Source organism: Ovis aries, chromosome 2 (assembly GCF_016772045.2).
Source record: "Ovis aries strain OAR_USU_Benz2616 breed Rambouillet chromosome 2, ARS-UI_Ramb_v3.0, whole genome shotgun sequence".
In the NCBI taxonomy this organism is placed as follows: Eukaryota; Metazoa; Chordata; class Mammalia; order Artiodactyla; family Bovidae; genus Ovis; species Ovis aries.
The window spans coordinates 127,848,297-127,992,475 of record NC_056055.1 but is presented as its reverse complement, the minus strand read 5'-3'; the positions used below and the strand labels follow the sequence as shown (position 1 = coordinate 127,992,475).

Sequence of the window (144,179 nt, the reverse complement as noted above, 5' to 3'; positions counted from 1 at the left end):
TCCTAAATGAAACTCTCATTGTAATTATAAACATGATGGAATTAATTTATAAAATGCCTGAGATATGGCAGAAGATTTCACATGCCTTATCTATTTGGCAACCCTAATAATTAGGTAATATTATTATCTATGCTTTGCAGATAAAAACAGCATCTATACTGCAGCTGTAAATAACATATGTTGCTTCACCCAGCTTAAATGAGTATAATAATATAGTTTGATCTGTATAATACATGCTCCTGTATAATACATGCTACTTATCTGTCCCAGAAATTATCTCTATATTTATCAAAAGTAATGACTAATTGTTAAGGAAGCCATGGTGATGTATGTGGTTATTTTCATGTTTGACTTAATTTAAGGATAAATTAAATATTTATTTTTATAACACATCATGCAAAAAATATAGATATATACATATAAATATATATAAATTTATATATATTTAGATATCTATGTCTATCTGCATCTATAACAGAGACAGAGAAACAAAGATACTCCTCATAAAGTTCTGAATATAATGTCTGGTTCATAGTAAGAACTCTATAATGATCTTACTTTTTATTAGTATTTTTAGTTAAACTTAATATAACAGATCTTTACTGAGGAACTACTGGTTGTGAAACATTGGTCAAAGAAATGAGTAGATATTCACATGTATTAAACACCAACCTCTTTAACATACACTGCTCTTAACATGCTTATTACAGAGGTAATTTCAAGCAAATTAGTCAAGTAATTCATTTCTTGATAATAGCACAGGGAGTTAAGACTGCCAAAATCAACACTGTGTTTCAGAGGCTTTCAGGTTCTCTGTAACAAAGGCTGAGTAAGTCATGACTCATAATCGGGAAACTTCTATTTGAGGGCTTTATTATCTTTCTGCTTATCTAGGGTGTGGGAAAGACTGGTAGCAGTGGGCAGTAGGCAGGGGAGGAGTTCCGTTCTGTTTCAGTGCCACGTGAGAAGCCCAAAGTCAAAGTTTGCCTGGAGTAGTATTTTCTTAATCAATAGTGCCTCCAAGGTGTATATACAGGGGTCAGAAAATATATTTTGGACAATGGAACTGTGTTAGAATTTATGATCTAGGCCAGTGTCTGTGGTTGAGTTGGTCACACTTCATCACCCACCCAGGAGCAAACTAAACTGTATCTTGATCTTGTCACTCTGAATTGCTTGCTGCTTCAGTCTGTATGTTTTATCTATTTATTGTGGGTGGAGGGGTGTATGTTTTTAAGACTCAGTTCTGAAGCTGCATATAATGTAATTTAAAGGGAAGGGTTTTTTAATTGCCTGGGAGAAGTTTCAATTGTAGCTGTCATGTATTAGCTGTGTGGCCATAGTGTTAAGTGAAAGTGTTAGTCACTCATTTATGTGTGACTCTGCGATCCCATGGACTATAACCCACCAGACATCTCTGTCCATGTGATCTCCAGACAAGAAAACTGGAATGGGGTTCCCATTCCCTTCTCCAGGGGATCTTCCCAACCTAGGGATCAAACCTGGGTCTCCCACACTGCAGGCTATTGTTTACTGTCTGAGCCACTGAGAAGCCATAAGCAATGCCTTAATATTTCTACACTATAATTTCCTATCTTTTAAAAGAGCAACATTATCTATCTGTAAATTTGTTGTGAAAAATAGGTTGCAAATGAAAATGAGCTATTACAACTGGCACATAGTCGGCTTTCAAAAAGAAAAAAAATAAAGAATTTAAAAAAAAAACCTTAGAAAGTTGGTGTTTTGCTAAATGCCCATGATTTTTAGGAAAACCACATAACAATTTATATTGCAAAGACATTTTGGAGGGTGAAAGTGTCATTAATAATTAGCCCAGGACAGCAAGCCAAACAAGGACTGTCCTAAGCAAATCTGAAAGTATACTCATTCGAGTTATAGTCATGTGACTTTGTTGATGGAATTCAAGGAAGGAGTCATAATTCCTTATGTATTGATATTGATATCAATTTTGCAATCATTTAAATTTTTTATTATTGTGGCATGAAAGACCAAGGTTGTTCTCAGCCACTTCATAGTTATTTATCACTGAAGCAAGCACATAAAACATAGTCTGTGGTCAGTGGTAGAGTAGAGAAAGGAAACTGTATGATCCAGTTTTCTTCTTCCCGGGTTCTACCTACTTTTTCCAATGTGCAGAAGGAAATCGACGACTCTTTCTTTCCCTAGCAACCCACTTGCAATGCTGAGAACCCACAAGAATAGCATCCATCCTACACATCACAGAGGTGTCCCTGGGGTAAATGGGCTAAGAATAGGGAGGAGACGTTTCATAAGTTTTGTTTTGGAGTTCTATAATTTAAATGTGCTGTGATTTTGGAAGAATATCCTTTTTTCTATTGTTCTTTAATCCAAAATATGCTTTGATGATACACACTTGATGGCATTCAAGACACTGCCTGAACCTGGAGGTTGTGGAATGTGGTTATACACCCTGCTGTAAATTCCTAGTTGATAAGGAACAAATAATAGTCCTGCTATTCACCTAAGGAGAGACACTTTTTAAACTGAGGATAAAAAGGAAAGATGAGACAATTTTAATCGCCGTTACATTTAAATGCTTTATAAAATTCCAATTTTCAAATGTGAAAGACATGTAATATATAATATACGCATGAAAAGTTTGACAGTGCCTATTTTTTTACTTTGAAGACTAATTCTGAATTGTCTTAATGTTTGCTATTAAATCTGGACTTTTCTAAGAAATCAAAGGCAGGCACTTTGAACCTTGATCCAAGAAATTGTCTAGGCTCTACCATGCGTATATTGGGAAAGAGATCCAGGAATTAACCCCAGACCTTCAATGACAAAGGGCTGAATGCTGCTTCACTAATAACTGGCAAGTTTCCTGCTCAAAAAGAAGCATCTGGGCAGATTCTTTGTTTATTTATTCATAAGGATTTATTATGTTCTTAATAAGTGCCATGTTCAAGGCCAGATGTTGGGGATTCAAGCACTGTCACTGTCAGCTCAGGCTTAAAGCCAGTGAGACAGAAGCACTGCTATACATAATTATTATAAATTGAAACAAGTATTAATGATAGAGGGCTTCCCCAAATGGCTCAGCAGTAAAGAATCCACCTGCAATGCAGGAGACATGGGTTCGATCCCTGGGTTGGGAAGATCCCCTGGAAGAGGAAATGGCAACTCACTCCAGTATTCTTGCCTGAAAAATCCCACAGACAAAGGAGCCTGGCAGGCTACAGCCCATAGGGTCAAGAGTCGGACATGACTAAGCACACAATAATGATACAGGAAACTCAAGGCACTATGGGAACCTATGGTGATCTAGAGGTCAGAGAAGACTTTCCAGTATACAGTTTAAGCTGAGTAGGGTGAGTAGGAGGAGAAGGCAATGGCACCCCACTCCCGTACTCTGGCCTGGAAAATCCCATGGACAGAGGAGCCTGGTGGGCTGCAGTCCATGGGGTTGCGAAGAGTTGGACATGACTGAGCGACTTCACTTTCACTTTTCACTTTCATGCATTGGAGAAGGAAATGGCAACCTACTCCAGTGTTCTTGCCTAGAGAATCCCAGGGATGGGGGAGCCTGGTGGGCTGCTGTCTATGGGGTCACACAGAGTCAGACACGACTCAAGCGACTTAGCAGCAGCAGCAGCAGCAGGGTGAGCAGGAAAGGCAATGGAAATGATGTCCAAGGTAAGAGGAACAATCTATGAAGGACAGGAAGACAGAGCCTGAAGTCTGTGGAGTCACGGTCTGAAAATAGACTACTAATGCTAAATAAAGATAATTAGTCAATATTATGGAGGCCTTGTAAATCATATTAGGAATTCAGACTTTTTCCAGTAGGTAGCTAGGAAGCCATTGAGAGGTTTTATGCAGAAGGTTTGCATGATCTGGTATGCATTTTATAGAGATAATTCTGGCTACAGGAGACCAGTTAAGGAATGATATAATGGTCAAGATTAAAATTAATAGTAATGTCTACAAAGATATTGTTGGTGGACATGGAGAAATTTAGGAATGAGTATTAATTGTTGTTTGGTCACTAAGTCACGTCTGACTCTGCAGCCCCAAGGACTGTAGCCCGCCAAGTTCCTCTGTCGATGGGATTTCCCAGGCAGGAAACCTGGAGTGGGTTGCCGTTTCCTTCTCTGAGTATTAATAGGACATGGTTATTAACTGGATATCAAGAATAAAGTAAAAGATGCCTAGGTTTTTGGCTTAGGAAACTGAGTGGATGATGACGCCCTTAAGTAGTATGGGGACTATTTAAGTAGAAAAAGGGGATTTGCAGTGTTCCATCTTGGACAAGCTGAGTTTGAAATACCCTTGATATACTCAAGTAGAGATGTCAAATAAAAAGTTGATTGCATAAATCAGGAGCTCAGGAGAGAGCACAGTGAACCATATTTAGAGATATTTGGTTCATTAGCATATAAGTGGTCCTTGAAGCCCAGGGTTGAGGCACACTAAGAAATTTGCTAGAATGACAGAAGATAGGGGTCAAGGATAGAGTCCTAAGAAACATCATCTTGTGAAGGTTGCCAGAGGTATTTCTCTGGCGAGAAAATGAGGTTTCAACAGACTTCAGGAAATGGGCAGCATGTGACCACAATCTAACTCATGATGATAAGATAAAGTGTCTGATATGATGCTCTGGGTTAGAGTGTCAGTTGATATCTAAATATGGTTTTCAAGCCAGATTCCAACTCAAGGAAAACACCTCTTGAGCTTCTCTGGATGTGAAGAGTGCTCTCAGCCTGACTATCTCACTAATGTTATTACAGTTTCTTTCCTTTTCCTTCCCTTCTTTGGTAATGCACTATCCAGGACATGCTTCCCTGGTAACATGCCAGGCATGAGCAACTTGAAGACCGCCCTCACTTTATTCTTAGATAATATTCTCACTCATATTATAGAAAGAGGAAGTTTTATTATGGGGTAGTTGGAAAATAAAGTATCTGCTTACTCCAGCCATAAGCTATAATTAGAAAGGCCAGAAATACCCTAAGTGGTTATTGAACACTCATTTTTCTAACAAATCTCATAAAACTTAATTAAGGAATGCAAAGATCCTGATAAAGATTTATAAAGGTACACCAACAATGAAATAGATGCTCTTGTTTTCTTCTCTGTGTTTCCAGTCTGCATCACATCTACTTACACGTGCTGTCTTTTCGTTTTAAGAGAGAAACGTTAGAATCATGACATAGTAAATCTAAAAGTCTCTCAAAGAGAGCCTCTAACCCAAGCCTTCTCTCCACCGCCCACTTTATAGATGAGTAAAGTGAGGTGCAGGATGAGAGCACCAAGAACTTACAATCGCATATTGCTATTTATTTAAATAAGTGTTTACATTCAAGAGAATATCAATTGATTATACTGGTGAAGATCCAAGACTCTGGGAATTGACTGGGTTTGAATCCAGTTCTGCACAAGTCTTGGGGAAATTGACTTAGCCTCTCGTTTCCTTAGCTTCTTAATTATAGTATCTACTACATGGGTGTTGGTAAATTCTCCGTAGGTTTCTCATGTTTCTGCCTGTTGTTTCAGGCAGAAATGCTAACTACTTTTGTTCTGAATACTTTTTGCAAGCTGTTTATGTGGATCACAGCCTTCCAACACAGATAGCATCTGCCTCCAGAGCAAAGGACAGGTTTGCTCACTGCCCAGCAAATAAAGCTAATGTCTCCCTGCGGAGCAATGGTGAGTTATGCTTACTCTTCAGGATAAAGATTTGGGTTTCCTAATCTCAGGATTCCTCTCCTTTAACACAACCTATGGCATGTGTTGACATTACCTGGCCCTCAAAGAACTCCAAAGAAGGACCTCGGTCTCTGACCAAGGAGTCTCATCTTTCTCAAACAACAATGCAATTGTGGCAGGCACATTCATTAGCTTCTAAGTAGGGTAAAACCTCAGACCCTTCTTAACAACAGTGAGAAGTCGTAAAGAAGTTGTATAAGTGAATAAAGCGAAGAGCTTAATAGAGTATCTGGCACATAAAGACTAAAAACTGAGTAAATGTTAGTTGTTAATGTTATTTTATAAATATATTTGCCAAATGTATGTGTTGGTTTTTTTCCCCTCTTTTTTAGCCAAGCCATGTGGCATGTAGGATCTGTTTTCCAACCAGGGATCAAAGTCATGCTTCCTGCACTGGAAGCATGCAGTCTTAACCAGTGCACCACCAGGGAAGTCCCAAATGCATGTGGTTTATTAGTGGCAAACTCAGGACTAGAATCTAGAGCTATAAAAACTCAGTCTAATGTTCTTTTCACCTCTCCTTTCTACCAATATTATATATTTTTTTGCATATTTAACTTACAAATAATGTTAAAAAATTATATAATCTAAGAGAAATAACTGGAATTTTATACCAACTTGTTTGGTGAATACATTAAAAGCATTGTGAGAAGGCAATAAAGCTGGTGGCTTCCAGATCCATATATACGGCATTAAAGTGTTATTTTAGAAGAGTGGCCTAAATCATGGCAAGCTCTAACACAGAGAAAAAAATAATTTGCTCAGAAATACATTATGAGCAAAACATTATAAAGTTTGAAAACTACCCAATAATGATCAACATTGTAGTATGTCTACTTTAATTCCTGGAAATCCACTACTGTTTTTTTAAAAAAGCTCAAAGTAAATTTCTATAATGTGTATATCACAGAATCTTTGAAACAATGGTTCTCTAGTGCTGATTGTCAGATTTTGAAACATTTCCCTAAGACATTTTCTAAAAGGATAGTTTACGATTTGATACCTGTGCTACCACAGGAATAAAAGCAACTAATATTAATCAAATAGCTGCTTTTTAGCTGACTCACACTTAGTGTTTTTCGTGTTTTCATTTACTTAATCTTTACAACAATCCTGTGTGTTACAAATTATTAGCAACTCAGTTTACTGATGAGAAAATGATGCATTGAGAAGTTATCCAAGTTTACACACACTAAACTAACAGATTCAAGATCTAATAGACTCAAGTGAACTAGAGCCTGATGACCAGCAAACCCTGCTTCATTGAATTCTAGTTCTACTGCCATAAATCTATTGTTGGATTTACTAAGTATATGAATATGGTAAGACGAAACACTGAAATAAAGAAACTAGACTTTCTACTCCAACAATAAAACTGTTCAGTAGTGTTCATGATAGACCAACAATTGCAAATCACAAATCAGTCCTACTCCTTTAAAAAGCTATTCGGGAATGCATGTAAGAATTAAAGATTTTAAAATTTAAAAAATAAAAAACTTAAAAAAAAATAAAATAAAATAAAAAATAAAAATTAAAAAAAAAAAAAAAAAGCTATTCGTGGACAGCCTGGTCCTAACTATGCTCTTGGATGCAATGTGAAGCTTTTTGAATAAATACAATTCTCGCATTCAATATTAAAATAAATACAATTTTATAAACCAACCAGTCTTCTTCCAGAGATCCTTGAAGATTATAATTTTACTATAAATCAAATACAACATTAAAAAATCATCTTTTACAGATTTCCCTCACTCTCTCCCTGCTTCACTACTCACACACCTGAACATCATTTCCAGTTGTGAAAAGGTTAAGATCAGTATGTAGTTCTACTAATGTTTGAGTTACAACGCTTCCCAAAAAATTCAAAGTTTTCTCCAGCATTGTCAATTCATTTTTAGTTACTTCTCTTTCTGATCCACTCAATTCATGAGTTCTTTAAAATCCCTTTTCCCCCTATGTGTCTTGTACATTATTTCCAGAGTTCTGTTCTTTTTCCTTAAGTCAGTCAAACATAGCAGTTCCATTTTTTTTTTAAAGAAATAAGACTTCACCTGTTCTCTTTTCTACAGAGCACTTTATATTTCCGAAAAGCAGCTCGGTCTTCTATATTCTGATTAACACTTGCTGTAATAGCTACCCCTGAAGCAAAAGGAGCTAGTATAGACCACACGCTGAATGCTTAAAGTGGGGACTAATTCTAGCCAGATGCTCAGCTGGAATATTTGGCTACCTACTTTATGTAATTTTAGTTAACTTTTATGTAATTTTAGGGATTTCAAAACCTCTGTATGTCTCCAGATCTTTTGAACACTGATTTGCCATGATCCTTGTTCAGCACAGCTTAGAGAAGCAGGGCCTTGTCTTTGGTTGGCTGTCGGTAAAACCTCATAATCATGGTATCAACTTGGGCTCTGAGGACAGGGTGTTTTGCCATGGAGCAAGGAGAGAGCATATCAGAGATGAAATGTCTAGAGCATCCACACACAGGACGGCATCCTGCTAGGGAGGTCCAGAGCGCTGCAGGGTATGGGAACTTGGGAGATTTGTTTCCCTATGTGTCCATCACTGGGACAAGCACTGAGGGGATAGTAAAAATGATAAGATGTAGACTGCCTTAAAACACTTTTCATCTAAAGGGGAGATTAAGTCCACACAAGTGAAGTAGAACATTGTGTACAGTTACTATATTATGTTGTATAGACACGACTGTTAGTGCTCAAAGATGGGACACATTAAGTACTTTAAGATTATTAACTGCATTCTCTAGAGATGATAAGGATGAATTAAAGAGAGTGAAGAGTAAAGACAGTGGTCACAGAATGAAATAGCAAAGTACTGGCAGTACATTCCACTGATAGAGGCATTGTGCAGAAGCAGTTCTGAAAAAAACAGGCAAAAATATTTTCCGCACAAAGTGGCTCTGAGTTGGGGACATCTTAGAAGGGAGACTTGGAATCCATGTGTAGTCATGACTCATACATACTCTGTCATTCAATTTCTACATTTGGAAAAGCAAATTAAATGGAATTTGCTTATTTCTCTCTTAATTTACAATGTGTTTGACTCCAGTCGATTATAGTGGGTATTATCTAAAAGTATATATTAAGTGCCAATGTTAGCATAGCATTAAGGACTGAATTAATAGAAACCCATCAATACTGTTCTTGCCCTGTGGATCATCACACTATTAAATTGTAATCAAAGGAAACACTGATAATGGGAATAACATCAGCACATTTGTTATAACTGAAAAGGAGTGGCTGAAACACTTATGTTTTCAGTGACTTTTTCTTTGTCTTTTGCCCTTCTCAAAGTTTTTATCTCTTCTCAAACTTCCTGAGCAAATCTTGGCAGAGAGTTTAGCAAGCTATATCTAAGAGGTGGTAACAGAGCGGCATTTAGGGATGTGGGAAATCTTGAGTTTGGCCTACTGGAATCCTGAAGAGATACTACTTTAAGGAGGAAAGGCCAACTCTATTCTTGGAAACATTTCACAGATAAATGCCAATGGCATTTATGTTACAAAAGAACCAGATTATTCAATATGGACTAACTCAATTGGTTAGAGGGAATATTTCAAAAGAATAAAAACTAAAGGATTCAGGGAATTTTGACCTTTTTCTCTCTCTGAGAAGTTACTGCCAACAATGCCATGTAGATGAATCTACTCTTAATTTTTTAAAAAATTAGCCTCATAGCATGAACTGAAAAAGTTTAAGAAGCAAAGCCACTCCTCTCAACTGGGACTTTTTGTTTTGCGGTTTAATGTAGAATTTTGGATTACCTCTGGATTCACTGTAATGAAGAATTATCTGCTGTAGTGACATCTACAAGAACAAACTTGATTTGGAAATAACTTACTGGCTTATAGGGAGTCATCTACAACTATAACTTTGGAGGTAAATAAGGTGTGATGTTATTGCTTGTTTTGTTATCCTTTTTTTTTTTTAAGTGAAAACTTACATTGAATAAGAACTCCTTTATTATGAAAGCTTTGGTATTAATATAATTGACTGGGACTTGGAATTTTATGAAAACACTCTTTTACCTACTCTTGCTTTGAATATGTGTATTCATTTAATGCTTAGTTGAGAATTTAGGATTTTGTTCACTATTGTTCTTTAGGGTGCTTTGAAGAAAATTTTATTGTATGAATCCATGAAAGGTATTAACATCTAATATCTTGGCTGTTTTATGAATACTTATGTTTTATGAATATGCAAGGCTGTTTGAAGTTTATTTTTTCCATTTTATTATCTTAAGTAGAGATTTCTCTGCTGAAAAGTATAAAGCTACACAGATTGGAGAAACATATCAAGGGAGAAGATGTCCCAATGATTCAGTAGGTATTTTCTCTAGACATTAAAGAGCTGATGTATTAGACAGTTCCTGGAACATGGCTAGAGCTTGACATATTATTTTTGGTTGATGACATGGTTGCCCTTCACAGTCAGAGGTGAACACAGGATGTGAAAAGTAAACAAAGTCTGAAAGAGCAGCTTGTGCTGTAGCATTTAATATTCTTTCTCTGTCAGCACTGACCCAGCTTGTTTTTCTAAGGGCCTACAGTGTGGTGAAGCATCAGGAGGGAATAATGGACTGTCTGAGCATGGGAAAACAGAAAAGAAAGATGAGATCTGAAGTGGAAGTGAGGCTCAGAATTGGAAGCCAAAGTGTACTTTTTCAGTTAACTACTTGGGGAAAGTCACATAATCTATGAGACCAAAAAAAAAAAAAAAAAAAAAAAGATATAAGGAAAGAAGAACTGGAACCTAGATAAAAGGATCCAAATTGTATACACCATTGGCTTCTCCAATATCAGTTCTGTGTTCCTAGATCATGGCTGGGAACAGGGTCCTGAGGGCATCCGACCACTATGTTCTCACCCTGAATAACTGGGTCACATGGAGTGACCATATCCTGACACCTTGTTTCCCTAAACTTTTTGCTCTCTGGTACGGTGGAGGGGCCATTTCTGTGATAAGGTTAGCTCTCCTAGGATTACTATAAATTGCTAATTATCGTTGTAAACTACATCAAAACCTAATAAAGAATTCCTTTGGGCAGAGCTTCCAGAAACCATATTCTAATGTCAGCCTCAAAAGTAGTGGCATATGTGAAATACTAGATAACAGTCTATGTGTGTCTCAGTGGTCTCTTTTAGTAAATACATCAATCTCTACTGATGCCCTGCTGTTAATACTAAATGAGATCAAGCACGCATGACACTTTGAGAGGAATAAGGCATATATTCTGTATTTGAGCTGGATAATTTATTTTATGATAAGCATAGAAAGAGCCTCAGACAAGGCACTTATGTGAAGCATATTCCACGAGAAAAGTAAATCTTGAGGCTTGGTGCCTACATTTATTCGTGGGAGATGCAGGAGAGGGGGGAGGAGGAGTGCAGGAAATGGGAACAGGACTAAATGAAATAAAATAGTAGCAAAAAAGATCAAGGATTCTTCTTTTGTGAGCCTCTTAAATATTACCTTGGACTGTACTTCTGTTTTCTACGTTAAAATAAAATGGATCTTTAAGGGGACATTTCTTCCTTAATGACTTAGATATTTATATTAATGTCTCATCTCCTTTATTTGCTTACAAACTCCTTGAGGATAGATGCCATGTCTATATTTTCTATCTGTGTAATACATAGCATAGAGCTTTGCATACACAGACCAAAAAAATTTAGTGAGTGAATACTATCTGTTGATTTTTCAACTGTTACATGGAGATGAAGCTCTGTCCACATGTTATCAATGACAGCTGCGGCAGCAGATAGTAAGAGACTGGACAAGCAGTGCAGAGGGGTATGGCTTCCATTTCCAAAGAACTGCTTTGAAAGACAAAAAAAATAGTAATTGCCTAAAAATGCATTATTTATATCTGGCCAACCAAGTTTCTGTGAATTAAAAAAAAAATCATTGACAAAGTATATACACTTCAACAAGGGAGCCTAAGTTTCATCATCTGCAGGACACAGATGCCAGTTTTTAAATATTTTTAAAAATACAGTCTGTGATGTAATTATGGATATAAAATTATATCTCCTAGCTCAAAGAGAACTGTTGAAAGAACAGCAGCTGCTTTGTTTGTTGAGAATGTCAGTATCATTATTTTTATGGGATGCTTCAGAGAAACACTAATTTGTGAAAGAAAAGCATCCCAGAAGGCAAATTTGACAGTTTAAATTCTCACGCTTAACGTGTTTGGAGGATCATAATTAATTGAAAGATAATGAAAAGCTGAATACAGCTTTGTTTAACTTCTTCATGGAGCCAGTGAAGTGATTCAGAATTAAATTTTCAAAATCTGAAAGAAGAAAGAGTGCTATGCTTTAGACAGAAAAACATGAGGTGGCTGAGAGATTATGAAATGCTGATGGGCATCCCAACAGCATTCTAATACAGTTTCAACTGGATTGAGACTGTAAGAATAAGCAAAATCCCTTCCCACACTGATAAACACATACTTGTATATGGCATTCCATTTCTGAGGCAGACTTAAATAGTATGCTAGTTTATTATTGTCTGGAAAGTGAAGCCAATGAAAAACTGCCAATTTGGCCCTTTTAAGGAAATCAAAACCTAATCTTGTCTCAAAGTCAATCATTTTTGCTAGGTTTAATAATGAAACCAATTTGTGGGAAACCTTAAGAAATGGAATCTTAAGAAATGGAAAACTCTGGAGGAGTTTCAAGAACAAAGTGTAGCTCCAATTAAAATCTAAGAAGAACCATGAACTTCAGAACCTAGATTCCATAGTGCATACATGCTAAGTTGCTTTAGTCATGTTCGACTCTTTGTGGCCTATGGACTGAAGCCTGCCAGGCCCCTCTGTTCATGGGATTCTCCAGGCAAGAACACTGGAGTGGGTTGCCATTTCCTCCTCCAGAGGATCTTCCTTACCCAGGAATCCAACCTGCGTCTTTTATGTCTGCCTGCCTATACACACCTACCTGGCAAAAAGAAGATGATGGAAAATTTTGAATGAGTAAGTTCAGTGAATGGCAACCCACTTCAGTACTCTTGCCTGGAAAATCCCATGGACCAAGGAGCCTTGTAGGCTACAGTCCACAGGGTCGCAAAGAGTTGGACATGACTGAGCAACTTAAAGAAAGAAGAATTCAGTGAATGAGTAAGTAAATGAAGAGAGATACTTCCCCAACCTTCATGGAGATCAATTATTTTTTATGAAAACAATTTTATATAGTCAATCTAGGTATAGAATGTAATTTATATTAACTTTCTATCTATTTTCTAATATAGTCTGGGAATTAATTCATCCAGTATGGATAACATTTTGAAACGAAATGCCATTTTGAGTTTTAAATAATCAATTTTAAATGGGATTTTATAAATATTAGTAATTGTAATAACTGTCACTTTAGTACTCTGCCATGCCTTGTACATGTATCATCTCTTTTGTGCTTACAAAGAACCAACAAGGTTAGTTTTAGCAACCCATTTTCTAAAGGGAACAATGGCTCAGAATGTTAAATCACATGCTCAAAACTACCCAGCTAGTAAAAGGCAGAACCAGGAGTCACAATCAGTCTGATTCTAAGGCATACCATCTTAATCTCTAAATTTTCTTATGAACAGCTAATGAACATTGTAAACTTTGAGACACAAACCCCTTTCAGAATATAGATCCCTTCCTGAGACTAAATATGCATGTGTACATTGACAGGTAACTTCTAGAACATGGAGACATACCTGGGGCAACCCCATCCCCATATAAATGCTAGACTTAGGTCAGAAACTTTATGAAATACTATAGAAAATTAGGAAGAAATATGAAAATTGCAATAGAAAGTTCTATCACATATATAAACAAATATTAAAAGAAAAAAGGGTGCTGAATTTTTGAAAGTAATCATATATTCTATAATAAGAAGGATGGTGTCCAGTGCAACAAAATTTCAAATATAGTATCTATCATTAAATGTTAGCAAAAGTATACTGCAAAAATTTTTCTTCCCTTTGATCTTCTCCCCTCCTCTTCCCATCTCACTGTATTCATCCCTCCCCCTCATCTCCTCCCCTCAGTACCATGAGTACTTATTTAGTGACTGGCACATTATGTCCTGTTTTGGGTGTTTGTGGTATACCAGGAAAAACAAAACAAAACACAGAACACCAGGATGAAACAAAAATCACTGTCTTCCAGGAGCTTATATTCTAGTGGGAGGACACAGATGATAAAAATGATCTAATAGAAAGTGATGAATGCTATATAAAAAAATACTGCAAGTTTGGAGGTATGGGAATGACAGAGGCAAGTAGTTATTTTAAAGGGGATGGTCAGGATAGCCCTCATTGAGAAAAGCATATTTAAGCAAAGCTTTAAAGGAGGCGAAGGAGTTAACCAGGTGACTTTCAGAGGAGACTGTTGTAGCCAGAGGGTCAGTCAGTGGACAGGCACAAGGCAGGAGTATGTCTGATGAGCTGAAAGCAAGGAAGGAGGCTGTGTGGCTGAATGGAATGAGTGAGGGGCTAGAACCAAGAGATGAGGTCAGAGAGGTAATGGAAGCCAAAAGACACAGAATGCATGCAGAAACAAGAGCCTCATATATGCTGTCTACAAGAGAGCCACCTCAGACCTTGGAACACCCACAGACTGAAAGAGAGGGGATGGAAAACAGTATTCCTTGCAAATGGAAACCAAATGAAAGCTAGAGTAGCAACACTCATATCAGATAAAAATAGACCTTAGAAATAAGGACTATTACAAGAGACAAGGAAGGACACTACATAATGATCAAGGGAGCAATCCATGAAGAAGATATAACAATTTAGAATATTTATGTAACCAACATAGCAGCACCTCAATAGATTAAGCAAGTGCTAATAGCCATGGAAGCAGAAATAAACAGTAACACAATAATAGTGGGGGACTTTGATACCCTACTTATACCAATGGACAGATCATCTAGAGAGAAAATTAATAAAGAAACATAAGCTTTAACATGACACAACAAACCAGATAAACTTAACAGACATTCATAGGACATTCCATCTGAAAATAGCAGAATACACTTTTCAAGTGCACAAGAACATTCTCCAGAACAGATCACATCTTGAGAAACAAATCAAACTTTGGCAAATTTAAGAAATTTGACATTGAATCAAGCATCTTTTCCAGCCACAACACTATGAGATTAGGAATCAATTACAGAGAAAAAAAACCCTGTAAAAATCACAAATAAAAAAATACACTACTAAATAATCAAGAGATCACTGAAGAAATCAAAGAGGAAAAAAAAATACAGAAACAAATGACAACAAAAACACAGTGACCCCAAACCTATGGGATGCAACAAAAGCGGTTCTAGCAATACAATCCTAACTCAAGAAACAAGGAGGAGATATATGTTTACATAAATCTGATTCATGTTAGAAACTAACACAGCATTGTAAAGCAACTGTCAGTTCATTTCAGTCGCTCAGTTGTGTCCGACTCTTTGCAACCCCATGAATCACAGCACGCCAAGCCTCCTTGTCCATCACCAACTCCCGGAGTTCACTCAGACTCACGTCCATCGAGTCAGTGATGCCATCCAGCATCTCATCCTCTGTTGTCCCCTTCTCCTCCTGCCCCAATCCCTCCCAGCATCAAAGTCTTTTCCAATGAGTCAACTCTTCGCATGAGGTGGCCAAAGTACTGGAGTTTCAGCTTTAGCATCATTCCTTCCAAAGAAATCCCAGGGCTGATCTCCTTCAGGATGGACTGGTTGGATCTCCTTGCAGTCCAAGGGACTCTCAAGAGTCTTCTCCAACACCACAGTTCAAAACCATCCATTCTTTGGTGCTCAGCCTTCTTCACAGTCCAACTCTCACATCCATACATGACCACAGGAAAAACCACAGCCTTGACTAGACGGACCTTAGTTGGCAAAGTAATGTCTCTTCTTTTGATTATGCTATCTAGGTTGGTCATAACTTTTCTTCCAAGGAGTAAGTGTCTTTTAATTTCATGGCTGCAGTCACCATCTCCAGTGATTTTGGGATCCCAAAAAAATCAAGTCAGCCACTGTTTCCCCATCTATTTCCCATGAAGTGATGGGACCGGATGCCATGATCTTCGTTTTCTGAATGTTGAGCTAAAACAGACAGCTATCTCTTGGAGGAATTAAAATGAGAAAAACCTTATACTACCTTGCCTTAGTCCATTTCCCATACTCTTCACTTCTTGATGTAGATACAGGTTTATGGTTGGTCTCATAATTCCTTTTTGCCTGAGGAACTTCCTGAATTTTGTATATATTTTGAAGGTAGAGTCACTGAGACTTCTAGACATATTAGATGTACCCCGTGAGAGAAAGCAAAATCAGTATGACCCCAATGCTGATAAATCACAATAATAATAGCACCAAATGATTTTTTTACATACATTTATGAAGAGATACTAGGGTGAAAAAAAATTCAACTCTAAAGACTACGACTTGATACGCCTAGTGTATGATTTTATAATCTGATAAGTGCCATGGATTTTTCTGCCCCTCAAAGTTCCAGTTTCAAAGTGAAGTGAGTAGCTCAGTCATGTCTGACTCTTGGTGACACTATGGACTGTAGCCCACCAGGCTCTTCCATCCATGGAATTTTCTAGGCAAGAGTACTGGAGTGGGTGGCCATTTCCTTCTCCAGGGGATCTTCCTGGCCCAGGGGTCAAACCTGGGTCTCCTGCATTGCACATAGATGCCTTATCCTCTGAGCCACCAGGGAATCCTTCCAGTTTCAAAGACCTGTAGATATCCCAAGGAGGGACCACAGATGCTACACTCTCCCCTCCTTGTCAACCTGGATGCAAAACTCAATCTTCCCTTCACAAAACAAAACATCCCTTCACCAGTTTCAACAAGAAATCTACTCCTCCCATGTTCGCCAGGTCTCCTCACCTTTCATTCACTTTCTCACCCGGTCTTTGTTCCCTCTCTATGAAACTGCTTTCTGTGAATTTTGAATTCTTATTTTGTGTAGAATATAAGGATCTCCTGCCCTCAGCACTCAATACATAAAAACCCCTTAGGAAGGTTATCAGAATAAAGGAGGTATCAGGATCTGCCTTTCTTAGAAGGTTAGGTTTATAAATATACAGCACTCTCCTAGATACAATTCCCCCAGAATTTGCATGCAGGAGGTTTAGCAGAAGTGCTCTTGAAAACAGAAGTGCTCTTTGCAAGGGAAGTGAATTGTGCAGAGGTAGGATTTGAAATGGTTGAAACAGCAGCCTCAGCCTCTGACACAGAGATCCCTCAAGATGAAGATGATCCTACAACAGAATTAGAACGTCCCACATTAAGGAATGTGCCCCCAGAACAATCAATCATCATATATGGCTGCCCCCAGGAACTGGGGAGCAGAGACTTGAGCAAGGCAGTTTCCTTCAGCTGAGGGCAATTCCCGGAGTTTGGTGCACCTGTAAGTAATCAGCAGCCAACAGCACAGGGGACCATGAAGCATTAACCAGGAAGGGGAATCTAGGAGGTGTCCAAATGCATCCACTACAATCCTTCGCATGTCATTTAGTTCCACTTGCTTCATGTTGTATATTCCCTCAACAAGGAAACAACTTCTCCAGGAACGCAACTCACCTCCTTTCCAGGGAAAACGTTTAGAAGTTTAGTGGGACAAGCTACAGTGTCAGCCTTCTTCTCCCTTTCTCCTTCCTCCCCTACCCTAAGCCCTACAACTATATTCAAGACCATACCTGATATTTATAGTCTCCCTCATCTCTTAACCTCATATACTAGAATCCACCCATGCTTGACTGCCACTGGGTAGCCAGCTGGTCTCCAGCATTTACCTGGTAGGATGACCCAGTCCCCATTTCCTGAGGGGGATCTGGGCTCATAGTTGCTGTGTCCTTTTCAGGATATGGCTTCCGTAAAAGTGTATTTACCATTAAAATTGGTTGAGGAATACCAAAAGCCCACTTCCCTTCACCTCCTTTCCTAAGCAGATCACTTAGGTGCCAAATCCACTTTTCCCTGATCCTACTGTGTAACTTAGGGCTTCCCTGGTGGATCAGATTGTAAAGAATCTACCTGTAATGCAGGAGATATGGGTTTGATCTCTGGGTTGGGAAGATCCCCTGGAGAAGGAAATAGCAACCCACTCCAGTATTCTTGCCTGGGAAATCCCATGGACAGAGGCACATGGCAGGCTACAGTCCATGGTGTTGCAAGAGTTGGACATGACTGAGAAAGCAAACGACAACATTATATAATATGTAACAGCGGTCCTACCTTCTGATTATTGTTGCTGTTCAGGTGCTCAGTTGTGTGTGACTCTTGGTCAGAGTCAATTACCCCTGTCAGAACCGTCAATCCTTTTTTTGCTTACTGGCACAAAGAACCAAAAGTAACCATGTGACAGTCATAGGTGAAGTTTAATGGGACTCCTATGGAGGAATTCCCAGGAATTCTGGGAATCAAGTCCATTAAACCCTTACAGGACTGTGGCAATGGGAAGAACAATTTTCCCAAATGGGTCACTGGAAGTGATAATAAGCACAGACCCTTCTCCTTGTAACCCATAGTTCCCAGACCCTTGTATTTCCCTTGGGGAACACAGTATCACATAACAGTTGATGATATAGGGTGTGCTTTTTATTCTGGAGGATGTAGGTATATACCACATTCTTGCACAGTATAATTTCCAACTTCCCACCTTTGGTGTATACCTTCAAAAAGCCATTCTATCACTCTATCAGGCTGGCAGAATCAGAGTGGTAAAATGCGATAGGCCCGGGAATCTCATGGTTAGGTGCCTACTGTCACACCTCATTTGCTTTAAAGTGCATTGCTTGGTCCAGTGAAATTTATGTAGGATCACATATTGGTAGATCAAACATTTTGTTTGCTGTTGGATAATGGTACAGCCAATGAGCCTAATGAGCAGGAAAGGCAATCACATAGAGAACATCACTCAAACTGAAATTTCTTCCTCTCGAAATTTCACGGACACAGTGTAACCAACTTTGTCTAGTTGGTCCGCTTAAGGCATGGGGCCATACTAGAGGGAAGGATTAGTCTTGCTGCTGGCTGGTTAAATGATTGGTCTGCCCTGGTGAGTTGTGGTATGCGTTGCTGGCACATTGCTCATGCAATGTAGCCTGTCTCTGTAGCTTCTCCTGTATAAACCCTCTGTGCAACACTGCAGTAACTTTCAACAAAGACTGGCTAAGTTCTTCTACATGGTTATTTGGTGTCTCTCTCTGTCGGCATTAAAAATATTAATTAATTAATTTATTTGCTATTCCAGCTCTCTTAGTTGCAGCTTGTGGGATATTTAATTGGTTGCATTCTTAGTTGTGAGAGGTGGGATCTAGTTCCCTGACCAGGGATTGAACCTGGACCCTTTGCATTGGGAACATGGGGTCTTAGCCACTGGATCCCATCGAAGTCCCCTCTGGTGTATACTTTGATGTGAAACAAAGATATTCATACTTCATGCCTATGCTTATATGTCAATTCACATGCCTCTTCTTCAAACCTCTTTTTCTCACTCTTTATCCTTCCAAGTCCCTGAACAACTAGCCAAACCATGTCACTGCTAATGAGCCCATGAGTAATCTTACAATCTACTTCTCTTCTGACACAAAACAGATAATCACCCACACATGCAAACCTCTGCTAATGGTGAGACTACCTCTCACTGCTGTCTTTCAAGGTCACTCTGAGTGAAGCTTTTGGGCAAGAGTCCAAATTATGTATCAGTTGTCTACTGTTGTGTAACAAACCACCCCAAAACCAAGTAGTTTAAAGTAACAACAGCTTATTATTTCTTAAAACAAGATGACAAACATGGCCAAGGATGGAGACAAATTAAGTGGAATGAAGATGAGTCATAAAATGAAGATGTCTAGAATGCAATTATGATACTGTCGACAAACAAGGCAGGACATGAAATAGAGACTGAACTAGACAATACAGTTTAAAATAAGTATAGGAGATAAACTAGAAACAACCTTTATATTTCTTACTAAACAAAACCAGAATTCCTTACCTTTGTCTTCAGGCTTCTTCTCACTTTTGACTCTGATTTCTTGTTAAATACTCTCTCTTGCTGCTAATTTTAAAAGACCCTATTAGAAACAATTGTGAGGAACCGTCCTTCCACTCGCTGCCATTATGCTATTCCTTCAACAATGGAGCCTCATGTACTTTCTCTGGGAAGTTTCCTCATGGAGTCTCGATTTGTTTATGCACATCCTCACTGCAGAAAAAGAACTTGAGTTGGATCAGAAAAGGTAATTATTTCACAAAGGGCTAGGGCATTAGTGGGCAAGTGGGAAGCACCAGCCTGGTGGTCCAGTGATTAAGAATTAGGCTTGCGATGCAGGGGACACCATTTTATCCCTGGTTGGGGAAGATCCTACATGCCACCAGAACTAAGCCAGTGCACCACAAGTACGCCTGCGCTCTGGAGCCTGTGAGCCACAACTGCCGAGCACACGCGCAGCAGCTACTGAAGCCTGCATGCCCTAAAGCTCATGCCCCGCAACAGAGAAGCCAGTGCAACGAGAAGCCTGAACACCACAACTAGAGTGTGGGCCCTGCTCTCCACAGCTAGAGAAAGTCCGCGCACAGCAATAAGGGTCCAGTGCAGCCAGTAAATAAATAAACTTTCTTCCCCAGAACCCACTGACATCCTTAGCGGCAGGGCTCACTGCTTAATGACCTTCATGCGGCTGTAGAAAGTACCCACAGGTGTTTAAAGTTTGATGACTGAATGACTCAGCACCTTCACACTTAGGCCATACAGCGTTGTATGATACTTTGTAGTTATTTATCATTTCTGTAAGTTACAATCTTTGAAGTCAGAGACCAGTTCATAATTTTGCTTTTCCTAGCATGTAGCAAAGTGTCTTGACACTGAGTTTTAGCAGCAAAATACTTAATTGGTTATGAGGATTATCACTAATCAAGGACATGCGAAAAGGGAAGGTGATTTGTGAATTACACGTACAGCCTTAGTGGATTCCACAAATCCACTTGTGAAGGTGGACTGGCCCTTTAGAGATGTCTTGAAATGAAGTAAGCAAGACAAGCCTTTGAACGCTGCATGACCCAGACACTGAATGTGCGCTGCAGCCCAGGAAGAGGCCAGCATTGTGGGTGAGGCAGCTTCTAGAGCCAGGGGCAATGCTTAAAGGATGCAGCTGTGAACTATCAGCATCCAAAATCCCAATCAGTACAGAGAAGCTGGTTCTAGAAGCGAACATCGGTGGTGCACAGCAGCATCAAATACAGCATCCTGAAGTATGGATGAAAAGATAGGACTGAATTCACTTTTGGCTCTCAAGATTCAAACTCTTCTGTGAGCCCAAATAACTCCTTTTTTTCTCCTTTGAGGATCTGAGTTGGCACTTGAGCTATTTATTTTTGACTCTGCCCTGTCACTTGGATACTAGGAAGGTTTCTCACACTCACTTTACACAGTGCTAGTCACTCATGCCAACACTGTCACTGCCCCAGCCCAACAAGGAAGTCTTCCTGCATCAGCAGGCATTTCTGTGGCATGTGGCTTTCTGGGCGTCATACAGTTGTCTCCGCGCCTGAAGATCACAGCTTTAGAGAACATAGGTCTGGGAAAAAAAAAAAAAAATTCCCACTAGCACCCTCTGTCATCTTTTCCACTGTCAGAATCGAGGCTGACTTTCAGGTTAATGATTCCTACATACAAGTAAGGAACATCAGCTTCTGCTCTTTTCAGCCCTTATATTTCTGCCTCCTATAAGGAGGAGCCAGAATATCTACTGGGCAATTTTGTTTATAGGGATTAGTTTTCTCCTTGGTTCCTGCTGTTAGTTTCTGGATGGCTTAAGGAAAGTATTCTATAGCAAGTGTTGTTTGCTTGGAAATACCCATCTTTCCTGTAAGCAAATTTTTAAAAGGAGGGAGGAAGGTATTTTCACCTGGCAACTCTAGGCTTGGCAATGGCAACCCACTCCAGTACTCTTGCCTGGAAAATCCCACGGATGGAGGAGCCTGGTAGGCTGCAGTCCATGGGGTCGTGAAGAGTCGGACACTTATTGAGCGACTTCGCTTTCACTTTTTACTTTCATGCATTAGAAAAGGAAATGGCAACCCACTTCAGTGTTCCTGCCTGGAGAATCCCAGGGACGGGGGAGCCTGATGGGCTGCCGTCTACGGGGTCACACGGAGTCAGACACAACTGAAGTGACTTAGCAGCAGCAGCATAAAAACAGCATCTATCACCTTTCTTCTAGAGTAAATCTTTGTTAACAGGGAGAATTTAGATCTTCCATTCTAATGCTTCTCCAATAACACCTTACTGTATGTTGCTCTTGTAATAACATGCTTTGACTGAATCTGAGCTTTCAACTGTTCAATAGCACTCTGTCATATAGCTGATTGCAAAAGACTCTAGTATTAACACATTTCCAGAGAACTTTTCTCTGTCTTGTTGGTGCATGGTAGGGAAGCAGATGTTCGAGTCTCTGCAACTTTCAACATTTCAAGTACAGTTAATGACACGGTCAAGTATTTCGTCACAGAGGTGAAGCTCTGGCGGGACTGAGATCATGTGTACCTCCTAATGCCAAGCTTGTAAATTTCCTTTTAATCTCCTTCACATCTCTGCCTCTGATACCTGCCACTACCACAACACAGTATGCTATTTTCAAACTCACAGTCCCATTGTCTGTTCCCTAAAATTGGACTGCCTGACAATGTAAGTTAGTTGTATGGTTAAGAGGTTAGCAGCTTCTGATGGTAGTTCCAAAGCTTGCTGATAACAGATTCAACAGTAGATGTCTTGCCCCTGGGGCACTCTGTCAACAAATGCAGCTTGGTAGGGGCCTTTGGTCAGGCAACATTACAGTGGCCATGCACATACTTTCCCTTCCAGACAGAATGTTATATTTTAGAGTCTGCTGAGGTAAACTCCTAAAAAAAAAAAAAAAAAATCCTCATTTGAGACTTGGTTTGGTTTTGGCTTATAAAATAGTATGATACCTTGCATTTTGCTTAAAATATTCAGTCTTGAGCAGTGTGTCCCTGTACAAGAACTGAAAACTTGACCTCAGAGTAGATTTCTACTTTGGGTTCCCTATGAGACTGCTTAAGGTTCTTAGAAGGGCTGTTGTTCAATTGGAAATAGAGGTTCTGTGAGGCACATCCTAAAAATCCATCCAAGGCTTTTGAACGATTCTCTGAGAAATCACCTGAAATCTTTCTATGTCTGAAGAGAGGATTTTATAACTATACATCTTACTTCTTATTTACCATAAAAGATCATGTTTCCAGACAGCAGCCTGAATTTGCTCTTTGCCCTGAGGCTCCTTTTTTTTTTTTTTTTTAAACTTTTGAGAGTCTTCTTTTGGGAGAGACTAGGGATGAGAATTGATTTTATTTTATTTTTTTGTCTTCTTTTTAAACCTAGCAAAGCAAGGACAATTTTTATTTGTTCTACATACTGCTTGAAAATGGAATAATTTCTATTTTAATTCATATATCTTTATGTTTATGATAGCAGCTAGAAGACCTTAATGTTTAGCCTAGAAATATCCTTATCCAGATCAATCCGTTCACTAGGTGCAGTTCTGTCTTCTGCAGTGACAGAAGCTTCCCACCACTGCATATCCAAGGCCTTCTATCTTCCAGCCCCCAGTAATGTTTCACTCACTCTCCTTAAGGCCTTTCACTCACATCTCCTTAAAGATGCCACTTTAGTGCTCACTGGTCCTGGTAGCACCCTACTTCCAGGTAACAAAATCTAACTTTTGCTACATAGCACATCTCCCTAAAACCTACTTATATAAAGCAACATTCATTTGATATTGTTCATGATTTTGTCTGACAGGAATCTGGGGAAGGGCTCAGCTGGGTAGATCCTGCTTGGAGTCTCTCATGCAGTTGTTGTCAAGTGTTGGCCAGGGCTGCAGTTCTCTGAATGCTCAGTTGGGCTGAATGTCCAAAAAGGCTCACTCTCCTGGCTGGCTATTGATGCTCACTGTCTACTGAGAGCTCAGCCCACCTGTCCCCCAGTGCACACACATGTGGCCCCTACATCTGCTTAGTTTCCTCACATCTCCCAAGCTTTGGGTGGTTGGAATTTTAACACAGCAACTCAGGACCTCAAGTGTGAGTGTTTGCTTAGGTTGAATCAGTTTCCGTACATGCACTTTTTACATATCATGCAAAGTTATAAACAGGACAATAAAAATAGGACAAACAGGAGACTTAAAAGCCTCCATTATTGTTCCTTAATACCCCCACCTAACAAGTTACCATATTTACAAGTAGAAATATCTTCTGATAAATGTCAGGCACACTGTTTGAATCCTCTGAAACAAAACAATTTCTGTGATGCATGTATAGTTATGCCAAGAAGTCCATCTGCCAGGCAGAATTTCATCCTTTAAATACCTTGTTATGGCAGCACAAAAGAACACAATGAGCTTTGTTTAGAGTGTCAGTCTTCCATCTCTGGGCTAAAAGGATTAGGTCTAAATTGCCCATCATTACGTAAGACGACATGAAAATGTTTGTTCCTTTTGTCCTTAAAAGTACTTCATGGTGTTTTATGAAAAGCCAGAAAAAAAAATGTTAATTGAAATAAGAAATCTATTCAGAAGGTCATAAGCAGTAGATTTGCTAGCATTCCAACTTACACTATTATTTGTTTAACACACAAAAGTCATGGGAGTTTTCAAATATAATCATTTGTTGGGTATAACAGGGGATTCAGGAAAGACCATATAGCACGATGATTAAAAGCAAGTATTTTGGAGTCATTCAGATCTGGCTTTAGCCTCTGTGGTTAATAAGTAAGACTAGGAAATTTACTTAAACTCTCTGTGGCTCATTTTCCTCATTTGTAACATGGAAATAAAAGTATTTGCCTTCTAAGGTTGTTTTAAGGATTAAATGAAATAACACATGTAATTTACTGACCAGGGCTTGGCACAAAGTACATGTATAGTTAACAAGGGAGTATACAGATAAGAGGGAGTATACATACTTTCAATAGGTAGTATGTGTGTGTCTCTGTATGTACGAAAAAGAGAAGAGGGTGGGAGAGCCTGAGGGATAGAAATTGAGGGAGAGGGACAGGGAATATTTGGGGAAGGATATATAGATAACACAGTTAGAAATGTAGTATGAATGTGGTGGCACTTCCCTGGTGGCTCACTGGTAAAGAATCCACCTGCCAATGCAGGATATGCAGGTTCAATCAATGGATTAGGAAGATTCCCTGGAGAAGAAAATGGCAACCACTTCAGTATTCTTGCTGGGAGAATCCCATGGACCAAAGAGCTTGGTGGGATACAGTTCATGCAGAGGCAAGAGTTGAACACGACTTAGTGACTAAACAGCAAACACCAACAATCATGAATGTGATAGTTATTTGTCAATGCTAATTTACTTGTTAAGAAAGTACTTTGAATTTTGAAGATATTGGAATAAAGAAGGAATGGGATGTCAGGAAGTGTTTGGAGATTTCTGTGACTTTGAGAGAGTCACCTGTTTCCTGTACACAGGACAAAGCAGGAAGTTGAAAACACGTCTCACCTCCTGCTCCCTCTTCTGTTCTCATGTCAAGTCTAATTTTGTACCCAGCCCTTCCCCTGGCACTTCTATGCACCCAGGCTCAGAGGTTGTACTTTGAACAAGACTCAGCTATCTACTAGGTAAAATAGGTGAAAAGCCACCAGGCCATTACACTGTCACTGCAAATAATTTAGAAATATATTCATATTATTATTGGAGGAAAGCCTAATTTGATATGAGAATAAAAGTTAATTTTCCTAAGGAAGAAGAGTTGGGGAAGGAGTGAAAGAAAGATTCTGAGGTGGGCAAGGCCTTTCCTTGCTTTTCAGATGAATTGGTGAGGCCATTCCTGTTTTAATCTGTAGAATTAGGCTATTTGGAAGAAATGCATTCAGCAATATGATGGATTAATCTTGCCATTATTAATTTAATAGGTTACAATGCTTAAGGCTTATTTCTATAATGGAAAAAAATAATATTCAGCTTAGCTTTGTTGCTGTTTAGTCACTAAGTCATATCCAACTCTTTTGTGACCACATGGACTGCAGCCCACCAGACTCCTCTGTCCAGAGGATTTCCCAGGCAAGAATACCAGAGTGGGAAGCCATTTCCTTCTCCAGGGGATCTTCCCAACCCAGGGATCAAGCCCATGTCTTCTGCATTGGCAGGTGGATTCTTTACCACTAAGCCACTAGGGAAGCCCTCAGCTTAGCTACATTAAAAAAAAAAAAAATAGGGTATCAGTGGCCAATTTCTAGGTTTAAAAAATATAGACTTTTAATTTTACCTTAATACAGGTCTGTTCAAAGGCAATTCTGTTAACACCCTTCAAATAACCTTTTAAAATATTACCTATGAATCTATGCACCTTGATAAAATGCTTCCTGTTTTTCTATTCCTCAAGGCTAAAATGACACAATTATTAGCTTTTGATAGGGTTAAACAATAACTACCCATGCTTTCCTTTGTGAAAGAATGGAAAATAAATATGCCTTGAAGCACTATAACAGTTGAAAAGATTCCCATGCTTCAGTTCCTTCTTACTTTTATTTTTCCTAGAAGAGCCCAGGGAAATTTAAAATGAATCTTCTAAATAATTTTTTCTCTACTTCTCATGCTAAGTAAAATTCCTGTCTCTAAATGTTAACAACATAATACTTTTTAATGGGGACCTTCTTTAATCCTGTGTAGTAGTAGATATAATGTGCCTAGATGCTGGGGATATACCAGTAAACAAAACAGATAAAAATCCCTACTATCACAGAGTCTATGATCTAGTGGAGGTAGACAGAAAATAAACTAAGTATCAAATGTGGTAATAAATGAGAGACAGTGAAGGCAGAAGGGAATAGGAAGTGTCAGTGGGGTCGGGTGGGGATTGTGCTTTCAGACAGAGTGATGAGAGAAAGGTTCTTGAGAAGGTGACATTTAAGAAACAATGTGGAGAAAGCAGAGGAGGATGCTGTGTTTTAAAGAATAGTTGGCTTTGTAGTAGAGCCTGAAGTTAGGCAGGTTGATTCCTCCAGTTCCATTCTTCTTTCTCAAGATTGCTTTGGCTATTCGAGGTTTTTTGTATTTCCATACAAATTGTGAAATTATTCGTTCTAGCTCTGTGAAAAATACCGCTGGTAGCTTGATATAGATTGCATTGAATCTGTAGATTGCTTTGGGTAGTATGCTAATTTTCACTATATTGATTCTTCCAATCCATGAACAAGGTATATTTCTCCATCTATTAGTATCCTCTTTGATTTCTTTCACCAGTGTTTTATAGTTTTCTCTATATAGGTCTTTAGTTTCTTTAGGAAGATATATTCCTAAGTATTTTATTCTTTCCATTGCAATGGTGAATGGAATGGTTTCCTTAATTTCTTTTTCTACTTTCTCATTATTAGTGTATAGGAATGCAAGGGATTTCTGTGTGTTGATTTTATATCCTGCAAATTTACTGTATTCATTGATTAGCTCTAGTAATTTTCTGGTGGAGTCTTCAGGGTTTTTTATGTAGAGGATCATGTCATCTGCAAACAGTGTGAGTTTTACTTCTTCTTTTCCAATTTGGATTCCTTTTATTTCTTTTTCTGCTCTGATTGCTGTGGCCAAAACTTCCATAACTATGTTGAATAGTAGTGGTGAAAGTGGGCACCCTTGTCTTGTTCCTAACTTTAGGAGTAATGCTTTCAATTTTTCCCCATTGAAGATAATGTTTGCTGTGGGTTTGTCATATATAGCTTTTATTATGTTGAGGTATGTTCCTTCTATTCCTGCTTTCTGGAGAGTGTTTATCATAAATGGATGTTGAATTTTGTCAAAGGCTTTCTCTACATCTATTGAGATAATCATATGGCTTTTATTTTTCAATTTGTTAATGTGGTGAATTACATTGATTGATTTGCGGATTTTGAAGAATCCTTGCATCCCTGGGATAAAGCCCACTTGGTCATGGTGTATGATCTTTTTAATGTGTTGTTGAATTCTGATTGCTAGAATTTTGTTAAGGACTTTTGCATCTATGTTCATCAGTGATATTGGCCTGTAGTTTTCTTTTTTGTGTGGCATCTTTGTCAGGTTTTGGTATTAGGGTGATGGTGGCCTCATAGAATGAGTTTGGAAGTTTACCTTCCTCTGCAATTTCTGGAAGAGTTTGAGGAGGATAGGTGTTAGCTCTTCTCTAAATTTTTGGTAGAATTCAGCTGTGAAGCCGTCTGGACCTGGGCTTTTGTTTGCTGGAAGATTTCTGATTCCTATTTCAATTTCTGTGCTTGTGATGGGTCTGTTAAGATTTTCTATTTCTTCCTGGTTCAGTTTTGGAAAATTGTGCTTTTCTAAGAATTTGTCCATTTCTTCCACGTTGTCCATTTTATTGGTATATAATTGCTGATAGTATTCTCTTATGATCCTTTGTATTTCTGTGTTGTCTGTTGTGATCTCTCCATTTTCATTTCTAATTTTATTGATTTGATTTTTCTCCCTTTGTTTCTTGATGAGTCTGGCTAATGGTCGAGACACATGTACCCCAATGTTCATCACAGCACTGTTTATAATAGCCAGGACATGGAAGCAACCTAGATGTCCATCAGCAGATGAATGGATAAGAAAGCAGTGGTACATATACACAATGGAGTATTACTCAGTCATTAAAAAGAATACATGTGAATCAGTTATAATGAGGTGGATGAAACTGGAGCCGATTATACAGAGTGAAGTAAGCCGAAAGAAAAACACCAATACAGTATACTAACACATATATATGGAATTTAGAAAGATGGTAACAATGACCCTGTATGCGAGGCAGCAAAAGAGACACAGATGTATAGAACAGTCTTTTGGAAGCTGTGGGAGAGGGAGAGGGTGGGATGATTTGGGAGAATGGCATTGAAACATGTATAATATCATATAAAAAATGAATCGCCAGTCTAGGTTCAATGCAGGATATAGGATGCTTGGGGCTGGTGCACTGGGCTGACCCAGAGTGATGGTATGGGGAGGGAGGTGGGAGGGGGGTTCAGGACGGGAAACACATGTACACCCGTGGTAGATTCATGTTGGTATATGGCAAAACCAATACAGTATTGTAAAGTAAAATAAAGTAAAAAAAAAAAAAAAAACCAACACTGAAAAAAAAAGAGAATAGTTGGCAGCCAAGTCGTCAGTAAGGGGAGAACAGTGAAAAATAAGAAGTGAGAGAGGTCCAGTCCGCTAGTCTATTGTAAGGACATTTGGCTTTTATTATATGTCATTACAAGTAGGAAATGGGAGGCCATTGCAGGTAAGTCTACATCTTCTGCCTCTCAAGATCCATGCGTCAACCTTCCCTACCCTCTGGCTCAGGGAAGCTGGGTTGTATTTTCCTCTTTTTCCTCATGACCAATCATTTTTCCCGTTTGGTTACTTTCCTCCTCTTTCAATTATCAAAGTGTTCCCTCTGTCAGAGAAGGAGAGTCCCAACTGCCTGTATTTCTCACAGTAGCCCTAAGCTCACTGGTGCCAGTGCTGGAACTAAAATACATATCTCCTGACCTCCTTCAAGACATTCAGTCTGTAACTCTTGGGGGCGCATGGGGGTGCGGTGGGGAGGGTAGGAGCAGGAATCCCTCCCCACCCTGTCAGAAGATGAGGTCAGTTCCTTATTCAGTTTAGTTCAGTCGCTCAGTCGTGTCTGACTCTTTGCGACCCCATGAATCTCAGCAAGCCAGGCCTGCCTGTCCATCACCAACTCTTGGAGTTTACACAGACTCATGTCCATCGAGTCAAAGATGCCATCCAGCCATCTCATCCGCTGTCGTCCCTTCACCTCCTGCCCCCAATCCCTCCCAGCATCAGGGTCTTTTCCAATGAGTCAACTCTTCGCATGAGGTGGCCAAAGTATTGGAATTTCAGCTTCAGAATCAGTCCTTCCAATGAACACCCAGGCCTGATCTTCTTTATGCTGGACTGGTTGAATCTCCTTGCAGTCCAAGGGACCCTCAAGAGTCTTCTCCAACACCACAGTTCAAAAGCATCAATTCTTCAGCTCTCAGCTTTCTTTACAGTCCAACTCTCACATCCATACATAACCACAGGAAAAACCATAGCCTTGACTAGACGGACCTTTGTTGGCAAAGTAATGTCTCTGCTTTTGAATATGCTATCTAGGATGGTCATAACTTTCCTTTCAAGGAGTAAGCGTCTTTTAATTTCATGGCTGCAATCACCATCTGCAGTGATTTTGGAGCCCAAAAAAATAAAGTCAGCCACTGTTTCCACTGTTTACCCATCTATTTCCCATGAAGTGATGGAACCAGATGCCATGATCTTCGTTTTCTGAATGTTGAGCTTTAAGCCAACTTTTTCGCTCTTCTCTTTCACTTTTATCAACAGGCTTTTTAGCTCCTCTTCACTTTCTGCCATAAGGGTGGTGTCATCTGCATATCTGAGGTTATTGATATTTTTCCTGGCAGTCTTGATTACAGCTTGTGCTTCTTCCAGTCCAGCGTTTCTCATGATGTACTCTGCCTATAAGTTAAATAGTTCAGCTCAGTTCATTTAAGTCGCTCAGTCGTGTCTGACTCTTTGTGACCCAATGAATCAGAGCACTCCAGGCTTCCCTGTCCATCACCATCTCCCGGAGTTCACTCAGACTCATGTCCATCGAGTCAGTGATGCCATCCAGCCATCTCATCCTCGGTTGTCCCCTTCTCCTCCTGCCCCCCATCCCTCCCAGGATCAGAGTTTTCTCCAATGAGTCAACTCTTTGCATGAGGTGGCCAAAGTACTGGAGTTTCAGCTTTAGCATCATTCCTTCCAAAGAAATCCCAGGGTTGATCTTCAGAATGGACTGATTGGATCTCCTTGCAGTCCAAGGGACTCTCAAGAGTCTTCTCCAACACCACAGTTCAAAAGCATCAATTCTTTGTCACTCAGCCTTCTTCACAGTCCAACTCTCACATCCAGACATGACCACAGGAAAAACCATAGCCTTGACTAGATGGACCTTTGTTGGCAAAGTAATGTCTCTGCTTTTGAATATGCTATCTAGGATGGTCATAACTTTCCTTTCAAGGAGTAAGCGTCTTTTAATTTCATGGCTGCAGTCACCATCTGCAGTGATTTTGGAGCCCCAAAAAATAAAGTCTGACACTGTTTCCACTGTTTACCCATCTATTTCCCACGAAGTGATGGGACCAGATGCCATGATCTTCATTTTCTGAATGTTGAGCTTTAAGCCAACTTTTTCGCTCTCCTCTTTCACTTTCATCAACAGGCTTTTTAGCTCCTCTTCACTTTCTGCCATAAGGGTGGTGTCATCTGCATATCTGAGGTTATTGATATTTCTCCCAGCAATCTTGATTATAGCTTGTGTTTCTTCCAGTCCAGCGTTTCTCATGATGTATTCTGCATAGAAGTTAAATAAGCAGGGTGACAATATACAGCCTTGATGTCCTCCTTTTCCTATTTGGAACCAGTCTGTTGTTCCATGTCCAGTTCTAACTGCTGCTTCCTGACCTGTGTACAGATTTCTCAAGAGGCAGGTTAGGTGGTCTGGTATTCCCATCTCTTTCAGAATTTTCCACAGTTTATTGTGATCCACACAGTCAAAGGCTTTGGCATAGTCAATAAAGCAGAAATAGATGTTTTTCTGGAACTCTCTTGCTTTTTCCATGATCCAGCGGATGTTGGCAATTTGATCTCTACTTGGATGCAATCTCAAAACGACAGAATGATCTCTGTTCGTCTCCAAGGTAAACCATTCAATATCACAGTTATCCAGGTCTATGCCCCAACCAGTAATGCTGAAGAAGCTGAAGTTGAACTGTTTTATGAAGACCTACAAGACCTTTTAGAACTAACATCCAAAAAAGACGTCCTTTTCATTATAGGGGACTGGAATGCAAAAGTAGGAAGTCAAGAAACACCTGGAGTAACAGGCAAATTTGGCCTTGGAATGCGGAATGAAGCAGGGCAAAGACTAATAGAGTTTTGCCAAGAAAATGCACTGGTCATAGCAAGCACCCTCTTCCAACAACAGAAGAAAAGACTCTACACATGGACATCACCAGATGGTCAACACCAAAATCAGATTGATTGTATTCTATGCAGCCAAAGATGGAGAAGCTCTATACAGTCAACAAAAACAAGACCAGGGGCTGACTGTGGCTCAGATCATGAACTCCTTATTACCAAATTCAGACTTAAATTGAAGAAAGTAGGGAAAACCACTAGACCATTCAGGTATGACCTAAATCAAATCCCTTATGATTATACAGTGGAAGTGAGAAATAGATTTCAGGGCCTAGATCTGATAGATAGAGTGCCTGATGAACTATGGAATGAAGTTCGTGACTTTGTGCAGGAGACAGGGATCAAGACCATCCCCATGGAAAAGAAATGCAAAAAAGCAAAATGCCGTCTGGGGAGGCCTTACGAGTAGCTGTGAAGAGAAGAGAGGCAAAAGCAAAGGAGAAAAGGAAAGATATAGGCATCTAAATGCAGAGTTCCAGAGAATAGCAAGAAGAGATAAGAAAGCCTTCTTCAGCGATCAATGCAAAGAAATAGAGGAAAACAACAGATTGGGAAAGACTAGAGAACTCTTCAAGAAAATTAGAGATACCAAGGGAACATTTCATGCAAAGATGGGCTCTATAAAGGACAGAAATGGTATGGACCTAACAGAAGCAGAAGATATTAAGAGGTGGCAAGAATACACAGAAGAACTGTACAAAAAGATCTTCACAACCCAGATAGTCATGATGATGTGATCACTAATCTAGAACCAGACATCTTGGAATGTGAAGTCAAGTGGGCCTTAGAAAGCATCACTATGAACAAAGCTAGTGGAGGTGATGGAATTCCAGTTGAGCTCTTTCAAATCCTGAAAGATGATGCTGTGAAAGTGTTGCACTCAATATGACAGCAAGTTTGGAAAACTCAGCAGTGGCTACAGGACTGGAAAGGTCAGTTTTCATTCCAATTCCAAAGAAAGGCAAGGCCAAAGAATGTTCAAACTACCGCACAATTGTGCTCATCTCACATGCTAGTAAAGTAATGCTCAAAATTCTCCAAGCCAGGCTTCAGCAATACATGAACTGTGAACTCCCTGACGTTCAAGTTAAATAAGCAGGGTGATATTTGGAACCAGTCTGTTGTTCCATGTTCAGTTCTAACTGTTGCTTCCTGACCTGCATATAGGTTTCTCAAGAGGCAGGTCAGGTGGTCTGGGATTCCCATCTCTTTCAGAATTTTCCACAGTTTATTGTGATCCACACAGTCAAAGGCTTTGGCATAGTCAAGAAAGCAGAAATAGATGTTTTTCTGGAACTCTCTTGCTTTTTCCATGATCCAGCGGATGTTGGCAATTTGATCTTTGGTTCCTCTACCTTTTCTAAAACCAGCTAGAACATCTGGAAGTTCACAGTTCACGTATTGCCGAAGCCTGGCTTGGAAAATTTTGAGCATTACTTTACTAGCGTGTGAGATGAGTGCAATTGTACGGTAGTTTGAGCACTTTTTGGCAATGCCTTTCTCTGGAGTTGGAATGAAAACTGACCTTTTCCAGTCCTGTGGCCACTGCTGAGTTTTCCAAATTTGCTGGCATATTGAGTGCAGCACTTTCACAGCATCATCTTTCAGGATTTGAAATCGCTCAGCTGGAATTCTATCACCTCCACTAGCTTTGTTCATAGTGATGCTTCCTAAGGCCCACTTGACTTCACATTCCAGGATGTCTAGCTTTAGGTGAGTGATCACACCATCATGATTATCTGGGTCATGAAGATCTTTTTGTCCAGTTCTTCTGTGTATTCTTGCCACCTCTTCTTAATATCTTCTGCTTCTTTTTCGGCCATACCATTTCTGTCCTTTATCAAGCCCATCTTTGCATGAAATATTCCCTTGGTATATCTAATTTTCTTGAAGAGACCTCTAGTCTTTCCCATTCTATTGTTTTCCTCTATTTCTTTGCATTGATCACTGAGGAAGGCTTTCTTATCTCTCCTTGCTATTTTTGGAACTCTGCCTTCAGATGCTTGTATCTTTCTTTTTCTCCTTTGTTTTTTGCTTCTCTTCTTTCCACAGCTATTTGTAAGGCTTCCCCAGATAGCCATTTTGCTTTTTTGTATTTCTTTTCCATGGGGATGGTCTTGATCCCTGTTTCCTGTACAGTGTCACAAACCTCCGTCCATAGTTCATCAGGCATTGTGTCTATCAGATCTAGTCCCTTAAATCTATTTTTCACTTTCACTGTATAATCATAGGGATTTGATTTAGGTCATACCTGAATGGTCTAGTGGTTTTCCCTACTTTCTTCAATTTAAGTCTGAATTTGGCAATAAGGAGTTCATGATCTGAGCCACAGTCAGCTCCTGGTCTTGTTTTTGCTGACTGTATAGATCTTCTCCATCTTTGACTGCAAAGAATATAATTAATCTGATTTTGGTGTTGACCATCTGGTGATGTCCATGTGTAGAGTCTTTTCTTGTGTTGTTGGAAGAGGGTGCTTGCTATGACCAGTGCGTTTTCTTGTCAAATCTCTATTAGTCTTTGCCCTGCTTCATTCTGTATTCCAAGGCCAAATTTGCCTATTACTCCAGGTGTTTCTTGACTTCCTACTTTTGCATTCCAGTACCCTAAAAGGACAACTTTTTTGGATGTTAGTTCTAAAAGGTCTTGTAGGTCTTCATAAAACCATTCAATTTCAGCCTCTTCAGTGTTACTGGTTGGGGCATAGGCTTGGATTACCATGGTATTGAATGGTTTGGCTTGGAAATGAACAGAGATCATTCTGTCGTTTTGAGATTGCATCCAAGTACTGCATTTCAGACTTTTGTTGACCATCATGGCTACTCCATTTCTTCTGAGGGATTCCTGCCCGCAGTAGTAGATATAATGGTCATTGGATTTAAATTCACCCATTCTAGTCCATTTTAGTTAGCTGATTCCTAGAATGTTGACATTCACTCTTGCCATCTCCTGTTTGACCACTTCCAATTTGCCTTGATTCATGGACCTAACATTCCAGGTTTCTATGCAATATTGCTCTTTACAGCATCGGATCTTGCTTCTATCACCAGTCACACCCACAGCTGGGTATTATTTTTTCGCTCCATCCCTTCATTCTTTCTGGAGTTATCTCTCCACTGATCTCCAGTAGCATACTGGGCACTTATCGACCTGGGGAGTTCCTCTTCCAGTATCCTATCATTTTGCCTTTTCATACTGTTCATCAGGTTCTCAAGGCAAGAATACTGAAGTTGTTTGCCATTCCCTTCTTCAGGGGACCACATTCTGTCATACATCTCCACCATGACCCGTCTGTCTTGGGTGGCCCCACATGGCATGGCTTAGTTTCACCGAGTTAGACAAGGCTGTGGTCCGTGTGATCAGATTGGCTAGTTTTCTGTGATTATGGTTTCACTCTGTCTACCCTCTGATGGCCTCTCACAACACCTGCTGTCTCGGGTTTCTCTTACTTTTGACAAGGGGTATATCTTTATGGCTGCTCCAGCAAAGCGCAGCCATTGCTCCTTACCTTGGACGAGGTCATCCCTCCTGAGTTTGAATGTGGAGTAGCTCCTCTTATTCCTCTTGTACCCGTGCAGCTGCTGCTCCTTGGACATGGGGTTACTCCTCTCGGCCGCCACTCTGACCTCGGCTGTGGGGTAGCTCCTCTGGTCCACCGCCCTTGACCTCGGACTTGGGAGAACTCCTCTCAGAGTATAGGAGGGAAATAACGCTGAGACTTAGGCTATTACAGAATTTCTAATGAGGAATTCACATTTCCCAGTAGCTTATGCAGCACTGTTTTCATATTACACCCAATCTTCTGTAAAGAGAGACGTCGGATTGAAATTTTCCAGAGTATTTCTGTTAAAATCTCCAGAGTTCAGTACTTTTAAACAAATATTGTCCTTTCAGGTTTTTTGCACATTTCATAGGTAATATCCCCTGTTCCAAAGTTTATTATTTCAAGATACTGAGGCAAATAAGGCTTCTAGAAGTAAAGAACAAGGGAGGCACTGTTATGTAACAAGTATATGATAATTAATATCTACTTGAGTAGCTGAATCCAATTTTTCCAAGAAGGCTGGTTTATTTGGTCTCTCAAAATAATTTTGAATTTTCTCCTAGCAGAGAGATGGTATTGTATTTGATTGAGGAAGCTGCACAATGCATTTAGCCAAGACCTAGGGTTAAACCTGCCTTTTAAGCTGGAGAGGATCAGATGGAGTCTTTATGGCCTACTCTGGCTGGACTGCTTTTTCAGCAAATACTCAATAGCATGCATTACCTCTCAGATATTAGGATCTGCAGCTTCTGGTTAAAAATACTTCTAAATGGATGCCAAAAACTGAAGTAAGGTCCATACATTTTAAGAATATAAGAAGAAAAGCTAAATAATTTTTCAAATAATTGTACTGCATGTGAAAAAATGCCTTGTAAGAAAAGATTCTTGCAGAATTTCCGCTTCTCTCTGCATTTGGTTAAATGAAGTGAATCTGTTTAACAAGAATGCATTTTTCAGAAAGAAAAAGACATTTTTCACTTTTCAAAACAATTGTCATTTTTTTCTGTTAGTGAAAGGGCATATAAAAGCTCTAAATATTAGACATATTAGATGATAAATGAGGACTTATCTATAAAAAAAGGAAGAAGAGTCCTTTTATATATCTCAAAAGCCTTTGTTTACATAACTTTAGATTTTTATTTCAAGATTATATAGGATTTTTGGAATCTGAAAAGGATCTTGAAAGTTACTCAGTTCAGAAACGCAAACAACCACAATGATGTTAACAATATAGCTAACCTTTAAGCACATACCATTTGCTAGGCCCTGTTTTAAGCTTTACATATACAATCTTAATCAATCCTCAAAATAACCCTATGATGTAAATATTATTAACTTCATTTGACAGATAAGGGAACTGAGACACAAAATGTTTAACAAATCTACCTGAGGTCATGGAGCAAACAAGTGCAAGAGTCAGTACAAAGGTTGAAGAAACACTTATAAAATTATCCCAGCCAGTTCTATCCATGGAAAGTGTATACAGCTGTTGAGAATGTGATTTGAAGGTGCCAGAAGGTCTACCTAAATACATGAACTTCAACAGTTTGCAACACTGCCTCGAATTCCCACCAACAGAGAAAGTGCTTTGTATGAAGACAATCTCTCCAAAAGGTTATATTTTTAAAAAAATATTACCTAAGAAGAATTGCGCATTAATGATAGCATGACAAGAATGACACACATTTCAGAGAGATCTGGATGATAAAAGGAAAAAAGAAAACAAAAGAGTTGTTGACAGTAAACACCATAACATATACTCTTGGTCAACATTGGCAAAATGGGAGGGGGGGTGTGTGAAGACAAAATTTATCCAATTTGACATTGGTTGAATATAGAGATTATCTATCTTAAAATGTCTTCTCACTTTGGAGATACAAACATACTTGATAGTTAAAGCTTTACCATTTGCAATGGTAAAATCTGATTAGCAACAAAAATTATCAATATATAACATATTTTCCTCACCCCTTGCCTTTTGGAATAGAAATTCTTAAGTAAAAGTCCCACATATGGACCCCAATTAATACATTAAATTTCAAATATGTATGGGAGAATGCAAAGCACTCTAAGAAGATCATCCAAAGAGTTCATCAAATTCTCACAAGTACAGTTGGTTCTCCATATCTGTAGGTTCTACATTCATAGATGTAACCAACCATGGATCAAAAATATTTGAAGAAAAACATTTTAGAAAGTTCCAAAAAGGCAAACTTGACTTTGTTACCTGCCTGGCAACTATTTCCATAGTATTTATAGTGTATTTAGTATTAGAAGTAATCTAGAGTAAATTTAAAGTATAGGAGAAGATGTGCACAAGTTATGTGTAAATACTATGCCATTTTACATAGAGTATTTAAGCATCCATGGAGTTTGTTACTCTCAGTGGGGGGTAGGGAGCTGGAACCAATCTCCCCAAGGATAATTATGTATTCATATTCATATATGATTCATATCTCCCCCAGATAGTTAAATCAACATAAATCAACCTAGCCCAGCTACACTTCCTACATATCACCTGAAATTAGTGCCTGCTGGAGGTGGTCTTTAACAATGAAAAGAACAGAAGATACAACTGTTTTGAATTATGCGAGCACTCAGGGCTACATTCCAGCTGATGTTTTAGAAAGCAAAAATATAGTGTGCAAATAGTATGCAGGATAACATTACACACCCTTGATTTGCTAGAATTATCTTTCACCTTTTCACTGTGTTTTTGCAACAACGAATCCAACTCTTCAGGACTGAGGTTTTAAGTAAATAATATGCAACAGGGAAGTGAAACAGGTAGGTCAATAAAAGTTCTTAGGAAAGGGTTAGGCGAGTGGAATGGGCAGTCAATTAATTAAAAATGCTTTTCAAAATGAACAAACTGCCCTGACTTTCTTGGTGAGCTATTACCAAGGTTCTTTTGAGTTCTTAGAGCATTTTCTTTACTCTGTTTAACAACAAACGTGGGCCAATTGCTCTGAGTTAATTGAAAAGGATTGTTTCCTAGTTGCCAAGAAACGGCGCTTTCTTACATTGTGCAGGCCATTATGTGCACAGATCAAGCTTCCTGATTTTTCTTTCAGGGTTTAAGAATATTGGCTGCTGTGATTTAGTCGTCCCTTGAGGAGAGAAGGCAAGTCAAGAAGGATTTCAGGGTGTTGTTCCATTTCAATTTACCAGGTAAGATTTGGATTTATATGAAAGTGCTATCCTCTCCCTCATGCTTAACTTTTCCTAAATTACTTATATGCTTTTATGAGTGAATGAGTGAATATGAAATGATGATTTTACTTGGGATCATTTTCAAGTAAAAACATGCTAAAATGATTTTTTCTTCCAGATGAAGGTTCTGAGGAAAAAGATTTTTTTAAAGAGGTAGTCCTAATAATGGAGGTCTGTGAGACAGGCTCTAGAGTTCATTTCTCATTGATTTCTAAATAGTGGATACATGTAAATGGAGAAGTGAGTGTATTTAGGGTTGAAATTTCTAAAATCATTGTTATGAAAGCAAATATCATTATTTCTATTTGGAGAAAAGATTTCAAGTCTGACTGTTTCCAGCTGAGACATGGACTTTATATTTGTGAACTTCAAAAGGAAGACTTGTTGATCTTATGTATCAAGTACATGACATTGGTTACTTGTCTCTCTTTTAAAACAAAATCTCTATCTTATCTGTTTTCTGTTGGCTATTTTTCTTATGATTGTGTCTTAAAGATGAAGACAAAATAGGGGTCCTTGTACTCATTGTGTGTGAGTACATGGACCAAATGTGATACAAACAAAAAATTCACTCTTATTTCTCAGGAAGGAAAATAGCATTTCTTGATTTAAAGTTAGTTGCTCCCAGGCAATGTAACGCTTACCATGGGTAATAATTTGGGGTAAGTGCTTGACAAGGACTCTGTATTGAGTTTGTTAGGCCAAATTACCTTCTCACTCTTTAAAGAGCTCACACTTTCACAAGCCTGCAGGTTGAATTCTGCAACCCTGTGAACTTAAACTTACAACATCACATAGTTTACATAGACTATATGTTGAAAACAAGCTTTGTCAAATTTGTGGAGGATCCTAGCTGAGCGCTGTTATTGATTCTCTCTTTCAAAGTCATTCTTTGCCTCCTCTTCTCCATGGCTCTGAGTTTCCCAGGAATATATTTCTTTTTCAAGGAAGATCATCATCTTGGATACAAGTCAGGTCAAATGTTTGTTGTCTCATTAAGTAAGTTTCCATTTGCTCAGAGTTTTAAGACATCTGAGTATAAAGATGACCTGTGCAATAAGGACCGTCACTGATGCTGGAAAGAAAGCAATGCAGCATGCATTTACCTGATAATATGATTTGGGTTTTCCAGCAGTGAACCAATACTCTGGTTAGGAAACTATTATGTGAAATAATATGAATCATTATCATGAAGTGATGATTGAATATGACATGCAAGCCATCCATTTATTTTTAACTTGTCAAATTGGAATCTCCTTTCTAGAATTTCTATACTTTTTTAAGTAAAATAATAAATCACAGTATTATCAGTTATCAAAAATTCATTATGCTGTATTTTTTAATTTATGTAGTTGTAAAATTAAGCAGCCCATTTAGATAACTACATGGCTATAGTTATGTACACTTGGTGTGACTTATTACCATTTGTGAAACAGTGCACTTCTTCCCAGGTAAGATGTAAATTTAAAATTTTCATTCTAACTTACATTCCTTTCTTCATCTTGCTAAAAAGTTCTCTTTGGCCTGAAAATGTACTTTTGATATTATTAGTACTATGGTGCTTAAAGTACCACAGTACTTTAAGCTATGTACTTCCTCAGTGGCTCAGTGGTGAAGAACCTGCCTGCAATGCAGGAGACAAGATTTGATCCCTGGGTCAAGAAGATCCCCTGGAGGAAGGCATGGCAACCCACTCCACTATTCTTGCCTGAAAAATCCCATGGACAGAGGAGCTTTGTGGTCTACAGCACATGTGATCACAGAGAGTTGAACATGACTAAAGCAGCTAAGCACATGGTGCTTAAAATATCTATGCTAGTAAAGTTTTTGCCTAGTAATTTTGTATTTATTGGAGCAAGGTGACAGGTGAACATGTGGAATGGGTGGAGTAGAGCAGAAGTCAGACTAATACAATATTTGATAGGCAGATTTTTTTTCTCATCTAGCACACCATTTCTTTTCTGTCAGTATAACCAAATGATTGTGATATTAGTAAACTGTTAAATATACTTAATAGTGTAACAATAAATCCTGTTTTTATTTGAGTGTTATTTTTTAAACTAAACAAATACTAACTGATACTGATTTGCTTCTTTGCGGATTAAGAATTTTACAAAAAGTATGATGTCCACCTAAGATGGGATGGGAATAAATCTATAAAATTTTTGTTCAACCTTAATTAAAAAGAGACTGACTGGCACTGACAGTTTGTGGATCACAGTGGTTGAAATACCATAAGATGATAGACTTTGAAGGCCACTTATTGATTACTGAGTCTAATGACTTCGAACAATCATTCTGAGGAGTCCTAGAGATTCCCAAAAAGCATTATAACAAGGAGCCTTCTGAAGGTAGGGGGAATAGGTAGTTATCTGGTGGTGTAGGGATAACAAACTGAACTCTCAATCTGCCCATGCTTTTCAAGTCTGTACGCAAGAACATAGATAGCCTAAGAATATTTCACAAACCCTTTGCGGAAATCAAAATTCACTGTATTTTTAGTATCACACTGATCTACAATTCAAGAAACCCAGTCAAGCAGGAAAGTAATTTGACATATACAGTGCAATCAAAGTTTTTGACAGTCAGTTCTATTACAGGCACTCAGTATGTCTTTGATTGTTCTAGAATCATTTCAGGGATCCTTACTAAGTAGCTTAGCAATTTTTTAACACCACCTATTTTAAATTATTTTTATAGAACTCTGGATTTTTAACTTTATAGTACAACTTTTAAAACAATTTCAAATATTTCTAAAAACATGATTGTGCCTTTGATAATTTCCCCTACTCTTGTGATATGAAATTTACCAAATTTTAGAAAACACAATAATGTATAAAGGAATAAAGTACTTTCTTTCTCTCTTCCCTAAAAATGGTCTGTAATATTAGAAGATTATTTGTCTAAATGGAGAATATTATGCAAAATATTTTCATAATGTTAATGGTCCTATTGTTTATCTATACACAATGAGCACCAAAGTTTATCTTGCTATGATAAGCCACAGGAGATGTTCCTTTCTTTTATTCTTAATATAGTTTTTTAAACTGGGATTTTAAATTTCTCAGCTGCAGTGATGTGATTTTTGAATCACTCCTATAAATTCCTTTTTCCATGTTTGCTTATAAGTATTTCTAAAACCTGAGAATATTGTCTCTCTTCTTTCCTTCAGAGCAGTTGTTCTCAATTTGGCAATATCTGAAGATATTTTTTGGTTTAAGAAAGGAAGTGTGGTATTCCATACATTTAGTGGATAGAGATCAGGGAAGCTGCTAAACATCTCATTACGTACAAGACAATCCCTACTGCAAAGAAGTATCAGATTCCAAATGTCAATAATGTTGAGACTGAGAAACACGGCTTTTCAGACTTAACAAATCTTATCCTGACTAAATATATGATTATGGGTTAGAGTTGTTTTCTAAAATCTGAAATATCATGTGCCTTCATTCCTTTTATTTATAATATTGGCCTCTAGGATCATACCTAATTTTTAATTGAACTTTTTGGAAGCTGCTTATAATCTGCTAATCTGCTTTTTGGAGTCTGACTATTACAAAATAAATATGACAATGGTCACATTATCTTTAAACTCATGTCATGCCATATTACTAAATAGTGCTGTGTCCAAGTGACTTGTAGAATATTTCCCTCATTGTGAATGAGGGAATAAAGAATAAAGAAGACTCATTAAAGCAAGACAATAATATAATATCATCTGCTTAATTGTTGTGCTCCTGATTTCATGTCCGAAATTACTTTTCAATTCATTCATTCTGTAGATATCTACTGAGCACCTATCATGTTCCAGAAACAGTTTTTGTTGAAAATTTGGTAGTAAATAAGATAAAAATCATATTTTTGCTGTGATTACATTCTAGTGGAAATCAGAAGATCGAAAATCTCCATTTCTTCAATCATGTTGCAAAAGTCTGTTCATATATTTTTTTCATGTAAACCCTCTGTCTCTTTGGAATTGCCAAGAACCTTTTTACTAATTTTTGAATTTCACTTTCTGGCAGATGTCTCTATTTTCAACTTGCTTGATGTGCATCCTAGAGAAGACTGACTTTTGAAGTGAATTTTAAATGAAGGAAAATATAGTTTGATGAGTTGAAATAATGTTAGTAAGAGAAGTCAATATGGCATTTAGGAAAAAAAAAGACATAAAAGTAAAGATGGAAAATTGTGAGTGGAAAGAAGCCAACTGTGCCTGAAATTTATTTTATTCACTATGCCACGAAAAATGGGAAAAGGAAATAAAAGAAAGGGAAAAGAAAAAAAGAAAAAAGTTCCAGGGTAATGGTATCTCAGAGTAATTCATTTCCTTGTGAGGATATTTTTATCCCTGAGGAATTCTTCAGAATTTCTTACCAATGTCATAGTGTATTCCTCAGTAGCCACTGATGAAATTATTGGTTTCTTCTTTAGAGAGGCAATGAGATGTATAAATGAAGAAAGGTATTAATAATTTTAATGATCTAATCTAGATATTTCTTTTGATTTTACTTTGTAGTTTCTTTCCTTTTCAAATGCTTTTTTTCTCAGTGTATGCATAATTGTTTTCTTAGTACACATAGGAGTTAAAAGTTCTGCTAATATATTAATAAGTGAAAAAAGAGATTTGATACTCTAAAATTCTCACTTTTTAAACCTATCAGTTTCAAGTAATCATTTAGCTTATGAAGTTTCTATTTACCAAAAGCTATGATTCTCATTTTCTTCCACTCTTCCATTTAAAAATAAATTGAGATCATATCCAAGTCAGAGGTTATTAGTGTAAAAATTCCAAAGAAACAATATAAATGTGGCTACAAAAATGTTTAACAATTATGTATGTATTCTAGAGTTTACTGAAAATGAGAGCAATTCTAATACTATGCCTTTACAATGGGTTTTCTAGTAATGAATTTGAAAAGAATATATTTTTTAAATTTTTACGTTAAAAGTAATAGTGATACTGACAGATTATAGTGAAACTGCCTTTGTTGTATGAGCGAAAAAAGAAGGAATCTTTTCATCTTTGTTCAGGACCCAACTTTGTCATAGATTAAGGCACTGAATTGGGCAAGAATCTAGACTGTCTCAATATAAACTCAGTAAAAACACTTATCTCATAGTGTCATTCAGAGAAGGCAATGGCACCCGACTCCAGTACTCTTGCCTGGAAAATCCCATGGACGGAGGAGCCTGGTGGGCTGCAGTCCATGGGGTCACAAAGAGTCGGAAACGACTGAGCAACTTCACTTTCATGCATTGGAGAAGGAAACGGCAACCCACTCCAGTGTTCTTACCTGAAGAATCCCAGGGACGGGGGAGCCTGGTGGGCTGCCGTCTATGGGGTCACACAGAGTCGGCCGTGACTGACGCGACTTAGCAGCAGAGCAGCAGCAGAGCGTCATTATGCAAACTAAATGAGATATCACAGTTTAGTACTTATCAAAGAGAAATTAAGCGGTAATATGATGTTCCCCTTTCTTTATAACTCCTAGACTATCATAATTCATTTCATAGAAAAGATTGTAAAGGGAACTTAATGATCATCTAATTTGTTACACATCTGATTCTTAAATTGTTTATGTTTCCCTGGTCACTAGCCTATGTTTTATTACTCTAATAAAATAAGAGTTACCTTCTGAGACAACAGACATTTATAAATATTAATATTGAAACATTGTCACTTTTATAGGTCAAGCAGTCCAATATTGGCAGATTTCATCTGTTCCAACCTAATACATATAAAAAGCAAATCTTTTTTCCCAAAATACAGTTTTCTATGATAAAGTCTGACTTAAAAATGCTAGAATGTCAATATAGTTTTATAAACTTCTTTTTAAAATAATTATAAAAAGATACTACTAAAAAAATAATTCAGTCCTTAAGAACTTTGAGCCAGAACTGACAGGCTAGTCCGTGGGCCAAATTCAGCCTGTCTTGTGGTTTTGTGCAGCCCATGCGGTGAGAATTGTTTTTACATTTTTAAACAGTTGAAAAAAAAATCAAAGAAAGATAATACTTTGTGACATATGAAAATTAAATGAAATTCAAATTTCAGGGTCCATAAATAAAGTTTTCTTGGAACAACCCATGCTCACTCATGTACATATTGTCTTAGGCTGCTATTGTTCTGCAAAGACAGAGTCGAATATTTGCAACATAGGTGTTATGGCTTAAAAAGCATCCAATATTTATTATCTGGCCCTTTACAGAAAAAAGTTAGATTATCCCTGTCTTAGAGTCCAGCTGCCTACATTCAAATTCCATTTTCACTCCTTGGCTCTGTGATTTAGATAAGTTATTTAATCTTTGTGAGCCTTGGTTTCCACATTTTAAAATAGCCATCCTTACAGCACTTACGTCATAGGATAATTACAGTACTTAGTACATCATAAGTATTCTCAAAATGTTATTACATTATTAATATTTTTCCAGGTAAAAACTATAAATGATTGAGGGAAAAAAAAAACAATCTATAGAAACTTGAAAAGCACAGATAGACGGCAATTGTTGCCTCACTGTATCAGATATACCTAATGTAGCCACAGAAATGATTTTAATATTTACATCTCACTCATACCACATGGGGAGAAGGCAATGGCATCCCACTCCAGTACTCTTGCCTGGAAAATCCCATGGACAGAGGAGCCTGGTAGGCTGCAGCCCATGGGGTCACTGAGGGTCAGACAAGACTGAGCGACTTCACTTTCACTTTTCACTTTCATGCATTGGAGAAGGAAATGGCAATCCACTCCAGTGTTCTTGCCTGGAGAATCCCAAGGATGGGGGAGCCTGGTGGGCTGCCATCTATGGGGTCGCACAGAGTCGGACAGGACTGAAGTGACATAGCAGCAGCAGCATACCACATGGACCATTTCAAGTTAAAAATATTTTAAGTTTCTAAATTTGCAAATGCTAAGCTGCAAAGTAGGGGCTGTTTTCTCCCTGGGACAATGAACATCTGCTGAAACAATTTGTCCAACAGAACATTTGCCTCTGCTGGCCTTTTTTTTTTTTTTTTAAGAAATGGAAAAAGGATCATTGTTTAACTTAAATTCTTCTCAGCTTCTAAACCAAGAAACAATTTCTCTCAGGACTAGATGTTTCTAGGATTTGGAAAAGTAAAGGGGCCTCAGTTTCCCCATTCCCCCATTTTCAAGTAAGGGTAAGCAGAACTTTACTTAGAGTACCGTATTCATGCTTCCTTCTTGTTTGAAAGACCACAGGCTTTTCTAGATGATTTAAGATTTCTGTAGTGGATTGAGCTCCGCAGCGCTTTCTGAGAGAGACTCGGGGGTGGGGTATGGTTATCACATAGCAGAAAAGGGGTCAAGCTTTAAATGAGAAAGGTTTTTAAGAAGTAGCTCAGATCTATTACTTTCCATATGCACAGTTAGAGAGGTCTGAAGGAAAGATCCAAAATCTTGAAAATAAATAAAATGCTCCCAAAGCTAAAATCCAATAGCATCCTAGAGGTAATGGATGGTTACGTAGAACTGCTGATGAACTTCAAGACTAAGGCGTAGCAGTCATTCACTTCTCCAGCTTCTGTGCCTGTGTTTCCCCAGGGAAGGCTGAAGAGCGGAAGCTTCGAGCACTCAGCTTTATAATGCATACTTAAGAAGGCAGTGAACAATAACTATTAGAGTTCTCTAGGTAAACCAGGTTGAATTACAGATGCTTCTTTTGTTACTCACTTTTAAGTAGAGCTTCTGGTCCTTGGAGATTACACCAAGAGTAATGAGTCATATCTGAAATGAGGAAGGGAAAGTGTCAAATTTCACATTGATTCATAAGCGTAAGCATGAAAAGTTGCTCACAGTATTTCAATGGGGGCAGGGAGACACAGAGGAAGAGTCCAGAGAATCAAATACTTGAGCACTGAAGAGTTTCTATTTGCTATAAAAGATTGAGGAGCCTTGCTGTTTTCAAATAGAGGACTCTATCATACATAAATTATTCCTGAATTTTGAAAACATTTATTGTGATATAGTTGATTTACAATGTTCTGTTAATTTTTGCTGTACAGCAAAGTATTTCAGTTGTGTGTGTGTGTATGTGTGTGTGTGTGTTGTGTGTGTGTGTTGTGTGTGTGTGTGTGTGTGTGCGCGCGCATGCATGGGTGCTCAGTCACTTCAGTCATGTGCAATTCTTTGTCACCCTATGGACCGTAGCCCCACAAGCTGCTCTGTCCATGGGATTCTCCAGGCAAGGATACTGGATTGGGTTGCCAGGCCCTGCTCCAGGGGATCTTCCTGATCCAGGAATTGAACCTGTGTCTCCTGCATTGGCAGGTTCTTTACCCACTAGTGCCACCTGGAAAGCCTATGAATACATGTATGTATATGTATGTTCTCCGTCATATTCTTTTCCATTATGGTTTATCATAGGATATTGAATATAGTTTCCTACTCCTGATTTTTTATTGTTTCCTAATTATTATGTTTGTTTATAAAATGGTCAAGTATGTAAAGAAAAAAAATTTTTTAGCTACCACGTCAAAAATATTTTGTCACCTGCTATGTATTTTGCCAACCAGTGAAAATCTTTAGCAGTCTTTGGTACAAAGCCTTAAGATGACTGTGGGATGGGGGGAAATTTTCCTCTGTTAGAATCTTTTGGATGATAGTCAAACACTTCTATAATTTCCTTCACCATTTTTAGCTCCTTTTGGCATCATTTATTTCAAGTATGCCTCTGGAATGTCAAGAAAATGCCAGATATTATTTTGAATGTTGGATTTTAATATCATATCAGGCTAAAGTTTTCCTAGAGACTTCAGAAATAAAGGTAGAATGCTTCTTTCTTATCCTTTAGCAAAATGGAAAACTTAAATTAAGACCCCGTGGAGCTTTTGGTCAGTCTCCTACCTGTGAAAGTAGATTAGAAAGGAATTTTTAATCCTCTGGCAGTAACAGATATACTTTGTTGGGGGGAGGAGGAGGAGGAGGAGGAATTGAGTAGAAGGAAAACCAGAAGCTAGGCTTGTCACTTAAGTTATCAAATGATCCAAGTATTTGGTCCAAAGCCAATGACTTCACTGGAGTTACTTACTCTGAATATTGGCATTTGAGTACTCCTCAATTAAACCTTTTAAAATAATGATTCGGCAATACTTCAGAGTAAAAGTTCCACGGTTATTTCGTCAGTTGAAAAAGCCTACAATTAGAAATGCTATCATTTTTGGCTTCTCTGACTCCCTGATACAAGTATGTGAGGTCTGCTGTGCTGGCACCAACAGGGAAAGAACGGTAGAGCATCTAGTCCATCCTGAAATCATTCAAAATAGATGGTCCTTCAATCGAAGGTTTCTGAGGGATTTGCTATGAATGACTAGGCTTTCACTTTTCACTTTCATGCACTGGAGAAGGAAATGGCAACCCACTCCAGTGTTCTTACCTGGAGAGTCCCAGGGACGGGGGAGCCTGGTGAGCTTCTGTCTATGGGGTCGCACAGAGTCAGACACGACTGAAGCGACTTAACAGCAGCAGACTCATAACAGTAAAAGAGGCTTGCTTGCCTTTCTGATCAAGACTTGCTTGCCTTTCTCGATTCTGATCAAGAATCCCTGCAATATCAAACAAAGGATGAATTCTTTCCTAAGAGGCTTATGAGTAATTCAGGTCCCTACAAGCATTCCAAGAACAGGATTCTTTTTGGTTACCAAGATTGTAAGTGTGATTTTGACCCAAAGGCTTAAAATCAAAGCACATATGCTGTGTCTCACTTGTTTTGTGGACCACTTCCCTTTTCATTCCTCTGGATTTTTTCCCTATCTTTATTATATTAAGAAACAATAAGTATTTTTAACAGGCTCACCTGAATTAACATTTTGTAGGGCTAACATATTTGAACTAACAACCATACACACAAAAATAATTTACAGGGAAAACTCTTCCTGGTCGGTATTTTCTTGCTCCTATCCCATTATTTTTAGCTTTGTGACCTTGGGCAAGTCATTTAAATTCTCTGGATCTTAGTTTCCTCTTCTGTGTAAAATAAGAACATGAACCTAAATGACTGAAAGAGTCTCTTTTAGCTACAACAGTCTATAAGCCAATCTTTAAGCAAAATTGTGACCTTTATCATGAAGAAAGGACAGTGGGAGGGAAACACGAGAGGAATTTTCTCTCATTTCTCCCACTCCCACAAATGCTGCAAATGGCTGATGATGGTGACTCACAACTTTACTAGGTATGTTAACTGTCTGGGTAAAGTTTGTACAAATCTTTTGAAGCTGAAGGGGTGAAAGAGTTTAAGCTACAATCTTTTATTCTTCTCATTTTTGACTGACTTCAAGACTTGAAACCTGTTGTATTTCAGAATACAGAATAACATAGCAGGTGTTAATTTCTTGGGAAATAATGGCTAATTGAAAATAATGGTTAACATTAATATTGACATCTTCTAATTAGTAAAATAAAACTTCTCATTATCATCCCATTTTTCTTTGTGAAAAATGTGGTTACTCCTACAAATGCCCAATATTTCTTTCATTAGAAAGAAGGGATTTCCTTTGCTGAAATTTTCCCAAAAAGTTCAAAATACTTATACTCTAGGGAAAAAATATTCCTAAAAATTTATTTTTAATGATTTCATTCCATATATGCAAATTGACTCTTTTAGAGTCTAACTCTATCTATGGCATTAAAGGTCTGAGATGAGGAGAATATGTTATTAGTGAACCATCTATTGCTCTTCTTGAGATTTCTTCAAACGGCAGAGAGAACTAAAACTATGAGAAAACTACTGGGGAGGTCTAATTATAATAATAAAACATCCAATTTTGGTTAGACAATGTAATTAACAGACTGGGGAAAGGAGCTAAAATAAAAGGACTCGTTATGTTTCATTTCCTGAATTGTTATTTCCAAAAACAGAGACATTTTGTCCACTTCCCATTTTGTGGAGCTATTGCAAAAACTTTCTGCCACCATAAATCTTAGAGATAGTGACTCGACTCGATGGACATGAGTCTGAGTGAACTCCGGGATTTGGTGATGGACAGGGAGGCCTGGCGTGCTGCAATTCATGGGAGTCGCAAAGAGTCGGACACGACTGAGTGACTGAACTGGACTGAACTTAAAAGTTGTATGTGGAAAGTCTACTGCCAAAGTAGACTTGTTTCATGTGAAAGATCTAGGAACATATCTTTTCTATTAGATGATGTTAGGAACCAGCCTTGGTGACAAGCTAAACCTTTCAAAGATAAAAAAATAACTTCATTTTAACTATCACTGGTTAGTATGTCAGGCTAATTAAGGTTAGGCTAGCTCAGTGATACACTGACCATTACTAACCACTGCAAATAACTGCATGGACAGATAACACAGATAACAGTGACAAACTACAATGCTTATGTTTGTACTTATCACTGGTGAAAAAGTAAATAAATTTAATTTAAAATTTTCCACAGAATCAAAAAAACTTGATTTACTAAAAGTTTTTAAATTGATCTATTATCATAGAACCAAAATGGTGTAGTTTTATACCTTTCATTGGTAGAATATACAACTCAGAAGACCAAACACCTGCAACTTACAACTTTAAAAAAACCTTCATTTTTCAGTTTGTTTTCATAGTGTATTCTATTAGATCCTCTTTAAAAATTAAAAGTACTGTACTACACATTGCAGTGATCTCAACAGGAGGAGAAAACAATTATTTTTCATCAGAGTTCTGGTGGTAACAACAGAGACAGCCAGTAATTTGCTAGTATAATCATGTCTCCATGAAAATCATGAATGAAGGACATGATTTTTAAAAAATAACTGCTGAGGGTAATTTGCAGGTATATAATTTAACTTCTAAATTGCTTTGTTTCAAGGAGGCCTCTGCAGAGAATAGTTTAAACAATAAGAAAATAAACTTTAAAACATTATAGAAGACATTCAATGTATTTTCCTTCAAAATATATTTCACTGACTTAATAGATATTCCAGGTAGGAAAGTACTAGTTTTATACTGGAATTTAGACATTTTCATTAGTTCAGAAGTCTTATTAAGAAAAACTTGTGTCTTGCTGAAGCACTGAGTCATAAGATTAAAAATGGTCCAATATTATTTTCTATTCCAGACACTATTATCTTTTGTGTTTCCAACACTCAACTCATCCACCTAACTGGTACATCACACACGTGAAATAGCTTCTTTAGACTCTGAACCATTAGTTGTGCGTCCAAGATAACATAACCTACGTTCACAAATAGAGAAATACTCACATTTTTGCATAGAAATGAAGAATGAGAAAATTCAGAAGTTAAATTTATGAACAGATAATTTAAAAGATTCTCATTTAGCTATTTATCCATGTATCAGCAGCATGGAGGTCCTGGTCACCCCCTTCACTCAGAGTAGCCTACAATAGTTGACTGGAAATGGCACTGCTTCTGCCCCTGGGCCTCACATATAGTGTGAAACATAATTTTCTTGGGGTTTTTTTGCTGCCACACCCCCTGCTACCCTACTTCCCAATAGATGTGGTAAAGGTCAGGGGGTTCATCCTCCTCACTTTACTCTTTCAGTTCCTACTACTGCTGAATTATCTCTTTCACATCCTTCCTCTTCTATCCATTCTGTATCAGTTCAGTTGAGTTCAGTCGCTCAGTCATGTCCAACAATTTGCAACCCCATGGACTGCAGCATGCCAGGCCTCCCTGTCCAACACCAACTCCCAGAGTTTACTCAAACTCATGTCCATTGAGTTGGTGATGCCAAACAACCATCTCATCCTCTGTCATTCCCTTCTCTTCTTGTCTTCAATCGTTCCCAGCATCAGGGTCTTTTCCAGTGAGTCAGCTCTTCGTATCAGGTGGCCAAAGCATTGGAGTTTCAGCTTCAACATCAGTCCTTCAAATGAACATTCAGGACTGATCTCCTTTAGGATGGACTGGTTGGATCTCCTTACAGTCCAAGGGACTCTCAAGAGTCTTCTCCAACACCACAGTTCAAAAGCAGCAATTCTTTGGCATTCAGCTTTCTTTATAGTCCAACTTTCACATTCATACATGACTATTGGAAAAACCATAGCCTTGACTAGATGGACCTTTGTTGGCAAAGTAATGTCTCTGCTTTTTAATATGCTGTCAAGGTTGGTCATAACTTTCCTTCCAAGGAGTAAGTGTCTTTTTATTTCATGGCTGCAAGTCACCATCTGCAGTGATTTTGGAGCCCCCCAAAAATAAAGTCTGACACTGTTTCCACTGTTTCTCCATCTATTTGCCATAAAGTGATGGGACCAGATGCCATGATCTTCATTTTCTGAATGTTGAGCTTTAAGCCAACTTTTCCCTCTCCTATTTCACTTTCATCAAGAGGCTCTTTAGTTCTTCACTTTCTGCCATAAGGGTGATGTCATCTCCATATCTGAGGTTATTGATATTTCTCCCAGCAATCTTGATTCCAGCTTATGCTTCATCCAGCCCAGCGTTTCTCATGATGTACTCTGCATATAAGTTAAATAAGCAGGGTGACAATAGACAGCTTTGACATACTCCTTTTCCTATTTGGAACCAGTCTGTTATTCCATGTCCAGTTCTAACTGTCGCTTCCTGACCATCCATTCTGCACAAATGCAAATATAAAACACAAGTGTGTTCATGTATTTCCCTGAAACACAATCACGCCAGGCAGTTGGGTTAAATATTTGAGTGTGTATCTTGGGATGCAAGAGCACTGTATCACAGCACAGCACGGCACATACTATGAAAGCGAACATCAAACATCTCAGTCCATTGGCAGTACTTGCTACCAGGCAGCACTTGTGCTCAGGATCTAGCCCTTGATGTCTTGGAGGGCCATCTCCCCTACCTCCTGTTATTCTTCACTGATTTTCCTGGTCTTGGAACACTTGATTCATCCACCTCTGGCTGAAGCAAAACATTCTTCTTCATTATGCAGGCAATTTCTCCTTTGTCCACTTTTCAGCTCATTTAGACAAGCTCCAAATGCAGATCAAAGATGGTTCACTAAAATGTTCTTGCTAAATAAGACAATTTTTTTCCATGAGAAATTTCGTTATCTGCTTTTTAGCTGCCCACCTGCCTCCCCCACCCACACACACAGACAGGTTTTTTTTTTTTTAGCATACTCACATCTTGAAGGCCATTCAAGGCCATTTACCCTGCTTAATACTAGCAGGGTACTAGGTTTTTGAAGAGTCCTGGGAAGAGACCTAGGATTCATTCCTATTCATGTTCTCCCTGTTCCCTCCCGACCATAACCAAAGCCCTGTTAATTCTGCTGGAAACATCTCTCTTCCTTCTCGGTGTGTTAGTCACTAAGTCATGTCCAACTCTTTGTAACCCCTCAGACTATAGCCCCCCAGGTTCCTCTGTCCATATGATTTCCCAGGCAAGAATACTGGAGTGGGTTGCCATTTCCTTCCCCAAGGGGTCTTACCAACCCAGGGATCAAACTCGAGTCTCCTGCAATAAAGGTAGATTCTTTACCATCTGAGCCACCAGGGAACCCCTCTCTTCCTTCTACTGTTACCCTAATACAAACCATCACTGTCTTTTCACCAGTATTAGTTTAACAGCCTCCTAACCTATTGTTGGAAGGAAAAAAACGTGCTCTACTAACTTATGTCCAAGTGGTTAGGGGTCTGAAAATTAATTGATGACAGAAGAAAGGTTAATTTTCATATGCAAGTGAGAATACCTCATAAGAAGTGACTCCCCAAACATCTAGGAGTAAGGGTTTGTATACAGTTTTAATGGAAAGTGGTGGGGGAGTTAAGGGATTCAGAAGATGGAAGGTTCTGATGAGGCTTGTGTATAAAATTTTCTGGAATGCCCCAGTGCCCAAGGCCAGCCACCTGTCTGACTAGAGACTTCCCCAGAGACTGGGTTTGTGGCAGCTGGCTCCCATAAGGCACTGCTTTAGTCAGATAAGGGAAGTTCTGATAAGATTACTTTCTGCAGATGTTTTCAATTTGAAGTAATCGACATTCCATCTTGGTGGGTTGATGATCCCTATACTATCTCCCCACAATCAGTCTTGCTTCCACAAATCTGTTCACGTTGCAGACAGCATGGTATTTCTAAAACAGCTGATCACGACACTTGCTTTCTTAAAAACACTTCTGCAACTTTTCACTGCCAAGGATTATGATTTATAATCCTAGATTTCCCACTTGCCTGCTAAAGCTTAAAGAACCAAAGAATAAAACTGCATAAATCTAGCCTACATGTTGATTTACATAGCAGGAAAGGTAAGGCAAGGTAGGCAAATTATGATATAAAAAAAAATAGTCTTTAGTGCCACGCCACATTTTGAATCTAAATTCATACTTGGGGCAGTGTTCCAGGTACCAGATCTTTTTCTCTTCCTTTCAATTTTAATTAACATTTCATTCCTTTAGGGCCTTACTGAAACGCATGGCTAAGTAAGTTCATAATAAGCTTATTCTTATTAGTGTTAATAAGTTAATGTACTATGCATTTCCACATACAGCATTTCTATTTTAATAAGGTTATTCATGACTTATTCCACAGGATGACCTATAAAAAGGCATTTCAGACCTTGAAGCAATAAACTCAGGAAAAAATGTAAGCTAATGGGCTTTGAACACCTCTTAAACCCAAGGTTCTTGCTCTGCCTGTGAATAGAACTGACCCTGAAGGGAAGAATTCTATTGCCTTTGTATAATCTGCGTTCCTCAGGACAGGGTTTCATGCTGCTGTGTATTCCTCTATTATGTCGCACAACCTCGGTGTACCAACAGGGGTATTTTGCCATCCAGCTGTGATTCCCACATACTTGAACTGTCCATATGCTTTTTTTAATAGCTTTATTCAGATATAATTTACATGCTACAAAATTCACTCTTATTTAAAGGGTAGAGTTGAGTGATTTTTAGTATATTTTCAGAATTGTACAACTGTCACCACTATCTAATTTTCAAACTTTCGTATCATCCTCAAAAGAACCCCCAAAAGAACTTATCAGTAGTCATTTCCCATCCCCACTCCCTCTACCCCAACCCAGCACTGAGTAACAAATCATCTATTTTCTGGCTCTATAGATTTGTCTATTCTGAGCTTTTTTGTACAAATGGAATCATACCATATGTGACCTTTTGTGAGTGGTATCCTTCACCTAAGCATAATGTTTCCAAGCTTCCTCCATGTTGTAGCATATATCAGTACTTCATTCCTTTTTGTTGCCAAATAATATTCCATTGCATGAATGTGCCACCATTGTTCATCCATAAACAAGTTGATGGATATTTGGGTTGTTTCCACTTTTTGCCTATTGTGGATATTGCTGCTATGAACATTAGTACACACGTTGAGGCGAACATATGTTTTCAGTTCTCTTGCTTGTATACCTTGTTGTAGAATTATTGGTATGGTAATTCTACATTTAACTTTTTGAGAAAAGGCCAAACTGTTTCCAAAGTGGCTACACCAGTTTATATTCCCATCAGCAAGGTATGAGTATTCCGATTTCTCCAGACCTTTGAAAGTGAAAGTGAAGTCGCTCAGCTGTATCTGACTCTTTGGGACCCCATGGACTGTAGCCTACCAAGCTCCTCTGTCCATGGGATTTTCCAGGCAAGAGTACTAGAGTGGGGTGCCATTTCCTTCTCCAGGAGATCTTCCCAACCCAGGGACTGAACCCAGGCCTCCTGCATTGCAGGCAGACGCTTTACCGTCTGAGCCTCCAGGGGAGCCTCCACACCTTTGCCAACCCTCATTACCGCCATCCTAGTGGGAGTGAAGCAGCATCTCATTATGGCTTTGACTTGCCTTTCCCTAACAACTAATGATGTTGATCATGTTTACATGTGCTTACTGGCCATTTGTATATCTTCCTTGGAAAAATGTCTATTCACATCCATTGCCCATTTTTATTGTTATTTGTTTTTTCTAACTACTGAAAAGATTTATTTATATATTCTAGATATAAGCTTTCAGAAACATGATTTACAAAGATAGCCTCCCATTCTGTGAGTTGTCTCTTCCCTTTTTTTTTTTTTTTTTGAAGTACAAAATTTTTTAATTTTGAGAAAGTCTGGTTTTTCTGTTTTTCTTTTCTTGCTTATTCCTTTGGAGTCATATCCAAGAAAATATTGCCTAAGCTATGGTCACAAAGGTTTGCTTTCATTTTTTTTCCCTAAGAGTTTAATAATTTTAGCTCTTAAGTTAAGGTCTAAGATTAAATTAACTTTTGATTAAGTTTTATATATGGTGTAAAGTGGGTATCTAACTTCATTCTGTTTCATGCGGGTATCTAGTTATCCCAACACACTTTTTTGAAACTGCATATGTTTTTAAACCATACACTGGGAACCTGTTAAGTTAGCAGTCATGTTAGCTATCTGTTACTGAGTAACCTAGTAAGCAAATTCAACTCTGAGAAACTTCAGGTATCAGTGTTTGGTTCTGTAGATTTGTATATATTGTGTCTCTTCTCGCTTTTGAATATTTTATGACTTTTGTTCTGTTGAGTACATCAGATGTTTGGATGCATTTCTCTTTCCCAAAGTAAATATATAATTTAATGTATATAAGGTTATTATGGGTGGGAGCTGCTACAAGTAATTAATCTTGACCTACAATATGTCAGCAATTTATCCATTCTTTTCCTCCAGAAAAACTTGTTGAGTGTCTACTATGTGGTATGGATATAATGCTGAGCTTACAGTAATAAAAAATATATTCTAGAGAGAAGCAGCAAAAACAAAAACAAAATATCCACAAGTAAAGTATAATATGTGAAGTATTAATGTTGATACATATTAAGAAAAAAAATGAAAGCCAGAGGAAGAGAGTAGAGAGTGAGGCAGAAGAGTGAGCAGTCTCTTTGGTTAAGGCAATATTTAGCCAGAAACTGGAAGGCTCCGGGGAACTATCAGTGCAGATGTGTTAAGACAGAGTGTTCCATGCAGTAGGAGAAGTAAGGGCAGTGACCTGAGGTGGGATATGTTTGAAGTGAAGTGAAGTGAAATTCACTCAGTCATGTTTGACTCTGTGACCCCATGGACTACACAGTCCATGGAATCCTCCAGGCCAGAACACTGGAGTGGGTAGCCTTTCCCTTCTCCAGGGGATCTTCCCAACCAGGGATCAAACCCAGGTCTCCCGCATTGCAGGTGGATTCTTTACTAGCCGAGAAGCCTGGGACTGAGTTCAAATTTCCTCCCTCCCTCTGTAATTCTAATGCCAAGAGCATAATTTCTATATACATCCCTATTTCAATACAGTTTCTTTTCTAAAAACATTTTGCCATAATTGATTATATATTATACCATACCTAAGAAGATTCTGTTTGGACGTTTCAAAACTAGATAAATTTAAAACTAAGACAAAAACAACAAAACACTCCCAAACTTTTCTTATATTACATTTCATATCCGATGAAGCCCAGTTTCTAATGTTGCAACTTCAATCCAATTGAGCAGACGTAACTGCCTTGGTGATGTTTCCTGAATTGTAATTTATGGATCATATTTATGGCTCAGAACTTTCAACAGGGACTTGGCAATGGTTTGAGTAATTAAAGATAGTTAGTCAGGACTCAGTAATTTATAACTATGCTTGTACGCTTGTATTCTGACAATACGGAATGTAGTGAATGTCACCAGGGTGACTGAATTCCAAGCAGCTGTATGTTGAGGAAAATAGGTGGCTTATGAACAGCCTACTTTGAGCATCATTGGCTATGCCACCCTGGGTGTGTATCATGGGGTCAGTTTGTCATCTATGCCACATAGGGCTGTGCTAATTTAATGACTCACTGGAGTTAATGTTAGCAAATCATTGTTGCCTATATGCTATGTTCCCACTGAATAACAATAACCAAAGAGAACTTATATTTGCTATGAAAATTTCAATGTCTATAACGTTATAGACATTGTTAATACTTCTCTTTAAAAGTCATCTTTTTGACAGTAATGCCCTGAAAATCAATGGCCCAACCTTTCTCTACTCCTTCTTACCATGTTTGTGATTTCTGTTTTGGGTTACTTTAGGCAGTTGGCAAATCTTAAGTGGCCTAGATATGTGAAAGTAAGGTGTTTCGATATTTTCAATATTTAAACTTGGAATATTCCAGAATGCCCTAAATTAAAATGCAATTATGAAATGCCCTTTTGCTTTTTCACCAAATATATTCATTTCTACAGTGTTAGTCACTCAGTCATGTCCAACTCTTTGTGATTCCATGGACTGTAGCCTACCAGGCTCCTCTATCTATGGGATTTCCCAGGCAAAAATACTGGAGTGGGTTGCCATTCCCTTCTCCAGGGGATATTCCCTTCCCAGGATCAAACCCGGGAGATTTGCACTGCAGGTGGATTCTTTACCATCTGAACCACCTGGGAAGCCCATATTCATTCCTACCCTCTGCCTAAAATAATCCTTCCTGCCCTCAAACTCACATTAAAACACTTTCCTCTTGCCTAGCATTTCTTTTGCCTTAATTTCCACACTGGGTTAGACACCTGTTGAATGCCAACACCTAGGAGCATATCCTTGGGCTGGAGGGATCTCAGTAAATATTTACTGATGAATTATTATTATGGCCTGGAAGTAAAAGGGAGATAAATATCAGAATGATCCCATGGGGTTCAGTTTTGTTTGGTTTCTTAGTTTTCTTTAATTCAAAAAGCTTTGGTTAAAAAAAAAAAAGGAGAAAATGAGTGGGAAGAAAAGTTTAAAGCATGTTATTTTTTAGGGATTTTTTTTTCCCTTCGGTTTTACCTGCCCTATGGTTAGAAACAGAATTCACCTTAAAAACAAAACAAATTTGTATTGAGTCCTAATGGTTATTTCCTTTGAATGTGGCTGGAATGGTAGTCTTGAAAGGGTGTTACCAGATTACATCTTTGCCAAGTAAGGAAGGTGGAGCTGTGTGGGAATGAAGCTTTGTTTAATCAGGCTGTATAATGTTTTGCTGAGACATGTTGGGAAAAGCAATCCAAAGTAATGTGGACTCACTATGAAATCAGTCTGAAGCATACCTTATAAAACTTGGAGATTTTTTTGTTATTCTCTTGGAAATTCACATTCCAGAAATGTTAAGGAAAATTAACTCATACATACACACACACACACACACACACACACACACACACACATACAGTCCCTTTGTGTGGAACTTGAAACATTTGTGGGACTTGAAAAACAGTACATATAAAGGCCACATATAAAAACATTAATATAAAACATGGTTAGTATCTTCAAATAAAGTATGCTCTTTCCTCCTACCTTAAAAATAAATCTTTGCTGTGCCACGTTTGCATGGACTGTAGCCTGCCAGACTCCTCTGTCCATAGGATTCTCCTGGCAAGAATACTGGAGTGGGTTGCCATTTCCTTCTCCAAGGGATCTTCCCCACCCAGGCTTTGAACCCAAGTCTCCTCCATCTCCTGCACTGAAGGCAGATTCTTTATTGCTGAACACCAAGGAAGCCTCAAGTTAAACTTTAAAATTCTTTGAAGGGACTTCGCTGGTGGTCCAGTGGCTAAGACTCCATACTCCCAATGCAGGGGGCCTGGTTCAAACCCTGGTCAAGGAAGTAGATCTCACATGTCACAACTCATACGCAACTAAAAAGGTCCCACATGCGGCAACTAAGACCTGGTGCAGTCAAATAAATAAATATTTTTTAAAACTTTCTAAAATTCTTTGATAACCTTGGAGCTTCATGTTTAAAGAGTGGAGATCCTGGAAGAGCCTGCCTAACAGCCTACAGCCCAAGGCCCCCACCCTTCTCTTCCCATCCCCAGCTCCTCCCCATAAGATGAGAAGTCTCAAGAGTAGCAGGTGGCCACATCTACTCATATATGCATATCAGATCCCCTGCAGACAGCTGCCTCTTGGGCCTCCCTCAGGCTTAGGGATGTTTCATGCAACAACCCATGCCTGGGGACTGGGGAAGAAACTAAGCAGGCTGGGCCTTTTGGGTGGGGAAGTCTGGAATTCCAGTAAGTAGAGAAGGCAGAGAGACATGGTTCGGTCTTTACAGGGTAGGCACCATCCCCTTTAGTTCCTGATTCTTTGTCTCGTGCAAAGGGTGGTAGTCAGAGGAAGGGCAGAGAGCTTTTCTGAAGTAGAAGGCCCAGAACAGATGCCCTTCTTGCTGAATCAAAGAGCAATACTGTGTGTGTATATATGTGTGTGTGCATGCATGCCAAGCTTTGTTGCCTATGTATCTTTTAAAATATTTAAAAAAATATTTTTATTTTTAAAAATATTTGAAAATAAATATTTGAAAAAATACTTGAAATATGCTCATGTATCAAGGGAGGGTATAACCCTATGGATGATCTGAAAGGATGAGCAGTACAATAGACTTGTCATTAGGTACACTCAACAATTAACTGACTGTGGACATCGAAATACTTCCAATAATGATCTATTATAAAAGAATGAGATTGAAGCCCCTTTTAGAAAGGCCTAGAAAGCTGTCATTTCTCTCATCCACCTCCAGAAGGATCAATTTCACCTCACTTCTTAACGCATTGCTCTGCCTGAGGGAAAATGAGGAGGATTATTTTCTGCAGAGTCCAGCAGGAAACTGATGCTTGGAGCCTCCTTTAGCGAGGTTCCCTTCAGCTAGGTTTCGGTATCTTCACAATCTCTTACCTTGAATGCCCTTGCTCTCTTGTATGCACTCTGGAAGAGATTTTCTTAAAATTTCACAGCCTTTAATCTCACAAGCTGCTGAATATTTTAACCAATAGAGAGAACAAAAGCTCAATCTTTAGTCTTTTGAAGAAAAAAAGCCCTAACTACATTTAATTTAGTGGAATGGTAACATGAAAGGAGGTGATCAATAAAATGAAGCATATGAATAAGATCATTTTCTTGTGTGTAAATGTGTTTTTTTATTTTTCTGAGAGATGGTGTTTCAGCTAGAGTCTATTTCAGAAGTGGAGAAGTCAAAGACTTGTGTCTAGATAATGGGAGACGCCACTAAGTTATATAAGATGCAGTTAAGTAATCCTTAGTAAAATGAATCAGATGTTTGAGCAGATATTGCAAATACACATATGTGAACCACTCAGGTTAACATTGTATTTAATCTTGGACAACTTGAACTACTGAATTTAATCTGCTATGATCTGATTTGCCAGAATTTGAAATGAGACAAGGTATTTTCCTGATATTTTAAGTGATCCACACCCCAGATCGTGATCATTATGACTCTGTAGGTTTATATTCTCAAATATGTTGTTACTATGTGAAGAAGAAAGTGGTTAACTGGTCTATGTGAATAAACAGAGGAAATGAGCAAGTGTATATGCTGTCTGAGGACAAGGACATTAAACTGGCTGACTACCCTCTTTCCAGAATCTAGAATCCAGAGTGGCCCATAGTAGGGTCCTTAGAAGCATTTGATGGCTAACAAAAGAATAAGTGAATTAACGGAAGTAATTTAATCAAGTACTCACTATGGCCCAGAGATGAGTGTTTTATTGGATTAGTGTTTGGTATACTATATGGAATTAAGTCTTCTAAGAGAAAAGAATGAGAATCAACATGGTTATATAACCTGCCCAAGAGAATACAATTTATGAAATGATAGACCCACCTACCAACTACAGTGTCATTTTATTGATGTTTTTGTTTCCTCATATTTACATATATATCACAGATTTAAATCTTATTAGCTATGACTGGCATATAAAGAATGTAATAGTTATACATAGTCAGTAACTTCCTTTCAAGGCTACCAGTATATTTGAAAGAGGGAAGCCAGTAACCTATGATCTAAAATGGAAAAATTATATGCACTATGTAATCCTGGCTCCTTTGCTTTAGGGAGAGGCAGAATTGCTGAACAGACTTCTAACCTCCTTCTGGTGGTGATCAATAATCAGGGACCTGTGATGGCCACACACAGCAGAAAGAACAAAGTGTCACGTGTTCTCCAGAACCTTTCTTTTCAACATGCTCTGACTTCCTGGGCTCTGGGCCTTGATTACCTGGAACCACAGCTCTAGTCAGCTGTGCCTTACCTCATCTGGCTTCCCTGGATGCCAGCCTAAAGTATAACAATCTCGTGCCCCTCCCAGCCTTGCGTCTACCTCCCCTGGCCTTTCCAAGGCTCTCAAAGGATGGTTTCTGCCAGAACCTATCTGGCTCGTTACACTCCTCTGCATGTTCACTTGGCCTGTGTAACCTCATGACCACCTAAGCAGTGAACTGTGGAAAACCTTAGGAGTCCTAAAACACAACAGGAAAAATAAGTTAGCTCTTACTTTGGACTGTCTTTTTTGTTACCATATTATAGTACTTATGTGGGTCTTCCCTCTGTTCAGCTAGGCTCTAGAGATGAATCTTTAAGAATATGAGTATCAGGTTTTCTTTCATTGCAGGTACCATAGGTATCTGACGTTTGCAAAACGACTGTAGAGAGTGTGTGTGTGTATACTGGATCAACTTTGGGTTGTTCTGCTAAAGTACAGTTCAATGAAATGAGGGGATCTTGTGAAAAATAAAATTAAACCGTAAATACTGATGAAAACCAAACGAACCCACATCAGATAGTGTTCCTGCCATTGGCAATAAGCATTTTTGCATGGGATGACATAGTGCCTTCCACAGGCACTTTAGAAAGTGAAAGTGTTAGTTGCTCAGTTGTGTCTGAGTCTTTGTGACTCTATGGACTATAGCCTGCCAGGCTTCTCTGTCCATGGAATCATACAGGCAAAAATACTGGAGTGGGTCACCATTCCTTTCTCGTGGGGTTCTTTCCAACCCAGGGATCGAACCTTTGTCTCCTATGGCTCCTGCATTGCAGGCAGATTCTTTACCATCTAAGCTACCAGGGAAGCCCCACTTTCATTTTCACACACAGTTTAGAGAGCACAGTTAAAAAAATATCATACGTTATTAATGTCTTTAGGGAGCTGTTTTCCTTGTCAAGGACAAAGATCAAGAGGGTGAGAGAGAGAGAAAATGGTAACTGGCTTTCTCTAACAGGAACTTGAGCTAATGTTACCTCACTGCAAAATGACGTGTATTAAAAAGATATTAATTCTTAAATATGAATTGTATTAATCATTAAAGCTATTTCAAAGTCCTCATGGAAAAGATAAAATGTTTTCTAGTTTCTAACCTGTGAAACCTAACAACAGGCAGATAAAATATGGGAAGTGGTTCAACTGAACTAATTTGTTTTAAGCACCTGATATTAAATATTTGGTTAAAATTTTCCCTACCAAGACTCAGTTTGGAATAGTAGATGTTAATTTCAGAGAGTCTCAGACACTAAAGGTACTTGCTTGTGTTGTAACTAGATTGCTTTATACAGAAAAAAGGTATTTTTAGACTATGTCAGAGCTAAAACTGTTGGCAACAGAGAGTTTGTGAATTCACATGAAGGTAGCATGGCTTATAAAATGAGCAGGGCCCTGGGAACAAGAATTACGCTTGACTTTGGCCCTAACTTTGCCAATAACCAGTTTGCTGAACTTGGACAGGCCATTCGACCTCCTTTGGCATTCAGTTTCTCACTGTAAATGAAGGGCTGGGCTCTGACTTATAAAGTCAACTAAAATGATGAAATCATATGATTTTTTTTTCTAGAAGTTTCTTTCAAAATACACATTGCTTTTTAAATTTATGTCTGGGCCTATCCTAAAGGTACTGGACCTTATCCAATCATAGCTTTGGCAAATAGTACAGCCACTGAAAAGCTACTTGCGTCACTTGGTTTTATTTTTTCACGCTCAAACAATACCTGGCAAATAAAGAAAAGATCCTGAATTGTGATCAGCACAATGATACATGGTCAGCTGCACTGAGCATTTCAGCAAGCTCTATATATATATATATATATATATGTAATCATCAGGGTGCAGAATGAAGGTGAGCGCTGATCTGTAATTACTGCATTTGCAAACCAAACCAACATTGTAAATTGTGGGTGTGGGGCAAATGCCAAAAGCCTGACTATGTAATGCAGTTTCTTTACGTCGATATCCAGTGTTGTTATTTTAGGAAAATTTCCATCCTCTCCTACTCACTGGCTTTTCCACTGGAATGCACACACAACAACTTTTTCTAGCCCTCCCCCTCCTAGATCTTCAGTTGTATTTATCACCAGAGTCCATCCTTTATTCCGTGTACCCTCTCATTTCTGTGACCCTACTCAACCTTCTGGCTTGGCTCTCACTCTTCTCTCTATATCTCAAATTTGGCTTTAATACAAGATATATTCCCATACCCTGTGCCCTTTTCTCACTGGCTCTCACTCCCTTAGAGTTTTCTTGACTAACTGTCACTGCTTTAGGGATAGCTCCAAACTGACAGCTTTATTTTTGATCTCCTTTATACAGCAGCCTGGCATGCTGCAGTCCATGGCATTGCAAAGAGTCGGACATGACTTAATGACTGAACAACAACATACAGTTTAAAAATAACTCCCCACTGGTTATATACTCTTATTAATTAATTCATTCATCCACTGGGCAGAGAACATACTATGAAAGGACTATTTTAGGTCAGTGGAATATTTGAGAAATCATTTTTAAAACGTCATTCTAGAAAGAAGTATTATGTGAAGTGTCTCAATATTTGCTGGACATTCAAAAAGCATTGTCAGTTTTTTAAATGACTAAATTAAATGTCCTATTTTTTTAATTAATGACATGTTTTTAATGATTTAGAAATTACTTAGGAATAGAATTTAAGAATAAGTCTTTGTGGTCCTTAGAAGATATTCATTTCAGCACAAAGAATCCTGTATGTAACATATAAGATGCATTTGTACTGCCTTTACATGAAACAGTCTGTAGCTGAATTACTCACCCCTCTTCTTGTCTCCTGTCTACCACCCTAAACCACTTCCTACACCTGCTGCCAGAATCAGCTTTCTCCATCTCTGTTTACAGCATCCTTTGTTTGGTCACCCAGTTTTATTGATACAACAGAGAAACCCCTTGCTCTTCCTGTTCCTTCTTTTCCTGCATCCCTTTCTCCTCTCAGACAGTATGTGGATTCTTGCCTCACATTCTTTTTCAAAAGTAACCCTCTGACTTTTCTCCCCAAGTGAAAACATCCTGCATTTGCAATATTGCAACTATCTGTTCGCTTACAGTCTCAATTCTCTAAGAAGTTCCCCCTGGAACCTGCCTGCTGAATCTCCGTAAAGCATTTTATACCATGCTTCTGTATCATAAGTAGTTTTTCAAGGAATACAGGATGAAGTCTAAACCCTGCACATTCAAGACCCATCACAACTCTCTGATCCCATCAAGAAAAGTTAAATTGCTGTGTTTTGAAATAGAAGAGGGACAGTTTAGAACTGAGAATTTTAACGTAAAGAGAGTTTTGATTCTTAACAGAGTTTGTTTAATCTCATATCTGTAGATCTGTTGGGAGATCATCTTTTTCTGCAAACAGGAATAAGAACAAACAACTGTGGAAATAGATTTTTAGAAAAAATACACTGACAAAGGGAATAAACAGGGCAGAAAGCAGAGCGATTTGGCCTCCTGTCTGAGTGAGGCTGGGGCCTCCTAGACACACTAGGATACTCTGGAAGCCTAAGGAGGTAATATCTCACATGAGAGCATTTAATATCAAGGTCAGATAGAAATGAAGCAAGAATTTGATTAAAGCCTATTAGAAAAGACTTAGAGTTAACGCAAGAAACTGTAAATATTCAATATTTGATACTGCTCCTTAAATTGGAATAACATACCTTAAAAACATGTTTTAAGAAGGACTTGCCCTTATTACACTCTTTTTTCAATCTATACAATTTACTTTAAGTATACTTTAAATAGAAAGCCTTGCGAGATGTGTGCATGCTAGGTTGCTTCAGTAGTATCCAACTCTTTGCAACCCTGTAGAGCCTTGCCTGCCAGGATCCTTTGTCCATGAGATCCTTCAGGCAAGAATACTGGAGTGAGTTACTGTGCCCTTCTGCACGGGATCTTCCTGACCCAGGGATCGAACCTGTGGTTCCTGCATTGCAGGATTCTTTATTGCTGAGCCACCGGGGATGCTCTATGGGACATGTGAGACTTCTTAAAAGCTGAAAATACATGAAGATGAAGATCCTCAAATACAATAGCTGTATGATATCCAGTAGAACTGGCAACTCAAACCAGTTAATTGAACCACACTCTAGAGTTTTAACATAAAGGGAAATTCAGTACAGAACTTCTAACTGCTCTGGAGTCAGACCACCTGGGTTCAAATCCTGGTTATGCCTTTATTAGCCAGGTATTTGTGGATAAGTTATTTAATTTTTCTATGTTTCAGTTTTGTTAACTACAGAAGATAAATAATAAAACTACCTACCTCATAGAGTTGTGCTGGGGAATAAATGAGATAATGCAGGTAAAGTGCTTAAAAAATGGCAGCAAGTATGTATTTGAAAGCTTATTAAGAATGCTGCAAAGTAGACAGTATTATATCTGTTTTACAGATTATGAAATCAAGCCATAGAGAGATTGCAATTTGCCTAAAGTAACACTACGCTCCACAGCCTAAACAAACTCCAAAATCTTAGCTCTTTCTCCATGCTGCCTCCTTGCTTTTGTGTTACTAGAAACAAGCTAATGGAGCAGACATTGTCATCATGGTTAACTATTAAAAGAGAGAAAAACACACAGTGAATGGATGGTTCTGCACAGGTGCTCCAGAAGCACGGATGCTTAACTCATCTGGAAGGACTGGGGATGGCATCTACAGCAGTTTACAGCTAAACCGGGCCTTGAAGTGTGGACAGGAATTAGATTGTGGGCTTTGGTGGGGTGGAGAACATCCTAGGCAGAGGAAACGGTAGACAACGGAGTGGAGAGGATGCTCAGCACGAGAAGGTACCACAGGGCTATGAGAGAAGACACAAAACATTCAGCATTTACAACAGATCAGCTCATCTGGAATGTGGCGTCTGGGGTAGGGTTGGGGCCTGGTTTTAAGGAGAAGTTGAAGTGGTTCTTTTCTACCAGTCACAAAAATACACGTCACGAAGATACATGTCACGAAGATACATGTCACGAAGAGGCAGCACAAATGCTTGTATGCAATGCACAGGCCCCATGCAGTACCCTTAGATGGACAGTTTAGTACTCATTCATTTTGAGGCATAAGTCAAAATACTTTTAAATATAATGTATGCCTCAGGCCTGGGGAGGGCAGTGTATATTTTACAGGGAAAATGACCTCATGAACGATTGAGAGAAATTGCCACTTCCCTCTTCCAGGTATTCTTCCCTGAGGAAACTTATCTGCATTAGAATTATACACTACAATTTCTTTGTTTCTAAAGGAAAAACATCTTCCTGATTTCTTGTGTGAAGAAAATATACTAATTTTGGTGTTTCAATCTAAACCATTCTTACAGCAGTGGATCATCTATAGAACATCTTTGTTCCCACGGATGGGCTACAGAGAGTGTTGGCTTAGGGCCTCTTTAATCTTTACTCCTAACAGCCTTTGTTGTTCAATCACTAGGTCAGGTCCAACTCTTTTACAACCCCACGGACTTTAGCCAGAGGACAGGCTCCTCTGTCCATGGGATTTCCCAGGCAAGAATCCTGGAGTGAGTTGCCATTTTTTTCTCCGTTACTCCTAACAGTAGACTATCTCAAATCCTAATAGCACAAGTTTATTATTGAAACCATTTATTAAGAAGTAATTAAAATCTAAGTTACTTGGGCACTTTAGGAAATTTTAACACAGTACCTTTCTTACTCTGAAAGACAACTTTGTCCATCTAATGACTCCCCGGATAGTCTATAGAAAAGTGATTTGCATGGTGCCAGCAAATTGAGAAATCATCCATCTTCACATTGTTAATATTATTAATATCAGTGACAGCAGAACTCCTGTGGTGTAGTCTTTAATTCAATTTAAGCAATAAAATGTGACTGAGTGCCCAACACTGTATTAAGCACTAGGAATGTCTATATGCACAAATATAAAATATCTATGATGTAATATGATAAGTACTAATGTAGAAGTATGCATCAAATTCATATCTGCTTGAGAATCTAGAGAGAACATTCCCAAACCTGGAGCAAACAATTCATTAATTTTTTTCACTAGTAACTAGATGTGGGAGAGCTGAATCATTTTATATAGGTCAGAAAAACATCTGATTAGCACTAACTTGTCTAGTGTTTGATCTTAATTCAAATGAGTGATGATGTTACTGGAATTGTTAGTTCCCCTATCTTTTGAAACACCCTTGTCTCCCCTTATATGCTCTAAAAATGCAAATTATGTAATATGCACCTGCTTAACTGGAAATGTTTCCTTAGATTATGTAATATTAGTACAAGATATTTTTAAAGTCATCACTCTCTAAAGTGTGATAGTTATTCCTAAGAACACTTAATGTGGTATCATAGTTTATGCAATTAAGACTCTTTTGAGAGTCTGAAAACACCAAAACATATTTCTTTCTCTAAAACTCTGAAGCAATTTTTTGGTTTTCTTTGAAGCAGAAACATTTTAAAGTAATAAATCTGTGAGTCATCTGTCACTGCAATCTGAATATTTCAGTCTAGTGAATGTGTGAAAGTGTTAGTCGCTCAATTGTGTCTGACTCTTATGACGATAGCCCACCAGGCTCCTCTGTCCATGGAATTCTCCAGGCAAGAATACTGAAGTGGGCTGCCATTTCCTTTTCTAGGGAATCTTCCTGACCCACGGGTTGAACTGGGTCTTCTAGCACTGCAGGCAGAGTCTACCATCTGAGTCACCAGGGGACCCCTCTTCAATCCATAATAAATTGTCCTCATCTATTATGGATAACTTATTATGGATAAATCACAATTTTTAATCTAAACAGTCTTTAAAATAATTTAAAGGATATCTTTGTCTAGCTAGGTCGGTCAGAATTTATATTTCCCAGTTTACATGGAGAATTTCAGATTCAATATTTTCTCTACTTTTCCATATGAGAGTGACATCAGCTTCCCTTGGCAACAGTGCTGATACTGTCACTTCTTTAGCTTATTTCTTTTTTTTCCTAATTTCCTCATTCCGAATAATCATATGGCAATGATACTGATTTTATATTATATTAATGAGACTATATTTCATTTAAAAAATCAGTACCTTAGTTTTTAGGTGTAGAAAAAAAGAAATATTGCTGGTTCCATGTATTTGAAATACAAAGTCCAAAAATGCCAAGTTAGTTTCAAACATAATTCCTATTTATAATAGAATTAACCATAATAGAAGATCATAAATAATACATATTTCCAAATCTTCCCAAGTGTTAGAAACATGAAATAATTCTCGCTGACTCTACCATTAGAAAAGGTGTCCTGATATGTTTACGGCTAGATGGGCTTTCCTGGTGGTTCAGTGGTTAAAGAATCCAACTGCCAATGAAGGAGATTCGTTAGATCCCCAGGTCAGGAAGATCCCCTAGAGAAGGAAATGGTTACCCACTCCAGTATTCTTGCCCAGGAAATCCCATGGACGGAGGAGCCTGGAGGGCTATAGTCTATGGGGTTGCAAAAGAGTTGGACATAATGACTAGATAACAACAACAGATAATGCTCATTTAACATATTAATATCTGAATACTTCATGGTCAAAATCATAGTGCCTTTCACTTATAGATGAGATGCTTCTAGTCTTTTTCTCAGTTCTATTGAGATACAATTGACATTTAACATTGTGTCAGTTTAAGGTGTACAACGTGTTGATTTGGTGCTTAGAGTACACTGCAAAATGATTACCACCCCTGCTGTTAGCTAATACCTCTAGAAATCACACAATTACCATTTTTTGTGGTCAGTACATTTAAAATCTACTCAATTAGCAATTTGCAAGTATATAATACAGTATTATTAACAATAATCAGCATATTATACATTAGGTCCCAGGACTTACTTATCTTAAACTAAACATTTGTACCCTTTGATCAATACTTTTAGCGTTTAAAGTCCTTCCCCACGGGTTTGTTTGATCCTCACAAATCTCAATATATTTAATAATATATAATACATATTAAATGTAGGGGGGTTCGATCATCTTATATAAAAGGTTTCTATGTCTTATAACAGTGGTCAGTGGACTGTGGCCCAGAGGCCAAATCTGATCCACCACTTGCTTTTGAAAATGCGGTTTTATTGGAAGGCACCCCTGCTCAGTCACTTACGTACTGCGTATGGCTCCTTTTGTGGTACAGTGGCAGGACTGACTAGTCACAAGAGACCACTGGGCTCATAAATTCCTAAAACACTTACTATCTGGCCTCTCAATGAAAAAAATTTTTTTTCAGATCCTGTTCTATAGCAATTTTTCCTTAAGAACCGTATTTAAATAACCAAATTAAAACTTTTAATTATTGTCAAAATTAATAATGTCTGAACATTATATGTACATTTTCTGTGAGGAATTTGCATACCTCAAGAAGTAAAATATGGAATTTCACAGCATTTAATGCTATTACTTTATAATATAGGAAGCAGCATACTGAGATAGGCATGTTGGCAATAAAATAACTATGGGAATTTTGATTTACTGATATTGCTGTGACTAGCCTGAACCAGAGAAGTTCAAAAAATGTTTCTTCTTAAAGTGAACTATTACAGTTGTAATTTAGTATGACATGCAAGTCCTTTCCTATCAATATTTTATGTTAGCTGGCATGTAACTAGCTCTTAACAGAAGCAATTATCAAATAATTCTTATTTTTAAAATATGCACTAAGGCTGACATACTTTTGGTCATCATTTCTTACCAGAGAGTTTTACACTTGAGTACAAATATCTGGCTCTTTTCTTAGAAACCTCCTCTTCAGACAAGATGCACTCTAATTCTATGATATGTGATATAAAAATGTACCAATGATAATAGATTCTCACTAGTTAAATATAAAAATAAACTAAGTATAGAGTCTCTGGAAGGCATACATAACTTCAAATTATTGCCTGCCTCTTGTCTTTCTACTCTTAAGATATTTAACTTTGGAGAAATAGGAAGAACCAGATTCCCATTTACTATTGCTAGAAATTTGATGGAAATTTATTTGGAACATAAAAGAAAGAACTGATGTAGATAAATGAAAGACAAATGTATAGTTAGAGATTGCTTTTAAATAAAAATGAAACTACAACATTTTAACTGTCAGAATGCTTTGCTTTGGGATTTTATTTTGATGTATTTTAGCTATTGAAAAATAATGGGTTCTTTCCCTTAAAGACCCCAAACTCAATATCTTTTTACTTTCAAGTGTCTTTTCATGGTTATATTACACTTCTTGTGGGCCTTGTCAGTAGCAGTTATATTCATGGGTAGCATCTATTCCAAAAACTCATTTCATAATATCTCTTCTGAGCATTACCTTTATTTACCCACTTCCCTTATAACTTATAGCTTAATTAAACCAAATAAAAACATTGATGATCACTAAATTCAAGGCATGAATACATGAAAGAAAATCTTATTTAACATTTTATATTAGTTTCTATTCTTCCCTCAAGGACTGGCCAATTGGGACAGGGTCAAATAGAGCAAGATAAGAAATCCTATGTGCTCATCTTCTACTCCTACTTATACCTCAGTAGTTTCAATTGCTTTCTAACTGGTTCCCTTTAAGCAGAAACAAGAGTGTCATAATAGACACAAAAGTTCAATTGCTAAGTACTCAGTGTATGTTAGTTCCATTTCTTTCTTATATCTTTTCTCTTCCCTTCTCCATTGGGCTTTCCCAAGTCAAAATCATTCTCCTCACCCTCGCCAGAAATTTTTTTTGTTTGTTTATAACCTATAGCTTTTAAAGCTGGTTAATGTTGGTTCCATGGGAAAAGGGAGAGAAAGTATGACCAGGAATCTCTCACTGCTTCTCCAGGCAAAACTGTTCCCCTTTGATTCATTTTCAGAACTTACTTGCTTTTCAACATTTTTTTAAAGTGATAATTTAAAGTATTTGCCTATACAATTAAGCGGAGAAGGTGATGGCACCCCACTCCAGTACTCTTGCCTGGAAAATCTCATGGGTGGAGGAGCCTGGTAGGCTGCAGTCCATGGGGTCGCAAAGAGTTGGACACAACTGAGCGACTTCACTTTCACTTTTCAATTTCATGCGTTGGAGAAGGAAATGGCAACCCACTCCAGTATTCTTGCCTGGAGAATCCCAGGGACAGGGGAGCCTGGTGGGCTGCTGTCTATGGGGTCGCACAGAGTCGGACACGACTGAAGCGACTTAGCAGCAGCAGCAGACAATTAAGATGACAATTAACCTGATACTGAAGTTCCTCATTATAACTCTCAGTAGTTTGCAAGTTTCTGGGTTCCAGAAACAAAATCTTAGTACTCAGTTCCTATCTGGTTGTATCTCCTTGTACAAAAAGCATGATACGACTATTTACTGAATGAACAAAAATGTACATAGACTGATTAAGTGTTTTTAAACTTTTACTTACCTAGTAATAAGGGTTATATGGTAAAAAATTAAATTGTCAGTAAGTTTTATAATTGTATTACTTTTATTCGCAAAGTTTAACTCATTAGAAATAACTATATTTAGCAATAGTTCTAAAATTATATATATATTCATATATATACACGCTTGGATGAGTTGGGTTTTTCATTTAGATTTTCACATTATAAATCTATTTTGTAAAATGAAAAGTTTTAGTAATAAGATTTAGTAGTCTCAAAAGTTGTTTTGATCAAGCCAAACTGACAGCTAAAGGACTTTTATATTGATAGTTGAATCAAGTTTATCTGATGGGGAAACCAGGAATTCTAAAAAAAAAAAATTACAGACATTGGCAGGCACATTTAAGTACTCTGCAGTTGAAAGTAGAGATGGTTTATTTAACAGGTTGCTCGGAATCAAATGGAACTTACTGTTTTGGTATTTTGCCTGACTTTTTTTCCATTTACAAATGAATCAGTGCCCTGTAGAAATAGTTTTTTAAATATAGCCAAAATGAAATGGCCTAATTTCACCAATATATTTTATTAACTGGAATGATAGTACTCTTCAATGGCATTTGCCTGACACTAGGTTTGTGTATTTCTTCACACATTCTGTTAAGTGAAAACAGACGCCAAAGCAAATATCTGACTGATATTTATACCAGATTGTTTCTATGTAGGAACACTGTGTTACACTGCTTGCTTCCTTGAAGGAATACAGACGATTAGACGTTGTGAATGTTGAACACACACTTTGGTTTCTTTTTTGAAATGCTACCTCAAAGTAGAATTTTCGAAACTGAAATTTACTGATAATGAAAGGTACGTACAAACCAGAATCTAAATACCCCCTGAATTGTTCAAATCTTTAAACAATCCTTGATACTAATTTTTATCAAATATCAACCAATTTTTTTATAATAAAGTATCTAAAAATGTTGATTGAAAACAATAATAGAATACAATAGACTAGGCTTGGATCTTTCATTTGTTTTGAGCACTGCTTGCATTGTGAGACTTTGCAGTTCATAGCAGCGGTCTCTGAAGATCAAGTTCATTGCTTCTAAGGTTGCGGAGACTTGCTCAAGCCTGAACAAAGAAAAGAGAGCAGAGCCAAGACAAAGGTTTCTGCTGTTTCTATATGGTGCCTCCAGAATTCCAGGGAGCCACAGGAGCCACTGTGGGGGCTGTGGAAGGGTCAAGTAGGCAGGACTTCACTTTACCCCTCACACAGTACATTCTTTAATAAAAGTTACTCTGCTGAAACCCTTTCACATATTTGAAATTCTGAGTAAGAATGGGTGTGACAAAGAACTCTTCCTAAAAGACAAATTTGAAAACCACTGTATTACCTTGTGCACCATAAGGAAGAGGGGGAATAGCAGATCCAAACTTGAAATGATATTCCTGTTAGTAGCCAGCATGAGAAAGATTTAGAAACTACATTCCAAAATAAGGGAAAGGGATCCTGATTGTAGTTTTTCATACAACTAAACCCCCTCTTTTTTTTTTTTCCTTGTACTTGTTGACAGCGTTTCTAGAAATTTGAATTGTACAAAAACGAACAATGAATAAACAAAGTTTGATAGAGAAACTTCCAATGTATTTCAGAATGCAAGAAGGGGTGGAGCTTACAGAAAAGCTTAAGAATAAACTAGTTAACAGGAATTAGAACAATTGAATATTAAATGACAACAAGATCACCATATGGACTAAAACACTAAGGAAGAGTTTTTTGGAAAAGATGCACTCAAGTAATAGTAGAAGGTAAAGGAGAATGCATTCCTGGTGGCAAGAACAAGGAGATGAAGTGGGGGGGGGGTGGCTGGGGTTGGGGGGGAAGTGGGGGAGCACATTTACTGAAGAGGAAGAAGATAAACCAAATGGAGAAGGTTGTGTCAGTGGGATATGAGCTTGAATTGGTAAAACAGGATTGTATTGAAGAAGCATGCTGAAGGCAATTGAGGAGCATTTAAAGTAGGCATAAGGATAATAAAATGATATACCTTTGGTACTCAACAAAAGAAGTACTAGAGGCTTGCAGGCAGTGTGTTCTGAATATTCAAGGACATTTCTATTATTGTGTGAAATTACTGGTGGTAAAAAATATGTACATGGTTCTTTCAAAGATGCTAGATTGTTTTTAGAGATTTCAAATCACATATGCAGTAAAGAAGAGAAGCTAAAGGCAAAGGAGAAAAGGAAAGATATATCCATCTGAAGGCAGAGTTCCAAGAATAGCAAGGAGAGGTGAGAGAGCCTTCCTAAGTGATCAGTGCAAAGAAATAGAGGGAAACAACAGAATGGGAAAGACTAGAGATCTCTTAAAGAAAATTAGAGACCCCAACGGAATACTTCATGCAAAGATGGGCACAATAAAGGAAAGAAATGGTATGGACCTAACAGAAACAGAAGATACTAAAAATAGGTGGCAAGAATACACAGAAGCACTATACAAAAAAGATCTTCATGACCCAGATAACCAAAATGGTGTGATCACTCCCCTAGAGCCAGACATTCTGGAGACCGAAGTCAAACGGGTCTTATGAAGCATCACTATGAACAAACCTAGTGGAGGTGATGGAATTCCAGCTGAGCTATTTCAAATTCTCAAAGATGATACAGCTGTGAAAGTGTTGCACTCAATATGCCGGCAAATTTGGAAAACTCAGCAGTGGCCACAGGACTGGAAAAAGTCAGTTTTCATTCTAGTCGAAAAAGGTCAGTTTTCATTCTAGTCCCAAAGAAAGGCAATGCCAAAGAATGTTCAAACTATTGCACAATTGTACACATTTCAGATGCTAGCAAAGTAATGCTCAAAATTCTCCAAGCCAGGCTTCAACACTATGTGAACCAAGAACTTCCAGACGTTCACACTGGGTTTAGAAAAGGTAGAGGAGCCAGACATAAAATTGCCAATATCCACTGGATCATAGAAAAAGCAAGAGAATTCCAAAAAAAAACATCTATTTCTGCTTCATTGACTACCCTAAAGCCTTTGACTGTGGATCACAACAAACTGTGGAAAATTCTTAAAGACCACCTTTCCTGCCTCCTGAGAAACCTGTATGCAGGTCAAGAAGCAATAGCTAGAACTGGACATGGAACAACAGACTGGTTCCAAATCAGGAAAGGAATACATCGAGGCTGTATATTGTCATCTTGCTTAGTTAACTTAGATGCAGAGTACAATATACAAAATGCCAGACTGGATGAAGCACAAACTGGAATCAAGATTGCTGGGAAAAATATCAATTACCTCAGATACACAGATGACACCACCCTTATGGCAGAAAGTGAAGAGGAACTAAAAAGCTTCTTGATGAAAGTCAAAGAGGAGAGTGAAAAAGCTGGCTTAAAGCTCAACATTCAAAAAACGAAGATCATGGCATCCAGTCCCATCACTTCATGACAAATAGATGGGGGAACAATGGAAATAGTGACACACTTTATTTTCTTGGGCTCCAAAATCACTGCAGATGGTGACTGCAGCCATGAAATTAAAAGATGCTTGCTCCTTGGAAGAAAAGCTATGACCAACCTAGATAGCATATTCAAAAGCAGAGACATTACTTGCCGACAAAGGTCCATATAGTCAAAAATATGGTTTTTCCAGTGGTCATATATGGATGTGAGAGTTGGACCATAAAGAAAGCTGAGCACCGAAGAATTCATGCCTTTGAACTGTGGTGTTGGAGAAGACTCTTGAGAGTCCCTTGGACTGCAAGGAGATCCAACCAGTCCATCCTAAAATAAATCAGTTCTGAATATTCATTAGAAGGACTGATGCTGAAGCTGAAACTTCAATACTTTGGCCACCTGATGTGAAGAGCTGACTTATTTGAAAAGACTCTGATGCTGGGAAAGGTTGAGGGCAGGAGGACAAGGGGATAACAGAGGATGAGATGGTTGGATGGGATCACTGACTCGATGGACATGAGTTTGAGCAAGCTGCAGGAACTGGTGATGGACTGGGAGGCCTGGCATGCTGCATTCCATGGGGTCGCAAAGAGTTGGACACAACTGAGTGACTGAACTGAACTGTACTGATGCATGAGGACGACCTGAGAAAATAGCACTGACATATATACACTATCATGTGTAAAACAGATAGCTGGTGAGAAGCTGCTATATAACACAGAGAGCCCAGCCTGGCGCTCTGTGATGACCTGGAGGGGTGGGATGGGATGGGGGAAGGAGACTCATGAGAGAGGGGATATATATATATGTAATTATGTGTGTATATATATATATATATATATATATATAGTTTTATCTTATTCATATTGTTGTACAGCAGAAATCAACACAAGTTTGTAAAGCAATTATCCTCCAATTAAAAAAATTTTTTAATAAAATCACATATGCAATAGTAGACCCAAATGAATACTCTATATGGCTGTTTAGGAAGCCTACACCATGACCTCATCCATATCTTTCATGTCATATTTATGTAATAGTTTTAAATTTTTATCATCTTTTAAAAATAATTTGGAAAATAAATTAAGAAGTTCTATTTAGTGGTTAGCACTATTTATTTGAGAAATGATATTTGAATTCAACTTGTACCTCTGAGAGTAGCAATACTATGTGGATACAGTAGAAAACTAAAGGCTATTGCTAGATAATTAAAATTGAGGAAGGAAATTCCCTTTAAAAATTTTTCAAATGACCCTGGAGAAGTGTTCTTTTCCATTGATAGTTTATATTTCTGTTTCTTCTTTATGTGAGACATGGAGACAAAATTTTACCTAGTATAAATAAATAATACAAAGAAGGAAACAGTAAGCTAGAAATATCCTTCCAAGGTCGATTCAATGAATGGTCCCTATATTGTATGATTATTAATTTTTAGGGGGAAGCAGTGAAGCAACATATCTTGTTATATAGATTCTTCTAAATATATTTCTTCAATCTCCAGTGTTTTGGGACCACCCCACTGAATGCTAAATGTTCTATTCTTTCTTTCTTTTTTTCCCCTCAAGTCCATTGTGGTGGTGTGTGGCTATGCATGCATGTACCATGGTTCTTCTTTCTAAAATCCAATATGGATAAATAAAATTATTTTTGTAAGGAGAAAAATGACTTCCTTCTTAGGAATTACTCGGTTTTGCTGGATACTTTGATATACTTGTTGAGGGGTGTGCATGGGAAGTCCATCAAAATGTGTGTATGACTGACAGCAGTGGTAATTGGACAGTTTTCTAAAATAAATGGTGTCTATAACTGCATCGTTTTAGTTTGTTTAGAAGGCAAGCTTGGAAAGAGAGCAGAATTACATTTGAATAGAACTGTGTAAAGAAAGGGAGGGGAGAGAGATGAGATGACTAGTTTCAGATAAGAGCATAATTCTGAAGAGTACTGATGTGCCAGATAAAGTGTTGATTATAATCTCCTTGGTAGCCCCCCTCCATTACCCAGGCCTGTAGATCTTAGGAAAACTGACTTTACCTGCTCTGGTATTGTGCAGCTGGATCTGCCTTGAGGATGAACATGGGGGTTAGAGCAGAGGTTTCTTGATGTAATAACCTCTGGATGGCTCACAAGCATAAGTGCACATATACATTCACAGACATACACACACACAGCCCTGTGCATACGCACACAGATATATATCGCCACATAAAAAGCACCTGTCTGCTTAAGCCATCTCCACACTGACTGAAGGAGGTCAGTTAAAGCAAGACTTTTACTGTTTATAAAACACTGTGGTTGTACTCATGGTAGAAAATAGAACTTTAAGAGCATTTACAAACTGATTTGGCCCTTTGGTAAAGCTTTGGAAATGGATAGAAAATTCAGAATTTTGGGTGCTTTCAGGGCCATCTAGCCTGTGATTATAATAATTTAGAAATCTTTCTTTATTTGTTTTATTTTGCCACAAGTTATATTGTACTCTGAGATATTAAGAATCAAAACTATGTAAGTACATAAAGGACTCCATTCTAATCTCTTTTCATAACTCAAGAAACTCCATGTCAGAGTTGTTGAATTACTGCTTTTCATCGAATATTACAAATATAGCCCTGTTAACTCTTAAAATAAGTGACTACTGTCAAAAGAAGCACTTCACTTTGTTATATAATTCCTTTTAACACTGAATAATTTCTGTTGTATGACTTTATTGATAGGTGCTTTACCAAGTAAGAAAATATCTGCCCATGTTTATATCACACTTTCATTTGTCCCATAATAATTAACATTTTCTGAACTAGAATAGATCTTAGAGAAGATCCAATCCAGCTAACTGTGCAGAGGGAAACATTACATGTTATGCATTACACAAAAATAATTTTTATGGAGAACTACACAGATGTAAAACTATACATTCAGAAAATATACCTGGGCTTCATAATGAAGAGCTTTCACAAAGAACCCTTTTGACACTACTAATTAGAATTTGTAAGTTGATATGTAAGGATGAATGATATGTATTACTGACTTGCTAAATGAGAGGGCTGATAAAACTGCATTAGTTAGGATGCTTTGGGCTGTAACAGAAAATGCAACAAGAATTGACTTACCAGTAAGGAAGATATGCCCAATATGAAAATATTCTTCCCAGGTGGTGCTAGTGGTAATGAACTCACCTGCCAATGCAGGAGACACGGGTTCGATCCCTGTTCAGGAAAATCCCCTGGAGGAGAACGTGGCAACCCATTCCAATATTCTTGCCTGGAGAATCCCATGGACAAGAGGAGGAACTTGGTGAACTATAGTCCATAGGGTCGCAAAGAGTTGGACACAACTGAAGCGGCTTAGCATGCATACAGAGTTGGCTATTCAGGCACTCAATTACTTCATCTGTGACTTAGGATCTATCCAATTTTCCATGTTTTCATCCTGAGAGTCAACAAGTTGTCAGATTACATGCCTACTTAGTTCAATCTGAATTTTAGTTAAATAATGTATAGCCCATGAGATATTGCTAACTGAAATTTCAAATTTAATGGAGACCTTGCATTATTATTTCCTAAATCTAGGAAACTTATCAGAATCTTGGTTTTTCTTTGCAGGCTCTCTACTCATGGTATAAGATGGCTAATATACAATGTAGTATCATATGTAGATGCCAACATCCAGGAATAGAAAGGATTCTGTTGGTAAGGAAGAAAGTGGAACAGTGATGGTTTGTCAGGTCACCAAGGCAAATCTGAATTTTTGTTGACTGAAACACAATTTCCTATAATATTAGGTAGTCAGTTCTATAACTATGTAACTTAGCCTGCCTTCTGATTCAGGGGTGGGACCTTATTCTATAAAAATTTATTTTTTTGTTTTCTGAGGCTTTTTACTTCATTAGAATAGGGAAAGCCCGTATCACTGTATATAAAATGAGCAAAAAAGTTTTAATGAGTATTCTGAAGTTAAGAGAAGGAAATGGCTCATTTGCATACTTCCCCTTTTCTACATCATTCCTAGGGCACATGTTAGAGGTTTTCCATGTACATGGTTGCTGGCTCTTTCTTCTTCCTTTATATTAGCTCACATCACCCATGGCCAAAACCTCAATTTCCTGTGTTCTCTTCCTCCTTCCACTCTCCCACCTTTTAAAACATATCCATATCCTTAGGGCCCTATTTGTACTTACATGATAATGGTTTTATATGGGCTAGATTAACTGTGCTAATATTTACTTTGCTAATGTGTTGAGCCTCTGAGGTAATTTAAGGCTTTAATCATTTCAAAAGTTCAACTCCTTTAAAAAGCTCTTCAGGAACGCTGCCAGTTTACACATCTTGGGGTAATGGCCATTTTGGCTTCCCTGTCATACTCACAGAGGCAGGTGGCTACAAGAAAGTTTGGTTGGCCTGTATGACTCCCCTGTCTGGAGTTTGTTCATGTTGTCAGCCTGCTGTCTCATCTTAGGCCATTTTTCATTCTCTCATCAAACTCACATTGTCATCTGCTGGTTTCGGCAGCCATTTTCTCCACTTGTTTCCTGTCTCATCTGGAGTGATTCATATGTGACTTCAGTATTTATAGGATGCCCCGCCCAACACCCTGGACTCATCATTTCTTGACCGCCTCTACTGCCCAGGCCTTTAACTCCTTTGGACTTCAGTGATCTACCGCCACTGCTACCCTGTCTTTCCCGGAAACGCCTCACCTCTCTTAATTACATTCCACAATCATACTACCTTAATCTGAGTTCCTACTCCTTTCAACTATCCCTCTTCTTTACTTCTAACAAACTAACAGTTAGGCTTCATAAATAATCCAAAACCTTAAGAAAATAGCAAAGATTCACATCTTTAAGTCCCTCTATGACCCTGCTTCTTCATCCCCTGCCCTACCTCTTTTATCCAACCCTCTTTCTGTGGTTTATCTCATCAACTAATCTCTCTATTGTCATCACACTTAAGCGCTGAAATCCTCTCCTGGAGGAATCCAAAATTTTGTCTCTTGAAATTCCACTCCAATGTACCTAAGCCTGCTAAAGGAAGTTACATCACTGTCATCAGCATTGTAAAGTGGTTAAAAGCATGGACTCTGGAGCCTGACCACCAAAGCTGAGATCTTGGCTCCTCCACGTACCAGCTGGGTACCCATAGCAAAATAGCACAATCTCTGTGTGACTCCTTTTTTTCATCTGTAAGAAGGAAATAATAACTGAACACATCTCATAGAGATACTATGATAAATAAATGAGATAATATTTATAAGGTGCTTGTAGAAGTTTCTGCTTCTCTTGTAGTTTTATTACATTGTTAATAGCAACTATTCCAAACCTTTACTTTCTTATGGCTCACACTCCATCACTTCAGCAGATGATCTGGCCATACTCTCAGAGTACACATAGAACAATCGGTGTAAATTCCTCTAAATTATCTTACTCTGGAAATTTAACTACACTGGTGCATTTATATCTCCTTCCCATCTAAAGAAAGAAATCACCTTCTAAAATTAATTTTATTCCTCTTCTCAAGATCTTATCCCTTCAAATACCTAACTTTTTCTGTGTATAGTTAACCTTTCTGTCTACTTGTTCCTGTTTCTAACCAGTAAACATGTTTTAATTCCCATGCAGTTCTATTAAAAAAAAAAAAATCCTTCAACATTTCCTTTTAGCTATTTTCCTATCTTCATCCTTCTCTTCATCAGACGTCTACATTTCCTGTTCCTACCTTTATTTTTCTCATGACTGTGCTACTGAGAAATAATAGTACAATAATTACAAGAAGGTCTAATATTAAAATCAGGTGGGAATAAACTCCAAGGGATCAAAACTTTAGAATTGGCTTTTCCCCAACCTTAGCAGACATAGATATTCATGATTTTGAATGCTTGTATATTTATATGTAATGGCTTTCCTGCTCTTTTGTTCTGGCATAACCAATTAATTGTTATCATTTGAATACCCCTGCTATTTCCTGTTTCCCTCTTTTAAAAGGAATTAGCCCTAGAGACTCCCACTACAATCAAGACTTCATTCTTCACCATCCCACCACAATTATTTGTCAAGGTCGGCAATAACATCTCAATTTCCAAATCCAGAGGTCAATTCTCAGTTTTCATCTTAATCAACTTCTCAGGAAGTTGGTAGAGTTTACTATTTCCTCTTCTTTAAAACCTTTTTTCTCCCAGCTGGAGAAGGCAATGGCATCCCACTCCAGGACTTCTGCCTGGAAAATCCCATGGATGGAGGAGCCTGTGGACTGCAGTCCATAGGGTCGCGAAGAGTCGGACACGACTGAGCGACTTCACTTTCACTTTTTACTTTCATACATTGGAGAAGGAAATGGCAACCCACTCCAGTGTTCTTGCCTGGAGAATCCCAGGGACGGGGGAGCCTGATGGGCTGCTGTCTATGGGGTCACACAGAGTCAGACACGACTGAAGTGACTTAGCAGCAGCAGCAGCCTTCTGAATACCACTTTCAGTTCTCTTCCTACCTTGCTAGTTGATCTTTCTCAGCCTCCTTTGATGGATGCTTCTCATTTATCTGCCTTGAAAATGTGAAGCACCGCAAGACAGTATCCTTAAATACCTCATCTTAACATTCTCTACCAATTCCCCTCTGGTGGCCTCAACTAAATTTATAGCTTCAGATACCATTTATATGCTGATGACTGCGAAACCAAGGTTCGAGTCCAGATTTTCCCATTGAACTCTATACTCATTTACCCAAGTGTTAGAGTTAGTTGCTCGGTCATGTCCAAACTCTGTGACCCCACGGACTGTAGCCAGCCAGGCTCCTCTGTCCATGGAATTCTCCAGGTAAGAATACTGGAGTGGGTTGCCATGCCCTCCTCCAGGGGATCTTCCCAACCCAGGGACTGAACCCAGGTCTCCTGCATTGCAGGCGGGGTCTTTACCATCTGAGCCACCAGGGAAGCCCAAGAATACTGGAGTGGGTTGCCATTCCCTTCTCCAGGGGATCTTCCTGACCCAAGGATTGAACCCGAGTTTCCTGAACTGCAGGTGGATTCTCTACCATCTGAGCCACCAGGTAAACCCTCATAATACCCAAATAGCTACTCAATATATCCACTTGGATGTCTAATGGGTTTTCAAACTTAACACACTGAACAAACTTTTATTTCTCCCAGAACTACTCCATCTTTAGTCTTCTTCATTTTAGTCAGAGAGAGTATAAGAACTTAATAGTTTATATTAGTAAAAGGATGAAAGTTAGTAAAGGAGACTGGGAAGTAATAAAATATGCAAATGTAAGATCAGGAAAGAAATGTGAGGAATAGTCAATCCTGACAAAAGCTAAGAAATCTAGAAAATGAGGGCTGAAAGCATCCACTAGATTTGATATTTCAGAACTCATTGATGACTACTGCCTCAGTAGGCTTGGAGTTGCTTACCCATGAAATAGGAAGAAGGCTGATCAGAATGATATGGAAAAAAAAAAAAAGGCTGTCTGATATAATGATTCCAAACACACAGAGATACATGTATACGTAGACACACATATACACCTTTCCAATATTTAAGCCAAACTTTTCATCCATAGTTCCAACTTTGTACTATGTTTCTAACCTTGCATCCAATATGTCCAATAATGAACACATTTCCTTTCTTCTCTATTCTCTTTTATTTTCAAACAAATTAATTCCACAGGACTAATCATTCTAAATTCTCTGTCATGTTAAATGACACCAATACTTATCCATTTACCTAAAGTAGAAAGCAAACTTGGAGGTCATTCTATTTCTTCCTCCCTACCCATCACTTCAGTTCAGTTGCTCAGTCATGTCCAACTTTTTGTGACCTCATGAATCGCAGCACGCCAGGGTCCCTTGTCCATCACCAACTCCCGGAGTTTACTCAAACTCACGTCTATCAAGTCGGTGATGCCATCCAGCCATCTCATCCTCTGTCGTCCCCTTCTCCTCCTGCCCCCAATCTCTCCCAGCATCAGGGTCTTTTCCACTGAGTCAGTGCTTCGCATGAGGTAACCAAAGTATTGGAGTTTCAGCTTCAGCATCAGTCCTTCCAATGAACACCCAGGCCTGATCTTCTTTAGAATGGACTGGTTGGATTTCCTTGTAGTCCAAGGGACTCTCAAGAGTCTTCTCCAACACCACAGTGCAAAAGCATCAATTCTTTGGCTCTCAGCTTTCTTCACAGTCCAACTCTCACATCCATACATGACCTCTGAAAAAGCCATAGCCTTGACTAGTCAGACCTTTGTTGGCAAACTAATGTCTCTGCTTTTTAATATGCTATCTAGGTTGGTCATAACTTTCCTTCTGATTTTAATATGTCAAATCTGATTGCAGCCCCATCTCCACTGTTATTAGACAGTGTTAGCTAGTCTTTATAAACCTCCATCCTCCAACCCCTGCCACTAATTAGCCTCCCAACTGGTTCTCTTGCCTGAGGTTTCTCATGCCCTATTCTTCCAACTATATAGTTACATAGCTTTCAGTAAAACACTTCAGTTAAAAACTGAAAGCTGCTTCCAACTTCACACTGGCATTTACACACTCCCTTGAAATAGCACATCAGGGCCCTTAAAATTTGGCTCTCATCTACCATTTCAACCTTAGTTGATGACAGTTCCCCACTTGCCTTAACATAATCAAACACAAGTACACTGCATGGGGTCAGGCACATACTTCCCACATTTGTATCTCTGGAATACTTAGAGCTTTTAAAGTTCAAATAAGTTTTTATCCTTAAATTGTAAATACAATTTCTAAAAGGCTGGACAAATATTAGCCATAATATTATCATTTAACAGATTATCTTTGTTTACATCCCTCCTAATGTCCCTGTAAGAATGTAAATATTTGTGTAGGAAACAAACAATTTTGCATAATATTCTCACATATTTTACTTAGCTAGTCCTTGTCATGTTGCAGAAAAGAAATAACAAAAATTATACAATTTATTATAAGGAAAAGAAATAGACAAAAGAGAAAAGAAAGGGGTGGGGACAGAACAGAGCCATGAATAAGGTTTAAGATGATTACCATGATGACCTACTCATCTACCATGAGTGAGCCACACATTCGGCTCTCAATTTTCTAGCTGCCAATGTGAAAACAGACACTTTGTCAGTTATCCAGCTCCCAGTGCCTGTGGGATTAAATAAAAATGCCCTGGTAATTTTAACTCTTCTTGGAACAAATATTGTAAAAGGATATTTTTCTCCTGAGGTTCTCCTATAAAGAATACAGGGTGATATACTTAACAAGATTCTTATTAGAGATGGCACATTTCATTCCATGTCACTGTTCAAACTGAGAATCAATATAGGCAGATGCCATTGCACAAATCATAGAGTGATTTTGTAAAAACCATTTTCTTGAAAATAATTTGATACTAACAAGGCACCCAGCTCTTTGCTGGTCTGCTTAAGCGGCACTCGTGGTCAAGAACCTGCCTCCCAATTCAAGAGGAGCGAGTTCGATCCCTGGGTTGGGAAGATTCCCTGGAGGAGGGCATGGCAACCCACTCCACTTCTTTCCTGGAAAATCCCATGGACAGAGGAACCTGGCGGGTACGGTTCATAGGATCACAAAGAATCAGACACAGCTGAAGTGACTTAGCACGCACGCATGTATTTAAATCATGAGTAAATATATTAAAATGCCCACATATCATGTTAGATAGTCACAGTAGTGACTGAAGTTTCTTTACAAAATCTTTCTGAAAGTTGTTTCTCTTCATAAAAGAGTTTAAAATAGTTCTCAGGTGAAGAGTTCCCTTATGGCTCAGCTGGTAAAGAATCTGCCTGCAATGCAGGAGACCTGAATTCAATCCCTCGGTTGGGAAGATCCCCTGGAGAAGGGAATGGCTACCCACTCCAATATTTTGACCTGGAGAATTCCATGGACTGTATAGTTTATGGGGTTGCAAAGAGTCAGACACGACTGAGCGACTGTCACTAGGCGAAGCCTTAAAATGTCATGTCCTATGCTGGGCAGTCAAAGCTTGCTTGGAAGACCAGATTTTAGGTTGAGAAGAAAAAGCTCCCTTGTTTTGATCATGAACATTGTTCCCTTCGAGAAAGTCCTCTGAGAGCAAGAAAGTGGCTGGGCCAAGGGTATTACAGTCTTGGGCTAGTCTTGGGTTAGTCTTGCATCTAATAGAGAACAGGATGTTATCCTAGAAGAAATGACTCAAACATAAGCTGAAGAACATACTTGTTTGCAGAGACTCTCACTGTCTCCAACCTGAAGTCCTCTCCAGAAATGTGGCTAGGTGGAGCTACAGATTCAGGGCCTGAAGTATTAACTTTGCTTCTGTCATATAACATGCTGCTAAGAAGCCTGGATACTCAAATCTTTGTTTTTACATTCTCTGAGTTTTTCAGAAGATCAATGAGATAAAAACAATTAAAAAAAAAAAAACTCTGCCTTTATGTTTATAGGACTGCTAAGATATGGATTTTTATCCATAACTAATTCTGTCACTAACTAAGATGGCTGACCTTAGGCAGGCAAATTTCTCAGCTCAGTTTCCTCCTTTGTAAAATTAAGGAGTGGTAGCAGGACGGAGGAGCCTGGTAGGCTGCAGTCCATGGAGTTGTGAAGAGTTGGACAGGACTGAGCAACTTCCCTTTCACTTTTTCTTTCATGCATTGGAGAAGGCAATGGCAACCCACTCTAGTGTTCTTGCCTGGAGAATCCCAGGGATGGGGGAGCCTGGTGAGCTGCCGTCTATGGGGTCGTATAGAGTCGGACACGACTGAAGCGACTTAGCAGCAGCAGCAGCAGCAGCAGGTTACTGATTTCCTTTGCCCATCAACTGTAAGTGCAGAGGCCCTTTGGTTTGCCGAGAATAAATGGTTGCCAAGGTTTCTCTGACTAGACTTGGAGAATCTAAGACATCCACGCATCTTGTGTAGGAGCACTGGCTCTGCAGGGGGAAAGTCCTGGTTCCACTCTGCCCCTTACTAGTATGTGGCCTGAGGCAAGCACTAACCTCTCTGAAGCTCAGTTTCCCTATCTGTAAAGTCAAAGTATTACAAACTCGTATGTGTGCGTTAGTCGCTTAGTCGTGTCCAGCTCTTTGTGACCCCATGGACTGTAGCCTGCCAGGCTCCTCTGTGCAAGGAATTCTCCAGGCCAGAATACTGGAGTGGGTTGCCATTTCCTTCTCCAAGGACAACTCTAATAGAGTTGTATTAAACCAGACACTGTAAATCCAGGTATAAATACAGTCTCTGAAACAAAGCAAGTGCTCAATCAAAAGTACCCATTTTTAGCACTGTTATTTCCTTGGGTCCACTGAAATAAATGGTCTCTAACAGCATTTCTTCAAGTTGAATATCCACTAGTGTAGTTACAGTGTTTAAAGGTTTAAGGTGCCAACTTGGACTGAGTTGTTTTTAAAAAGATTGGAAAGACATAGGCTCAGGGGAATTTTTAAAAATTAAGCAAAACAACCTGTGTGTTGACCTTTACCCTGTAGTTCTTTCATTTAATAACAGTCTATTAACAAACACAACTTTAAGCTGTTTGATTAATACTAATGGAATCCAGGCCAAATATGCCACTGAAACAACAGTAATGAACTTTCTTGCCTCAGAGAAATTTTAGTGGAGGTTTGGTTTATTTTTCTGTTTTGAAATAAGATTGTGAAGAAGTTCTGAGTTTGAGGTTCCCACCAATAGATATTTGGTCCTTTAACCTTTGATCATATGTAGATCATATTTCAATACAATTAAATACAATGAACTCATTCTTAGATAGGAGAGATAAGCTTTGAAGGTCATGTAAGTACTTATTTTATAACTTTAAAGCAATTGTTTAATCACAAAAGGAAAAAATGTGGGAAACCAGAGTTCTTTACTGTATTTTAACTACAGCAGGAAATTTGTGTTTGTTTATTATGACCCTCATGCTTCCATAGCCAGATTAACTTGCAAACACGGAGTTTTCACTCTGCCTAACCAATAATTGTCACCTTGACTGTGGAAACTGATAATCTGCAGGGAGTTCAAGAATACTTGCATAATTATATCCACTAGAGCCTGGCTTGTCCCCACCACTTGGGGATAGACTCTTTGTGAACAGGGACCCCTTTTAAGAGTAGGATCCTCTACAGGATGTATTAATTAGCACACAGTAATGTACTGGGTCAACCTTTGTCAAACATGATTTTCAGGGACTATCAAATTTTACAGTGAAAGAGTTCTAAATTACCGTTTTATGTTAAGGATGTCTCCTTGCAGATTCTAGGTTTTTCTTCATTTATGAGATGTAAGCTTCAGCTGATTTGTAATAGGTTGTAGAAGAGTAATCACTTGTATTTCAGCTAGAAAGCACTCTGCAGGATAAAAGGTGAGTGACATGTTTTATAGATAGATAAATAAATAAGACCTTACATTGTTGCATGAATCTTGAATACCTGCATATTAAAGCCCCCAAATTTATCAAGTCATTGTATAGACTTATATTAATTCAATTTTAAAAGTTCTTAGGAACTAGCTTATTATTTTCTGTCTCTGTAGCTCTATTTCCTTTAATATCTTATTCTTGGATTAACTTTCATAAAACTTCTCTTACTTTAAAAGATTGCATACTGAATATATACATAACTTTCTAAAAATTGCCTATAATCATTATTTGCCAAAATGATTTAATCAGAGAAAAGAAGTTATTAAGTAAGTATGTAACCTCTGAATTCAGGGGGACAAAAGGGGGAATTTTAAACTGTCACTAAATTCTCAGGGATCTACTGACCCTATCTACCAGTGCAGAGCTGGTTGAAACTGAATGTCCTAGTTTTGATGGCTTACCTGCTCAATCTTGCACGTTTTGGTTAGTGATGGTAAGGAAAGTTGGTGGAGCTGAATGTAAAGAATAGCCAAAAATGGTTGAGCAAAATCCTGGCTGAGTCTGGCAGAAACCCTGCTCTCTCCCCATTTTGTCCTCAAACTTGCCAAGCCTTGTTCTCTTTGGCTTTATTTTGAAAATGCATTTCTGGTGAGTGAGGAAAGGTTTTGTACTGTGTTTTCAATGACTCACCCAAAATAACTCCATTCAACTTGTAAACGGTCCTGTTCTGAATGCAGATTGTTCTGAGATGGGCATGAAGGGGCTGCAAAAGGGAGATTAGAGAGGGGAAATGTGGTAGGAGAGGTCAGGGCAGTTTATAGTTTATTCAGGTTCAGGAACACATCAGAATTACTTCTTAAAAGGACTGTATGTGTGTGCGGGGGGGCGGGGGGGCTGTATATTTTAAAGAACCATTTGTGAGGTCTGTACCATTTAAAGCTTTTATAGATTATCAGTATTATATAGACACATGGCTCATCTAGTTACCAACCTGTTTTTTTGATCCTCATAAAATGTGGTGGAAGGAGAGGTTACAATTATACTAAACATATAATTCCAAATATATGCATAGTGAAATACTTTTTTAAAAGTTTTAAATGCCTTTAAATAAGAAGAATCATATAGGTAACATAAGAGCTAGTAATTAATCTTAAATTAGGAAGAAAATGCATATCAGTAAATTGATCACATAAAAGAACTGTGAAAATGGCAAAATGCAATAATGACGTCCTCCTGTTTTGTTGTGTACCATAGAAAAATGTTTAATTCAAGTGGCAAAGACTGAGCATTTGATATCAATAAATATACCTTTTCCAAAGCTTTCATGATTCAAAACATCAGAGTCCTTTAAAAGCAATATTTTAAGGCAGGACTGAAAAGGAAATGAAGAAAAGGACTGATCTTAAAGCTTCACAAATGAATTAAATACATATTGGCTTTCCCATGTGTTACTATGTCCAGTTATGAGAATTTTCAAAACCTTCTTTGAGTTCCTTCATGAATTTAACAAATAAAGCTTATTCTGTTATATAATCTTGCTTCATGTCATTGTTGATGAAGAATAGATGTGCCATCTATTACCTGTTGCTCAGAAACACCAGAAAATTGAGCCACTGAAAAGAAAACAAGAAGACTAAAAGGTTTTACCATGGAGAGGGTAAATTTAGCACTGTGTGGCAAACTGAAGACCTTGTAACCTAGGAATGGTGAAATGAGCGCTAAATGACAAGTCTTTAATTTGTACAAAATTAGAAAGTATATAAATTTACTCAGATTATATAAATAATTTGTAAGGCAAAGTCCCAGTTGATATTAACACCTGTATCTTCTGATGTATACTCAGGAAAATGAGGCAAATCAAAATAGATTATTTTGCTATGTTAATACATATTTATGAGGACAGCGAACTAGTATAGTGAGAGTTTTTGCTAATGTGGAAAAAACCAGACAGTAGGTAATAGGTTTAGATTATAGACCTTAAATACTCAATTTTATTACTTTAAATATATATAATAACCAGAAATACTTTAATGGCTAATAATGACTCTAAAATATATATATAAAAAACAATCTAAGGCAAACTAATCACCTTTCTGCATAGTTTAATTATATGATTTGTAAACAAATCTTTGAAAGTTTTTGAAGAAGTCACTGGTTTAGAAACATTTTCCTTTCATCCTCTTTATCCTACTATAAATCATTAAACTAGTATCCCTGGAAATGTTAACAGTTATATTGCTGCTGCTGCTGCTAAGTCGCTTCAGTCGTGTCCAACTCTGTGTAACCCCATAGACAGCCCACAAGGTTACCCCCGTCCCTGGGATTCTCCAGGCAAGAACACTGGAGTGGGTTGACATTTCCTTCTCCAATGCATGAAAGTGAAAAGTGAGTGAAGTCGCTTAGCTGTGTCCGACTCCGCGTGACCCCATGGACCACAGCCTACCAGGCTCCTCCATCCATGGGATTCTCTAGGCAAGAGTACTGGAGTAGGGTGCCATTGCCTTCTCCTTCAGGGGGTCCAAAAGATTACATGTTGAAATGAACTTTAGAAATGCTGGGTTAAGCAAAGTTAAACAGTTTTAAACAGTTTTTAAAAAAGAAACAAAACTTGAAGACTTTAATATTCATTGTGACTGGTTTGGGATTGGGGGAGACGAGAATAAGCAGAGTTCACCAAACTTACTTTATACAGAATTCTTTCCTCCAGATAATTCTATTATTATGACAAAGGGATCTGGAAGGTATTAAGTAAATAGAATGGCAGATTAAATTAAAAGTGCAGTATTTTATATTTCAATTTGGTAAACTGCAACACTATACCACTTTCTGATCAGATTCTGAATTATTAAGATTTTGATGCACAAAATAAAATTTTTAATTATGTAAATACTAAAGAAACAATACCTTAACTAGAACCAAACTGCTTTAGTATGGTGGCTGGTGGCTTAGTCGCTAAGTCGTGTCTGAGTCTTGTGACCTCATGGACCGTGGCCTGCCAGGATCCTCTGTCCATGGGATTCTCCAGGCAAGAATACTGGAGTGGGTGGCCATTTCCTTCTCCAGGGGATCTTCCCGACCCAGGGATTGAACCCAGGTCTCCTGCATTGCAGGCAGATTCTTTACCAACTGAGCTACGAGCCAGTTTTCCTACTAGTAAATCTTGTTTTGTAATTTGGAGGAATATGTTAAGGCCTTGTTGTTGTTCAGTCACTAAGTCATATCTGACTGTATGCAACCCCATGAACTACAGCACACCAGGATTCCCTGTCCTTCACTGTCTCCAAGAGTTTACTCAGACTCATGTTCATTGAGTTGATGATGCCATCCAACTATCTCATCCTCTGTCGTCCCCTTCTCCTTCTGCCCTTAATCTTTCCCAGCATTAGGGTCTTTTCCAGTGAGTCAGCTCTTTCCATCAGGTGGCCAAAATATTGGAGCTTCAGCTTCAGCATCAGTTCTTTCAGTGAATATTCAGGGTTGATTTCCTTTAGGATTCACTGGTTTGATCTCCTTGCAGTCCAAGGGACTCTCAAGAGTCTTCTGCAGCACCACAATTCAAAAGCATCAATTCTTTCGCACTCAGCCTTCTTTATCAGTAATGAATTATACTGAGCATAATGTTTCACTTTTGATATATGCTTTTCTATTTAAAATTGGCTAAATTAACTGGAGTTGGTTTTCTGTCCTAGCCTGACTTTATAATGTTTAAAAATTTCAGCTGCAAAAGCATGTAGATGTCATTTACTATAAGAATAAATCCCCACGTGAGACTGATTTTTGTCTTGTGCAATATGCCAATTTCAGTAGTGATACTGAACATCTGTGGGCTTCCCTGGTGGCTCAGAGGTTAAAGCGTCTGCCTGCAATGCGGGACACCTGGGTTTGATCCCTGGGTCAGGAAGATTCCCTGGAGAAGGAAATGGCAACCCACTCCAGTATTCTTGCCTGGAGAATCCCATGGATGGAGGAGCCTGGTGGGCTACAATCCATGGGGTCGCAAAGAGTCGGGCAGGACTAAGGGACTTCACTTTCTTTTACTTTCACTGAACATCTACTTTGTTTCATGTAATCCTCACTTCACCTTTGGGCAGGCAGTTACCATGACCACTATTTCAAAGGTGAGGAATGTGATAGCTAGAGATATCAGCTGCTTTACCCCTGGGCCATACAAGAGACAGAAGGAGATAGGAACAGATTTCAAACTTCAGTCTGACACCAAAGACTCTACTGTTTCCACTATAGCATGCTGTTTGGAATTATCTGCATCTAGTATAAATATTTTTCTTCCTCCGCCTTGTAGGCATTAGTATTCACTTCAGTCGTGTCTGACTCTGTGTGACCCTATGGACTGTAGCCTGTCAGGCTCCTCTGTCTATGGGATTTTCCAGGCAAGAATACTGGAGTGGGTTACTACTTCCTCCTCCAGGGTATCTTCCTGATCTAGGGATTGAACCTGCTGTCTCTTAAGTCTCCCATATTGGCAGGCAGTTTCTTTACCACCAAATAGGGAAAGGAGTACGTCAAGGCTGTATATTGTCACCCTGCTTATTTAACTTAGATGCAGAGTATATCATGAGAAACGCTGGGCCGAATGAAGCATAGCTGGAATCAAGACTGCCAGGAGAAATATCAATAACCTCAGACATGCAGATGACAGCACCCTTATGGCAGAAAGTGAAAAAGAACTAAAGAGCCTCTTGATGAAAGTGAAAGACGAGAGTGAAACAGTTGGCTTAAGACTCAACATTCAGAAAACTAAGATCATGGCATCTGGTCCTATTACTTCAGGGCAAATAGATGGGGAAACAGTGGAAACACTGACAGATTTTATTTTGGGGGGCTCCAAAATCACTGCAGATGGTGACTGCAGCCATGAAGTTAAAAGACGCTTGCTCCTTGGAAGAAAAGTTATGACCAACATAGACAGCATATTAAAAAGCAGAGACATTACTTTGCCAACAAAGCTCCATCTAGTCAAAGCTATGGTTTTTCCAGTAGTCATGTATGGATGTGAGAGTTGGACTATAAAGAAAGCTAAGCACCAAAAAACTGATGCTTTTGAACTATGGTGTTGGAGAAGACTCTTGAGAGTCCCTTGGACTGCAAGAAGATCCAACCAGTCAATCCTAAGGGAAATCAGTTCTGAATATCCATCGGAAGGACTGATGTTGAAGCTGAAACTCCAATACTTTGGCCACCTGATGCGAAGAACTGACTCATTTGAAAAGACCCTGACTGAGAGTGGGAGGAGAAGGGGATGACAGAGGATGAGACGGTTGGACAGCATCACTAACTCAATGGATATGAGTTTGAATAAACTCTGGGAGTTGGTGATGGACAGGGAGGCCAGGAGTGCTGCACTCCATGAAGTCCATGTAGTCCATGAGGTCGCCTGAATAATTGAACGGACTTATCACTACCACCACTTGGGAAGCCCATGGGGATTAGTAATTCAAACATTATTCTTTATGTAGAACTTCTGCAAAGTGTAGTGGCAGTTGGTCTACAATATAGTAGCTGTTTGGAAAAAAAAAAAAATCCTTGAAGCAGCAAGCAAACAGACAGACTCTCCTCATGTGTAGTGTGCTATTCATTTTTGAATAAATGAAACACGGGAAATTTTGTAAAATCTCAAAGTTGAGAATACAATTAAAAGTCATTACTTTTCAAAATAGCTGTGACAAGGATTTCCTTCTCTATTACTTCTATAACCCTGTGTTTTAGGTTAAAAATCATCATGTAGAATACAACATGATTGTGGGATTAGAAATTCAAGACTTGTTGCACTAAAGCTATTATCTAATGTTATTCTAAGCCTATCCGCTGGCATTTCCCCCCCTTTATTATTTGACTTGGTTGATGGTGTTTTTTTTTTTTTTTTTTTTCTTTTTGGCCATGCCATGCATCATGTTGGATCTTAGCTCCTCAATCAGAGGTGGAACCAGTGCCCCCTGCTTCGGAAGCGCAGAGTCTTAATCATTGGACCGCCAGGGGAGGTCCTGGTGGCTGGGTTTTTAAATATAAAATGTGGTTCATTATCCTCAAAAATTCTTCGTTGTTTGAAAGTATTTAAACAACAAAACTAAAGATAATAGGCCAAAGAGATACAACATAGAGTCAAGTATTTTATCCATTTGACTGTCCATTCTGAGGAATGTGAAGCATAGAAAATTTACCTTGAGAACTCAGTATTCCTCATGGGATAGGCACTGTGCTAAAAGTGTAAAGGATGCAAGAAGAATACAGAATAGTGTTCTTCGGTGTCTCCCTTTACAGGCTGCCTAGGAAGCCAGACACACCCTTAGAAGCCAGTCATATTATTTACTGCACAAGTTCAGTCCCAAAATAAATGAGACAGACATTCAGTTACATACCAGGGAACTGTGGAAAAGATGTGACCAGAGCTGGTGGTAAGATGCAGTCCAGGAAAATTTCTGGCTTGGCTGGATCTTGAAGATCATGGAGGTATTGGACAGAAAGAAAAGGAATGAACTGAGAGGCTAGGATAGAGTCAACAACAGCATGTGGCAATGACAGAGCTAAGTAAGTTGGGGTCCCTCTGGGCCCCAAATGAAACTGAACACAGCAAGGTTGGTTCTCTGGGACTTCTGAACCAGCCCTTTCAATGCCTTCTCTCCAGGTACCATCCACACTGGCTCTCCTGCTTACCTTTCCTACAGGCAGCTAGACTCTGGCCTATTTTTCAGGGCAATTCAACTGTTAGCTGTAGTATGTTATAGGGCTCTTGAAAACGAAAGCTTTTGAGACTCAAAGAAAAGATTAATAGTGAAATTTCAAGGCAGTGACATACCAGTACCCCTGTTCTAGTTCCCCCATAACTTTACAATAGAAGGCCCAGAATGATACCGTGATGACTCTGGACAGCTATTTTGGATCTTGGATATGCTGCTGATTAGTATTTAATAGTCTTTCTGCTAGTAAGAGTTTAAAAACAACAAAAGGAAACGCTCAAACTCGTTTTTAAAGTAATTCCAAACCTTGACATCATTTGTATCTAGTAGCACCCAAATGCAAATATTTCTACTTTCCTCAGACGTTTCTCACTCTATTTTCCTTCACCTCTTTATGTCCAATTTCAACGTGGAACTTCCTGCTTAAATCATTCTTAATTCAATTTCATACATAACAGCCACGTTAAATAACATTCTTAGGCATAAGGTAGCACTCCACGAAGTCTAGTCTTTTCCTGTTTAGACATTTTGACAAATACCAATTATGCGCCTCTTCTCCCTAGCTTTCTCCACAATTCCTTGTACACAATTCTTTGGACTCCTCGAAGAGTAACTTTCAGGGAGCCCAAGCAGACACTTGTTTTGAGGTGAAGAAGGGCGTTCAAGGAAACGTGGCCTTTCCACATTCCTTCTCTTTTAGGCTGCGAGGAGAACTTGAGAGAAAGCAAAGATTATTAACCTACAAACAGGCGAAAAAGCCGCGGCGGGGGGCGGGGGGCGGGGGGCGGGGGGCGGGGGTTCGGGGGCGGGTCTGCCCGCTCCGGGCTCGCCGCGCCCGCCCCGCGCGCCTCCGGCCGGAAGGGGGCGTGGAATGCCGCCGAGGGAGGGGCGCGCTGACGCGCGGCTGCCGGCCAGGCCCCTGGGCGTCAGGCGGAGGCGGGGGCGGGGGAGCCGGGAAGGGGGCTGGCAGGCGCTCGGCTCCCAGCCGCGCTCGCTCGGGCCACTCGCGCTCCCGCGCCGCGCCCGGCCGGCTTCATGTGAAGCGCTGGCCCTCCGCCCCCTCCCTCCCCTTCCTTCCCTCCCTCCCTCCCGTCCCCTCCTCCTCCTCCTCCTCCTCCTCCTCCTCCTCCTCCCGCGCCGGCTCCGGCTCCCCGGGGCCCCCAGCCCGGCGGGGCGCTGACAGCTAGGGGCGGGGGTCCCTGCCGCCGCCGCGTCTTTCACAGGCTCCGGCTGGGGCTGCGGAGCCCCCAGTGTGGCCATGGACCGGCCCCTGGCGGCGTCGGCGGAGGCGGAGGAGGAACTCGAGTGGCAAGTGGCGAGTCGCAGGAGGAAGGCCTGGGCCAAGTGCCGCGGCTCCTGGCAGGCGTCGGAGACAGAGGACCTGTCCACAGAGGCGACGACGCAGGACGAGGACGAGGACGAGGACGACCTCCCCGGAACGAAGCTGCCGGCGGCCGCGGGGAGAGGTCCGTGCGCCCGGCCGGGCAGCGGCGGGCGGGGAGCTCGGGGGAGTGCGGGCTGGCGGAGGAAAGTCTCGTGCGCCTTGGGCGACTGCTCTGAGTTCTGGGAGACCTCCTGGGCTCCAGGCAGGGGCAGAGGGGACACTTTCGACCTTTAAACGCGCGCGCTTGGCAAGGCGTCTCCAGCGTCAACACAGACACCCCGGTGCCATCATTTCCCTTCAGGTGGTCACTGCGACGTGTGGCTTAGGCTGCATTTTGTCCCCAGTAAGACTCTCCCTGGGGGTATCCAGGGTGACCCCGTGGTCAGAGTTCCCCGGGGGTCTGTAACGAGCTGTCCGCTCTGTCCTGCAGGAAACGTGCCCAACGAGAAGATCGCGATATGGCTCAAGGACTGCCGGTGAGTCCTCGCTCGCGTCCGGGGGGAGATCCGCTCAGCTGGGACGCCCGGGCGGAGTGACTCGGGCCGCCGTCCCTGTGGGTCCCGTGAACCTCATAAGCTCTGAACCGGAAAGTAAGCCGGCGGATAGCTTCCTCCTTTAAACGATTAGAAATGGAAGTGCTGTGAGCGCCGATTATTTGGTGACCATGTTGACTTTACAGTTGTTAGGACTTCAGTTCCGGAGCGTGATGTTAGCATCAGAGATCAGAAACCTAAAACAGATAGTCATGTCATATTATTATGCTGGCCCGTTTTTATTTGAAAGGCTTGTCACATTTCACACAGTATTTTATTTTGCATTTGTTTTGACATCTGTACATCTGGCATAGAGTCATTTCCCTTTCAAATGTGTTTTAAATGAGTTTAATTTACTTAACTACATTAACTGGGCTTTAACTTTATGCTGGTGCCTTAATTCTGTTTGGAGAGCTATTAAAACTAGCTAATTTTGTTCTAGTTTACACCTTGGACGTGGATTTGTCAGATGGCCCTGGAATTCACAGAAGGGAAATAGAGCTTTGAAGACAGTCAGGCTACATAAATCAGTTTAATTACATGGTTTGATAGCTGGTACAGAAATGTTTGAAAGTACAGAGGAGATTGGTCATATCTTACTACAGTAAAATGTGCCTGTTTCGTATTTTAATTATTTTTTCCAACTTATTTGCTACTTACAAAATCTGCTGTGAAGGATGTAGGTTTTTTAACTTTTGTTAAGGTATTTTCTTCTGTATATATTTTTTGCCATCTCAGTTGGGGCTTTTCTTCACCTTTTTGTCAAAGTACCAGAGTTTGGGAAGTCTTTTTTGGGAGAGGAGAAAGAAATGATTCTTATATATGCCAGTTTGTTTTTCTTCCCTAAAGAGACAAAATACTGGCCACTGCTCTGTTGGTATCCTGTTTTGGTGAATTGCTTGGAGCCTTGCTGAACACTCCATTATTGGACTCCTTTTATTCTGGATATCACAGACCCTTCTGAAATATGAGATATATGGATCCTCTTTGTAAAAATACACAAAAAAATGTTTAAGAGCAAGAGAAGAATCATGTTTTTTATGACGTATAGGAATTAAGATTGTATAAGAGATCACATCAAGCAGACAGTAAATAAGTGTATCTTTACAGATAAATGTAATGGGCAGATGTTAACATTCACCAGGACATGTGATCTCTAAAAATTCCTGAAGTTTTGTTGCTAATCTTGATTTATGTAGGCAGATTCTAAATTCTCTTGCGTCTTCTCTCATGGATTTCTTTCATCAATTTCTTTCTTGTTCCCTACTGTTGCACCTATTCTGTACAAAAGGGACATTCATTTGTACTCTGAAAAGCTAGAACAAACAGTCTTTTACTGTGAGTTTTAATCATCACAGATTTGACTGTAGGGTATATGTGACTCCATTTTTTTTTTTCTATAACAATTTAGGATCCTTCCTAGAATTAGTCTACTTTGTATATTAGGTACAGGTGATTTAAAGACAGCATATTCCCCCATGATAGGGTCTCAAGTAGTCTTTGTTTGTTATTGCTTTCTGTATCCTGAATAAAGATACCTTCTTGTTTTTCCCTAAAGGGAGTCTTTATTTTAAAAATCCACCCCCCCCCCCACCACCACCAGCTAAGTGGAAACACATTGCTTGAATAAAGTAGCATCTAAGAAGAGATAGAGTTTTTGATAAGATTTGTAAGAGCAATTATGAGAGTGAGAGACTTGTTTCTGAAGCAGAATGCCAGTTATAGTCTGCTCATTTGCCATCTTGTGTTGGTGCCCAGGCCAGTAGAGATATCTGCAGGAGTAATGCAGTGTTTTGTCCTACCCAAGAAGCCATCATGGAAGAGGAATGACTTTTTTTGAAGGCATAAAGTTTAGCTTTTTAAAATATGTGCAAAAACTTAGAGCTTTTATGGTCACTGCTTATCCTTTTAGATTTCAAAAACACTAATTTTTAAAGAATTGCCATTGCTTGTATATTTGTTTGTAGAAACTTTTAACATTGGCATTTCAGTAATATTTTTTTGAAACTGATATTTTTATGATAGACTCCATGTCCAGTGTGAATCTATAACAGGTATAAATTGTTACTGACGAAAGACTTATGACACAAAGTAGAACTTTTATAATAAAATAATCTGTTTCTTTAGCTTAGTTTTGAGAAAGAGATATTTTGCATTTAAAAGACTTGTTTGAACAATAAGAATGTGAAAGAATTTTAGTAATGGCTAATTCTTAAGACAGATTCTCAAGCCAACTTTTTAGTAATCTTTTCAGAGTTAAATGAAGAATATATGTAATTTTTCAGTTTAAAAGCACAAAATGAATTCCAAACTTCTCTACTGTATCAGAAAAGATAATAGTTGGGCTAAGGGAGGCACTGAGTGGCGCTCTAAAATGCTAGATGAGATTTAAGAAAACTGTTGAGCCTTATTTCTAACTAGACTCTGACTTTTTAATTTTATTGAGATAAAGATTTGTTTTCTTTTAATTCTGTTTCCTATTTCTAGAGAAGGGATTGAGAGGAGCAGACATTTTCTAAATGCCTGCTGTCATTCTCTTTTTTCTGTTTTTGTAAAGAAAATGCCAATTCATATCATTTGTAATTGCCATTCTTGCTCTTAATTGCTGGCACATCAGACATGTGATTAAATCATTCCTGGTGAGCTGACTTGATGATAGGTATTTGCTTGGTAGCATATTACTTATGTAATCCACTTGCATTCCCTGTGTGTTTGGGAGAAATGTTAAACTGTGATTTGAAGCTTGCTCAGCTATAACCCTTTAAAGTGTCGGGCAGTGCAGTGGCAGCTCTCCAGACAGCCTTTCAAGACTAAGGCTGATATGTTTATGTGATTTCAGTACCCCATTGGGAGCCTCACTGGATGAACAAAGCAGTAGTACTCTCAAGGGTAAGAGAAAGTTACCTTTCTAAATCTGTTCTTTATGAGGGTCCTACTTTATTGTCCTGGGAGTGAAAGTGAATGTGTGTGTGTATATATAAATTATAAAAGTGATGTTCATGTGTATAAAATATGCAGTGCTAAGATAAAAGCCAAAAGGGAGAAACCTTGTCATGAACCATAAAAACTGTGGTGAGTTTAAACAAATTACTAAGCCTTTGCACAATGTGAAACTCGTTATTTTTATTGTTCAGTTAGATATTATAAAGACTAATTAAATATAGAAATGTGATATGTAAACATAGGGAAAATATATATTGAGTGAATTAGGTCAGCTTTAGTGTAGCATTTCTTTGCTTACATGAACTGAAATTGCCACACCTGAAATTTTACCACCTGTGCAAGGTGGAATTCCAAAGTTCAAAGTACAATAAGAATGTGCAGGTAGTGGCAAGGTATATAAAACCTATTTACAGTATCAGGAAAATCTAGCTTGAGCTCCCAACTTAATATAAGGGGGTAAAAGAAATGACTGTATCGGAATCTGGTTTTCAGTGAACTGTTGGGTAAGATACATTATCTAATTCAACATCTTAAAGGCTTATTAAGTATAAAATAGCCAGTAGATTCTAGCTTCTAGCAATTTTACCTGGTTTCTTTCACAGTGAAACATGTGTCTTCTTCCTGCAATTATAAGGAGAGTAACTTATGAGGACATTCATGTCTGAAATGCTTTACTCTGTCTTATATTTTGCTTGGTCAGTTTGTTTAAATTAAAACTGATTTTATGTGGGGGTCAGGAAGGACAGAATACTGGGATGAATCTTCTGATATTTCTTTCAGGTGTGCTTGTGAGAAATGGGGGAAGTTTTGAAGATGATTTGTCATTGGGAGCTGAAGGTATGTTTGGAAGAACTGTATTTTCATATAGTTTTAAATAAAAAAGAAAGAGAAAGTGACATGTTTTCAGGTTTATGACCCTCAGAATTAAAGTTCTTGAAAGTGGCTCAGATACATTTTACGGAAACTTTTATGTGTTAATCTAGTGAGAGCCTTTTGGTGACCTGTAGAAATGGCTCTGGAAAACCATTGTGAAATACTCAAAGGTTTTCATTGGACTTTAATGCTCTAAAGGAACTGTTTGGGGCAAATAATGGTGATACAACTGAGGGAAGAGTTGTCCCACAAAAGGAAGCTTAAATATTTATATGTGAGAAAATTGCAGTGAAACTTATTTTAGTGTGAGGTATACAGCTGCAGCTTGTCTTTTTTTTTGCATTCAAGTGCCTCTTGTCTTTCCTCGCTTCCTCTTTTTCCAGATTTTTAGAAGATTAAAGGAAAAGACAAATTAGAGTTACTAGAAGTTAACTAGAAATCATTGTACTGATGTCGGTTCAAAGCTGCATTAGGATTTTAAAAGTGTATTGTGCTATGTTTAAATTTTCACAGATTATCTTTTCCTGCAGATTCATAATAAAGCTTTCACAATGTAAAGTTAAGAATTTTTTTATTGTTTTATTGGTATTTTGAAATTATTGGTTACTATATAGCTGGGTTATTAATGAGTGCTTTTTATAAAAAAAGAATTCAGGATTTTATTAAATCTTTTTGAATTATAAGTTGATGTATAGTGAATTTACCCACTGAATTTAATATTCTTGATCTTTTGCTGTTTGAAGTCAATCTGTGTGATAGATTACTTATTAAGAGCCATCTAACACTGAAAACTCTGTAGAATATGTGAATATGTTAGTTTTTATATTTCTGTTAATATCTTTTCCAGGAATAAACTCTATAAAATAAACTATAAAGCTTAAACCTACTGCTCCCCAATCAGTATTAAAATTCATTTCCAATGTTATTGTAAATAGCACTTTCAATAACTATCTTAGTAGCTTCACAATATGGAATTTTTTTTAAGACTTCAATTTTTTTTTAACAGTTCTTTTCACAGAAAAATTGAGGGGAAGGTACAGAGGTTTCCCGTATGCTTTCTGCCCTATATATGCATAGCTTCCCTGTTGTCAACATCCCTGCCCCCTCCCCCCAGACTAGCACATTTGTTACAGTTGATGAACCTAGAATAAGGCATCATAATTACCCCAAATCCATAGCTTACACTAGGGTTCACTCTTGGTCTTGTACATTCTATGGGTTTAGACAAAATTGTAATGACATTTATCCATCATTATGATATCATATAATGTGTTTTTCACTACCCTAAAACTCTGTGCTCTGCCTATTCATCCATATTGAATGATTTTATTGGAAGCCAGACCCAAAAAGGATGTCTCAGAGAAAAGTGGAGCTATTATGCTGTTCTACTGAAAATTGCTTCAAGATTATTGTCATTCATTCAGTAAATATTTATTGAATGCTATGTGTTAGACACGTTTCTGTTGGAAAAGAAATTGCCATGGCTCTGCAGATCAGAAATGAAAAAAGGAAAAAGTCTGATGTGCTGAAAATAGATACACTTGTAATAATTTCATTCTTTATATTTGTCCATAAAATTTAAATACAGTAAATTTAACTTACTCTAGACTTAAACATTAATAGCATTTATTTGTTTAGAACTTGTAAGTCTAGGATAAACTTGAAAGGCAACTTTTATAGGAAAACATATGTTGAAATGAGTAGAAATTTTCAAAGTAGATGCAAGAAAAATTGGCTGTAACTGGAGTGAATTATTAGCCTTAAAAAAGCCATGTTAGGAATAGATATTGTTATTGAACACTTAAATAATGCTAACTCATGTTCTTCTTAGGTATTCTTTATTAACAGTTTTAAAATTTAGTAATTAGAATCACACATACCACATACCTTCTTACTACTTATTTCAAACTATTACATTTAATTGGTTATTTATATGTCTTTTAATCTTAAACATTCAGTGGAAGTAGTTTTATGTTGCTGACAAACAAAACCAAAAACACCCTCCATAAGCCACTGATTCTTTTCTTACCTATCTGTATATTATCTTTAATGACACAGATTTAATGTGCCAGGACAAGAGTTTGGTATATTAGACATTTAGCAGTAATAATCTGGCCAATTTGCTTTTTAAATGATTGTATCACAGTAGTTATTGTCTTGCTAACAGTTGTGCTTTCCACTTATTCTTTTTACCTTTAGCGAACCACCTTCATGAAATTGATGCTCAAATTGATAATTGGTATGTAGCTGTTTGTTTTTTTTTTTCCTTTCTAAACATTAGGAATATATGTGGAGGTAAAATTTATATAATCTGCTTTTGTTTATAGCAGTAATATTTTGGCCAAAGAGAGAAGACTGCAGTTTCATCAGAAAGGGAGGAGTATGAATTCCACTGGCTCTGGGAAAAGTAGTGGGACAGTCTCAAGGTACTTCTGAGCTTATACTGCAATTACATTGTGTTGTAGATGACCTAATCTGATCACTTTTTCAGCCTTGGATTTGGCTTGACAGTATGAAGTCAAAAGGAATCCAGAGTGTTTCATAGATCAACATAAGTGACAGAAGTATCTTTTTTTTTTAGTTAAGTAAAAGTTAACAAATATGTTAATAATGTTGCTGGAATCCATAATGAGTATTTTGAGCCCTGTGAGAGAGGAACTCCATAGTGGAATAATTTCTACTTCCAAAATTTTCCATTCTGCTAGAGTCTTGAGTTACTCTGATATAAATATCAGAATAAATCTTTCTAATTTAAAACTTGATATTGGAACATAGATTTATCTTCATATAAAACCAAAGATCTTTAAAATATAAAAATAAATACGTATGCATAAGCAACCAGCTTATTGTCCAGATTATTGTTTTGAAATTTGAACATTTTCTCTGAAACAAATTGAAATTTCCTTCTGCTCACGTTCTGTCTCTAACATTCCTCGTTTCTTCGGTGAGTCTCAGCTTGGATTATCACTGGCATGAGAGATAAGGGTTACAGAATGTTCAGTTCTCAATAGAATTAGAGCAGGAGTTGATCCCTGTGAAATCCAAATTCTCCTTACTTTACTCCTCCTGCTTCCTGGGTGCAAGTGGTTAGAAAAAAGTTGAAAGTAAGCTCCTCCCTCACCTTTCTGAGATCAGTTGTTACCTGTATTGCCTCTTCCAGGACAGCGAAAGATAGCAGAAAAAGTCAAGTTCTGCAGGGTGTCCCTTGGTACCAAAGTTGTACCAACTTCCTAGTCCATTTTCCACTTTCATTTTTTCTTTAATCTGTTTACTCTTTATTCTCCCTCATCTCTCCTCTAATTGTTTAGCTGATTTACTGGACATCTCTTAAAATGACAAAAAAAATAAGGTGAGGAATCAGACAGTTTCTTTATTGAGGGTGTTCTTAGGGCTTAGCTCTTTTTCTCAAAACTAACAGCTTGAAAGAACAGACTCCTTTTAAGGGTTATTAATCGCATTTGGTGCATAATGTATAAAGATACTGAAATAAATAATGGTTTAAAGAGTAGAAGGGGTAGAGGATCTTTTCACAGGAAAGTAGGGATGTGAATTCATTTATAATATGATGTGAACTATAAACTTACTTTACATCTTGATATTTCTTTTTTTCTTTTTTAGTGTTTCAGAATTGTTGGAACTTTATGAGGAAGACCCTGAAGAAATTCTTTATAATCTTGGATTTGGACGAGATGAACCAGATATTGCTTCCAAAATTCCTTCCAGATTTTTTAATTCATCATCATTTGCCAGAGGAATAGATATTAAAGTATTTCTGAGTGCACAAATGCAACGGATGGAAGTAGAAAATCCAAATTATGCTTTAACAAGTAAGGTTTTTAAATGTTAGCATATTATTTTTGAAATTATGGCATCTACACAGCAAGATGGTCTTGTTTTTAAAGCCTTACTAATTTGTAAGAATAACTGTGGAAATTTAATTATTGAGGTTAATACAATAGCTGTTTGCTTATTCTAAATTTTTATTATTCTATTTATAGAAGTTAATTTACCTATCCCCCCACCCCATTCGCCACTTAAGTGTTACATTGGAGAATGTAACTTATCTGTGGAACCTTATACATATCTCCAGATTGCTTTTGTTCCAAAAGGAAATAAATAAAGGAGAGGCCTTTTACTATTAGTTGAGGTCAGTCACTTTCAGATGCTTTTCCTATAAATCTATAAAGGTATGGCTGATTTGATGATTTTTCACAGTAAATCTGCTTTTTTTTTTTTTTTTTTCTGTTGATCAGAAATCCCCAACAGTGGGAACCTACGTGGTCCTTGGATTAGTTTTAAGAGATCTGTAAATCTAAGCCCCCTCCCATTAGGTATAAAATATATACTTACATATACTTAACATTTGGAAGGGTTCGACACCTCAAAAGAGAGTCCCAGCTATAGATCAATCGCAGTTCTGTCTGTTTTATTCTGTGTTGTCATTATGCTTTGTCCTCCTTTCTGATTTTTTAAAACGTAAATTCTAGTGCTTAAGAGTGAAAAATCTTTCTCCCTCTCCACAGTAAATATAGAGGTTTTAAGTGTTAGATAAAGAAAAAAATCTAGTTTCATAATCTTTGTGATCTAAGTAGTTCAATTATTGAAATTCTGAACCATAATAATGGTTTAGTTAATAATATGTGTATAGTATATATATATATATATATTTTTTTTTTTTTTTACTTTTGTAGGCCGTTTTCGTCAAATTGAAGTGCTTACTACTGTGGCCAACGCATTTTCTTCTTTATATTCCCAAGTCTCTGGGACTCCCCTGCAGAGAATTGGAAGTATGTCCTCAGTGACCTCTAACAAGGAAACAGACTCGCCTCCACCTTTAACCCGAAGTAACACTGCAAATCGCTTAATGAAAACACTATCTAAACTAAACTTATGTGTTGAAAAAACAGAGAAAGGAGAAGGTAGTACTCCTTCCCTGGCCGTTGACAAAGGAAAGATCGTAAACATTTCAGTGATGGAAGAAAGTGGCAATAAAAACGATCAGAAGTCTCAAAAAATTGTGAAGAAGAAAGAGTCGTCTTCTATGTTGGCTACAGTTAAAGAAGAGGTATCAGGTGGTTCAGCAGCTTTTATGGAGAATTCTGACATTGATGGACTTTCTGATGAAGCAAATAGTAATTTTAACCATGAAGCTGAAAGTGGACAAAGTAAAGAAACTCAAAGTCATGAGAATAAACTGGATGAGGAATCTGGTATTCTAGAATCTGATTTAGGTAGTGATTTCAACATGTCCAGTCATAGTGAGCTGGAAAATGGCGGGGAGCTGAAGAATGTCCCTTTGTCCACACCTGAAAAAGAGCCATGTGCACCACTGATGATCCCATCCATAAGAAACATAATGGCACAGCAGAAGGACTCCTTTGAAATGGAAGAGGTAGGTGGAAAATTACTGAGGACTGTTTCAAACAGTGAGTTAGGGAAAACAGTGCCCCCAAATGTTTTTAAGATGAAAGGCGGTGAATGGATATATGCTAGAAAAAAATCATCTTGATTTTAACTTCTCAGGTTTTTTGTTTCACAAACCGAGATGTCACTGGACGGTGTGGTGTCAGTATAATGGCTCCTCTAGATCTTCTGTCTCCATTGTTTTTCTTTCTCAGTTTTAACAGCTGGATGCTGTGAGAATGCCCTGAGAGAGTGTATTCAAACTCAGATCAATATTGCATAATAGTTAGAGATAACAGGCTTGGAAGTCAGATGGGTTTGAGTTCTGTTTGGGCCACTGAATTGCTGTGTGCCTTTGGGCAAGCTTTTCTTAATGTTATCTCAGTGGAAGGGTTAGGTGTGAAGATTTTGAGGCTAGGTCTCGGAGAAGGCAATGGCACCCCACTCCAGTACTCTTGCCTGGAAAATCCCATGGATGGAGGAGCCTGGTAGGCTGTAGTCCATGGGGTTGTGAAGAGTTGGGCATGACTGAGCGATTTCACTTCACTTTTCACTTTCATGCATTGGAGAAGGAAATGGCAACCCACCCCAGTATTCTTGCCTGGAGAATCCCAGGGACAGAGGAGCCTAGTGGGCTGCCGTCTATGGGGTCACACAGAGTCGGACACGATGGAAGCGACTTGGCAGCTGGGTATGGGACTAGAAAGAACAGAAGATGACAATTTAATAGAACCTTTTTGTTCTGTTTTATTGTTCAGTTACTCTTTTGTCTTTGTTTTGGTCTAAACTTGTCCTAGCATTCGTAAAGTGTAACTTCTTGCCTTCCTTTAGGGCCCTTCTTCTATGACAGTCGAATAGAGTGCAAATACTTGCTGGTTACTTGTAGACCTGATTGAGTGACTCAGATGAAAAAACACTCTTCCATGTTGCTTTTTAATTTCTAGAATTCTTGAGTTCTAAGCCAGAGTTTTGCTACTGATACCATACACAAAAGTTCTTTACAATGTTTATTAAGTGCCAGATAGATGTACTTTGGTGGCAAGTGAACATTAAAACTAGATTGTTTTTTTATGGGCAGGGGTATTTTTTTTTTTTTTGCTCCCTCTGCTGGCAAGAGCAGTTACTGAAGAAAGTAACTTCACATGGAAGTGTATTTTTTTTGAAGTCCAAGATTACAGGCACGGATGGTTTAAGAATAACTGAAGATTTCTGTTTTCAAAAAATAATACATAGTCAATCATAGCTATGTTATAAATGCAGGGAATTTTAAGGATAATCCTTATTCTTCAGATATATTTCAAATATGGATAAAAACCTCTTAGAATTGTGTTTTTAATCCCTTTGGGAACTTTAAAGAAAGCTTGTAGAACAATGGATAAAGAAAGGAAATAGTGTGTTTCTTTAATTTCCTTTTCTCCCAAGCTTGTTGAATCATACCGACAAATGAAGAGAACAATCTTATTAAAGCAGACTTTTAGATCCCATTCAAAGTAGGTTGTTACTTTTTCTTTTGCACTCTTTTCCCTTGAGGCTTGATTCCTTTGGGAACTTTCTTCCTTTTGTAAAAACAGCGAATAAATATAAGCTAGAGCACACACACTGTCTCCCAGTAAGCCAGTTTTCAGGTTACTTGAATGCCAACTGCTCTAGGTAACTAGGTAGGAGAAAAAACTGCAGACGTGGCTCTGTGTATGAAGCTGCCTGGTCCCCCTGAGGCAGAAGGTAAGATCTAACAGTCACCAGGAACAGAGAGAAGAACTATTTAAATGTAAAAGGAGTTAAACAGATGACAAGACTGAGCCAGGCCTTGGAGAGTGAAAATGACTATCTCTTAAGAAAAAAAAAAAAAAAGGCCAGACACTATTTTCAATTAAAAATCAATTTGCCTTATAAAAACTATCTTGCAGGCTAGTTTCAGTGTATCTGAAAGTTTTGAAGACCTACTCTTGAGTTTTCTAATTCTTAATGACTTGCTTGGATTATTCTTGTGTTCTTAAAATAATTTATTTTGAATAGATACATCATGGTAACTGTCTAGAGCCACAGATTAGTAGTATGAATGATTCACAGTTAAACCAGAATGATTTTACTCTATAAGCAATTGTTCATCTTTTAGGTGTAAAGGAAAAATTTCTTATACTTTGAATGTTAAAGGAAAGAGAGCTTTTATCTACGTATTTCTGTAAATAAGTTGCCTTGTGTCTCTTTATAAATAAGTTTATATTTAAATTAAGATACTATTGGCTGCATATGCAATTTTTTAACCTACTGACGCTTTAGTAAATGTTTCTAATCCTGTCTTCACACTGATTACTGATTTAACTTATGTACTTCATTACTTATTTTTAGCCATTAAATTTCAGGATTCTTATTATTACATTTACTGGCCTGAGTTAAAGTAATCCCAAACCAGTCAAATACCTGACAGTTAAGTTGTTCCATTGGTCTTTCAGAATAAGACTTGAATTTGGGTCTTTGTACAAACTACTCCTTTTGATTATGCTATACAATTTGTACAGTCCGACTGGTTAATAGGGTCAGACACTGGCAAGCACTCAAGTCATGCAATGTGCAGCTTCATGCCACTTCTTTGGGAAAATAACGCTTTCCTTTGAATTTTTTGAGGTATCATTAAAAATTAGGATTGTGATTTTTGAAGCTTCAATTTTGTTTTTTTACTGTACTAAGTTGGTTTTTGTTTTTTTGCATGCTAAGACACTGTAATGTCCAACTCTGTGTAACCCCATGGACTGTAGTCCGCTAGGCTCCTCTCTCCATGGGATTCTCCTGGCAAGAATACTGGAGTGGGTTGCTGTGCCCTCCTCCAGGGGATCTTCCTGACCTAGGAATTGAACCCATGTCCCTTATATCTCCTGCACTGGCAGGCGGATTCTCTACCATTAGCGCCACCTGGGAAGACCTTTTTACTGTATAAGTTTTTTTAAATCTTAGAGGAAGGGTTCTTTGAGTTAGAACATTCTATGTGTTGCTGCTGTATAAAACAGAGCACAACAGTATTGTGCCTAAGAAGATGTGTTTCAGTCAAGATAAATGTGACAGGCTTTGAAAAACCAAACTAGGTATCTGCATGGTAGCAGGACATTGATACAAAAAGAAATCTTTGTTTGATTAAAACATTTTTAAAATGTAGTAACTCAAATGTGTGGATTATTCTAAAGCTGTTTTCCTACAGCTTTAAATCCCAAGACACTGAGACCTAGTGATTTTATCATTTTGGTTTAGTGGGTTTTTTTTTTGTTTGTTTTTTTTTAATGAGAAGCTTCAAACTTACCCAGAGATCAAATAGTAGAGGGAATACCCATTATCCATCGCTCAATTCAGTTATCAATATTTAGCTATAGTTGATAAAAGATCAACTTGTAGCAAATGACCAGAATTTCGCTGAGGATTTAAAACCATGAAATAGGAAAAATCTTGCCAAATAAATCTCAAGGTTTGTGTTTGGGTTATAATTTTCTGTGGGGCACCCCATGTTGAATTTGAATGCTTTTCTCTGCACAACTGTAACTAATAATGAAGCATAATAAGCTATGAAATTCAACCATTATTGCTAGCAAGTCTTTTTCTGTCTTCCAAGTGATTGATGATTTTGCGTAAGTGGGAGGAAGGATCCTAAGTTTAGTGGCTTTATTAGTAAAATATGATACTGTCAGCTCATTTTTAAGGGCCCTATTCTTTTTTTCTTTGTTAGTTATGGAATTATGGAATTTGTAGTGGAGGGAGAGAGGGAGATATTTTTTTTTTTGGAGTAGCATCTTGAAGGATAGTTCACTGAGGATACATATACATTAAAGTCATGTTATCTTGTGACTAATTTTATAAATCTAAAGAATAGGGAATTCCCATGGTATAGTGGTAAAGAATCTGCTTGCAGTGCAAGAGACACAGGTTTGATGTTGGAAAGACCTCCTGGAGAAGGAAATGGCTACCCACTCTAGTATTCTTGCCTGGGAAATTTCATGGACAGAGGAGCCTGGAGGGCTACAGTCCATGTGGTTGCAAAGAGTTGAACACTACTGAGCACACACACGAAGAATAGAATATGTGATAATTCTGCATTTAAAAACGAGAGATCATAATCATTCGCCTAAGCTGAGATTCTTAGAATAAAATTAACGAGACATTTGGATTTCTGTTACACTTTTTCAGTCTGTTTGATATTTGGTTTACGAAAACTCTTTGAAGTAGGTTAGGCCTGAATAGAGGCTAATAATAGACCTTCTGTTGACTATAAAAAGAAAATGAATTTTGTTTCTTTGCACACAAAACAATGGTTTTCCTGTTGAACTTATGTCTGCTGCTTTGAAGAATATAATTTTTTGGTAATAACAAAGAATAGTAGAAACTAATTTATATATAATTTATAGGTGATGGTTTTAAATGACCAGTATGCTTTCAGTTTTCAGAAGATAGATAAACATGGATTCATGTTCAACTATGTAGCTGCTGCTACTGCTAAGAACAAAGCACAAATCAGAGCAGTTTTAAAACTGGATAATAAGATCTTTAACCTTTTAAGTTTTTCATGTTGGCTTTTCCACTCTCATTCCTATGGAATATTTCTTACTCTGGAATGGGATTCAGAGCTCAAAAACGGGGTCTGTCTAAAACTTGTTTGCTGCTTACTTTCCAGTTTGTTCAAGGCCAAAAGCCCAAATGTTTGGTGAGTTTTCCCACTTTACTAGGATGTTATTTAGTATTTTAAGTACAAATCATTACAGAGTAAACTGTTGGGCATTAGTATTATACTCCCACAAGTATTTAATTTTAGGATAGAGTTAAGTTGTTAGGATAGATAGAATATTGGAGGAGTGGGTATGATAAGTGAAGAATCAGGCAGTTCCTAAATTACGTAGTTGTTCAGGTAGGAAAACAAAAAGACAGCATAAAAGGACAGCTTCTGTGGGTTTGGTATCTTTTTGAACGTAATTTTCATGGAGAATTTATGGCTAAGATCTTTCACATTTTAATCCTGTAATGAAACCTGCTTGTCCGCGTACAACTTCCAAGTTGTGTCTTAAAAGAACATTTATGTCAAGACAAAGCCGTCTTACACATCAGTGGTTATGTGAAACCTGAAAATGTGTGGACTTTTGTAAGATTTTGCAGTGGGAGCATGATGTGCTGTTTTTCAAGATGCAAGACTTGTAATTGCCTTAAGTGTGTGCCAGTGTGCTGCAGTGAGTGTATTACTGTTTCTCTGGGACTGACTTTACAATTCTAAGTTTAACATTTAGAGAAGAATTTTTTCTTATGGCTCTGTCTTTCATTTAATAGCAACTTATTTTTAATGAAGTATTATACTTTACAGATGTAGTTAGTTTTCTTTGTTAGCTATAAACTTAAAGTCCTGTTGTTAACTGAAAAATAGATCACAAAATTGAGGTGTGGGACATTATAACAGTTTTGAGATAGATTGCACTTTTTAAATACATAAAGCATTGGTACCTTCTTAGTTAGATTGGTTGTTAGTAAATGATTATTAAGAAGTAGTCTTCTTTGCCACAGGTTCTTCAAGTTTTAACTACCTAAAACTCTTCTATAGGTCCAAAGTACAGAGGGGGAAGCTCCTCATGTTCCAACCACTTACCAGCTAGGTCTTAACAAGTCAAAAAGAGGTAAGTAAACCCATACTCACTGGTATCTAAGCACATTACTGCAATGTCTTCGGGTGATGTGGAAAAGGTATTTTTTTGTCAATCAGTGTTTGCAGTGCTTATAAAAATAAAAAGAAAATTAAGAACATAGGTGTGCATGCTTCATTGTGGTTTGATTGTAGAATCTTTGGTATCTTCCTGAAGACTTCTGTGCTCATAAAGTAATTTTAATTCACTTATCTTATAATGACCTCCTTGCACAATTATGTGTATTCTAAATAATGTTTTAGTTCTACACAAGGACTAGATGGGAAGTGATAGAGCAACAAAGTCAGGCCTACTTTTTACATGCTTATGTTTGAGATATAGACTTGTATTAGCCACCTCTGGGTTTTTCATTACTTAAATCTAGCTCCTAGGTATAATACATGAATGTGCCTCTGGCAGAAAACACCAGTTTCTCAGCGATAGTTAAAGCTAGTTAAATTCAAACTAGATCAAAGGTGAGTTGCTGTAGGTACTGTTCTTCTCTTGAGTTATTAATTATTGACCAAAGACCCTTTGAATCAATTTCTTTCACTTTTAACTTGCAACAAGAAAAACATGTCTGATCATCTTTAAAGCTGTAAACCTTTGGAGATTTAGGGAGAAAGGAAAGGAGAAGAGAAGTTAAATGACCACTGAAGGTAGGAGTGTTTATTTTTAAAACTTCACACATGCTGAACCACCCTGTTTTCTTGTGTTTTTTTTTTTTTTTTTAAAGCAAAGATTCATATGTATGTTCCTAGAATAGGAAATTACATATTCTCCTCTGATCTCTGGAGTGACTCCATATGAAACAATCTGCATATAAATTTTCTTTTTTTATTGCAGTACAGTACTGACAAACAAGATCCCCACTCTCCCTAGGTTGCCACAGTTCTAGTCAGACACGAAATGAACTTTACTGCTTAATTTTTTTCCCTTTGTGAGTCCATAAATATATGTATTCCTGAGCTGTAAGGCAGAGTTCATAGCCATCCAGGAATCTTTTGCTTTAGATAGGTAAAGGGATGCATTGGATAAAGCAGCTTGCCCTGTGTCAAAAGGGGGATAAAAACAGTATAATTACCTAAGATCTTTGAGGAGTAAGCTTCCTGTAGCGGGAAAGATGGAATGTGGTTTGTATTCACATCTGAGTTTCTTCCTCTTGTCTTCTGTAGGAGCTCTTATTTCTGGTGGCATAACTAAAAATGGTAACATTTTTTTGAATCACATCTTTGTAAATTAACAGTAAAATAGTGTTGTGTATATGCATGAAAGAGGGAGAAAGAACAATAGTGTTCTAGTCATTTTTTTGAAAGTAGCCTTCCAAAGTTTGATGTGATATGCAAGTATGTTAATCCTAGTGGCAGAGTTTGAATCACTGGTAATATATTCATCTCACAAGGTTAGTAAAAATGCACACAGCGCATGTGAAAATACTTCCCACTTTGGTAATAGAATTTTTGAAGCTGCAGTCATCTAAATCTCAGATCCAGTCCCGGGATTTAGAATAGAGGTTTAGTGACACAACTCATGTCACAAGTTAACGTTCAGTAGGTGTGTTAAGGACAGCCCAGCAGGTTCCTTATTGCCGAAGATGTCCAATATTTTCTTTGGCCTAGCAGAGTATCCAGGTGTCCTGTTTCTCTGTGATACTGGATAAATAGAATTTACACCTTTCGTTTTGTTCTCACTGTAACGTTTGCTTTAACTTCCTAGTTTTTAATAAGAAATAATGTCTTAACCTCTTCAGTTAGGACAAAAGTCTGTTTCTTTTTAATTCTGCCTTTTTCTTTGGTAAACTATGTTTTTTGTGAAACGGAAATGTCTGACTAAAGAATCTCAGTTGTGATTTATAGTTTACAAAAACGGTTTCACCTACATTCTACTTAGTTTATGAAGTAACACTGTAAGGTAGGAGAACTGTTATCTCACTTTCTGTGGAGAGAAGTTACTGCTTATGGCGATAAAGCCAGAACTTGTCCCCGGTCTCCGTGTTCTTTCCGCTGCCTGACGTCTGCTCTGAAGCCTAGGCAGTCTACACTTGACCTGCTGTGTGTGTGAATCCAGACTGGGCTGACTGCGGAGGAGTGCGCTTGGCGAGGGCCGAGCTTCACGGTGGCCAAGACAGACCTCGGGGAGAGGACTGGAGGGAAGCTGGTCAGGGCTTCCTGGGCTCTTTGGCAACTGCCCTTTGCCCAGGCAGATTGGGCAGTTCCACTTCTAAATCCCCTAAGCAACTGTTTAAGTCTGTTGTTGCTTTATGGAGATTGATTAATTCAGCAAATACATTTTTATTGTTGGCTTGATCTAGTTACTGGGGATACAAAGAGGAGTAAATAAGGTTCCTGTTTTCGGAACATTGACAATCTAGTTCTTCTTTTTAAAAAGATGGGCAAACATATAGTTATGGTGATGACTCCTGTGGCATGTTAATCATTTTCTCAGATAATATACTGCGTGATTAGTACCTGTGGTAACAGCTTACTCTAATTCAGTTTCATAGTTATTACAATTTACCTAAACTTATCAAGATATGGATCAGTTCCTTATATTATGCAGTTGTGTTGACTTCAAAACATTACAGAGTTATTTTACATTTATAATGGGAAAAATATTATTCCATTTCATGTTGCTCCAGGTTGAACCTAAGGTAATTAGAATATTTTTCAAAGTTAGGCAACCAATAATTAATTTCGGATTTTATTCAAACATATTGTGGAATATTTCCTATCATTCTAATCTTAAGTGAATGTCGACCTGGTAAACACAGTTTATTTAGCCTGTTGCTTCTGCAGAACTTGACTGTGTCATGAAATGTCATCCTCAGTAAATGTAACAGCTGTAAAGTCTCCCCCACTGTGGTGCTCACAGTGTGACTGGGCATGTGATCATGGTTTTTTTAGTTACTTAAAAATTTTTTTTAGGTTATACTAACCAGGAATGATAAAAATTAGCAATATTACCTTCTAGTTGAACCTATGTGATTTTCATTCAGCTAAAAAATAATTGTTTCATAACTTAACAAATGTTTGCATCATTTGAAACATCAGAGACATTTAAGTTTCCTTGTATATAAATTACTAGTTTGTTGGCCTTAATTGTATTTTTATTTTCTTATTGGGAAGGTAATAGGTGTTTTTTAAGTACATAGAATTTAATTGTTTATTTTTGGTCATGCTGGGTCTTCGTGGCCACACACAGGCTGTCTCTAGGTGTGGCGAGCAGGGGCTGCTTGAAAGCTACAGTGTGTGGGCTTCTCACCGCAGTGGCCTCTCTCGTTGCGGAGCACAGGCTGTAGACATGCAGGCTTCAGTGGTTGTGGCACATGGGCTCTAGGTCACAGCCTCAGTAGCTGTGGCCGCTGGGCCGAGCTGCTCCGTGGCGTGTGGGGCCTTTGTGGACCAGCGCTCACACTGTCTCCTGCATGGGCAGGTGGATTCTTTACCACTGAGCCCCAGGGAGGCCCATAGGTGTTTTTATACACTGCATTTAAACTTCTCATTTCGCCTAAGTGTCTTTACATATTTTACATAATGGAAATGGTTTATTTGGGACTTCAATTTTTATTAGAGCCATTTTTCGTTTCAGCAGGTGGTTCTCCAAGGATAAGACCAAAATACATTATAATTAGAGCTTAATTTGGAGCTAAACACTGAGAATTTCTGATGTGATTCAGTTTTATTTGAATTCAAGTCACTTCCTGTGCTCTGAAGCCACAATTCGGCATAAGTAATGCAGACTTTTCTAAGAAAGAGTCACTGTTGTGTACCGTGTATCTTTTGGAAATCATGTAATAAAGGTGCTCACTGAAGCCCTGTATAGCAGTTTTGTATAACTGCATTTCTTTTTTGGTAGATCAACTATTACGTACTGCAAGTCAGCACTCTGATAGCAGTGGTTTTGCTGAAGATTCGACAGATTGCCTCTCGCTTAATCATCTTCAGGTAATATTTCCTATCGTAGTAGGCGTTATGATTAACTTCTTTATATTTAGGTGATTTTTCACTGTCTATATATTTAAGACAATCTGTGCAATCTTTATTTTTCAAATGATAACATCTGCATCCTAGAATTTTAGTCTTATTATCTGAGCATTTGTCTATAAATTTTAAGTTACACTAATTCTTCATCTTTCTCTGACTGAATATTTAAAAACAACAACAAAAAGCTTCTTCATTTTTGGACCACCATTAAACATAGTATTTTAATCCTTAACCTATTTTGTGTTTTTTTTTTAAATTTTCTACCATCATTGTATTTCAATGAAAGAAAACGAAAATGTTAGTCGCTCAGTCTTGTCCAACTCTTTGCCACCCAGTGGATTTGCCAGGCTCCTCTGTCCATGGAATCTTCCAGTCAGGATTACTGAAGTGGGTAGCCATTCCCTTTTCCAGGGCATCTTCCCTACCCAGGGCTCGAACCCAGGTCTTCAGAATTGCAGGCAGATTCTTTACAATCTGTGCCTGTATTTCAGTATTTTATAATAATTAATTAATAACTAACTAAAACTGTGGGTCCATAGCTTGCTCAATATTACTTGACTTTTATGCTATAGTGTGTTAGATAATCCAGAAATCAGGCATGTCTTAAACTCTCCTCAAGGAGCTTATAGTTTATGTGTGCAGTACGTAATGTACATGAAAAGTGTTTAAAACATCTGTAAGGAAATTTTAAAGAAAACTGGAATAAGAGAAAAAAAGAACCTTAAAAAGTACCTTAGAAACAGCATTTAAGGAGTAGACACTGAGGAGAAGTTTCTAAGGAGACTCAGAGTAACCCAGCAGCCATAAAAACTGAGAGATGGAGGAGAAACTGTTAAAAGGAGAGCTGTAGCCATTGGAGTGAAAAGATGAAAATTTGTTTAATTCTGAAATTGAGTACTTGAGTGAGTAGTTCTGATGCACTGAATGAGAAGCGTGATTGGAGAGTAAATCAGTGACAGAGAAGATACGAATTATGTTCTTTTTTCAAATAAGGATGATAGCTAAGGGTTATAGGTCTTTTTGTCTTTTTTATACAGTAGTGATTTAGGAAAGTTGTTTGGCTAAGAGAAAGAGAGCTTGATGCAGGAAAGTCTGGGATCAACCAGGAGAAATACCCTAACTTTTGAGAGGAGGTGGTCAGAAGTACAGATTAGAGGGATTAGCTTTGAAAAGAGACACAGTTTTCTTTCAGAATGGAGAGGAGGGAATGATGGGGTAAGGTACAGGGAAGTTTGTAGGTATTGAGGAAGAAGTTAAGATATTTTTGTCCATTTTCTCTGAGTCAGTGTCATATGTTGGAAGGAATGGAATGCTTAGTTGCCCAGTCATGCCCGACTCTTTGCAACCTCGTGGAATGTAGTCCGCTAGGTTCCTCTGTCCGTGGAATTTTTCAGGCAAGATTACTGGAGTGGGTTGCCATTTCCTCTTCCAAGAAGGAAAGGAGATAGATGGGTGTTGAAAGGGGGTATTTAAGGAAAATAGTGAAGATCTGGAATATTTTTTGTGAGAAAGCAGAGTTGTTGATCAAGGACACTGAGAGCAGTTTCGAGCAGCACCAGCGCCAAAACCAAGGTGGGAGGCCCGAAAGTGTAGAAGCCTCATAGCAGTTTGGTGTTTTGTTAACGCTTATCAACGTAATTAAAATTAACTCATTTGAGTTCGTGGTCCTTCTTCCTGTTTTCCTTTCACAGGTTCATGAGTCCTTGCAGGCCATGGGGAGTAGTGCAGATAGCTGCGACAGTGAGACAACAGTCACATCTTTTGGTGAGGACCTTGTCACACCAACAGCACAAGACCAGCCTTACTTTAATGAATCAGAGGAGGAGTCTCTTACGTGCCCTCAGATGGAAAGAGAAAAGGCAGCAGCAGTTGCTGAGACAAGGTCAGATGGCCAGGATTCCCTCCAGCGCCAGACTGTTGAGAACATAGGACATCAGCAGTCCACCTGGAGTGCAGGGGATCACGTTACTGAAATTACTGGAAGGAAAGAGGATGTGTCTCCAGCACAGCCGGTGGAATTACTAAGGGAAGCAAGTGCTGAAAGTGATGTGGATAAAAGCAGTGAATGTGAATTTGTCCAGTATACCACCCACCATATTCTTAAATCATTGGCTTCTATTGAAGCTAAATGCAGTGAGAAAGGGGCTGAAAATACAACGGGGTCTCCCTCTTCTGTGGACAGAGTTAATACAGCTTTACAAAGAGCGCAAATGAAGGTTTGTAGTCTGTCTAATCAAAGAGTGGGGCGTAGTCTGATAAAGTCAAAAGATCTGTTGAAACAGAGGTACCTGTTTGCAAAAGCTGGCTATCCTCTAAGGAGGTCTCAGTCTTTACCAACCACCTTGCTGAGCCCCGTAAGGGTTGTGTCATCTGTCAATGTCCGGTTGTCCCCTGGAAAAGAGACCAGATGCAGCCCACCATCCTTCACCTACAAGTATACACAGGAGGAGGAACAGAGACTAGAAAAAGAAGTGATAGAGCACGATGGTCAGTCTTCGGTCAAATCCACTATTTTCATCTCTCCGACGTCTGGGAAGAAGGATGCCGCCGCCCCGAGCGAAGTGACCCGGCTGGAGGAGTGCCATCAGTGGAGGACCCCGGCCTGTGCGCTGTCTGCTCAGTCCGCCTGCTCCCTTCACTCTCTCCACTCCGAGTGGCAGGAGAGGCCCCTGTGTGAACACATGAGGACTCTGAGCACTCACAGCGTTCCCAGCATAGCAGGCGCCGCCTGCAGTGCCTTCCCGTCCACTCTCGGATGTCCTTACTCACACAGACACGCTGCCTCCCCTTACCGAGCGTGCTCTATGAACCCCCCTTCTGCAATTGAGATGCAGTTGCGAAGAGTGTTGCATGATATTAGAAATTCACTGCAGAATCTTTCACAGGTATGAAACCAAGTGTATCTTTCTTACTCTTGTTTTCTTTTATTGGTCTGAGTACCTCTTAATTCACTGAAAAGCTAGGAGCCATCAGATGTAACCGCCTCAGCCTCATTTTCCTACATCCCTAAATTTATCTGTACCTGCCCACCCCCCCGCCCCAGCCTCTTCCTTCCTAGCTCAAGGGAGAAGCTGTAACTAATTCTGAACAAGGTGAATGTCTCTGTTCACAATCTCCCTCCCTTCTAGAGAGGAGATTTTGTTTTCTAGGTGTCCTCCTTTCTTTAGCCTCTCCTCCATTGTCTCTGTCTTAGTCAAGCTGTCTTTGTCATTAAAAAAGAAAACTTCTCAAGCACTCTCTGTCCTTTTCTCTTCCATCTGACAGTGTTCACCACTTCTTTCTAAGTTTTCCTCCCTTGGCTTCTGTGTGGCCGTGTATTCTCCTGGTTCCACCCGTTGCTCTCTGACTAAGCTTTTCCTTCATCTGCTGACTCCTGATGCTGGTCTCCTGGTACAGAATTAGTCTGCTTCCACTGGGTTAAAAGAAGAGAAAAAAAATCAGGTAAACGTGTGAATCTAGTCTGTGTGTCATGTCACTTTTAAAGCTGCTGCTCTCAGATTTGTTAGTGGGATGGGAATAATTTCCAAAATAAGTTTTGAGAAAGAATTGTCTCTTGGTTTGCCTTTCACACTCCCTTTCTAAATCTCTTTCTAAGCTACTTAGATGAGGCAGTTGAAACGAAGAAAATGATAGTGCAACGTAATGAACGGGGTGTTCAGCTAAGAGTCGAGAAGCCTAGAGTGAATATGATCCGTTCCTTTTCATGATGATGTAGTAGACAGGAAGCCCCTTTGACAGTAAAAATGAAAGTTGGAAACCTTTCAAGTTACGTAGTAAAACACACTTTTAAGTAGAGATTTTATCCTCATGATGATTGTCTTCTACTAATGATTTTCAGTCTAACCAGAAAGTGGGTGTCTCTCTTTCCTCCTTACGAAATGTAGTTCTGTCTACAAATGAGAAATTAACCTTTCAGCTGCAGTTACGGGAAGCTGGGGATTCCCGGGGTCCTGTCTACCTACACCTTCACGTTCCACCTGTCCCGACCAGCTTGTTCTGCTCTTGATGTGGTTTTCTGTTCAGTGTTCACCAGTAACTCAGCTGATTTCCCCGTCCTCACTCCACCCCACCTCGGGAGACAGGTGCTGTGTATCACCTGGCCTCTGCCTGTGTCTCCAGGCCCATTCCCTGTGAGCATGCTCCATGTACGTGTGCAGGCTCCGACGTAGGTGTGTGTCCCTAGCTGTCTGTCTTTTTTTTTTTTTAACACATGCTGCATTTTTTTTTTTAACTTGGGATGACCTGCCCTTGCCGTTCTTCACCTGACCAAGCCCTGTGTACTGTTACAGCTCAAGTGTGGCCACTGTTGAGAACACTTAACCTAATCTGGACTTTTGATTGTTTTCATCATAGCAGTCCCCACACCAACCCCAGCCAATGTTACGTATATATTTCTACTTCTGTTTTCTCCTTGCTTCTTCCACTGTGAGAATGCTTGAAGGCTGGGAATGCCTTCTGTCTTCCTGTTATCTTTCCTTGTGATGCATAGTAGATACTCAGATATCTGAGCGAGTATGGTGATTGCTTGCTGCTTTCTTCAGCCAAGTCAGTAGTTTCTGTGATCTCAGAATGACATTTGCTATTGCGTCTATATTTCTGAGTTTTGTTTTTATTTTTCTACTTTCTCAAGGCAAGAAGGAGGTCCTGTAAGACATATTAATAGATTTAAACTATATGTATTCCTTTGCCTCTTTCTTGTTCCAAATACACTGACTTATAACTAAAACAGATAGGAATAGTAGGTGGTACTGGTGACTGATCTATCTGATTTCAGCTTATAACATAAAGTGATTTTAGGTTTTGTTTTATGCCCCAAAGAGAAACATATGTACTCCCCAAATTCTGCCTAGATGATGTGGAAGTAGTCACTTTAACATTGCTTTCTAATCAGACTTTCACTCTTTTGAAGTACCCTATGATGAGAGGACCTGATCTTGCTGCTGCTCCGTATAGTACTCAGAAATCATCTGTTCTACCTCTTTATGAAGTAAGTTGTTACTTAAATCTCTGTGTTACAGAATAATTTGTGTGATTTAGAAGTTAATGCTGTTATATTGCATTTTAGAATACTTTTCAGGAGCTCCAAGTAATGAGACGGAGTCTGAATTTGTTTAGAACGCAAATGATGGATTTAGAATTGGCAATGCTGCGTCAGCAAACCATGGTTTATCATCATATGACTGAGGAGGAAAGGTAAAAAGTTCATATGTCTTAATGTTGACTTAAAATATTTTTCATTCTAAAAAGCATTGTTAACTTTTTTGGGGGGAAGCTGAATTTTATTTTCACTGCTGTGTACCCTTTATCTAGTCTGTGAACCAGTATAAATAAAATTGGGCACAGTGTTTTGCTAAGTAAACTCTGCCTTCATTGGACTGAGGAAGACAGTGATTGGAATCTGTTTCTTATTGTCTGGAATATTTGTGATGGAAGCTAGAGGAAGAAAAAGCAGTTATAATGGTTATACTCATTGCAGATGCTGTTGTGCTAATCTGTAGAACTTGGAGTTTCAGTAACTTCTGAAAGCTTGTGGGAGTTGTGATACTGAGTTTCCAAACTGCTTTTTTCAAACTCTGTGCCTCCTAATAGATATGAAGTTGATCAGCTGCAGAGTTTGAGGAATTCAGTCCGAATGGAACTGCAGGACCTGGAGCTGCAGCTGGAGGAGCGCCTACTGGGGCTGGAGGAGCAGCTCCGCCCTGTGCACGCGCCTTCACCCTTCCGCCCCTCGGCACTCATGGTATGCTACCTCGGGTTGTTAGCTTTTTCACTCAGAACTTGTTAATAGCATTCCACACAATTTAGGACAAATGCCTTAATTTAAAAACAATGTATTTTAATAGCATTAGAGACATGCAATGTTTAGTAAGCCTTTCCCACAAATCAGTGAAATGTGTAAGTTGTGGTTAACGTCTTAAATATTTAACCTATTTTTATATATATAAATACATTGAAAAATTGTAATTTAATAATAGAGAATAAAGAGCAATGCAAAAATTTAAGAATTTTAAGGGAAAAATGATAGTAGGTTAGCATTATGACTAATTTAGATGTTACTCATTGTGTATAACTGAAGAACACACATATAAATATTTCATGCAACCTTTTTTCCCTCCTTTCTTGCCTTCGGGAAAAAAAAAACTGTTCCCTTTACATTTTTCCTTTATTTTGGATTCTTTTCCATTCTGTATGTTTTTTAAGAAATCAAATAAGATCTTTGTGAAAGCAGAAAAACACGTATACAAACGAGAATAGAGACAAACACTCTCTCTCTTTATTTTGTACCACTATTCTTACTCCTAATGTTCCTTTTCATTGCAATTTGAACTTCAACAATTGTATTCTTATTTTTGCCAAAATCTTTCAGTTGTAGAATATATTGTTTTGAAGTGTTGAAACAGTGAATTCTTCTCTTTGTTAATTGAACATAACTGATTTTGTTAAAAACAATTGCGTGAACACACGTGTATATATGCACACATAGCAAGTAGAAAAAGAATGTGTGTGTGTGTGTGGGTATATATATATGTGTGTATAGCACAGACTAAGCATATCTTGTCAATGAATATCTCATCGACAGTTTTGATCTGAGAAATGTGCATTGGTGAGATCAGAGAATCAGAACATCTTCTATGCAACTTTCAGTCACAGTAACACATTTTATAGGATCCTGTGACAGATGAGGCTGACTTTTGTGACATAAAGGACTGCTTTAGAGCAATAATTAGCTCATTTTGTTATAAAGCACTTGCAATTTGAAAAAACTACACACAGACACACACACACACATATATATATATATATTGTTTTGCTTTTTCAGGGAATGTGTGGCAGTAGTAGAAGCGCTGATAACTTGTCATGCCCTTCTCCATTGAATGTAATGGAACCAGTAAGCCTCTTTCCTTTTAAATCACTGGGGAAGGGAATGATACACACAGTTTTCCTAATGTAGATAAAAAAAATTTAAATACACAATTTGATAAGTTAGTTAATTTGATTAGAAGTGAGTCTGGCATTTCTTGAAGTCTGTTGCCGTCTTTGGCCACTAGAAAGCCAGTTAATTGCAATAATGATTTATCTTCATGGCCTAAAGGAAATAATGCATCATAAAAAGTAATTTATATTTCAGGAAATGTGCTTTCACAGTCTGATTCCAGGTTCTTTAAGTAATTGGATCTTTAAGATGACTACATTTTGAACAAAGATTGATTTTTATTGTATTTTAAATGAATTAGTTCATTTGAGGGCATTGTGAGTTTTTTTTACTGGTTACTTTTCTTTGTAAGTAATTTGGACACCCATGTGGAACCAAGTAAAATTTCATCCAGCTATAGCCTAGTTAAACATTTTATGGCTTGATCTCACTGTGAATTTGAATTTTTCTTGCTGTTTTTGCAAATGAAATTGGTTAGTAACTAAATGAGTGAGTTTGAATCATGTCTCTACAAGTTAAATGATTTGGGGCAGCATCGAGGATATTAATCTTCTTTTAACTGCCAATCTTAATTTAAAGAGAGAAGAATTACAGTTTTTCTGATCTCTAGGTCACTGAACTGATGCGGGAACAGTCATACCTAAAGTCTGAATTGGGCCTGGGCCATGGAGAAATGGGATTTGAAATTCCTCCTGGAGAAAGCTCAGAATCTGTTTTTTCCCAAGCAACATCAGAGTCATCTTCTGTATGTTCTGGTCCCTCTCATGCCAGTAGAAGAACTGGAGTACCTCCTATTGACTCAGTGGGCAAACCCAAAACCCATCTGGTACCAAGCAAGAAATTATTCCGAGCATCAGTGGCCCTAACACCAACTGCTCCTTCTAGAACAGGATCTGTGCAGACACCTCCAGATGTGGAAGGTTCTGAGGAAGCTGGAGCAACTGAAGAAACCTCAGAAGCTGTAGGACCTAAGTCTGAAGTGGAGGAAGAACATGGAAAAGTCTCATTATTGCCAGCTGCTGAGGAAGTGCATAAAAATGTGGAGCAAGATGAGTTACAGCAAGTCATAAGGGAGGTGAGTAAACTCTATGCTTAATTAATTTATTTTGAATAGGTTTTAACATTAATTATTTATAAGACACTCCTCTGATTGACTGTATTCAGTAATTTTCCCATTGATCCAGCTCATGTCTATTATGTTTGTAATGCTATTTCTGCAAATTTCATACTCCCTTGTGAAATAATTGCGACTCTCTATATTCACTCTGGAGAAGAAGGTATGCGTAGGTTTCAAAATAGGTGAACATGTGACGAGGACTTTAGATCTCTGTTTCCACCTTTGTAAAATTAAGGATTATAGTTTAGATCTCTTCCAAGATTAAAATCTGCCATTTTATAATGTCAGTTGAGATTTTAAGAAGTATGAAGCATTTAATCTATTTGGTTTAGTGAGTAGAGACCTATAGAAATTAAGTAAGTCATTCAAAGATAGAAATATAGGATTAAAGTTTACCCTGTGTGATTAGCAGTATGCAGACCTGAAACATTTAGCAATAGTTCTAGGTTACCGAAAGGACTGCAGCAACTTAGGAAGACTAGTCATCAAAGGCAAAATATTTGAGAAATTAGTAAAATAGTTGCTTTTGGTACCAGGATCACATAGTAAGGGACAGTATGGATATCATTTAAAAAAGGAGACTGCTATAGATACATTATTTATGAATGACTTTTTTTTTTTCCTTTTTTCAAATCACATTGTGTCTTTGGATGCAAAGTTCAGTAGAGTGCGTAAGATAAAAATTACACATGTTGAATTTATTTTTTCATTCTGTCCCTGTCTTAAGAGTAATTCTGAGGAAGAACTGCAATTATTCATAGTTCTTTCCAACTGGGATACTAAAATCCATGTTAAAAAGGATCATTCATTCTTTCCATTAGTAAAAAGAAGAATAGCCTACTGTGTTTTTAAAAAATGGTTTACAAGTGTCTTAATGAGTACCTGCTCTGTAAAGGAGAAAATAAAAATGGATGTAAGACCATGAAATCCTTAAGCCTAAAGTCTAGTAGGAAAGTAAATAGAACTAACCCAAGGAACAGTTGAAGAATCATACAGAAAAGCATTTAGTATAATGTATTGAGAAGGAAGGATTTAGACATGGAAAATACCAAAACGAACCAGAGAGGTAAGAGTCAGTGGCTCCTCCTTTTTAATCTTTGTACTTCCAATAAATTCAGTAATGTGAATGTAACACATTTTTAGAATTTATTTGTGAGTAACATTGAACAAATTTTTAGTGGTTATAGGTCAAGAATGGTGGCAGCAATTTGCAGCAACATGCATGGACCTAAAGATTGTCATACTGAGTGAATAACAGAGAAGGAGAAATATAGGATAACATCCCTTGTATGTGGAATCTGTAAAGAAATGATACAATTGAACTTACTTACAAACAGAAAGAGACTTGTAGACTTAGAGAACTGAATTTATGGTTGGCAGGCGGAGGGGAGAGGGGGATAGTTAGGAAGTTTGGGATGGGCATGGACACAGTGCTATATTTAAAATGGTAACTTTCTAGCACATGGAACTCTGCTCAATGTTATGTGGCAGCCTGGATGGGAAGGGAGTTTGGGGGAAAGTGGATACATGTATATATATGGCTGAGTCCCTTCACTCTTCATCTGAAATTATCACAACATTGCTAATGGGCTGTACCCAGTACAAAATAAAGTTTGTTTGTTTGTTTTTTAAGAATGGTGGCAACATACCAAAATGTTTTTTTCAAATGAGCCATTGCTTCTCTGGGTCCGGAGACTAGTTCATGTATGAGGTGCCATCATTTACAGCTGCATGACAGCAGCTTGAGAAGTCCCTTGAAAATACAGTCAGTTTTCCTTTTTATGTCATTAATATAGGCATTCCCAAAAATCATGCTATGCATATTTGTGCAGTAAAAACTACAGAGCTCATGGGGAAAGTAGTATTAGAAGCATAACATTAAAAACTTTTGTCAGTGATATATTTTTGAAAAGGTGAAAACCTAATAAAAACAGTAACACTGTTTTGTTAAAAAATAAATGCTTCAATAGTGTGACGCTGCCTTGAGAAAGACCTGAGATTTGCTTCTGGAATTGGATTTTGGAAGGGCTGCAAAATAAGTTACTTGTGAGTTACTGTGAAGTGGTAGAGGGGGGAGATAATGAAGTCCAACAGAAATTTTAATGCCAGGTGCAGATAGGTGTGCTTCATAACACAGTGAACTAAGAAATCTAGTAGCTGTTTAATGTTTGTACATGTTGGGTACTCTGTTCCTAGGTTCAGCTGACATTCAGACAAATTAACACTTACAAAACAAGCATTCTGTCAATAGCAGAAGACACTGCATGTACGTAATTTATTTTCATGACATGAATTACCAACTTGAAATTTAAAAGATCTTAATTCTATAAATTTATTTGTCCTATTAATGTAATTATTTTATAGGTTGGTTGTGTCTGGCTAATATTTAGCAGTCTCTATACAGCCACCTCGCTCAGTTAGTTAGGTGTGACTGATGGTGTTTCACGTCAAAGGTCAATTTTTGAGTAGAAACTCCAGTACTTTGGCCACCTCATGCGAAGAGTTGACTCATTGGAAAAGACTTTGATGCTGGGAGGGATTGGGGGCAGGAGGAGAAGGGGACGACAGAGGATGAGATGGCTGGATGGCGTCACTGACTCGATGGACGTGAGTTTGAGTGAACTCCAGGAGTTGGTGATGGGCAGGGAGGCCTGGCATGCTGCGATTCATGGGGTCTCAAAGAGTCGGACACGACTGAGTGACTGAACTGAACTGAAGTAATTATTTTTCTCCACAACGTATTTGTTAACTGAGGAAATCAGTTTTAAGGTACTCCCCATCTGGCACCCCAGTCCAGTACTCTTGCCTGGAAAATCCCATGGACGGAGGAGCCTGGAAGGCTGCAGTCCATGGGGTCGCTGAGGGTCGGACAGGACTGAGCGACTTCACTTTCGCTTTTCACTTTCATGCATTGGAGAAGGAAATGGCAGCCCACTCCCGTGTTCTTGCCTGGAGAATCCCAGGGACCGGGGAGCCTGGTGGGCTGCCATCTATGGGGTCGCACAGAGTTGGACACGACTGAGGTGACTTAGCAGCAGCAGCATCTCCCTTGACACAAAATGTTGTATTTTTGTTCCCTTAGCTTGCTCTGGTTTGAAAAATTTCCTTGGAAACTGAACTTTATATAGTCATTTGGCATAAATACGCTCTTAATGTACACTTGAGTCCTCATTTTTAATGTTGTTAATGGAGCCTGATATGTGCTGTAAGTGATTTCCTCATAGCTCAGTTGATAAAGAATCCACCTGCAATGCAGGAGACCCTGGTTTGATTCCTGGGTCACGAAGATCTGCTGGAGAAGGGAATGGCTACCCACTCCAATATTCTGGCCTGGAGAATTCCATGGATAGTCTGGGGGGTCGCAAAGAGGCAGACAAGACTGAGCGACTTTCACTTTCACAGCATCCCTAAAACGTTGATTTTTGGGGGCTGGTAGAACTTAGCATATACAGAAAACTTGGTTGTTCCCATCATAGTGTGGTGGTGCTAGAGAATTACTTAATCATTTATAAGAACCTCCCTATTAAATATGGGAGATTTTATAATTTGAAGGACTGACATGTGAGACAAATGTTTGAAGAATTTTTCAGAATTTGTTACTGTTAATTAGAAACTTCCTGATTCAGAATTTGACATAGTTTGGAGGAACTTTAGCTTAACACTGACCCTTTTAACTGTCTCCAAAAAAGCTTACCAAGCAAATTGTATAGTAGATGAAACAGGGCATAAGAGGAACATTGATGTCCTTAAAAAAAAAAAAACAAAACACTCTTTTGAAGCACTTTAAAAGCATATGTTAATGGATAAATTAGTCTAATGTCATCTATAATTTAAAAAATCATTTGGTTTATTATCATTTTAGCTCAGTTACAATGGTGTTCTGTTAAACTTTGCAAAATATTTAAAATTCAGATTAGTCTTGATTCTGCTCATTTAAAATGGGTAATCATTTTCCTTAAATATAATAGTACTGAATTCCAGTTCTTTTAAACACTTATTGTATCAGCTACCAAGAAAAACAGAATTGTCTTCCCAGCAAATTCTGGGTCTCTAACCCCATAAACAAAGCCATTATTCAGGCAGGGAAGATTTAAGCTTGGGTTGAACAGTTTTGCCGGTGAGGATTAAGCATGTTTGGCAAACACTTTCAGGGAAGTTTTCTTATTGTTCTCATGGATGCGTGAAAACAACTATGTCCGTCAGGCCTTTGTTTCCATTATTTCACTGTATGTGAAGTTCTTTAAAAGAATGCTTTCATTACTTATACTACTGATACAGTAGAATTCTTTTGAAAGAGAACACCAAAAGAAAAAGTAAGTAAAAAAGATTACTTAATAGAATAAATGAGCATGTGTCCACAGAAGCAAATTGAACAGAATTAAATGTCAGAGTATAAAGATAGATTGCTCTGTGTAGAGTTTTCTTCTTTGTTCACTGAAGTTCCTAGGCTTGGTCCATGCCTCTGAGTAAGTGTATTTCATCTGGCACACTTTTATATGTATTTTGGTAAATACACAGCTTGCCTGTGTTCTTACTACAATGCTATTAGTGATCTCTGTAATGATGGCTGCCGCACAGGAGGCACTCAGTAGAGGCTAATAAATGGATGTGTTGTCCCACACTTTAGGCTTGCTGTCATCTTGTTAATATGCCAATGTGCATTCCTTCCTTGATCTCAAGTAGTCTGTCTTCAGTGGATATTACTTTTTGGAAGTTATAAAATGGACTTCACCTTCCATTCCACTGATTTTCTCACTGCTTATCCTTCCCCACCTCTGTAACGTGGGAGACTTTGGAACTGATTTATTTGTTCATACATTTATTACTTCAATAAATTATCAAAGGCATTTTGTCATTTTCCAGTGCTTATGTGTAGTGCTTTGTTTTTCACTTTGTTCTTTTTTGTGTGTGATACTCTTTCATTCTCTCGTTGATGGCACTTATTCAGACATTCATTGAGCGCTTACTGTGTGCCAGCACACACTGATGAGCTTCCGTTTGAGCGCTCCCTTCCCGTTCTGATTCCCGTCTGCTCTCTCACTAGTGGGAACTGTCTTATCAGCTGGGCTCCCTGTTGCTCGCTCTCTTACGGTGCTCTTGCTACTGCTCTCATCCTCACTGTTGTCTGCAGTTGGCCTTACTTTCTCATCTCACTGTGTTAAAATTTTCTATTCTCTGATAACTTTTTCCTCTCTTATCCCATACTAGTCTCTCATTTTTTATTCTGTTCTTACATCATTAATGAGTTAACATTTTTTCCTTTTTAATATTTTATGAAATGTTTGTTCTGGGTCCACCTAGATAATAACATCCTTGGTAGAGACTTTTTATGTTTTACTGCACTGATGTCTGTACCCATCCCCACCCCCCAAATATTGGTATACTTTTTTGGTTTATAGAGAATACTTTTGGGCTAGTTTGTTTTTGAATGATGAAGAATGAAAAAAAAATTTTGAGTGAAGTGTGATGAGATGTGCGTTGGACAGCAGGACTGAAAGACTCTGCTAACTCATTGTCTTTTGTAAATATGGATTTACAGAGGATCTAATTTAACACGCTGCATTTCTGCTTGTATGCTGTGGCAGAGAAATTCTGGTATCATTTGTATCCAATATGTATTTGTTTAAAAGACAAATCTGAAGGACTGTGAACTTAACAGACCTTTGATGTTTAAAGTTTAGAGACATTGGTAGAAGGTAAAATGAGAAGATTTTATTTATTTAAATATGTTTAAGTACAGATAGCTGGTAGTTAAGGAGCATTTGTTTCTCTGAATATTTATGTATAAATATATATATATATATATAATGTATAGATTGCATGACATTATTACAGAGCCATTTTTGGAAAGACTTCATTGAGATGTGTTCAAGATGTACTTAGGAACATTTTAGGAAGGAGATCAGGCTGGCAGGAAACTGGAAATGTAGAATTTTTAAAAGCTGGTTGAGTGTGTCTTGAGTGCTGATTCAGGAAGGCATTATCAGTTTATTTGAGGAAACGCACATGTAAAGCCTTCAGAAAGGGCTACTCAGGGGTGATGCACTGGGCTTCCCAGGTGGCTCAGTGGTAGAGAATCCGTGACCAGTGCAGGACATGCAGGAGCTGTGGGTTTGATCCCTGGGTCCGGAGGATCCCTTGGAGGAGGAAATGGCAACCCACCCAAGTTTTCTTGCCTGGAAAATCCCATAGACAGAGGAGATGTGTGGGCTGCACTCCATGGGGTCACAAATCAGAGAGAAAAAGATGCAGGTGTGCATGTGTAGTGTTTGGACACCTGGAGAAGAAAATCTTGAGGGAATTGTCATTGCCTCTAGATCTGTTTGCGTTTTCCAACAGTAAAATGACATGTAAATCCTTATCCAAAGCAAAATTTTCAGTCAGGTGACAAACGTACCATACAACTAAATACTGACTTATTTAGAGTTTATGGTTGTTTTGGTGGTGGTGTTTAGTCACTCAGTCATGTCTGACTCTTTCCTACCACATGGGCTGCAGCATGCCAGGCTTCCCTGTCCTTCACCATCTCCTGGAGCTTGCTCAAACTCATGTCCATTGAGTCAGTGATGCCATCCAACCATCTCATCCTCTGTCGTCCCCTTCTCCTCCTACCTCAGTCTTTCCCAGCATCAGGGGCTTTTCCAGTGAGTCACTTCTTCCCATCAGGTGGCCAAAGTATTGGAGCTTCAGCTTCAGCATCAGTCCTTCCAATGAATATTTAGGGTTGATTTCCTTTAGGATTGACCTGTTTGATCTCCTTTCTGTCCACGGGACTCCCAAGAGTCTTCTCCAACACCACAGTTCAAAAGCATCAATTCTTCCATGCTCAGCCTCCTTTATGGTCCAACTCTCACATCCACATGATTACTGGAAAAACCATAGCTTTGACTGTATGGACCTTTGTTGGCAAAGTGATGTCTCTGCTTTTTAATATGCTGTCTTAAGTTTGTTATAGCTTTTCTTCCAAGGAGCAAGCATCTTTTAATTTCATGGCTACATTTACCATCTACAGTGATTTTGGAGCCCAAGAAAATAAAGTCTGTCACTGTTTCCAATGTTTCCCCATCTATTTGCCTTGAAGTGATGGGACCAGATGCCATGATCTTAGTTTTCTGAATGTTGAGTTTTAAGCCAGCTTTTTCACTCTTTCACTTTTATCAAGTGACTCTTTAGTCCCTCTTTGCTTTCTGCCATTAGGTAGATAGACATTAATTAAAGAAAAAAACGTAAAAGTGAACATAATATTTAGTCAGTTCTTTCAGGTTATTTTGTGTCATAGGGTAAATTTTCTATGAAGTTTTAACATATGTTAATGCTCTCAACTTGAGAATTGTGTTATTTTGTAATGGAGTTAATTAGACAAGATCTCCGGAGAAGGCAATGGCACCCCACTCCAGCACTCTTGCCTGGAAAATCCCATGGATGGAAGAGCCTGGTGGGCCGCAGTCCATGGGGTCGCTAAGAATCGGACACGACTGAGCGACTTCACTTTCACCTTTCACTTTCATGCATTGGAGAAGGAAATGGCAACCCACTTCAGTGTTCTTGCCTGGAGAATCCCAGGGACAGGGGAGCCTCATGGGCTGCCGTCTATGAGGTCGCACAGAGTCGGACACGACTGAAGCGACTTAGCAGTAGCAGCAGACAACATGATCAGAACATGATCTGAGTTTGAGGATAGATGGATATGATTCCCTGATCTCTCTTTGTATTTCATGAAGGATTTACACGAAGATTTAGTTTTCTCTGTAGTTTAGCTGACTGTAGAAATTAAATGTTATTTACTTGTTTTTTCTGATAACAGAATAAAATGGATTATAGTGATACTGTTAAGTTCTCATTTTCTTCTTTTTCCATTCTAGATTAAAGAGTCTATTGTTGGGGAAATCAGACGGGAAATTGTAAGTGGACTTCTGGCAGCAGTATCTTCAAGTAAAGCATCCAATTCTAAGCAAGATAGTCACTAATGGAATTTATAGGTAAATTTTTCTGAATTTCTTTGTTTAGCTAAATGTAACTTAGTACTTTGGAGAAGGCAATGGCACCCCACTCCAGTACTCTTGCCTGGAAAATCCCATGGACGGAGGAGCCTGGTGAGCTGCAATCCCTGGGGTCGCACAGAGTCGGACATGACTGAAGTGACTTAGCAGCAGCAACTTAGTACTTAGTTTTTAATGCTTTTTCTTAGTATATAGGTCTGTTCCCCTAGCTAAATTTTTATTTTTAGGAAGTATGTAATATGTTATTTTACACTGTGAAAACCTTTTATAACCTCATTTGAAGTGTAAGTGAGTCAAATCTCATAATCTCAAACCTCTAAGTGATATTGATATTTTATCATTTTATTGAAATTTCATTATAGTAAATAAATTCTGGAATTGGGGAAATTGGGACCTTCAAACCTGAATTTTGATAGCACTGCCCTGATTATAATATTACTTCAAATGGATCAAGATTTCAAGCATGCGTGCATACCAAGTTGCTTCAGTTGTGTCCAAGATTTTAAGACTTAATCATAAATTTTTAGTGTCCTTTGTTTTTTAAAGAAACATATCCCATAGGTCTCATTGTACATAGTACATTAGGTCTTATATCTAATCATGTCATAATAGATAATGGAGGATCTTTATTCTCATCCTTCCTTTTAAAGACTTTTCAGTAGTAATTGAAAAATGCTTAATTTTTACTTTTCTTTCTTTTTTTAAGGTTTGCGTGGGTCCTATTAGCTGCGTGATACTGGAGTTATCAAGGATATACACTGGTGGGGATGTCATTTGTGCTTCAGAAGATACTTGCTGCTGAGCTGGGCTACTGTATACAATGTTTATTTCTTCTGTGCATATCTTTTCAAAAAACATAGAAACATAGGCACTTTGCTGACTTTATTTCTTTTCTAAACTATCAAAACCGTAGTCATTTGAAAAGCCTAATATTTATTTGTATGTCAGTATTTTCCAGTTGATTGCCTAGGTAGAATTAATTTTAAAACTTGAAAACTTCCAAACTTAACCAACTTATAAATAACATATTTCTTCAGACTAGCTTCTTAAAACACTGACCTCTATGAGGTATTTACTGTGCAATAACTGATTCATTTTTTGAGAGCTTGAAACAACCAATGATACTCCCTCCACTGCTGTTAATTAGTGTCACTTCCAAGAAGAAAAATTATCCTGTTGTAAAAACTGCTTTTAATTCTTGAGGAGGTTACTAATAGCAGTAGGATAGAATTTATGTTACCTAAAACTACTTAATGTTCTTACACTGTAAGCATTGTTATTTTACCCAAGACAATTGTAATTTTATTGTAGCTTATGTAGTTTGGGGATTTTTGTTTGTTTGTTTGTTTTTGGAAACATGTCTTATATTAAACACTATGTACTTTTTGCATTGTCCAGACTTCTTTATTATAAGGACATGTTTCTTCTTTTAGACTAAATAGTAGAGTATTGCCAAAATAATGGGGCCTGTGACTTGAATGGATAGAAATGAATAAGCTGGTTTTGTTTTTTCATAATGGAAGTAATTTAGATTGTTGTTTTCTCATAAACAAATTTTAATTCATTCTTAACCAGTGAGAACTGCTTGTTTTATGGGGGGAGTGGGAGGCGGGGGCGGGGGGGGAAGGAAGGTAGTTTCCTATTTGGTTTTGTATATGTTAAATAAATGTGTAAAGTAACAACCAGATGTTATTAGAATTATTCTTTAGCATTTATAATTTTCAACTCCTATTATATTTCTTTGTGTGAAATTTTAATCAAAAGTGGTTGAGAGGTTAACAATATACTTCGAAAGAATATCTAAAAGGTTTTTTAAATGTTTGAATTATCACATCACACAAAGGCTGATTTCTAAAAAAAAAATTAATAAAGTATTTATTTTGCCTAACATGTTTTTAGTGATTTATTTTCTTGAACCACAACATGAAGAATTTGGATTAGATTTGATAAGTAACAGGATCCAAAAGAATTAGAGCATATAATCTATTAGGCTAAAATTCTCTTTTCCTGAAAAGGCGTCTACGATGCTTTCAAAAATGTGGTTAAGACTAGACCACCATGGAGAAAGAATGCGCACTGATGCCTCTTGGTCTCATCTAGTTCTGTAGTCTTAATTATTACCATCTGAGTCAAAAGTTCTCTATAAACTGTACTGTTAAGCTACAAAGAACAGACATTAAAATATTACTTTATTCTCTGGCCAAATTCAGTCAAATTCTCAGACAAATTCAGCAATTTGACTACCTGATTCTAATAATAGTAATGATACATATAAACCAAACACTGATATACTGATATTAATATTAATACAGATGTCAATGATTTTTAACTAATCAGCTTTGTAGCCACTTACAGTTCTTTTCTGACTATATAAGAACCCAGAATTTGATAATCAGTATTAAATAGCTTGATTCAATGGGCAAATCCCTTACAAAGTTTGCACGTAAAATAAAATGAACTTAAGTACTGTCAGAGTTTCATGTTTACTCCCATTTTAAAGCTTTGTGTACTCAGACATTTGAAAGCTACTGTATTCAAGCCACCATGCTAGCTGCTGAAATGAATGAGAGGGGGTCTAAATGGAGGAACAGAGCACCTTTTTTTCCTGAATGGGTAAGTTTAGAAGTACCAAATGAAAAATATGAAAATCATAAAAAGAAGTTGCAGGACAGAGCCTGGGATGGTTGGAGATGTAAGTCTTTACCAAAAAGACTTAGTTTCAGTAAAGACTTAATGGGAAATGGAAAGGATGGAGTTTAAGTAATTAAGAATATTTTAGTTCTTGTTGTTCAGCTGCTTAGTCATGTCTGACTATTTGTGACCTTATGGACTGCAACAGGCCAGGCTCACCTGTCCTTCACTATCTCCCAGAGTTTGCTCAAATTCATGTCTATTGAGTTGGTGATGCTATCCTAACCATCTCTTCCTCTGCTGTCCCCTTCTCCTCCTGCCTTCAGTCTTTCCCAGATCAGGGTCTTTTCTAATGAGTCAGCTCTTCCCATGAGGTAGCCAAAGTATTGGAGCTTCAGCTTCAGCATCAGTCCTTGCAATGAAATGTTCAGCACTGATTTCTTTTAGGATTGACTGGTTTGATCTTGCTTTCCAAGGGACTCTTCAAGGGTCCCAGAATTCAAAAGCATCAATTTTTTGGCACTCAGTGTTCCTTATGGTTCAACTCACATCTGTATAGGACTACTGGAAAATCCATAACTCTGACTCTCAACCTTTGTTGCCAAAGTGATGTCTCTGCTTTTTAATATGCTGTCTAGGTTTGTTATAGCTTTCCTACCAAGGAGCAAACATCTAATTTCGTGGCTGCAGTCACTGTTCACAGTGACTTTGGACCCCAAGGAAACAAAATCTGTCACTGCTTCTACTTTTCCCCTTCTATTTGCGGTAAAGTGATGGGACAAGATGCCATGATCTTAGTTTTCTGAATGTTAAGTTTTAAACCAGCTTTTTCACTCTCCTCTTTGATCCTCATCAAGAGGCTCTTTAGTTCCTCTTCACTTTCTGCCATTAGAGTGGTGTCATCGGCGTATCTAAGGCTGTTATATTTCTCCTGCCAATCTTGATTCCAGCTTATGATTCATCTAGCCAAGCATTTTGCATGATATACTCTGCATACAAGTTAAACAATCAGAGTGACACTATACAGTCTTGACATACTCCTCTTCCAATTTTGAACCAGTGCATTGTTACATGCCTGTTTCTAACTGTTGCTTCTTGACCTGCATACAGGTTTCTTAGGAGACAGGTAAGGTGGTCTGGTGTTCCCATCTCTAAGAATTTAACACACTTTGTTGTGATCCACACAGTCAAAGCCTTTAGCATAGTCAATGAAGCAGAAGTAGATGTTTTTCTGGAATTCCCTTCCTTTTTCTATGATCCAGTGAATGTTAGCAATTTGATCTCTGGTTCCTTTGCCTTTTTCTAAACCCAACTTATACATCTGAAAGTTCTTGGTTCATGTACTGTTCAAGCCTAGCTTGAAGGATTTTGAGCATAACATTTCTACTAATAGCATGTGAAATAAGCGGAGTCATAAGGTAATTTGAATAGCCTTTGGCATTGCCTTTCTTGGAGACTGAAATGAAAACAGACATTTCCAAGTTCTCTGGCCACTGTTGAATTTTCCAAATTTGCTGGCATAATGAGTGCAGCACTTTAAGAACATCATCTTTTAGGATTTGAAATAGCTCAGGTGGAATTCCATCACCTCCACTGGCTTTGTTCATAGTAGAGTTTCCAAAGGCCCATTTGACTTTGAAGACCAAGATGTCTAGCTCTAGGTGACTGACTGCACCTCATTGTTATCTGGGTCATTAAGACCATTTTTGTATACTTCTGTGTACTGTTGCCACCTCTTCTTAATCTCTTCTGCTTCTGTTAAGTCATGGTAATGACTTCTGTCCTTTATCATGCCCATCCTTGCATAAAATGTTCCCCTGGTATCTCCAATTTTCTTGAAGTGATCTCTGGTCTTTCCCATTCTATTTTCTCTATTTGCACTGTTCATTTAAGAAGGCTTTCTTATCTCTCCTTGCTATTCTTTAAAACTCTGCATTCAGTTGATTATATCTTTCACCTTTTTTAAATGGAAGGTGGTCATTACTGAATTTCAATTTTCAACAAAAGAATTTTTTTCCTTCTGGAACAACAAAAAAAGTTCTCATCAAATACCACTTAGAGTAATGCTTTTCTATTTCTCCATGCATGGAAATCAAATTACCTGAGATTTTGTGGAAATGAAGATTCTGATTGCATAGGTCCAGCTCCTACTTTCTTGGCTCCACATTCCTGCATTTCTAGAAGCACTCAGGTGAAACCAATGCTTTGAATCCATTAACTGTACTTTTAGTAGCAAGGATTTATATTAGTAAGTCTTTTACCTGCTAGTTACTTTGGAGAAAGTTGGTAAGCAGGAAAAGGAATTTTTATATCCAAAGATATATCAGCTTAGAGGCCATCTTCAGGGAACTTTTCATTATAGCCCAAAGGTAGTAACTAGAAACAAATGTATATCAAAACAAGGATACTAAAGAAAATTACAGCCCGTATCTTTGATGAATATAGATACAAAAATTCTCAAGAAAATTAGCAAACCAAATCCAACAACACATCAAAGACCATGACCAGACTAAATTCATTCCAGGATGGTTTAAAATACACAAACGAATATGATACACCATATCAACAAAAGAAAAGACAAAACCCACATAATCATCCCAATAAATACAGAAAAAGCATTGGATAAATATCAACACTGTTCATGATAAAAAAAAAAAAAAAAAACTCTGACCAAAGTGCATACAGAGGGAACATAGCTCAACAGAATGGACGCTACTTATGACAAACTCTCAGCTGATAACAATACTTGAAAGTGAAAGTGAAATTGCTCAGTTGTGCCTGACTCTTTGCGACCCCGTGGATTGTAGCCTGCACCAAGCTCCTCCGTCCATGGGATTTTCAAGGCAAGAGTACTGGAGTGGGTTGCCATTTCCTTCTCCAGGGAATCTTCCCAACCCAGGGATTGAAACCAGGTTTCTCACATTGTAGACAGACGCTTTACTGTCTGAGCCACCAGGGAAGATACGATACTTAGTGGTGTGAAAAGCTGATAGTCTTCCTGCTAAAATCTGGAACAAGGCAAAGATGCCCCAGTCTCACCACCACTATTCAATAGTATTGGAAGTTCCACAGTAATCAAGCAAGAAAAAGACAAAGTATCCAAATTGGAAGGGAAGAGATGAAACTCATAAGCAGACAGAGCCATGGTTTTTCCAGTAGTCAGGTACAGATGTGAGAATTGGACCATAAAGAAGGCTGAACACCAAAAAAACTGATGCTTTCAAACTGTGGTGTTGGAGAAGACTCTTAAGAATCCCATGGACAGCAAGGAGATCAAACCAGTCAATCCTAAAGGAAATCAACCCTGAATATACATTGGAAGGACATGCTGAAGCTGAAACTCCAATACTGTGGCCATCTGATGCAAAGAGCTGACTCACTGGAAAAGACCCCGATGCTGAGAATGAAAGAAAGCAGGAGAAGAAGGGAGAGACAGAAGATGAGATGGTTGGATGGCATCACTGACTCAATAGACATGAGTCTGAGCAAACTCCGGGAGATACTGAAGGTCAGGGAGGCCTGGTGTGCAGCAGTTCATGGGATCACAAAAAGATTCGACTGAGCAACTAAACAACAATATGCAGAAGATATTATATTTTATGTAGAAAACCTAAAGACTCTACACACAAAGTACTAGAATGGATAAACAGATTAATCACAGTAGCACAGGATACAACATTAACATACAGAAATCTGTTGCATTTCTTTATACTAACAATGAAATATCAAAAAGATATAATAAAATAACTCCTTTTGAAATCACATTAAAAAAAAAAAAAAACCAGCTTAGGAATAAACCTGACCAAAGAGGTGAATGACAATGCTAGAAATAACTATAAAACCTTAATTAAAGAAACTGCAGATGATTCAAAGAAATGGAAAGAATTCTAAGCTCTTGGGTTGGAAGAATTAATGTTGTTAAAATGCCTTTAATACACAAAAATGATCTATATATTTAATACGATCCCTATCAAATTATCCATGACACTTTTCATAGAACTATAATAATCCTAAATTTAATATGGAACACATTAAAAGACCGAGAATTGCCAAAGCAATCCTGAGGAAAAAGAACAAAGTAGGTCACATACTCCAGACAATCCTACAAAGCTACAGTAATCAAAACATCGTGATACTGGCACAAAAACACACATATGGATCAATGGAACAGAATAGAACCCAGAAATAAACTTACACACTTATGGTCAATTAACCTTTGACAAAGGAAGCAAGAATATACAATGGGGAAAAGAGGCTTTTCAGCAAGGGAGGGTTGGGAAGTTGGACAGTTCAGTTCAGTCACTAAGTCATGTCTTACTCTTTGAGATCCCATGGACTACAGCACCCCAGGCTTCCCTGTCATCATCAAATCCTGGAGCCTACTCAAACTCATGTCCATCGAGTCGATGATGCCATCCAACCATCTCATCCTCTTCCATCCCCTTCTTCTGCCTTCAACCTTTCCCAGCATCACGGTCTTTTCCAATGAGTCAGTTCTTCACATCAGGTGGCCAAAGTATTGCAGCTTCAGCTTTATTGTCAGTTCTTCCATGAATATTCTGGACTGATTTCCTTTACAATTGACTGGTTTGATCTCCTGGCAGTCTAAGGGACTCTTCCAAAACCACAGTTCAGAAGAATAAATTCTTCAGCACTGAGCTTTTTGTATGGTCCAACTTTCACATCCATACATGACCACTGGAAAAACCATAGCTTTGACTATGGTGACACTTGTCAGCAAAGTAATGTCTCTGCTTTTTAATATGTTGTCTAGGTTGGTCATAGCTTTTCTTCCAAGGAGGAAGTGTCTTACTTTCATGGCTGCATTCACCATCTGCATTGATTTTGCAGCCCAAGAAAATAAAGTCTGTCACTGTTTCCCCATCTATTTGCCATGAAGTGATGGGACCAGACACCATGATCTTACTTTTCTGAGTGTTGAGTTTTAAGCCAGCTTTTTCACTCTCTTCTTTCACTTTCATCAAAAGGCTCTTTAGTTCTTCTTCACTTTCTGCCATAAGGGTGGTGTCATCTTCATATGTGAGATTATTGATATTTCTCCCAGCAGTCTTGTTTCCAGCTTGTGCTACATCCAAGCCTGCATTTCTTATGATGTACTCTGCATCAAGTACACCAAGACCATCCCCAAGAAAAACAAATACAAAAAAGCAAAACAGCTGTACGAGGAGGCCTTATAAATAGATGTGAAATGAAGAGAAGCAAAAAGCAAAGGAGAAAAGGAAAGATATACTGATCTGAATGCAGAGTGCCAAAGAATAGCAAGGAGAGATAAGAAAGCCTTCCTCAGTGATCAATGCAAAGAAATAGAGGAAAATAGTAGAATGGGAAAGACTAGACATCTCTTCAAGAAAATTAGAGATACCAAGGGAACATTTCATGCAAAGAGGGGCACAATAAAGGACAGAAATGGTATGGACCTAACAGAAGCAGAAGATATTAAGAAGAGGTGGCAAGAATGCACAGTAGAACTATCAAAAAAAGATCTTAATAACCCAGGTGACCGTGATGGTATGATCATTCACCTAGAGCCAGACATCCTGGAATGTGAGGTCAAGTGGGCCTTAGGAAGCAGCATGACAAACAAAGCTAGTTGAGGTGATGGAATTCCAGTTGAGCTATTTCAAATCCTGAAAGATGATGCTGTGGAAGTGCTGCACTCAATATGCCAGCAAGTTTGTAAGACTCATCAGTGGCCACAGGACTGGAAAATGTCAGTTTTCATTCTAATCCCAAAGAAAGGCAATGCCAAAGAGTGAATGTTCAAACTACCGCACAATTGCACTCATCTCACATGCTAGTAAAATAATGCTCAAAATTCTCCAAGCCAGGCTCCAACAGTATGTGAACCATGAACTTCCAGATGTTCAAGCTGGATTTAGAAAAGGCAGAGGAATCAGAGATCAAGTTGCCAGCATCCATTGAATCAGCAAAAAAGCAAGAGAGTAGCGGAAAAACATCTATTTCTGCTTTATTGACTATGCCAAAACTGTGTGGATCACAACAAACTGGAAAATTCTTCAGGACATGGGAATACCAGACCACCTGACCTGCCTTTTGAGAAATCTGTATGCAGGTCAGGAGGCAACAGTTAGAACTGGACATGGAACAACAGACTGGTTCCAAATAGGAAAAGGAGTACGTCAAGGCTGTATATTGTCACCCTGCTTATTTAACTTACATGCAGAGTACATCATGAGAAGCACTGGACTGGATGAAGCACAAGCTGGAATCAAGATTACTGGGAGAAATATCAATAACCTCAGATATGCAGATGACACTTCCCTTATGGCAGAAAGAGAAGAAGAACTAAAGAACCCCAGGATGAAAATGAAAGAGGAGAGTGAAAAAGTTGGCTTAAAACTCAACATTCAGAAAACAAGATCATGGTATCTGGTCCCATCACTTTATGGCAAATAGATGGGGAAATAGTGGAAACAGTGTCAGAATTTATTTTGTTGGTCTCCAAAATCAGTGCAAATGGTGACTGCAGCCATGAAATTAAAGATGCTTACTACTCGCAAGAAAAGTTATGACCAACCTAGATAGCATATACATGTTTTAATTTATTTTAATTGGAGGCTAATTACTTTACAATAATGTATGTCTTTGCCATACATTGACATGAATCAGCCATGGGTGTACACGTGTTCCCCATCCTGACCCCCCCTCCCACCTCCCTCTTCATCCCATCCCTCTGGGTCATCCCAGTGCACCATCCCTGAGCACCCTGTCTCAGGCATCAAACCTGGACTGGTGATCTGTTTCTCCTATGATAATATATATGTTTCAATGCTATTCTCTCAAATCATCCCACCCTTGCCTTCTCCCACAGAGTCCAAAAGACTGTTCTATACATCTATGTCTCTTTTGCTATCTCATATATAGGGTTATTGTTACTATCTTTCTAAATTCCATATATATGAGTTAGTATACTGTATTAGTGTTTTTCTTTCTGGCTTAATTCACTCTGTATAATAGGCTCCAGTTTCATCCACCTCATTAGAACTGATTCAAATGTGTTCTTTTTAATGGCTGAGTAATACTCCATTGTGTATATGTACCACAGTTTTCTTATCCATTCATCTGCTGATGGACATCTAGGTTGCTTCCATGTCCAGGTTATTATAAACAGTGCTGCGATGAACATTGGGGTACACATGTCTCTTTCAGTTCTGGTTTCCTTGGTGTGTATGCCCAGTTTTGGGATTGCTGGGTCATATGGCAGTTCTATTTCCAGTTTTTTAAGAAATTTCCACACTGTTCTTCATAGTGGCTGTACTAGTTTGCATTCCCACCAACAGTCTAAAAGGGTTCCCTTTTCTCCACACTCTCTTGAGCATTTATTGTTTCTAGACTTTTGGACAGCAGCCATTCTGACTGCATGAGATGGTACTTCATTGTGGTTTTGATTTGCATTTCTCTACTAACGAGTGATGTTGAGCATCTTTTCATGTGTTTGTTAGCCATTTATACGTCTTCTTTGGACAAATGTCTGTTTAGTTCTTTGGCCCATTTTTTGATTGGGTCATTTATTTTTCTGGAATTGAGCTGCAGGGGTTGCTTGTATATTTTTCAGATTAATTGTCAGTTGCTTTGTTTGCTATTATTTTCTCCCATTCTCAAGGTTGTCTATTTACCTTGCTTATAGTTTCCTTTATTATGCAAAAGCTTTTAAATTTAATTAGGTCCCATTTGTTTGTTTTTGCTTTTATTTCCATTACTCTGGGAGGTGGGTCATAGAGGATCTTGCTGTCATTTATTTTGGAGAGTGTTTTGCCTACGTTTTCCTCTAGGAGTCTTATAGTTTCTGATCTTCCATTTAGATCTTTAATCCATTTTGAGTTTATTTTTCTGTATGGTGTTAGAAACTGTTCTAGTTTCATTCTTTTACAAGTGGTTGACCAGTTTTCCCAGCAACACTTATTAAAGAGATTGTCTTTTCTCCATTGTATATTCTTGCCTCCTTTGTCAAAGACAAGGTGTCCATAGGTGCACAGATTTATCTCTGGGCTTTCTATTTTGTTCCATTGATCTATATTTCTGTCTTTGTGCCAGTACCATACTGTCTTGATGACTGTAGCTTTATAGTTTAGCCTGAAGTCAGGCAGGTTGATTCCTCCAGTTCCATTCCTCTTTCTCAAGATTACTTTGGCTATTCGGGGTTTTTTGTATTTTCATACAAATCGTGAAATTCTTTGTTCTAGCTCTGTGAAAAATACCATTGGTAGCTTGATAGGGATTGCATTGAATCTATAGATTGCTTTGGGTAGTATACTCATTTTCACTATATTGATTCTTCCAATCCATGAACATGGTATATTTCTCCATGTATTTGTGTCCTCTTTGATTTCTTTCATCAGTGTTTCTTAGTTTTCTATATATAGGTCTTTAGTTTCTTTAGGTAGTTATATTCCTAAGTATTTTATTCTTTTTGTTGCAATGGTGAATGGAATTGTTTCCTTAATTTCTCTTTCTGTTTTCTCATGGTTAGTGCATAGGAATGCAAGGGATTTCTGTGTGTTAATTTTATATCCTGCAACTTTACTATATTCATTGATTAGCTCTAGTAATTTTCTGGTGGCATCTTTAGGGCTTTTTATGTAGAGGATCATGTCATCTGCAAAAAAGTGAGAGTTTTACTACTTATTTCCCAATCTGGATTCCTTTTATTTCTTTTTCTGCTCTGATTGCTGTGGCCAAAACTTCCAAAACTATGTTGAATAGTAGTGGTGAGAGTGGGCACCCTTGTCTTTTTCCTGACTTTAGGGGAAATGCATTCAATTTTTCACCATTGAGGATAATGACCAAGTGGGCTTTATCCCAGAGATGCAAGGATTCTTCAGTATCCACAAATCAATCAATGTAATACACCACATTAACAAATTGAATGATAAAAACCATATGATTATCTCAATGGATGCACATAAAGCCTTTGAAACAATTCAACATCCATTTATGATAAAACCCTCCAGAAAGCAGGAATAGATGGAGCATATCTCAACATAATAAAAGCTATATATGACAAACCCATAGACAGCATATTTTTTTAAAGCAGAGACATTACTTTGCCAACAAAAGTCCATCGAGTCAGAGCTATGGTTTTCCAGTAGTCATGTATTGATGTGAGAGTTGGACTATAAGGACAGCTGAGCACAGAAGAATTGATGCTTTTGAGCTGTGGTGTTGGAGAAGACTCTTGACAGTCCCTTGGACTGCAAGGAGATCCAACCAGTCCATCCTAAATGAAATCAGTTCTGAATATTCATTGGAAGGACTGATGCTGAAGCTGAAACCAATACTTTGGCCACCTGATACAAAGCACTGACTCATTTGAAAAGACCCTGATGCTGGGAAAGATTGAAGGCAGGAGAAGGGGACAACAGAGGATGAGATGGTTGGATGGCATCACCGATTCAATGGACATGAGTTCGAGTAAACTCCGGGAGTTGGTGATGGACAGGGAGGCCTGGAGTGTTGCAGTCCATGGGGTCACAAAGAGTCGGACACGACTCAGCAACTGAACTGAACTGAACTCTGCATATAAGTTAAATAAGCAGAGTGACAATATATAGACTCCATGTACTCCTTTTCCAATTTGGAACAAGTCTGTTGTTCAATGTCCAATTCTAACTGTTGCTTCTTGGCCTGTATACAGATTTCTCAGGAGGCAGGTCAGGTCGTCTGGTATTTCCATCTGTTGAAGAATTTTCCTCAGTTTGTTGTGATCCACACATCAAAGGCTTTGGTGTAGTTAATAAAGAAGAAAAAGTTATTCTGGAATTCTCTTGCTTTTTCTATGATCCTACAGATGTTGGCAATTTGATCTCTGGTTCCTCTGCCTTTTCTAAATCCAGCTTGAACATCTGGGAGTTCATGGTTCATGTGCTGTTGGAGACTGGCTTGGAGAATTTTGAGCATTACTTTACTAGTGTGTGAGATGAGTGCAATTGTGTAGTAGTTTGAACACTCTTTGGCATTGCATTTCTTTGGGATTGGAATGAAAACTGACATTTTCCAGTCCCGTGGCCACTGCTGAGTCTTCCAAACTTGCTGGCATATTGATTGGAGCATTTCCACAGCATCATCTTTTAGGATTTGAAATAGCTCAACTGGAATTCCATCACTAGCTTTGTTTGTAGTGATGCTTCCTACATTCCACTTGACTTCACACTCCAGGATGTCTGGCTCTAGGTGAGTGATCACAACATCATGGTCACCTGGGTCATTAAGATCTTTTTTGGATAGTTCTGTGTATTCTTGCTACCTCTTCTTAATATCTTCTGCTTCTGTTAAGTCTATACCATTTCTGTCATGAAATGTTCTCTTGGTATCTCTAATTTTCTTGAAGAGATGTCTAGTCTTTCCTATTTTACTGTTTTCC

The 144,179-nt window shown here is 38.3% G+C and overlaps 1 protein-coding gene and 1 long non-coding RNA gene across 9 annotated transcripts; one reads left to right on the top strand and one right to left on the bottom strand.

Moving 5' to 3' along the window:
• Positions 1–38,106: 38,106 nt before the first annotated feature.
• ITPRID2 (ITPR interacting domain containing 2) lies at positions 38,107–133,034 on the top strand. 7 transcript variants are annotated; one of them, XM_060411086.1, is made up of 21 exons: positions 38,107–38,210; positions 38,396–38,492; positions 82,200–82,346; positions 95,555–95,797; positions 96,146–96,191; positions 99,088–99,137; positions 99,972–100,028; positions 102,264–102,303; positions 102,392–102,490; positions 103,683–103,891; positions 104,756–105,456; positions 111,034–111,106; positions 114,968–115,056; positions 116,787–117,980; positions 120,005–120,082; positions 120,161–120,288; positions 120,685–120,835; positions 121,916–121,984; positions 122,640–123,104; positions 131,009–131,125; positions 131,853–133,034. In XM_060411086.1, exons 4-20 carry the CDS (start codon positions 95,590–95,592, stop codon positions 131,111–131,113), a joined length of 3,762 nt encoding a protein of 1,253 aa, XP_060267069.1. In that variant the 5' UTR covers positions 38,107–38,210; positions 38,396–38,492; positions 82,200–82,346; positions 95,555–95,589; the 3' UTR covers positions 131,114–131,125; positions 131,853–133,034. The 7 variants fall into 7 exon arrangements, with proteins under 7 accessions (XP_060267069.1, XP_027820574.1, XP_042099588.1 ...); XM_027964773.3 differs by lacking the exon at positions 82,200–82,346 and having other exon boundaries at positions 102,395–102,490; XM_042243654.1 differs by lacking the exon at positions 82,200–82,346.
• Positions 82,376–95,106, bottom strand: LOC114113094 (uncharacterized). Of its 2 annotated transcripts, none has more exons than XR_009599585.1 (4): positions 90,323–95,106; positions 88,330–88,402; positions 87,505–87,628; positions 82,376–83,503 (listed from the first exon to the last, which is right to left on the bottom strand). It is a non-coding gene; the product is annotated as an uncharacterized LOC114113094 (long non-coding RNA). The 2 variants fall into 2 exon arrangements; XR_003588175.3 differs by having other exon boundaries at positions 82,377–83,503; positions 94,014–95,106.
• Positions 133,035–144,179: the final 11,145 nt, after the last annotated feature.

Excerpts from the sequence above, each read along its gene's own strand:
- ITPRID2 (XM_042243654.1), top strand. The coding sequence starts at position 95,590 with ATGGACCGGCCCCTGGCGGCGTCGGCGGAGGCGGAGGAGGAACTCGAG. Across the intron at positions 96,192-99,087 it reads ATATGGCTCAAGGACTGCCG|TACCCCATTGGGAGCCTCAC; the intron begins GTGAGTCCTCGC and ends ATGTGATTTCAG. Across the intron at positions 115,057-116,786 it reads TCTCGCTTAATCATCTTCAG|GTTCATGAGTCCTTGCAGGC; the intron begins GTAATATTTCCT and ends TTCCTTTCACAG.